General features: G+C 41.5%; 2 protein-coding genes across 4 annotated transcripts; both read left to right on the top strand.

The window, feature by feature from the left end:
• The first annotated feature begins 2,136 nt into the window (after positions 1–2,136).
• On the top strand, positions 2,137–13,705 carry arhgap19 (Rho GTPase activating protein 19). 2 transcript variants are annotated; one of them, XM_033623902.2, is made up of 12 exons: positions 2,137–2,213; positions 4,297–4,571; positions 5,085–5,165; positions 5,419–5,628; positions 5,950–6,176; positions 6,548–6,634; positions 6,830–6,895; positions 7,272–7,478; positions 7,618–7,725; positions 8,134–8,247; positions 8,783–8,884; positions 9,929–13,705. In XM_033623902.2, the coding sequence occupies exons 1-12, from the start codon at positions 2,170–2,172 to the stop codon at positions 9,968–9,970; spliced, it is 1,563 nt and encodes a 520-aa protein (XP_033479793.2). In that variant the 5' UTR covers positions 2,137–2,169; the 3' UTR covers positions 9,971–13,705. The 2 variants fall into 2 exon arrangements, with proteins under 2 accessions (XP_033479793.2, XP_033479792.2); XM_033623901.2 differs by having other exon boundaries at positions 9,926–13,705.
• Positions 13,706–19,259: 5,554 nt separating this feature from the next.
• Positions 19,260–137,329, top strand: LOC117255211 (slit homolog 1 protein-like). Of its 2 annotated transcripts, XM_033623877.2 has the most exons (39): positions 19,260–19,995; positions 41,229–41,300; positions 42,394–42,465; positions 42,585–42,656; positions 74,720–74,791; positions 77,251–77,322; positions 77,625–77,696; positions 78,195–78,358; positions 78,442–78,589; positions 79,015–79,086; positions 85,605–85,676; positions 86,192–86,263; positions 88,568–88,711; positions 88,816–88,979; positions 91,633–91,656; positions 92,186–92,330; positions 94,110–94,184; positions 95,904–96,047; positions 97,206–97,349; positions 97,436–97,602; positions 97,772–97,910; positions 99,634–99,702; positions 102,953–103,024; positions 106,875–106,946; positions 107,160–107,231; positions 109,361–109,524; positions 116,478–116,602; positions 116,913–117,007; positions 118,057–118,196; positions 118,387–118,480; positions 118,701–118,838; positions 119,305–119,533; positions 119,644–119,774; positions 127,965–128,119; positions 128,214–128,425; positions 130,077–130,201; positions 130,394–130,602; positions 132,919–133,200; positions 133,338–137,329. In XM_033623877.2, the coding sequence occupies exons 1-38, from the start codon at positions 19,742–19,744 to the stop codon at positions 133,182–133,184; spliced, it is 4,728 nt and encodes a 1,575-aa protein (XP_033479768.2). In that variant the 5' UTR covers positions 19,260–19,741; the 3' UTR covers positions 133,185–133,200; positions 133,338–137,329. The 2 variants fall into 2 exon arrangements, with proteins under 2 accessions (XP_033479768.2, XP_033479767.2); XM_033623876.2 differs by having other exon boundaries at positions 132,919–137,329.
• Positions 137,330–137,698: the final 369 nt, after the last annotated feature.

The following is a 137,698-nucleotide window of genomic DNA, read 5'->3' as shown; positions in this document are numbered from 1 at the left end:
ATTACAGGTTTTTTGGGCACACTCAATTGGTAGGACGCTCAGGGGCAGACTCAGAACACACTGGAGGGATTATATATGTCATCTAGCCTGGGAGCACCTTAGGATCCCCTAGGAGGAGCTGGGTTGTGTTGCAGGGGAGAGGGACATTTACAGTACTTTACTCAGCCTGCTGCCCCTGTGACCTGGCCCCGGATAAGCAAATGAAAATGGATGGATGGATACAGTGCATTAAATTGTATCTAAATTGACAGTAGATTAATGTCAACCATGGTGTGGACTAACATGGACCCTGGTGACCTTCTCAGATCTACACTTTCTACTCTGGCCACAAGGAGGAGCCACAACTGCTTTACAATTAAATTAATGAATTAATTTACAATCAAATATTCATTAATATTAATATATTAGGCATATTAGGTGGCACAGGGGTGCAGTGATTAAACTCTGCACATACATACAACTGGACAGTGAAGGTCATGATTAAAATCTTTTGAAGCCAGTTAAATAAATATAATATTGATATATAACACCTAATGTAGACTAAATGAAGAAAACAAATCCACTGGCTGCTGCTGGAGAGAAAATTGTGTAACCAGTTTAAAGATCATTATCTTACAGAGAAGTGATCTTCAGACGGTACTCATCAGCTATCAGTAACAGGTTTCCTTCCTCTGCTCATGAAATGTATGATGAAGAATGATAGAAGTGTAAATATGCAACAGTATTGCCTTGATGATTGCCACGACAAATTCTGTATCATTTGTTTAATAAACCTAAAATTGCAGCATCTTGTCTTTAAATGAAGTCATTGTCATGTTGTTCATTGTAATTCTTTTTTTCTGTTTTTGCCTTGATGCTCTGCAGCTTTGTGGTTTTTATCTTTTCTGTTTCTCTGCATTGGTATTGAACCTCTGCTACATTTTGTGAACTCTGTCCCAATAAAGGAGAAAAACCACATGGTAAAGGGAAATTTAGATGTATGTGAATTACAAATATAACTGAAATGCTGTGACGAAATGTGATTTTGCAAGTGGTGCTGTTGAATGTTATCAGTGGTTAAATGGAACTAAGCACACTTAATCACACACTGAAGGCCAAGGATCATACAGTCTATGCTTTAAATACAATTTAGAGGTAGCCTACTTTCTTTCTCTAATCTACTATATTTGGGAGGCAAATATTTTGAATAAATTTATTTAAAATAAATGTTTGATTTTGATTTTTACTCCACTACATTTATTTGACAGCTTTAGTTACTTTGTGGATTTAGATTATTAACACAAAATATAAATAAACTCATGGATTATGATACATTATTATGTAAGCTACCCAGCAGTATATAATTCTGCTCCACCTGTACCAGGTGCGATATCTGAGTGATGTACACATAAGTGCATAAATGTTTATAATCCAGTAATATCATGTATGATTCTTTATGATTACTTTTACTTGGGGGGGGGGGCTTTATATTTTGATGCTAATACTTATATGCTTTTACTTAAGTGAGACTTTGAATCCATTTTTTTTTTCAAATTTTTTAACGGGGTATTTTTACACTCAAATGAACATGTATCGATCAGGTCAAGAACTCAAAATGACCACAAAGAGATGAAATGGCACTGCAAGGAGCCACAAAGGACCGCAGCAATGGGAAAAGAGGCTCAATATGTCTGCAAAGACATACAAACCAATCACAACAAGACACTAAATGACTAAAAAAATACACAAATGGCAAAAAATCACGCAGAATTATTTCAAAGAGATGCAAAATAACTTCAAGGACACACAAAACAACCACAAGGTGACACAAAATGACCGAAAAGAGACCATAAACAATTGTATAACAACTACAAAGAGACACAAAACCACCACAATGTCTTTGAGTCTTGCTCTTCGCTTAAAACAGTGGTGGGGCCTATAGCATGTCTGTGCCCGGGGGGGCCATTGTCTCATAATCTGCCCACAATTGCAGGTTTATTGAGTCCTGCAGCTTGATGCTGCATACAGATGTTGTTTTCCTATTGACAGAGCTACTGAATTCAAACCGACCAATCACAGTCAGGGACATGCAAATCAGAGCCGGAACGTCACGCCTACGTTTGACAAACGACCAATGGTTGACAGAGTGGGCGGGGCCTGAAGGACAACAGCGGAGGATTCAAACTGAATATGGCTGCGGGTAAAGATGCCGATGAAAACACACATAATAGAAGGTAAGAACGAGTCGAGACTGACATTAAAATGTTTAATGGTAGTTGAATTGACGCAGTGTTAGCATAACTCACGACAAAAGCAGAACTTGAGACATTTAAATCGGTGAAAATACGCAGGCTACGCATGAGACTGATTGACAAGGGTTGTCACTCTAACGTTAGCTGTCAGCTCAAGCGAAGTCATTTTAATGCTAACGTTACCTGCCGCAACTTACCATATGAAAGCTGAAAAAATAGTCAGGTAACTACCACTTGGTAGCCAGATATCGTTAGTAGCAATTGAAATGCTTGTTTAGGAAATAAGTTAGGCAACGTTAGTGGGAATTCACAGCTTATGTTAGCTAGCGTTAGGTCGGGAGTCTTGTGTTAGCAAACGTTTTCGCAAACTGCACAAGCTAAATTGAATTTAAGTTAGCAAAGTTAATTTGGCTTAATTACGTTAGTGGTGCAACACTGTGAAATTAACCCACTGCTCATATGTTTCAGCACACGCATAACTTTTGTGCAGGCATGAACATAATATCCAAAGCACCAAATCCTGCCTTTGTATAGCTTATAACGTTGATGTTCAAGCTTTGTTAAAACTGTCAGAGGTGTAGTTTCAACTTTCATGTCATTTGTGAGGTTGTAGATGGCAGTGTCGTCAGAATTAGCTTTACAGAAGGCGGTGAAGATAAGATTAAAGGGACACTATAATGAGTTTGATCATTGAGTTTAATTTACTTGATATGAGGAGTACTGCAGCCTGTGTGTGAAAACCGTTGTATAATATCTCCTGTGTTTCTAAAGGGAGCCTCCTAAAGTCTGAGAAAATTAGACATGGTATGTACACAGATCAGCCAATACATTAAAACCACTGGCGGGTGAAGTGAGGAACATATCATCTTGTTCTGCTGGGAAACCATTGGTTCTGGCGTTCATGTGGACGCCACTTGACATGTTCCACTCACCCAAACACAGTTGCAGACCAGGTTGCTCCCCTCCGCCCCATGGCATGGCAGTAGCCCTTTAGCAGGACAGTGCATCATGCCACACTGCAAAAACTTCTCAGGAATGGCGAGAGGAATGTGACAAAGAGCTCATGTCACTGACTGAGCATTCGTGGGACCTGACGGTACCCCAGAGGTGCCCCTCATTCACAGTGGGACCTCCTTGGATTGGACTTGACCTCTGGAGGATGTTCTGTGGTGTCAGCACCTGTGTGTTAGCGGTGAATCCTTTCAGATTTATTGTGTCGGCATGTCCCACAGATGCTCGATCAGATTGGGGTAGGGCTGGGCGGTATGGCCTAAAATCAATGTCACGGTATTATTTTGAGGGGATGCGGTGACGGTATGATATCGTGGTATCGTCTTCTCTCTTCTTTTTTTTTTACACCTTAAATAAAACAATTTAAAAAGCCATACAAGTCTAGGATGGTAACTATTTATCGTCAGAAGTAAAAAGGTTGCTAATCTATCTATTATTGTGTATAAAACTTTATATAGCTAGTATGTATAAATGTTAGAGGGAAGAGGGAGGGCCGGCGGCTCCCGGGCCCCCTTCTCCCGCGGGCCTGGGTTTGGGGCGGTCGGCCAGGCCACCTCCATCATGTAGCGAGGGAGGTGCATGAAGCAGGCTGGCCGGCCGCACGATTGGGGACATTTCTGAGCAGTTTTTGTGGTGTGGCATGGCGCACTGTTCTGCTGGCAGGCATATGCCATTGTAATGAGATGATCGGTGTTATTTACTTCACCTTACTTAGTTACTTACTTAGGCCTTTAAATTCCCTGAGGAACATAGGCCATAGATGAGTCTCCTCCAGTTGTTGCCATGGCAGCCCATTTACTTCACCTGCCAGTGGTTGTAATGTTTGTCTGATCAGTTTATATCCTGTGTACATGCATTTCATAATGGTTTTGACTTCTGCAACAAAGATCCTTCATTATTAAGGATCCAGTAGCTGCTAAAGCATACACAAATCACAAGCAGCTGTTGTCAAATTTCAAGACAAAGTAGCCATTGATTTTTGTGTAATCATGAGTTGCGCCTTCTCCAATACTATGAGAAAACTGTGTACAATCTTCTTGTGTCTCCCCCTCAGAGGTACAGTGTGCAGTATGGTGATCAATCATGAGGAATCACCTGGGGGCTCTCATGCTGGCCGACCACCCGTCATCTTCAACCCAGACTTTTTTGTGGAGAAACTCCGCCATGAGAACCCTGATGTTTTCCTTGAGTTGGTACTCAGTAACATCACTCGCCTAATTGATCTTCCTGGTACAGAGTTTGCACAGCTCATTGGTGAGGAGGGTCCCAAGACCCCAACTGGTGGGAATGGAGGCTTCTTCCGCTCTTTCAACTTCCTCAAACGCAAAGGTCAGAGGTCAACTAGATGACATCTAGAAATAACCACCAGCAAAATAATCTTCACTGCTTTGTGTTAAGTTTCAAGTCCTTTGAAAAAATATTTTCTTCATGCCTGTGTTCTCTGATGCACAGATAACTTGTTGTGCTTTTACAGAAAAAACAGGATTAGTGTAAATGTATTTGGGAACAGATCTGCTGCAATTGCAGTTCTGCAAGATCAGTGCTGTTAGGCGACTTTCCCGTTAGGTCTACTTCACAGTTTAATTTAACAGCCGACACCCCATTAAGATGTGGCTACGTGTTCAGTATTTTCTTTTTGTAGCTTGTTTGTTCTCATGGTACACTGATGTGTTCTTTAATGTGGTGTATAAGACTTGTCACCAGACTTGTTCTTTAGTGTAAATGTCGGCTTTCAACCTGTGTTGCTCTGCTCATTTGCGATGTACGTGGCAGAAATGGAAAAGGTCTTTCAGTAAATTTTTATATTATCACTCACTCTCATCTCCTCTACAAATTTCACAGATAAAGGCGTTGTGTTTGGAACTCCCCTGACAGAGAGCTGCATTGCCCAGATCTACCAGCTTATTGAGTATCTCAGTAAAAGTGAGTCATCTAGATGAAAAAAAAAAAAGTTGGTTTTATATCCTTACCACAATGACTTTCAGAAGCCAACAGCAGTCAGAACAAGTCTCCTACAAAGAATTTGTGGGTGGCATGTTTTCCTCTTAGCTAGACAAAAACAAAAAACAAATTCTAAAGCTGACTGAACACACAGTTGTATAGACAAAACTGGTTTGGAATCCTCAGATGTTTTATGTTTTTACTTGCTGCTACCCACCTGCTCTTACGCACTCAGATCTCCATGTGGAGGGTCTGTTTCGGGTGCCGGGGAACAGTGTTCGGCAGCAGACCCTGAAGGAGCTCCTCAACAGTGAGGCTGATGTCGACCTGGATTCTGGAGACTTTCACCCCAATGACGTGGCCACGCTGCTTAAGACTTTCCTGGGAGAGCTGCCCGAGCCCCTGCTCACACACAGACATTTCCACGTGCACCTCAAAATTGCTGGTATCAATACACACACACACTCAAACATTTTGTTATACATTTATCTATGTACTCATTTTAAGGTACAAATACTGGAAGAGAAGCAGCAATATTAGACCTTTTAGCATAAAATGATGCATATTTTAAAAGGCAGGACCTTTGAAATTCATATGCCAAGATGTCAAAAATGACGCCACTCTTGATAAAAGTGCCAAAGGAAATTTAAATGTTTATGTCACTGATAATGCTCAACAGAGAAAGAAAGTCAATACATATGATTTTGTAATAATTTTAGTAAATCTATTCCTGACTTCACTTTATCTACCCATGTCCCTCCTCCAGATATGACTCTGTTTGACGAACAAGGGAATAAGACTGTGGTACCCAACAAAGAGCGTCAGATAGAGGCCCTGCAGCTCCTCTTCCTGCTGTTACCTCAGGCCAACCGGTCACTGCTGAAACTCCTGCTGGACCTTCTCTACCACACTGCCAGGCAGCAGGACAAGAACAAGATGTCTGCCTTTAACCTGGCCCTCATGTTTGCCCCGCATGTCCTCTGGCCCAGACATGTAAGATTTGGAGTTTATAACTTCATGATAAGGATTCAAGGACAAGGGGCTCCCCAAATACGACAAAAATATTGTAGAGCTAGACATTTCTGCTCATTTTGGGAGCTTGTTAGTCATCCACCAAAGAAAATTGCTTTAAAACTGCTATGGTCACATTTTCCTTAAAATCGCTTTGGGTAGAGTTTGAAAAATTTAAATTCTGTTGCCCGCAGTGCTAGTGTCAGAAAACAGTTATCTATTTGCTAGCGATTGCAAGCTGTTAATGACACTCACTTTGAATTAGATTTTTTATTTTATTTTTATAAATCTTTCTGCCCTGTAGTGGTACTAATAAGTGACTTTAAGTGTTCCTCTGTTCTGTTTGGCTCCAGATGACAGCCGGTGACCTGAAAGACAATCTGAAGAAACTGAATAACAGCATGGCCTTCCTGATCAAACACTCGCAGAAACTCTTCAGGGTGATTATTGACCAAACACACGACTGAACAATCAAACTTTTACGGATTGAAGTAGGTTAGTTATTCAATGTGCATACTGAGTCCAGAAACACTCCGAGTCAAGCACAGAAACAAGTCGGGCTCTAGAAACAAAATATGTGACTGATTTTATGGATAATCTGTGGATGAGTGACGTGTCTGCTGCATGTTGTTCAGGCTCCAGTCTACCTGCGGGAATATGCCAGAGTGCACTTCACTGGTACCAAGGCACTGCAGACCAAGGTTCGTGGAGAGAGTTCACAGTAGAGCACAAAAACAGAAACACACCATAAATTTGTCATCAGTTAGTTTTCACGTCCCCTCCTGTTAAAATGGCGTTCGATCCCTATTCTTTCCTTGACACTCCTAGTCAAATGTAGCTTTTAGAGAAGACAAACTTTGTAAAAAAAATAAATAAATAAATAAACTGTGCAGTATATTTTAAGGCAGTGAATGAGACTGAACAGTTCAAGTTTACATAGCTTGCTGCAAAAATATATGGTCATTGAAGCCAAATCCTGCATTTCTTTTGAACCATAAACTGTCATTTTGCCTCCTTATACATGTGAAATAGTTTCCATTTAATGTACACAACCTGAGTTGCCCTCTCCTCACTCAGGATGATCTGGAGCTGCTGGCGGCGAGCGGCTCTCCTGCTCAGCGGACAGTGTTGCCCCTGAAGAGGACGGCCGTTCTGGGCCCCAGCTCTCAGGAGCAGTGCCAGTCACCGGCTCAACAATACACAGAAGAGGCTCTGAAGGAGCTCTTCCGGCACGTCCATCACAACATGCCAGACTCCGCCAAGAAGAAGAAACTCGTCCGACAGGTTCACTTCAGGGTCTTTTTACTGAAAACATAAATGTGGAAACTTAGCTCCTTTGCTTTTAAATTGCAACTCATTTACTTTTAAAGTTTGCGTGTTAAATGTCTTAAATATAAAATATAAGTGGTGCTTTTTTGTGCAGTTAGTCAAACAGACAACCTCAGGGACACCTACTAATGAGCCCCACAAGGTCCCCCCAGCTCCCAGCAAGAAACATCCACGTTCCCGCTCCTTTGGTGGCCTCATTAAGGTACTAAAGAACCCTGGAAAGTCACTACAAGGAGAAGAACAACAAAATAAATCAAAGCAATGTCCCCAAATGAATTGTGGAAATGATCAGTTTATATATTTATTTCTCAGAGACAGTGCATGTTCAGAAACATTACTGTAAATATGCCAGATGGAAAGACATTTTAGTTGGTCTTTTGTAAACTAGGATAGTTAGTCAAAGACAGATAATCAGTGCAATTCATAATATATGTAAAGAAAAACTAATTTGTATTAAGCAGTTGAAAAACAGTCCTTTTAAATGGAAAAATCTTGTGATGTCTTGTCAGTAAACTGTTCTGACATATACTTGTTTTGATATTTGTATATTTTCTGAGCTAAACTAACCTCTTACAACTTTTTTTTTGCCCACCTGATGGTTTGGTAACAGCGCAAAGCTCGTGGTGAGCAGCTGACAGCAGAGAGGCGGGTCCGTCACATCTCTCCTGATACCGTCACCAGGGCAGGAAGAAAGCCTGGTAAAGAGAACGTCATCCTGCAAGCGGTGAGGTGGTTTTTTTTGTTTTTTTTTTGTTTTTTTTTTTTGTTTGGAAGTCGGCGAGGTGGGTGAGTAGCCAAAAATTGTACTCAAATAAGATTATTGTTACTTAAGAACAATATTACTCAAGTAGAAGTATAAAGTAGTCATCCAAATGATTACTTGAGTAAAGTAAAGTATTTTGCATTAAAACTACTTTTAAAAGTACAATTTATCCAAAAAGTTACTCAAGTAAATATAACTGAGTAAATGTAACTCATTACTACCCACCTCTGGAAGTCGGCACCATCTAATGCACTTAAAATTTTTGTTGTACTTTTTCTCTGTGGTGACTACACACTTATGTCGGCTCTGACATTGTGTTTGTATGATAGATTTTATTCCATCTGCAACAAAATTAGCAGATGACCTGAAATGTCCATTTTGTCTTTATATCAAAAATAATAACACTATTTTATTGTGTGTGTGTGTGTGTGTGTGTGTGTGTGTGTGTGTGCGCATGCGCGTGCGTGTGTGCATGTGTGTGGGCGTGTGTGCACAGGTGAACAGCCCATTAAATGGTCCTGTGCTGGGGAAGGCGGGGCTGGTAGTGAAAAACCCAGACTTTATTTTCAAAGAGAACAAACTTCTGAAGGTTTCCAAGGTATGACACAGTTTTCCATGTGTGCAAACATAATGCGTTTTGCTTTGCAGTATTTGTAGTTTTCCAAGTCCGCTTTAACCAGGGCTTGAAAACAGACTCCACAGTGACTCACAAGTTGCATTTTTTATCGAAGACCTGTATTTTAATTAAAATGAACTTTTTTTGATAATAATGAAGAAATTGCTGACCACAGACATCAGTCAAGACTTACATGCACTCATGAAACCTTGTGTTCTGAGTTTATATTTTCTCTCACATCACCTCTCAGAACATTATAGTGTTCTTTGCGTATGACATAGACTCACACTGTCTCATCTTACTATCTTACTATGTAATGACGGAAACTCTGTCTGTGTGTCTGTTCCACGTTTTTCTCCTCACTGACTTGGTCAATCCATGTGAAATTTGGCACAGTGGTAGAGGGTCATGGGAGGATGCGAATGAAGCAATATAACATCAATTGGCCAAAGGGGGGCGCTATAGCAACCGATTGAAATTGCAAACTTTGAATGGGCATATCTCATGCCCCGTATGTCGTAGAGACATGAAACTTTGCACAGAGATGCCTTTTTCACCCATCACCATGCAACTTTGTAGGCATATGACCACACATAATCTGAGGGGACCCCTCCATTATTGACCCCATCAAACAAAATGGGGGCGCTAGAGAGCTCATTTCTTATCTAGGCCTAACCGCCATATGGATTTTTACTAAACTTGGTAGATATGTAGAACAGGACGCCTCAAGGTGACTGGAGAAATTTAACTCTAATTGGCAACTGGGTGGTGCTATAACAACAGAAAAATGCTTCAAAATGGCCAAAATGCGACCGATCGCTGTGGCTCCCCCTGTGGACCAATGTTGTTGTTTTTTTTTCTAATTTCTTTCTTTCTTTTTCTAATTTATGGTATGGTTTGGCATGGTATGGTATGCTGTACTCAATGGGTATAGACTAGTTTAACTAATTTAAGAGATCCTCTCTCCACCCACCCATCCATCCATCCCTCCACCTCTCTTTCCTCCCTCCATTCGTCTCTTAGCAGGAGTCTTCCTCCGTGACCAGGATGGGTTTCTCTCCTGTTTAGGAGATCTCACTGTAAAACCGGACATCTTCACCTCGTCTCGGAGAGCACTCGGGCAGTATTAATACTTTAATTCCTCATGGTTATCATTGTGTTTTCATTGTAGTAAGTATATTTTAACTGTGACTAATATACAGCAGCTTTAGCCTTAGCCAGGACAGCCAAACCAAAGCCAAGAACTCTGTCTTCTTTTCACCGCTGGACGATATTGTTACAAACAGATACCAACAGCTGAATTAAATCCTCCACTGTAGCTTTGCTCTTAGATGGCCTCAGTGTTAAGTTGCATGACTTGGATAAATTTAATTTAATTATTCTGACCTCAATATGTGATGTCTGATAAACCATGCTAAATGTTTTTGCTACTTCCAGAAATACATTTAAAAAGTCCCAAATTGCTTTCAGTGCTGTTCATCAGTATTTTAGCATTCAGGTATTATAATCGTGTATTGAGACAGACAATATTTTTAGCATGATTCAGTAAAGGAACTATATATGACATAGAATATTCATCAGCCACACTGTTAACTGAATAGGGTCCATTTAGTTTGGGATGATAATGTGTATCTGTGGGATGAGATAAAGGCTGTAGCAGCTTTTGGAAAGGATGTGTATTTCCTTTTTAATGATGTCCTTCATTTTTTTAATGCGTTTTTATAGTACCACATAAAGGTCAAGTTTCAGTAGTATTTTGGAATATTTCTGCTATCAGATTTTTGTGATTGCATCTGGCTGATTTTAAATCGTGAGACCTTTTCTGTTTGTGACTCACAATAATTCTGCATAATAATCTCAATATACCAGAACCATGTGTCTGTGCTCTGATCCTGCTGAAAGATCATGTTTTAAACTGTGCTTAACTTTTCACGTCTAAGCATTAACACTCATCACATTGCTTGACGCACTGTTTTGAGTAAACACTGACTAAACTCTGGGGCTGTTGCTCAGCTCCACATTTTGATGTGAATAATTTAAACAATGAGTAGATCTTTGCTTTGGTTTGGCTTCGCTGGCTCAGACCTGCTTGTGCCAGTTATCACTTGAAACTTGTTGTATTAGCTACTGTATCAGAATCTATGACCACTAGCAAGCTAAGTGTACAGTCTGCTGTAGAGTGTCGAATATGTATACATTTTGTACAGTGCGTGTGTGTGTGTGTGCGATTGTAAGGTTTTAGACTTTATTTTTATTTGGGAACTGTGTAGTTTTTGGTATGATGTGATCTAAGACTTTGGTTACTGGATGATAATTGAGCAGGTCACTTTATTTTTTTTAAATGTTTCACCCTGATATGAAAAACAGGATTTCTTTGATAAGTACATTTGCTACTCTCACAGGTTTGTTCATCATGTGACCATTGACTGGGACCCCTGTTTGTGAATCTGTCAAATATGACATGTTACATTCCCAGAATGACTTGTGGGACTTAAAATATGTTTTTAAACAATTTATTTTTTTACTGGCTGGATGATGGAAAGGTCAAGTGGTTGAGAGATTTGTTATGTTGATGTTTTAAATGAAAGTCTAAAGAGTGTTTTTATATGAATTTACTCTGATTGAAATGAGCAGTAATCAGTTACAGTCAGTTACTCTCCTTAACATGGTGTGTATGTGGTCTTAAGATGAGGCTATACTCTTGTTAAGACATGAGAATGAGTAAAGCAAGAACGGAACGTAGAGTATTATAATTGGATGTGAAACTGTGTCATCTGTTTCTGTTTTAGTATAACTGTTTGTCAATATTTTAACATGTTAGATGTTAATAGCCCATCATGACAAAATATACACCTGTTACATTTATTAATGCTGAATTTAATCTGTGCAATCCAGAACTATTTAAACAGATAAGATGAAACTGACACAGTGCTTTTAACTTTTTTAGCTTTTAGCAATTAACAGGGGGAATGTAACTTCAGACATAGAGGGCCAACGTAAAGGTCTGGTAGAGACAGTATTGAGTTTGAACCTGTGCTGAATATGAACATTTTTCTCACAAAACAAAATGCAAAGTAAGCTTAACAATGTCTCAAATGCATCAGTGTCTAACACAAACAGCTGTGCAATCCGTTTTCTAATTAGATCACGGTGTGGAAATTACAAAATTGTGATTCAAATCTACATGGATCCCACAAAGAAGTAAACAGTGGCACCTTTAAACATAGTTGCTGGTACATGAAAATATAAGTCAGCACTGGAGAAGCACATGTCTCCTATCTAATGAGGGCAGCGCAGTTGAAAGAAATTAGAATAAACGATTCAGACAACACAGGTGCATTGTCAGGTTTGCATTTCCAGAAGTCAAATCATACTTTATGCTCCTTTTTTAAATATTTTGGATCATACGTATATATTTTTTGCATCGTTCTCACTTCCTTCAGCTTTACTCTTCATGGCTCGACTGAACTGACGTCTGCTCAAGCGAGTACAGATGCACCAGTACCAGTTTCCCAAGCTCCTTCATAGGGAGGTCAGAGGTCAGCTGCAGAGCTGGTGGGGCTGCACTGCCCTGCTTATTAACACCTCAGCAGGAGAGATGCTCAGCAATATGAGCCTGAGCCCAAGCTGGATCTGTGTGCATTAGTTTTCGTAGAATTCGACACTGATCTTGAAGGGTTGCTCCATTTCATCGGAAATACTCAAATGTTTCTGAGCCTTTGTGTTGGGAATCTGTTATTGGTGCATCCTGATTTGAAAGTGTTGTGGATGTCGTAACGATGGGTTTCTCGAACGTGAATACGGTGCTAACCATGACTGATGTGACAGGTGCAGATGGGCACTAAAATATCTTACCTCCTTTTGTTTTATAGTATATGGTACTAATATTCTGAAGGTCATTTTCTACAGTGGTCAACACAGGACCATTTTTGTTTTTAAATGAACCTGACTGAATTAATCTCAGCAGCCTTTTGAAACTGATTTGGGATCTCTGCATGTCGTCTTCTTCTTATCATGACATTGCGTCATCCTTTTCAGTTTTCAAAACACTGCAGTTTTACAGACCTGTTCAAGGGAGAGCAAAATTGAATTCTTTTGTATTTATTGCATTTGGGGAAACAAATGTCTTTTTATGTGGATGGAATTTAGGAGTCAGATTTAAGGTACATTGATTTTTGTTCTTTTCCTTTTTCTATTTTTGTGTTGTTTTGAGTTTGCTTTTGTCACCCGGTCGGGAGCAGTTATTTCTGTGTGATGTGGAAATTATTGTTTTATATTTGAAACACAAAAAGCCCCTCAGAGCCTTCTTGTTTTCAGTCTGTCTGTGTTGCATGTCTGTTCTGTTCTTCTCCTTACATGAATGTGAATTATTTAGTTACTGATGTCCTGCCGTACATGGTCACTGATGAATTCTTCTGAACACTGTGAGAACAGCAGAATTACAGGGAGTTATAAATGACAGAAGTGGGTGGAGTTCTTAAATTTTACCTGAATGGTTAATTGCACCTTAATGCTCTGAGCCGTGGGGAAACATCACTTTTACACACTGAAGTTTCATTGGGTTAAAGGTGATCAACAACAATGTCTGTCTTCTCATTTGTCCGAGCACCATTCTTCCAGTGTAAGGATGAAGTCATCTGTGAGTGTTTTACCATTTGGTTCAAACTGTGGTAACCTCTGTGTTTCTTTTTCTTCTTTCTTTCTTTGTATTTTAGTGTAAAATGAGTTAACCTTGTACAGTGCATTTGATTCCTTGGCAAACCATCCGCTTCGGATTAAAACTTTTTATGTTTCCTACAGAAAGTCTGTTGTTGTTGTCATCTAATGTTTGCGGTCATACTTTTTCAATTTCCAGTGTTTACGTGCCAGAAATGTGGTCAGTGTGAGGAAATGCCCATCAGCAATGACAGTATACTGTAACAGTGCTTCGTATCAATGCAGTGCCTCTGTGTGCCCACTAGAGGGTGCTATCAGATAATATAGAGGTGTGAGTCTGATGAAAAACACACTTAAGATCGAGTTTGGGTTTTTATTCCATGAACAATAAGACAATGATTTGGAGTTTTAATTGGCGTTCACACTTCTGCCCATCTTGACAGCTTCTGTTTAATAATTCATTGACGGTTTATAATAATTGTAGTATCATTTTTTACTAGTACCAACTGACAAACTTTCTCTCTCCCCCTCTTCAGGAAGGTCAGAGGTCAGGCTCAACCAGTGAGGTGTCCCAGAAGCTGGTAGGGATTCAGCAGTGCAGGCAGACTGATTCTTATGGTTCACAGATAGTAGCCTTAAGCCTCTCAAACCTCCAAACCTACTGCTACTTTTAATACATTAAAAGAAGACATATCTCTAGAGAGTGTAGATGAATGACGAGATCAGTAAAGCAATGTAAAGGAATAATGAACTATACCTGTGTCTCACTATATCTATATGCTTTAAAAGAAAAATCTTGACAGGTTATTAATTAGTGCTGGGCATTAGGTTTCCCCCTGCAGTAAATTTTTTTAATGCTTTTATTCAGGTCAAGTGTGTTGCTTAATAAAGCAACAATGTGACATACATCATACTATAATGCTCAGTCTTACGTGTATTAACATATATTGAATATTTTGGCAGCATTCTCCTTTTAGATGTTCATGCTTTGTAGTCATTTTGAGTTTTGCATCTTTATTATTATTTTATTCTAATTTTTTTTTTTTTTTTTTTTTTTTTACTTTTTTAACAATGTTTCGACATTTTTGGCTTTATGACAGTTCAGGAGGACAGACAGGAAAGGTGGGAGAGTGGAGGGGAGGACATGCAGCCAAGGACTGTGGGTCAGAATCGAAACCGAGCCGCTGACATGGACTCAGCCTAAAATGGGCACACACGCTACTCAACTCAACTTTATTTATATAGCACCTTGCATACAAACATGCAGCCCAAATTGCTTCACATGACAACATTGGAATGACACAGACACAAAACAATAAAACCAACCAAAACAGAACAACCTTACAAAAGATATGATTAAAACTCCAAAGAATAAAAAGAGAGTAAATGAATAAATAAAACAGAATAAAAATGAACAGGTGAAATAGGTAAAAACCACATTAAAAGCCAGATTAAAAAGGTAGGTCTTCAGTTTATGTTTAAAAATACTGAGAGAGCCATTCTAATATCCAGAGGTAACAGTCCACAGTTAAGCGGCGTAAAAACAGAAAGTGCTCTCACCAGTACTTTTATGGGACACATGAGAAACATTTAAAAGTAAAGCAGTGGAGGACCACAGTGATCTGAACTTTAAAATCAATTCTGAAAGATACAGGGAGCCAGTGTAGTGACTTTAGCAGTGGGATAATGTGATCCATTTTCCTTGTTTTGGTCAACACTCTAGCAGCAGCATTCTGGACTAGCTGTAGTTTTCATATTGATTTTTTTGGGTAGTTTGGTAAAAAGGAAATTGCAGTAGTCTAAACAGCTGGTAATAAAACTTACTTGGGCAGCTCCAACACATAACACAACTGATTCCTATACCTGAACTTGCATATCGGCCAATACTGAGTACTGATTCAATACCACTGTGTTTTAAAAAAATATTAACAGCTGTATACTACCAATCCTCGATAGAGGTAAAACACAAGCTCTCAGATTAAACCCTTTGTAAATCAAAGAAATAAATACAGAGAATTAAAGCTGCAGAACTTTTTTATATTATCTAATTTGACATTTTGCTAATAGCTAACATTACTCTCCGTACCAGAAATCAGTCCTTCTTTGCTGCTCTAAAAACAGTAGCTGCCAGTGGCTGCACAGTGCATCTTCCTGTGTAGGCTACGGTTTTAGAGCAACAAAGACAAATAGATTTCCAGGACAACTGATATTTTATGAGGGTGTGAAACTACTTAAAGTTTATCAACAAATACCGATCAGTCTATAGATTTACATGCTTGCTGATATGTGACCCAGCATTTTAGGCAACATCACAGGCATTTCTGATACTAGTATTGGAACAACTTTTGATTATTTGATGACATGCTTCACTCTTTAATGTCCTGTGTGTAGTATTTAGGGGGATATATTGGCAGAAATAGAATATAGTATTCAAGGCTATGTTTTCATTAGTGTGAAATCACCTGAAACTAAGAATCATTGTGTTTTCTTTATCTTATAATGAACTGTTTATATCTACATTCAGAGTGGGTTGTCTTCTGCGGAGTCCGCCAGTTTCTACAGTAGCCCAGGATGGACAAACCGAACACTTGCTCTAGGTAGAGCTATTCCCTGTAGCTCTCCTACTCGCTTGGCCCGCAGAAGTTTTAGGTGGTTGCAGTCTTCAACCTCACTGCTAGATGTTGCTAAATCCTACGGACTGAACCTTTAATCTGTGTTTATTGCATTTAATTTAGGCACTTTGGTCAAGTGCAACTTAAAAATCAAACTAGAGCTTAGATCGGGACCAAAAAATACAGCCCGACCCCACCCGAGCCCATGTTATGTCCCTGTAATTATGAGCCTGAGCCCGCTTTAAACCCAACGTTTTTTTTTTTAAGGATACAAATGTGGACGTTGAAGGCTGACTCTTGTCTTTCTTTCTATGGCAAGCCTTTGTCATGTGCCTCTTAATATTAAGTGTCGAGGTCCCCATCTTTTTGCTGTTATATACCAGCATCGTGCTGCACTTGGTACCCTCGACCAAGCCGACATACTTCACCGTCGACTGCTCACATGTGCGCGGCCAGTGGCGCCGTCAAGGGGTGATAAGTAGCTGGTTCCATAGCTTAGGTCTATCATGAGGAGCCCGACCCGTCTGAGCCCGAGGACAGTGGCAGGAAATTATGGCCCGACGGGTCCGGGTCGGGTTCGGGCACGGGCAGAGAATCTAAGCTTTAAATCAAACACATTAATTAAGCAGAAATCTTAGTTTTTAAAACTGTTTATTATTGATTTATGTGTCCATTACTTTCTTGAGTAATCATTGGTGTATTACATGTCAGAAAATAGTCATCAATAGTCAATACTCATTGCCATTTCCCAGAGCTCGAGATTATATCTTTAAATAGCTTGTTTTTGCAGACCAGCAGTCCAAACACCAAACATCTTCAGTTTATCATCATGTGAGACAGAGAAAAGCAGCAAATACTCACAGTTGAGAATCTGAAGCTACGGTGGACACTTTTTTACTCGACACGGATTACTCGACTTACTGTTTCAGCTTGAGAGGTGTTTGTCAGCTGAATGAATTAAGTTTGATATGCTGGAACATCAAGCAGTATCTTACATTGAACCTTTATATTGCTGCGTATGCTGAAATTGCATCTTAAAAATCACACCAGGAGGACACTTGTCACACACTCTGCTGTTTTAATTGATCAAAGTAACCAAATAATCTATTTATCAGCATTGCTAATTAGTCACAAGAAAAGTCTCCTTGTGTTTGTGGGATTAGACGTTTATTGTGTCTAATGATATTAAATGCAGGGACTTGATCTGAAGGGTTTTCTGAATTGATGCGTTTTGAGACAAAAGCATCTGCTCTGTCGTTCCAGAAATCAATTCAGACGCGTCTGGAGTAAAAGCCCCCCCCCCCCCCCCCCCCCCCCCCCACTTCCCCACCCACCCCTGCCTCAGAAAGCTATTATGGCCCCCAGAAATAAGGGGGTCCACCCCCATGGAGATGTCAACATCTCGTCCCTCCCTTTGTTGCAGATTATCGCCCGAATGAGTCATTCAATTCAGCTGCAGCCGGGGCTCTGCCTGTGGCCAATTTGTTTTCCATCACTTCTGAAGAGCGCCTGGTTAAATTAACCCGTCATACTGCGTCTGCGGGGAGAAGACAAAGTGAGGCCACGAGCAATAATCACTCATGGATGGTGGTAAATAAAAAGCTGGGTAAACCGTGCCCTCCGGTTGTTGATTGTCAACCTGCAAACACACGCTAAATCAAATCAGTCATTCAGAGAAGATCTAATTATATTCTGCATTACCCCATGAAATACTGTACAAATCACAGATGATGTCGTGATGCAAGTGATAACAGCTACAAACAAACAAAAACATCAAAGAAACAAAGAGCCAGTCATTTCTGCTCTTTTCGAGTCAAACAACTTCATTTATCTTGCAGTTCTTTAGTGCTCCAAGGTTAGTTGATTACTCAGTCAAATGGTAGAAAGTCATTTATAAAGCAAAATCAACATTTTCAGCTTCAGATATGTTTATTTGCAGCTTTGTTCTGTTTTATACTGATGTAAATAGCAGATCATTGTATCATTGGTGAGACAAAATTAGCAATTTGAATCTATCACTTTGAGCTCTGGGAAATTATGTCAATTATCGCTATTCTCTGTCAATTTGTGGTTTAGCCATTAATAGATTAATTGGGGAAGGGGGCTGACAGATTAGTCCATGATAAAAGAAATGTTGCAGTCCTACAGTTTTTGTTTTTACCCCAAAAATGTAGTAAAATGGTAGATTTAGTTTTCTGTGGTTTTAACCCTGCACCACACTCCTGATGATCCAGATTTCTTCCTCTCCTCTCTTTTCCTTGGTGATATGGCAATCACAAAAGATGAAGCCAGCGTTTCTTTGGAGATTAAAAAAAAAAAAAACCTCAGCCAGGCTCCATTTGAATTTCAGAGCCTTGCCAGTGAATTCATAATAGACTTCTGAGTAAGCTCTGTGGCAGCTTATGGCATTCCAGTTATGCCAGTCTCACAAGAAACCCCCCTCCCTCTCTCCCTCCCCAAGCAACCCAAGTTCCTGCAGCCCGGTGTGCTATCTTGGCACTGAGCCGTGGCAAAAAAATATTATCTCATTTAACAGCAGGACTCCCTGCCTGCTTCTTTTATTTCACATTTACTCATTTTTCTCTCCACAAATTGTTTCTCCGTTTCAGTCCTCACATTTGTGCTGGAGCTTCCCGGTCGGATGCTTCAGGGTGATCACGATTTCCTCTCCTCTCCTCTCTCCCTCCCTTTCTTTCTCTCTCTTCTCATCATGTCCATGCAGCCTTAGGCTCTTTTCTTCCCCAGGGGAGGAGAGCACATGTGGGCAAGAGAGATAGACAGAAAGAGGGAGAGGGGAAGAGAGAGAGAAAAAGGCTGCCGTCACTGGAGGTGGCGGCTCCCGCTACTGCTGTCACTGAATAGATGTGAGTTCACTCCGGGTGCTGCTGCTGTGTATGTGAGTGAGTGAGTGAGTGAGTGAGTGAGTGAGTGAGTGAGTGAGTGAGTGAGTGAGTGAGTGAGTGAGTGTGTGTGTGTGTGTACATGTGCGTGTGTGACTGGGGGGGTGGTGGCGTGGGAGGAGTCTTGGTGCTGTTATTTGTAAAAGCTTTTGATGGATGATTGCTCTGTGTGTGTGTGAGATAGAGGGAGTGAGGGAGTCCCCCCCTTTTCTTTTTTTTCTAGTGGCTCACTGTTCAGTGCACAATGACTCAATGAAAAGTGGAGGGGAGAGGCAAACACACTGTACGGCTGCACGAGAGAGAGAGAGGGAGAGCAGAGAACACACAGGAGAGTAGAAGAAGAGAAGCCAATTGGAAGGAGCTCTAAAGCTGGGGACAAGAAGAAGAAGAAGAAGAGGATATACTTGTCTTTTTTCCCTCTCTATCTTTCTCTCTCTGAAAGGCCACTTTGGCATCAAGTTGCAGCCGCTCAGTCCAAGCTGAACTTCACCTGGCTGTGCTGCTGTCTGTCTCAGCCTCTTTAAGCATTTTACTCATTGTACTTTAAGCATTTTCGTCCACTTTTGGAGGGGGTTGCACTGCTGCTGGTGTTGGTGGTCAGTCATCCCTGGGAGGGGATAGGATCTGTCGACTGGTTTCTGCAGTGTGGTGGAGTGCTGCAGGAGAGTAGGATGCCTGCTGGGAGAAGCAGGGATGGAGCTGGGTCAGGAGGCTGTGGGACGGCGGCATTGGCAGTGGCCCCGGGCCGGGCTCTTCGATCTGGGCTGCGGACGATGCTGGCGTGGGGCATCCTGGCGCTGGTGGCAGGACGAGGAGGTGTGGAGGCGTGTCCCGCTCCCTGCAGCTGCCTGGGGAACACGGTGGACTGCCATGGCCTGGGGATCCACTCCATACCCAGAAACATCCCCAGAGGGACTGAGAGGCTGTGAGTAGTCATGCACCAACCACGTGTGTGTTCATATTTTTCTGTACTTCTGAGGTCCTCATGCTTGCAGGTGGATAGATGAGGGAAATCCTTCAAAGTGATGGCATTTTACTGCTCCTCACTTAAGGGAACTATTCAAATCTGGGTTTATAGTTGAGACCAGGTTTTAGGTTTAGGTTTGGTTTATAGGGCACAGTGTGAAGGTCCTCACAAGTGTCAATAAACATGCATGTATCTGATGGATGTGTGTAAAACTTGTGTGTGAGTAACAGGAAGAGAGAGGAGAGAGGGAGGTTCATGTTTGTGTACAGTAGATGAAAATGAGTATGCAGTGGTTGATTTCATTATCAGTGCATTATCATCTGTGTGCAGATATTTCATAGTGTCTTTGTGTGTGTATTTGTGCATGCTTGTGTGTCATCTCTGGTTTGTTACAGTGCCTCCTCTTTTCATGCTCCTTCAAGCTCTCTTTACCGGTAGTCTGGTTAACTTCAAATTACACACACAAGCATGCACGTACACACGAGCACACACTCTGACTCTCCACTTGACTCCCAGGATTCAGAGTGCTGGTCTGCGGCATCATTGCTCTTTCATGCAATAGTTCCCTGTTGCAAATAGACGATTATTATTTCTGTAATTTTCTTGGAATCCCCATCTTTTAACAGTCCACATATTTCATGCACTGAACAAATTCCTCATCAGCTAGGAAAATCATCTCCTTCTCTCCCCCTGTTCTTGTGTCACTCTGCTCTGTATCTTGTTTCAGCTTGTACAGTAAAACTGCACAGCATTCAGAGAAATGTAATGTAATCTCTTATTAGTTTTGTATTAGTTTTGTTCCTCTTAATCTGCTTCTGTTCCTGTAAGACAAGTCTATTTTCAAAGTGTCTTTCTGATAAACCTCACTATATTAATATTTTCAGCTTTACATTTGAGACTGTCAACTCACTGAAGCCATCACTGACAGAATTCATATAGCTTAAGTTGTCTTTGTGTTCCAACATTTAAAAAATTGTGATCGTTGCAGCACTTAAAAGCCAATTTATTGAGCCAGTAAACTACTTTACACTGTATTCTCAGACATTGCAGACCCAATTTTCATGCCGCTTTTGAGGAATGACACATCGCTGTAATTAAAAGTCCCTATTTCAAACTTTGAAATTATCTCATTGCTAACCTACTGATCTTATTTTGATGAAACCTCTATGAATTGTACATCTCGCACACAGGAAAGAGCACTTAGTTCATATTAGTGCGTGTATGCACCAGCTGTCATTTCCAACCTACCTTGTAAGCGCCTGTGGCTGCCAGAGAAGCAGCATGAACACACCAAATTTTCATGCAGTGCATTGTGGTCTGTTGATGACACAGTTAGTGTCTGAATTTGTCCCTCTGCCTGTTCTGTGGTGAATTTCTCTTGGTGATAGCTTGATGTTGGTGCAAGTCAGCGTCTCTAGAAATTACCCTCGCCGTTTGATTCTGATGGACTCCCACTGCTGTAAAACTCTACAACAACTGACTGAAATATTTAGTATTAGTATCATATCTTAAGATTTGTATTGGAGATTTTCCCTTAGAAAATCTAATCTAGTAACCTAAAAAAACTTAATGAACATCGCAGCATTTACTGTATGCATATAAATAAGGAAACACTCCATCTGTTCCTCTCCTTGTCAAAGTGTATGTACTGTATGGTTCTCTCAGTGCAGGAGGAACATGTATGTGTTTGTACATTGTGAGTGTGTGTGTGTTTATTTCAGATTCTAGAGTGCCTGTGTGTGAATAATTGATGATTGTCAGGGGTGCCAGCAGAGATACATTATCCTTCCTCCTCTCTGGTTTACTGTAGCGTGGAGGATGTTTTCCCCTCTGAGGCTGATAGCTTTATGATCGGGGATGAGGGCTCGGGCCCCCTGGTCAAAGAGAAATGGCCTGGAAAAAACTCTGAGCCTGCAGACCCACTTGCTCGTTTGTCTTTTTTATATCGCTGATGCTAACTGTTCTTCTGCTAAAGGTTTTTTGCTGTATTAAGTAATTCTAACTGACAGAGTGGAAAAACTGAGCATCTATTGTATCACCTGCTGACATAAGTACCATCAGCATAAATGTGGGTACAGTTTCGTATAGTGGAGCAGAACGATGTAATTTGTTCTGAAAGGTAAAACTAAATCATAATATTTGACTTTTTGCACCAGGATCCTTTTCAGCCTGATACAGGCCCGATCCAACAGGTGTGGGATCAGACCAGCATCGGGCAAAAAATCAATGTCTGGCACAGCCATTTGTCACTTTATCCCCAAAAACAGCTGAGTCTATGTTTAGGACAGAGTTCGAGGCCCAAATCAAAAGACTTGCATGTCCAAATTGTTTTGCCTAGTTTTGGCCCCTCCTGTTGATTTACCTTTGCATTGTGCACATCACACAGGTTTTTACAGATCACAAGCAATGGTTGGCCTCTGGTACAACGTGTCATCTTGCATGTCTTTCATGAAATCACGGCCCTTTGTCAGTTGCATTTGAACACACTACACGGACTACATCCGGCGGCCAAGTAGCACGTACGTTCTGCGCCTGCGTGAGAGAGAGCGGAGTGAGAGAGTGGTACATCCTGTCAGCCGAGGGGTTTCCTATCTGTGCAGCTGAGCACCGCAGCACCTCCACGGACTATTACATCCAGACAGTCCTGGTGTTTCCTCTGCAGGCTCCACTTCACTCAGCTGCCCGATATACCCGCTGCTTCTTCCCACTTTAACCTGAATAACAAACCAGGGCTCGTTGCTCCGGTTGGATCCAAACGGAGAGCCAGGGCTAGCTCAGAGGCTAGCGGAGGCTAACTGGCTGTGCTTCCCTCCAGTCATGCTGCAGCTAACGCTCCGCTAGCCGCTCCCAGCTTGCTTCAGTTTGTTATTCAGGTTAAAGTGGGAAGAAGCACTTCACTCAGCTGTGGGGCAGCTGAGTGAAGTGGAGCCTGAGGAGGAAGCACTGGTTAGCCCTGGTTTCACTACAGGCAGATTCACTCGCCACAGGGGCGAGGGAATAAAACCTGAACAGCCAATCAGAGTGATCTCTCTCACCGACAAGCTCCACTGCCGATTCAACATGCTCAATTGGCCGAAAAGCCGCTGACTTTGACGGCGAAGTGCCGACAACGGCACGGGACACACCGCAAAAACTAGGGCGACAGACGCTCACCGACAGCCTGACTTTGGTCAACGGCTGACCATAGGCTTGGTGTGTCAGGGCCTTAAGACACTGACACAGTGACCTGGCATTATCACGGGATCACACCTGTAATTAGGCTGCTTTGGTCCATTGTTAGAGAGTGTTGTACTTCAGTAATGTTTATATGAAACCCAGGGAATAATGAAAAACAAATAACTCTGTCCATTCTTAACCAGTTACATGAGGTACTCAAATCAGTAAAAACAAAAAAAGTTCAACTACCATTTCTCTAAATCGCTTAATACAACGCCCAGCCCTTGTGGCATCAAATCAAAAACCTGTTTTGTACATGTTAGAGTAACAAGAAGACAGGTTGAATGCCAGAATGTGCAGAAAACCCCAATGTGTTTCTTTACATTTTAATTTCTGCACATTTTTTCTCGTTGCAAAATTGGCATACCAAGTTGGCCTCTTTCCACAGCCATGACTGCGTCCACTTTCTCCTCCTCTTCTTCAGACTTTATCGACACACATAAATGTCACTATAGCAAGGGCTCGATTCATGTTTGTTTTCATTTTTCTCTTTCCACTTTAGTAACGCTGATGGATGACACACGCTGATGGCGTTTTATTCTTACGTCATTGCCCGTGTTTCAGTAGGCATTGTCATCATACAGTCTGCATACATCAAACTAGATGTTGTCCCCAAGTTTATTAGATCCATGTCCCATGCTGTAGCTTGGACAAAATTTATAAGATTGCTAAAATCTCAGTCTGTTGGAGGCTTATGTGAGACCCCTGTTCTCTCCTCAGATGGGCAAAGCATGTTCTCTATCTGTACTTGATGAACAGAAATATAATTCATATCAGTCTGGATGGACTGATGGATGGAAACAGTGAAAAATCACATTGAAATATTGAACAGCAGAGTGTTTTTCCAGAAACAAGGTTTCTGGTCCTCTGGATAATCTACAGAACACACTGTTAAGCAGTTTTCAGAGGGACTATGCCTTCGGCAAAAATAACTTCCAATGTAAACTCATAGCGAGATCTGTGAACCATCCAGCGTAACAGAGACGTTGCTCCTGGAAAGTTTTTTAGTGCTTTGCTTCATTTGACTTCATCATATTGAGATGTGATAAAAATCAGACAATTATCTCAAATTATTCACATATATTATTGTGATTTGTGTGAACTGACCCTTTACGTGCACCAGAGAATGACCTATGACTGGTTACTCCATGCATGTAAACACAGCCTGTGTGACCTCTGAATGGCTTCCTTCTCCCAGAGCTCCAGCAGTCTACCATCCTGTAGACTCAGACAGGCTCTGCCCTGCAGTGGAGAGGAGAAACTCATTAAATAGCTATTTGTTAAAGGGCTTGTCGCCCAATTAGCATGTAAAGTGATCTGAGTGTGTGTGTCAGCTGGACAGCTAGCCACTGGGGGAGAGAGAGTTAGTGGTATGTGTGTGTGTGTGTGTGTGTGTGAGAGACGGAGTGTGTGTACAGTATTCCCTGGGAGACAGGCAGCAATAAGAGGGTCATTTATCAAGGTGACTGCACCAGTCAAACTAAACACCCCCTCCTCGTTGGATTGTCATGGCAACGCTGAAAAATGGAAGCCCCCTTGGGCCCTGATGAGCATGGTTATTTGAGCCGAGAAAAGAGGAAAGTGTGTGAGAAAGAGAGAGTGGGAGGAAATGTGTGAAGACGTGTTCATGAGTGTACGCACTGGTATTAGAGAGAAGAGTGGACTTCTGGCCAATGGTTTTTCCAATTACTTAGCAGTCATTTTATGATCTTATGATGCCACTCATCAAAAAATGTATTTATTTCCTGCTCCAAGAGGACACTCTAAACTAAAGTTTACAATAAACAAGGAACGAGGACAGCTTTGTAAAAATATTCCCAAAATATAGAGCTGCTGATATTGCACAGTGGTCCCTCAAAAATAACTAAAAAATCAGTTAGAGACTGATACTGTGCCTCTTCAGCAGTTGCACTGCATAGTTTTTCTAAAAAATTTATAATTACTTGGCCTTTTGTGTCGATATATAGATGTATCCAAAAGTGGTATTGTATTTATTCCACTGCGGCATGCTGTGCAGTTTACAGTAAGCTGGGTCCTCACTTAGCAGTGGTGCTGGAATGAGTCTTAAAACGTGGAAATGGGTTAGCATTTTTGCTCTTACAGTTCCCTTGTCTTGAAGTCAGTGTTTTTTTTTGGGGGGGGGGGTTTGGTTAGATGTCTGAAACAAGGTCTGTGGTTAACACAAGCTCAAGAGATTTTCACGTTTAAATCCCCCACTCGTGAATTTTGAAGCTTCTCTGTGTCGTAAAAAAGGCAGTTGCTAATGAGTAGCTAAATGGGACTACAGAATGTCATCACATCAGCCACGGCTTTACAGCTTCATTGTGGTGGCAATGTTAAGTCATGTGACCGTGGTGTAGTTGATTTATACCCTGACGTTAGTTTTTACTCCTGGCGATTTCATTCGCGCTTCAATAATCATAAAACTGGTGTTAATTTGTAAAGATTATCAGGCTGCCACAGAGCTTATTTTCTGCAGTAAAGTAAAACCCAATGGAAAAATCTCATAGGTTTTTTGATGAGGGAATCCAGACGATGCTAACTTCCGCGTTAGCTGTAGAAGCAGCACAACTAGTGTGGTAATTTACCCTCGTTTTTCAAACTTTAAAAGACTACCCCTGCTACTGTAACTACCGCTAGTACTTGTTATTTACACTGGAAATTATATCTTGTTTTGTACATCCCTTTGGGTAGCAGTAGCACTGTTAATAATGTAAAAACAAGACTAGATTATGTGCGTAAAGATTTGAACTACTTTTTTTTTTCCAAGTTACATGGAATTTAAAAATGCAAAACTCTTTCCTGCTAGAAAAGGTAAAATTTCAAAGTTTTAAGTTAAATTTTCAGACCCCAATCTGTTCATTCAGTCCTCAATAAACAAATATTATATTTATGACAGTGCAGGCTTTTAAAAATACTTTCAAGTTTGATTCTACATAATGGCTATTTGTTTTGTGAAAAAACAGCATATCAATTCAGTATTGTTGCTTGATTAATCATGCACAAATCAAAGTTTCTGGTGTGAGTAAGCAGCCAAACAAAAACTTTTCCACAGGTGAGTTTGATACTAAAGCATCTCCCAGTCTTAGATCTTATTGTCTGACCCTAAATGAACTCAACACAAAATCGGGAAGAGGAAATCTTTAAATGAACTCTGTCAGCTTTTGTTTGTACGTGAAAGAGCAGACTGTGAGAAAGTGCAGGTCGAGGTCTGTGTCGGGCTTTCATGTTTTATTTTGTGTATCTGAGGTAGAGAGAGATGTGTGTGTGTGTGCGCCATCAGTGCCGAGTTCCTGGATACCCACTACTCAAACATAAACAGCTGAACCAGCGAGCGTCAGAGCTGCACACAGCAAATTGAAAGCAATTGAAAAAACACACTGTCTCTGTTTATTTCTGTTTCTGGATGCCTCATTATATAAATTGGGCATGATTCATTGACAAAAATATTAATCAAGCTATGCGTGTATGTGTGTGTTCCAAAGTATTTGTGTGTGTGCGTGCCATTACGTGGAACTGCCAGTGAGGCAACTAATTGAGTGTGAGAAGGTTAAGAACAAACACACACACACACACACACACAGGGCAAACTTGTTCACTTATGAGGACATTACATTGACTTAACATTAATGCACCAGAGAGTTAAAGGCAGAACGAGTAGGATTTCCCTTAAAAAAGATCCTGGGTGTCAGCTTTTGGGCCCCAGTCAATAACTGTGTACAGAGTATGAAGGATAGACCTTATAAAAAGGTAGCAACCAGGTGCCAGATCATAAGCTCACATCCAAGAGGAAGCTACGAAAATGACGGACACAGCGCAGAAGAGATGCAAATACAGTGAGACGAAATGCTAAGTGAACAAAGCTCTTTTATTGTTGTCGTCGTGTTGTTTAGCTGGGGAGGAGGGGCCAGCTTTGAATGTTGTGTTTACAAACTGCAGTGGACAAATCCTATGCTTTACACCTTAAACCTAACCTTTACCAAAAATATCCTCAACCCCAGAATTTAATCGTTGACCTCATGGGGATCATTAGAGGCTGTTCTCATTAACTGTCCACACATTTTCCTATGAAAAATAATGCATCCAAATTCATATATATCCAACGTAATATGAGACAGTAATTTGTGCATAACCCATGTATTTTGGAAGGCTGCGATCAACTTATCAGTGCACTGGCGTGTGTTTAGAACTGTGTAAAAGTGAAGTGAAATTTGAGTCATTTTAAGGAACATCCCCAGCATGTTTACTTTCCTAAACTTAATCTCTCTAACTTTGCATTAATCCTTACATTAAGGATATAACATCATTCTTGGGGCGCTGATTCGTAAGATATCATACCAACTGTTTTGTATGCATTTTTGTAGGATATCATGCGAACCGTTCTATAAAGATTCGTTCCCCATGCATATGTGATTACTTCAAATGAATAGTCTTTCTGAGCATATGCTAGACTTACATGTGTACTTGCGTTGATCTTTCTTTTTTCAGCTTTTAAGCTGAGTGTGAGAACTAACAAACCAAACTCTGCTCCAGTTATGAAGTACTCTATCATCCTAATTTTGTGATGAACTGAAGTAAAGAAGTACAAGTCTGAGCTTCTTAAATCATTTAATTCAGAATAACTGTCGAGATCTGTAATTGCAGAAGATTTCTGGCCTTGCAGGTGATGACTGCAATGAACAAATGGCCTAACCTGTTTATTTTAATGGCTAAAGCACTAAAAAGCCTATTTGGAAATCTCATCAGAAACATGACACGGTTAGGTCTGTGGTTTATCCTGAAGACCCAGACGCATCAAATGGACGTCAAAGAACTAGTGGCAACCAGGGCCGACAGTTACATTGCCTCACATCGCCTGTGTCTCGGCCAAAGATTTGCACTTGAACACATAGCAAAGACTACAGCCAATGTCCAACTGGCACGTATATTCTGCACCTGTGTGAAAGGAAATAACGCTCCATAGCAGCAGGCGGCGGTAGTCTGTATTCGTCACTCAAAAAGGGTAACATGAAACCAGCAGGACAGATTCAAGGTGGGAGTTAACCAGTTAGCATCAGTAACGACACAACCCAGTGTTGAAAGAACAAAGCATATTTACTGTGTGCCTCCGAAAAATAACACAAACGATTATGAAATGTTTCTACTACAGAGCTCAATGGCTAAAAAAATAATCTTGCTAATATAACAAGTGTGTTTCGATCTCACGCCCTCTTGACTTTAGTGGTGTGTTTGCTTTCCTCACTTTTGTTTATCTTCTCGAGCACTGAGCTGAACTGCCAATCAAGGGGATTTCTCTCACCGACGGGCTCCACCAGCAATTCATCATGCTGAATTAAACAAAAAATAACCAACAAGGGCTGACTAGTGCCAACACTGTGGGACACTGCAAAACCCGAGCACCAGATGCCCAACATTTACCGACGGCTGATCGTCACCTTATTGTGTCAGGGCCCTGAGTAACCTGGACATTGTCTCTGTAAACACATGCTGATGTTAGATTTTCAAATGTGTTTTTTCAGTGCTGTGAGGCTCTGAGGATTGAACGGAAACTTACAGTGGTCCTAGATTCCACCAGGTGTCAGTGGGAAGACACCAGCTGTTATGAAGTTGAATACATTTAAATATGGAGTAGTTGTAAAGTAGCCATTTTTTTTATGCCAGTAGCTGAATTATTGTCTTCTGTTTCAGTATCACTTCTCAGTCCTCCCCTCCTAGTGTCTCTCTCACACACACACACACCTCGTTTCTCAGTTTCATTAGCAATGACTGCCACCTCAGCGTCTCCCTCTGTCTCTTTCTCTGTCCATCTCTTATAATCATCTTACCATTTCCCCCGCAGCCCCTCAGTGGGAAAGATGCCGCTAATGAAGTGTCATTAGACCTGAATGTGTGTGTGTGTGTGTGTGTGGTCGCTAATATAAGTCACATCCACTGTGCTGCATCTGGGGAGAAAGATGTAATGAGCAGAGTGAACAGGAGAAGGGAGGAGAAGGACAAGAAAGAGGAGGAGGAGGAACAGGGAGGAATAGTTGTTTAAGGCTGTCAGGGGAAGAGGAGAAAGAGGAGGAGGTGAACATGAAAGAGGAGAAGTGGTGAAGTGAAAGAGGGAAGGATGATGATATGAAAGAGGTGTTGTAGAGGGAAGGAGGAGAGGGGAGGTGACGGTGAAAACTAAGATTGCTTTTACATCTGCAGTGCAGTCTTGTGTTGACTTGGTAATATTTCACGCAGCAGATTTCAGTAGTTTTCTTTCCTGGTCAGGAAATGACTGTGTTCAGAGCAGCAGAATATTTGCTGCTACTCTTTGGCTCATTTACGAAGTGTCTGGGAGGGATATTAGTCATGGTCAGATCTTGGTCCAAATGAAGCACTCCAGGGCTGGTTGGAAAGGTCCTGAGAAACCTCCTGCTCAGTCACATCTTGTACTGATTGCTCTATTCTCATATGACCAAACAAAGACAGGAACCACCCCAGGGTTGCAACAAAGTGCTCTGAATAAGTATACTTCATCTGCAAAATGACCATTTGTATATCAATTACTCATTGTGTCTTACTTTGAATATATGAAGAAAACTTTGTTTTTCTCCCATGCTTCCACGATGAACAGAAAATCCAAATAAGGCGAACATTCTTCATGAATCGAAGTCATCAGGGACCACGTTTAACAACAGCAAAACTATATGAAAGCAGCCATTTACAACCTCTTACACAACTCATGGCAGTATAATCCAAGCTTCATATATCCAGTCATACGCTCAGTATTTCCCAAACACATGCAATGTTACAATTTGAAACACTTCGCCTACAATTGGTGCACCCTGTACATGAGCTCTGCTTGAGCAGAATTCAAACACAAAGTGTGTTCGTACTGATGTGTTTTAAATAATAATGTTTAAGCAAAAATGCATGTGTTTGGGAAGGTCTGAGCATACGACTGGAGAATTGAGACTTGGATTACACTGCCTGAGTTGTGTAAAATTACTTTTCCATTACACTCCATAAAATTGGTAATTGTGTGTCTCCCCAAAACTGAGGTGTGTGCCACAGTGTGAACGTCAGGGTAATCACTGTTAAGTGTAGCTAAGGCTAGATAGCTTCTGTGTACCTGGGGGTCTTCAGTTGCCTGTGACCAGTATTTTCCTGAGGCTCTGCCCGCGAGATGGGGAGTCACTCATGAAGCAAGATTTCATCCACCACATATCAAACCACAAGCTTCATCACTTCTTTGTAGCTGCAGCTGTCCATGATTAAAATCCAGTTTTGTTTGTTTAGCCAGTGTAGGGCTACAGCCGACCTCTGCGGCCATGGAGGGCTTACCTTTAGTGGGGTATATTTCAAGGAGCTTCGCGCTGTTGTGTTGTCTGTCGTAGTAACCCAGGTGTTTCAGACCAGAGGTTTGAGGGTGTTTTTCACAGTGGAAAGAGTTTTAGTCCGACTACCTGCAGCAACAGTGCTCTTGTCATCTTTCCTTCAGACAAAATCAAAGTAATAGGAATATTTTCAGCCGCTAAGGTAAGCGTTTTCATCTAGCTTGCTGCTTCGTGACATGAATAATAAAGTAATTTTACGATCACTAAATGAGTCAGCTGATGTGACTGTTGTATTTCAAGTCATTAATGTTGTGATAACAAAAGTAACGTTGTAACAAGTTGCTTGTTTTTGGAGTAATTGTACTATATTGCTGAAATTTCATTGGTAATTAGCTGCACTATTGTTACTGGAAAAAAATGATGTCATTAGTGTAACGCGTTACTGCCCAGCACTGATCGCCACCCCTAATCAGTTCATGCAGAATGCTTGCAAGTGGCATGCTAGAAAAAAACATGGCACGCAGTGAGTAACTGGTATACAAATGGTCATTTGGAGCAGTCAGCATGGTCTCAATTGATTTCTGCCCTCTGGTTTGTTTGACTTTGTTTGAGATTCCTGCCCTTTGAAAGCTGGATTTAACTAACCAAGATCTTAATGTGATTAGGGTCATGGATCAGTCTACTTTCACCAGACCTGCATTGTGGTCTTGTCAGGACTGAATCCAAACCAACTACAGAAACCAACCTCTTTCAAAGATTGCAAGAGTCCTGTCTTCCTCTTACAGAAGCAATTCCTTAACTAAAGGCTGTGTTCTATCCCCTCTCAGACCTCCTATCTTATCTTAAGAAATCCCAAGTTTAATTGTAAATTTCATTCCTCAATCTGCACTAAAAAACAAAACAAAAACCGAAGTGTATTTGTGATCTGTACGACCACTGGCAGACATGTGTTGACATCTGGTAGCCAGCTGTGTACACTAATGACGACCAGAAATAAAAAAGCTGACGCCAAACAGTCCTAAACTGAAACTGACTGAATTTGCAAGCACTTGAATTTGATTTGTTTTCAATTTCCAAACTCTGTTCATTAAAACAAGCCAGTTCTTCGGCCATTTGTTGTAGCCGCACAGGGTGGAAGTCAACAAAACAAATGCACTTGATGCATTACATGAAGGTTTCAGATTGAACTGGATCGCTGTGTAGTAAGCAAAGAAAAGTGTTGGGTTTCTATATTCGTCTATTCAGACGAGTTGAGACTGTTTATTACTGCTCTGTACTGTGGTTGTGTGGAAAGGATGATGCTACGTGTGTGTATGTATTTTGATACTTGACTCGTCTCAGCATCCCACAATCCTGTATCATGCTCAATTGATTAGCAGATTAAAATGAGCCATTTGCATCGATTGGCCACATGGATGCTATCAAATGTATCCTACTGCACTGCTTCTCTATGTGTGATGATTTTGAAAAGCAGATATGGATGGAGGCGATCAACGGCCAATATTGTGTGCTGATATTTGGGCCTTTATTTTTGACCGCTTTGAAGACACGTATTATATTTCCTTTTTGGTTTCTTTGAAGTTACAATCCTATGTAGGCGTAGATATTTTTTAAAGATTTCATTTTTATTTTTAGATTAGAAATGTGGACCCCCCCCCCATTATACCCAATCAGAATACAGGGATATGGAAGAACTGGGTTATATGTTCCACATATACAACAAAAAGATGGGAAGAGGCTCATACCTGGTTTATTTAACTTTCTGCGACTTGCACTGTAACCAACCTTCTGTCTGCACCAGGTTGGTTATACTTAAGTCGATCAGTCCATCCAGGATTTTGCAGAAGGTTTTTGGGATTGTTCAATTAATCAATCAATTTTATTTATAAAGCCCAATATCACAAATCACAATTTGCCTCACAGGGCTTTACAGCATACAACATCCCTCTGTCCTTTGGACCCTCACAGCGGCCTGAAATACCTCATTTATGGCAGCCTCTCTAAAAAAATTGCAATTCAAGTTGCGGAAATTGCAAAAATAGTTGCAATGCTGTCTTAGATTTGGAGCTTATTATTATGAGCATTCATTGTTTCCCACAGAATTAGAATCTATTTGTGATGGTTGTGAAATTTTCTTAAAAATTGCAGTGATTGGATGAAATTGGAAGGTTGCGCAGAATTCACAGGGATTGGCTGAATTAGCATTAACTATTGTGTGGCACAGTGGTTAGCACTGTCGCCTCACAGCAAGAGGGTTCCAGGTTCAAACTCCAGGGAGGGGTAGCCTCTCTGTGTGGAGTTCTCCCCATGTCAGCGTGGGTTTTCTCCGGTAACTCCGGCTTCCTCCCACAGTCCAAAGACATGCAGGTTAACTGGTGACTCTAAATTGTCCATAGGTGTGATAGAGAGCGTGAATGGTCTAGGGTGTACCCTGCTTCTCACCCAGTGTCAGCTGGGGTAGGCTCCAGCCCTCCCATGACCCCCAACAGGATAAGCGGTTACAGAAAATGAATGAATGGTGCGAATCCAACATTGCAACATCCTGGAGGGACTATCATATGGCTTTTTCATTGGCATTGTTAGCCACGCTGAGTGAAACCACGTTGATTTGCATTACTAGTTTAAATGTGCCAAGTTTTGCAGAGTCATGCCCAAGATGGGCCATCTCAGAAGTCGGCTAAAAGCTTGTCAGACCACCTTGAAGTGGGTGGTGGTGACATCAGATGGGCTTTGTCATTATTTAGAGACGATTCAGCAACATGTTTAAATAGCCTCTGCTGGTATGGCAAGACTTAGCTTCAGCTTCATAAGTTTCAACTGCTGAGCAAAATCGTAACAACAGCCGGAAAATCCATGATGATAAGTAACTCTATACCAACAACCGTTGCACAGTACAGTGGTAAATGGCGCTAAAGAGGGTGTGCTTTTAAATGTCATTGACTCAAGACAAGCGCATCATTAGTTAAAGACATACCTTCAAGCGGGTAGCCCTGTTGTATGGAGATGCAAATCTGTGCCGCGCTGGGCTGACGCACCAAGTCATACTGAGTCAAGGCAAGTGTATATAGGAAAGGGATGTATGTATACCTTAGGCTAAGGACTGCAAACAAGTGTTTATACAAATACAAATCTTTTTCATTGAGAAAAATGAGCAAAAATTTTCAAGGCATCGGTGTTTAATGGCATCTTAACATAAACAAGGACTTAGATCAGAAATCTTCTGATACTTGACAGATGTTGATACTCAACTCCTCTGACAAATTTCTGCTGGCACTCAAGAATCATTAAGGGGTGATAACCAGCTCTACTTGAGGATCAATGCCTTTAATCACTGTACGTCTTTAATCTATTTTTCTTCCTCTCGAACCACACCACGTATTTCATCATCTTACTCCGTCACCCTCGTCCTGCTCTCCTTGCATGTCAGATCTAACAGTGGAGAGCAGAGCTGAGCGTATCAACTGCCTCACTGCCCACTAAGGCTGTGTGTGTGTGTGTGCGTGTGTGTGTGTGTGTGTGTGTGTGTGTGTGTGTGTGTGTGTGTGTGAGACGCGTTCTGCTTTAATGAGCTATTGTTTGGCAGAGTCGCCACTCGAGGGGAGTCTGTCGCTCAGCTGACCCCTGACCCCGCCATGCTGCACAAAACTTGATTAACCACGCCTCATCAGGGCTGTGTTTGTGTTCATCTCTTCCCTCGTGTCTCTGCTCGTCCTTATACCCCAAATATAAACCTTATGAGAATTTTGTGATTAGCAGCTAATGTGTTCAGACTTGGTGTCCATCTCAGCATCTATACATGCTTTTACATCGTATGACAGTACAATCATTGCTTGCTGTACATCTCTCTCCCTCCTCATGCTTGTTTTGCCTGTGCGATCTAACTGTCAGGGTAATTTCACACACACTCAGGGAGTGATTCTGGACCCCCCGCCACAACCTGTCTACATCCATCCTTCCCTCCCACTGTCCCAGCCAATCCCCTGCTTCTGCTTTCCCCCCAGTTTCTCAGAACCACCTCCTCCTCCATCTTCAGACTGTAAGACCCCGCAAAATATTATTTTCTTCCAGTGGGATGAGATTATTTCACCTTTAAACATTCTCTACCTTCTAATGTCATAGTCTTCACTGTAGTGCAGCAATCTGCTGTATCAGCTTTTGTGACATTGTGCAGAGCAATTACTTAATGGAGAGTGTGGCTGTGCTTTCTTTAGCAGCTTCAGCTGTTTGTGCCGAAGCAACACAAAGTGCCATGACTTTCTACCAGTTTTTTTGGCTAAAACCCAACAATATTGTCCGTCCATTGTCAATGCATCATTGACAGGAGGCAGAAGTTGTCACTGCACCAATTCGCTGCAGAGAAGAATGAAACTTATTTTTGTGCATCACTGGAATCCTGCTTTTTATCTTACTATATAATGACGAAAACTCTGTCTGTGTGTGTCTGTATGTGTCTGTTCCACCTTTTTCTCCTCACTGACTTTATCAAATTTCAATCCATGTGAAATTTGGCACAGTGGTAGAGGGTCATGGGAGGATGCCAATGAAGCAATATTACATCAATTGGCCAAAGGGGGGCGCTATAGCAACCGATTGAAATGTCAAACTTTGAATGGGCATATCTCATGCCCCGTATGTCGTAGAGACATGAAACTTTGCACAGAGATGCCTCTCCTCATGAGGAACACATTTGCCTCAAGAACCCATAACTTCCGCTTATATAGATTTTCCGCCATTTTGAATTCTTTGAAAAACACTTCAAATGGATCTCTTCCTAGGAAGTTTGAGCGATCTGCATGAAACTGGGTGAACATAATCTAGGGACCAATATCTAAAGTTCCCTCTTGGCAAAAGTTGGAAAACTTACTAAAACTGAGCTTCTATAAGGCAATGAATATTGCGGAGGGCGTGGCTCATCACATAAAGGTGTATAACATCTCAAGGGTTTCACCCATCACCACGCAACTTTGTAGGCATATGAGCACACATAATCTGAGGGGACCCCTCCATTATTGACCCCATCAAACAAAATGGGGGCGCTAGAGAGCTAATTTCTTATCTAGGCCCATATGGATTATTACTAAACTTGGTAGATATGTAGAACAGGACGCCTCAAGGTGACTGGAGAAATTTAACTCTAATTGGCAACTGGGTGGCGCTATAACAACAGAAAAATGCTTAAAAATGGCTAAAATGCGACTGATTGCTGGGCCAAATGTTTTGGGTTTTTTTTTTTTTTTCCTAATTTTTGGTATGACTAAGTCATGGTATGGTATGCTGTACTCAGTGGGTATGGACTAGTACCATTGACGACAATACATTCAGAGCTGCCGCAAGTCTCCCACAGGGGCGTGGCGCTGATGTCACTGTATTAGGAAGTGAGCTGAGTGGGGTATCTCGATTTATCCAATATCTCTGCTAGTACTACTTTACTTCCCAATCCTGCTGAGTCCTCAGAAAGTGGGAGGAGATGGTGAAGTTGAAGATATTGAGATTGTTTTCATTGGGATTTAGTTTTTAGTACTGTAGTTTGGGTGCTGATATACCTGACATACCTGCTTTTAGCAGCATTTTCGGTTACATATGATTCAGATTCAGATTCAGATTCAGAATACTTTATTAATCCCCGGGGGGAAATTGTTTTTGTTCCAATGCTCCGTGCAAAGTAGAAATAGAAATACAGCATGAATGGAAACAAGAGATAAAGATGAAGATATAAATAAGATACTAAAATAGACAATGAAATAAATAAAATAAAATATTAAAGTACACAATAAAATAAAATAAATAATAAAATAGTAGAGGAGACAATCTGAAATATATACAATATACAATGAAATGGTTGTAGTGTTATAAATGAAATAAGAATGAGTAATTATATTGTGTGTTTTGATAAAAATGAGTAATTATATTGTGTGTTTTGAATGTATGTTGTGCATCCTCAGTGCATCCCGCATTCTTTCAGAGGACTGGCTGTGCGCATACTGAGAATTTAATACTTCCTGTTTGCAAAATACAGTATCGCCAATCAGTGGTGGAAGTAGCTTACCAGGATGGGTCAGCAGCACACTACGCAACGGTGGAAAGCTTTGAATAAAAACTACTACGAGTATAGTTTATTGTTGATTCTCATTCCCAGACGTCAAATACTGATGCTTTGGGTTGGTGGTTCGGTCTGACTACCAACCAAAAGCGTCAATATTTGTTAACCTACAAATGAGACTCAATAATCAACTATCTCCCTCCAGAGTTACATACAGCACCTTACATTTTAAAAAATAATGAGAAATTATTTGTTTATCACTATAATTTTTACTTGCAGCTCTAGCAAAATCAGACTTTGGGCCAAACTTGCTTCAGCACAAAGTGTGTATAGTCTTTTTAGTACAAGATTCCTTCTTGTGTTACTATCTTTCCACAGCAGCTGTGCAAGGAAACACTGACTGGGGAAACAAAAACAGGGATGTTGTACTAAAAAGAATATCACTTTGGAAGATTTGGAAGATTATCTAACTCAGACTGCTGGAGCCTCAAGTAAACCTTGGCCAAACTTGGTTTTAAAGTTCAATACGGAGAGGAGGAATGATAATAGTGATGGATGTACACATGTATACATGACCTTAGGAAAGACAAGAGCAAATTCGTAATGACTGCGACCATGTACTTGAATGCATCCATGTGCTGCCCCTTTTTTTCCATTTTAGCACAAACAGTTACTCAGCAAAACCTTGGGCAAACTCTATGAATCCATTTTGAAGTCATGCACCCTTTTTGCGAAGAGCCACTCACATTGCCACACCCTTTTTTAGCCAATTGGCATCTACACAAGGACACACCTTCAAACACGCCCTTGACCTCCATGCCAAATTTCAGCCTCCTAAAACTGTAGCCATCATAGGGTGGGGAAATTTTTGTGGACCGACTGACTGAGCAAGCTATAGAGCCTCTGGTCGCAGCTAAAAAAATAATTTAGTTGTTGTTAACTCCATGGAGGAGAAACTAAACTCTTGAAAGCTGAATCTGAGACCACAATCGCTTTATTTTTTGTGGGGCTCATTTTCTATTATGAACTTATCATTATTCTTTGCCAGGTGTTTTCTTTGCATTTCCATCGGTGAAGTATAGATCCGGTTCACACACCCAAACCACAACATCCACTCTCTCTCCATCTTACTCTGTCTTTCTCTGTTATACAGGACAGGACAAGGTCACACTCTGCTCCACCCTTTACAGTACTACAGTAACACGACACTCCACACAAACACACACACATACACACATACAGGTACGTGCACAGGGTTCAGCTTACCTCTCCTTCCACAAAGCCTCGTGGGAAGAGTGACATCATCCCCTCTCTTTCTTCACAGCTGTCAATCAATGTAGACAATGAGGTCATAGGGTTAAACCCCTCCCGCTAGGAGCAGCCTCTATGACTGTGTTGAAAAGAGGGCCTGCCTAAGTACAATATCACATAACACACACTGAGAACAGTTTATACTTAAAGTGTGTATTCAAAATGGCTGGAAACTTTCTGTAGCCTCCACCATGAGTGACTTGGAATGAGTGCAACAGTAGTAAATTTTAAACAGAGAGCGTGTGAGTGAAGGAGGAACATGATACTCTTGTTAAACAGTAGCTGTTACAACTTTGAAGGAATCTCATACTGTACATCTGAAAAAAAAAAGTCTGGGAGAGACAGTTTTCTTGGTTTTCTTGCAACTTTAAGCTGACGTTGGCGGATTTACAGTAAAAAAAAAAAAAAGTAGATTGTCCTCAAAGTGACCTCCCACTGAAAATACTTTCTTCTCTGCAAACTGAGTGAGAATAACATCAAAGAGCAGAGACAATGTGCTGTACAGTACAGGGATATTTTTACAGTATAAATTCATGGAAAGATCTTACTTTTTGTGGAGTAGAAAGTTCCACTGGAGCTTAATCTGCCGTCTTTGCGTCACAAATCAGGGCAGAAGTTTACTTTTTGGCTGCAGACCACAGCAGCTGATGAGTCATAAAAGCATCATCATCAAATTGGACTTTCAGAATAAATTAGATCTTGAGGCTGATATCTGTTCATCTGGCAACGTTGCTGCTAGAATCCCACTTTTATTACACTTTTAGTATTAAGACCCTGACACACCAAGCCGATGGTCGGCCGTCGACCAAAGTCGGGCCGTCGGTGAGCGTCTGTTGGCCTAGTTTTTGCGGTGTGTCCCGCACCGTTGGCACTTCGGCATTGGTGGCTTTTCGGCTGATTGAGCATGTTGAGTCGGCAGTGGAGCTTGTCAGTGAGAGACATCACTCTGGCTAGCTGTTCAGGTTTTATTTCCTCGCCCCTGTAGCGAGTGAATCTGCCTGTAGTGAAACCGGGGCTAATCAGTGCTTCCTCCTCAGACTCCACTTCACTAAGCTGCCCGACAGATCCGCTGCTTCTTCCCACTTTAACCTGAATAACAAACCGGAGCTAGCTGGGAGCGGCTAGCGGAGCGTTAGCCGCAGCATGACTGGAGGGAAGCACAGCCAGTTAGCCTCTGCTAGTCTCTGAGCTAGCCCCGGCTCTCCGTTTGGATCCAACCGGAGCACTGAGCCCTGGTTTGTTATTCGGGTTAAAGTGGAAAGAAGCAGCGGGTTTATTGGGCAGCTGAGTGAAGTGGAGCCTGCAGAGGAAACACCGGGAGCGTCTGAACGTAATAGTCCATGGAGATGCTGCGGTGCTCGGCTGCACAGATAGGAAACCCCTCGGCTGACAGGATGTACCACTCTCTCACTCCGCTCTCTCTCACGCAGGCGCAGAACGTACGTGCTACTTGGCCGTCGGATGTAGTCCGTGTAGTGTAACGTGTTCAAATGCAACTGACACAGGGCAACATGAGGCGACGTAGACGACGCAACAGTTGGCTTTCGTCGCCGCTAGTTCTTTGATGTCGGTTTGGTGTGTCCACACCTTTAGGCATGAGTACTCGAGTTCTCAATTCAGATGTCAGTATTCATCAAATGTATAGAATAATCACACTTTTTTTTCTTCTTAGTAAAAGAAAAACGTATCTGCACGGATTCATCCATCTTTCCAAACATGATACATCTATGCAGCTGCAGATAACGTTCAACTTTTACAGTCGGACATCACTTGATCTAACGTTACAGGCAGAATGGCGAAGGACAACTTCAAAGATACAAGCAGCAATGTATGCACACATATAAAGTCAAACAATTCAGTACTGTACGATAATATGTTCATAAAAGAACTAGAACTAAAACTCTCCCTCACATTTTTGCTTGGTTGTTCATTTTGGACCCTATTCTCACATTTGATTTTTGATTTTTTGCAAGTACTTGAGTATTCAAATATGGAAATTACTTAAAATGCCCATCCCTAATTCATATATCAATATCTCACCCTGGGTCACGTGGAATTTGTTAGGAAACTCTCTATCAAGCCAGACTGCATTGACATAACAGTATCTTTACTTCACTTAAGGGCTGTTTCATAGTCAACGCAAAGGCACACCGATGCAAACGTATTGGGACACATCGAGATGCATTGACCGCCATGATGCGTGCTTGCGTCTCAAAATATGTTTTTGATATGCGGCGCAGCGACGCGTGTAATACCATGCATTGCCAGCAGGAGTAATAACGCAAACGACATACTTGAAATTAACCACTTTTTGTTATTCACAGAAGAATCAGGTATAAAATATGGCGGGCGAGGAGGAAAAACTTTGCGAACTCGTATGGGCACACCCCCATTTATATGACAGTTCTAGTTTCCTGCACTCTAATAAAATAGCAGTAGAAAATGCTTGAAAGTGATAGCAATGGCAATGGGAAAGAGCATCAAAACAGTAAAAAAAGAGTGGAAGAACGTGAGGGACAAATTCGGACGTGCACACAAGAAGTGGAAGAAGTCAACCAGTCGCTGCTGCAATTCAGAGGACGAACGTACCACCTTCTAGGCCTATCCTTGCGTTTTGCCTGATTTTTTTGCTGACGCCGATTCAAAAGTAGCATCAGAATGCACTCCTCTTCAGTAGCCATTTTGATCTGACTATCAAATATGAATATCACCCAGAATGTACCGGTGACTCTGCTACCCCCATTGCGTGAGCGATGTATTGCAATTGTCAAGTGTTGCCCACGTCACTTGCATTTAATGTGTTGCCTATGAAAGGAAGTGCGTTGCTCGCGTCGCTTCCTTGTGTTGCGTGTGTCAACTATGAAATGGCCCTAACACTGGAACTGCAAGCGCCTTTCCCAAACAACCCTTTCCCTACTTAGTTTCACTCTGTTTCTGCATTCAAGCGGAGGGTCCGCCACATTGAGTGCTGTCCCAAACCAACTAGTGAGGAGTGGAAGTGGGTTCTAAAACCCTCCAACAGCCAGCCTGTATCAATGTCAACTTACTGTCCATGTGCAGCGCTGTATTGTGGTCATTATGGAAGATGCCCAGTACAAATAAAAACATAAACTGCTCAAGCTAAGTTAGCCATTTAATATTGTCATACAGACGTTAACTTCTTAAAGATTACATTGTATTTAGGACAACATAGACCCTTCTTTGTTCCATCTTGCATCTGCACTGCCATTGATTATTTGAATGTACTGATATTGACTTCTGTGCTCAGTTTACTTCCTGTCCTATAATCTGCTGTTATTTTGTTTTTTTTTCAGCGATCTAAACGGAAACAATCTGACCGTCATCACCAAGGCAGACTTCTCTGGCCTCAAGCACCTCAGAGTCCTGTAAGTCACTGCCACATTCATTCCTTCAACTACATCAAAGTTCATTTGTCATTCAGCAAAGTTTCCTTTTACACATTACTGTTGTCCAGAATATCTTTAAATAAATGCAACAGTTTTAAGTCAGTAGCCAATTCTTTGCTGTTGTTCTTCCAGTTACATTTCTGTAGAATAAAGATGCCTGACCTTCTCTCCCAGCTGTCAGGCTCTTTGTTGGCGGGGCAACAGCTTTTATGTATTCAGCAGAGATTCTTTCCCACATTTCTTTGCTTCCTACGAGTCTTAGGTCTCGTAGGAATGTGGGAATCATGGCTGCGGTGCCACCGAATGCCAGAGGGAACAGAATGATGCTTTAGTGACACATGAGCCACCCAGAGGTGCTTGTTTGGTGTCAGTGTCAGTCAAATTTACAACAGGGAGGGGTTTATCTGCGACCTTTTGACCTGGAAACACAGTGCCCTCTGGGAGAGGCTGCACTGATGGTTTCCTGCGTTTACCTGAAGACTGGGACTGTGTTGAGTGTCAGTGATGGACACGAGGTGTTAAAAAGATGACATGCCAGGAACTAATGACATCTCCGGAGGCCTGCTCAGAACAGATTAGCAGCCTGCTGGGAGCCCGGGGCTCACTGCTGTCAGGAGGGGATTGAGTGTTACACCAGTGGTTTATTATGTGGGAGTCTGTGGAGTGTATTTATCAAGTGTACAGATCCCAGCAGCAACAGTGGGAGAAATAATGTGTGTTGGCGCTTTGGTTTTTCAATATGATTAATGAAAAGGTGAAGGATGTTACATTTTGTCTTTTGACTTGTGCAAAGACTCAGTTTCTTTATGCAATGTCTCCACAAAATGAGTTTACAAAATGGCTAATTGATGCCACCATCTTGCCATTATTAGTTTAATTAACTTAATGCACCGATGTTTGTTGTAATACATCCTGATATTTTACTAAGGATAAAAATTATGTGCTTGAATAATGTTGAGAAAAATAAAAGATATGAGGACATGTTGATGGATGGTGATATGATTCAAATTGCATTTATGATTTATGTTGCAGTGTTTTTTATTTATTTATTTTTTGTCTTTTTTTATTGCAGTCATCTGATGGAGAACCAGATCGGTAACGTTGAGAGAGGAGCTTTTGATGAACTGAAGGAGCTGGAGAGACTGTGAGAGCACACACTGACACATTCACAAATACGTATAGTATGAAGGTGACTCTCACTAAATTAACTGTAACATTTACGCTGCAAGTTTTTTAATTCAGAGTTCTTTTTTGTCCATCCAGCCGCCTCAACAAGAACCGTCTGAGAGAACTTCCAGAGCTCCTGTTTCAGAAGAACGAAGGCCTGTCTCGACTGTGAGTCTCCAAAAGCTCTGCATACTTTCTGTCCTTTACTTCCCTCTATTCTAAATCTAACTTCTGATCCCTATACTCTAGGGGTGAAACATTACAGAGAAGTCAAGGTTCGGTGCAAGTACGGTACAGCAGAAAAAAAATCCAAAAGCATATGGATATGTTTCTTTTCATTTATTTTAAACAAACAGTAGTGCAGATGTCAAAGAGACTAAATTGTTTTGCGGGGAACTGAGAGTATTTTGTTCATTCTGCTTGTGTATTACATTGTATGAACACTGAACAACAGCTTTCCTCAATGGCAAAGGGTCACAAGAGGCTACAAAACTGAATCATCATCATTTCTTATGCTATGAAATCAAAAATAAGTAAAATAATTAAAAGTAAAATATTGGGAGGAGTGTTTCAGTTCGTTCCACCTTGACTATATTAAAATATTCAAATCACCCAAACGTGGTGTGCAGTGTTGTGCTAACCTCAAAGTTTCCGGTCGGGTCAGGGTTAGGATTAATTGTGCTTTTGAACTTTGGTTCTGATTACACCAGAACATGACCCTTGTACCATGATGGCTCAGCACGAATACACAAACTCTGCTGTACTTTTTACTTCACTCTCTCTGTCGTACGCCAGGAAAAATGTTGGCGTACTTTTCTGCAAACCACGGATAAGTTACATTTGTATGCTTTAATGTAACAGATAGGTTGAAACTTTGTGTTTCAAGAATGCTGAGGTTAAGATGTGGTTAGGTTAAGGCACAAAAACCACTTGGTTTTGGTTAGGAAAAGATCATGCTTTGGCTTAAAATACCTGGTTTTGCTGGCACAGTCCCTTCTGGCAATGTATAGGTCAAACACCCTCTTTTTGTAGCTCCATTCACAGTTAAAAAACAGCAGCTGGTTGCTACAAAACACCCACGTTTGGTGTCTAAAAAGACACAGAAAACACAGCAATTGTCTCAAACAGTGGTCTGCAGCTTGGAATGCGTTTGCCCAGGTGTCACACTACCTACTACCCCCTCCACCTCCTGATGACAAAGTCAGCTCAAGTACTGTGTCACTCAGAAAGGCTGATATGATAAAGTATGAAACATGCAAATATAACATGGTGTTTGCAGAAACATACAATGCCAAGATTTTGTTCTGGGGACTGGGCTGCCCTGCTTTTTTTGTGCAAACTGCAGCCAGTATTTGTTATTAGATTTAGTGATGAGTCTTATGTATGTGTTAGCTGTGTGAGTGGATTGGATGAGGGTATTTTTATTTAGGGATAATGGCTAGTTATCATGGATAAAAGCTAACAGCTAGCAGCTAACATAGCGGACACAGCACCCTGAACTGACAATGTGTAGATTTTCATTGGTATCGTTCCTTTCATGGATTGTCTCCATTGTTTTACCTCAGGTATTTATGTATCACTTAAGGTGGGAAGTGGTTTCAGTACTGGAAAAGAAATTCAACTGGACAGAGAATCTCACCTTTATTTTAATTATTTTCAAAGGGTTCAATTCTAGCAATAAAACTGTTCAACCAAAAATAACCCTTCTGTTTTCATACCTTTAACGGTCATTGCGACTGATATTAATTCACCCTTTGTCAAGACCCGCCCTCCTTGGTTACTGTTGCTGGGTTCGACAAAACTAGTCTTGTGGGGGTTCATTCCCATAGGAAACAATGGAAAACACCGGGAGATCTCATTATTCGAATTGATCATTCTGTCCAAAACGCGGTGTCAGTGATAGAGAACAAATGTGGCCACAGTTGAGTCAACGGGCATTACATGACATTTCCGAAAACTGGTGAAATCGTTGTTTTGTCCCAATGCCTGACGGTAGCCATGGCCACTAACGTGAGCTGTCCCCCCCTCGTTGCTAGCTCTCTCACTCGACGTTAACGTTATATTGAGAGTGTTTACAAGTTTAACACCACAGTAATAGCTAGCTGATGTTATATAAATAACAATGTTGTCCTCTACAAATGTTAACGTTGCCAGCAAGTTAACGTTTAATACGAGCCGGGCCTGTGAGGCCTACCCAACAGGTTAGCAAAGCAAGTTAACAACAGGCTGTAGCTAGCGTAACATTGTTGGATCACATCACCTATTATAACATTAAAAAGATATATAAAAACTACACCGGGAATACATTCTGGATATCTCGATTCACTGTTGCAGACACCCCAAGCACACCTTTTAACCATGTTAAAATAATATAAGTCACTGATTTATCCGCGTTTGCCAGCTAGAAAGCTCTGCGTTTCACCATGACGCCATTAACAACGAGCCTGGGAAAACACAGTCTGGGGCGATGTTTGGCGAACCCCAGTACGCAGCTGTTGCTATGGGGAGGAGCACTCTGGTTGGTGGGTGAGCAGACCAATCAGAAGGCCAACAAAGGGGGAATTCTGTAATAGCGTGAAACCACAATATTTTCTGAGGCCGTTACCGTACCATGAAAATTTCGTACCGTTGCCATCCTAGTATAAAATCAAGCTAAATTTGATTTGATTTATCCTACAGCCAAAACCCACCTAATTTAGTCATTTTAGCTCCCTAAACCCAAAACCCCTACCTACACTCTGAATTGGCACTCCTGACGTAATGCAATAATCCTACACCCTGCAGTGTACAAAGTGTATAAACACTGGCGTTAAACCGTAATACATTTAGGTTGCATATTAGCTAATATACAGATATTGTGAATTACTGGTATTTGTTTGGTTTGAAGTAATAAACTGTCACACATACAAAAGGCAGACAGAGACTTTTTCTGCTGCTCCAGGCTGCGCGCTTTGCCAGTTTTCACATCAAAAATTGACCCATTTTTCTCACCTAGAAAACACTGCAAATAATCTCCCTTCGGACAGCAGAAGCACCACAAATCACTTCCCACAGTCCCACAGGAGCAGTAGGCACAGTCGAGCTTTAATTTGACAACTATGCGCACACACACACACACACACACACACACACACACACACACACACACACAGCTTTTTTTTCTGTTTAATAACTGAAAGCTTGGACGCAGTCGGTTACTATGCAGCTAAATGTGTCACACACACTCTGCTCTGAAGTCTTTGTTACAAATGTGTGTTTGTAGTGTAGGATGGGGAATGTATCTGCTACTGCCTGGAGACGCCTGGAGACGCACATACAAACACTGCTGGAGAAAAAAAAAAGAAAAGCAAACTCAACAGCGCTCTCTAATTAACTTTTCTCAGTGATTGATCCATTTATGACAGTGTTTTTGTACCTGTGCGTGTGAATGATTGTGTGTGTGATGGATTTAGCGGCTGACAGAGAAAATGTGCAGATACAAAGAGACACTCTTACTTTTCCTCTGAGCGCAGAGGGAGAGGAAGTAAAGTGGATAACAGCCATGAAAAATACAACTAATTACAGAAAGGAGGTGGGGATGAACAAGTGGGTGCGTGTGTGTGTGTAAATGTGAGTGTGTATGAAGGAGGGAGGCAAACAGAAACTATTTGAGTGACAAAGGGGAGAAGAAAGTGTGTGTGTCAGTCTGTTTGTGGATGTGTGTGTGTGTCTGTCCTGATTATTTGCTGTTTGCCTTTTTGGCAATTTCACACTCTGCCTCCCATCAGGGAATGCCGAGATGGACTTGGCATGTTCGATCAATCAGCACACACACACGCGTGCTTTCACATTCAGATAAAGCAGCACACACATAGTGCAGAGCCATTAGCACTTTCTCCAGCAGGAGTGATTTCTTTTCCTCCTGCTGTGTTGATGGACTCTATAAAGCCTGATGTCCCTCCGAATCACAACACACACACACACACACACACACACACACTGAGCTACTTTTTGTTTGTGTGCATTTTTGTCTCTTTGTCCAAATTACCTTCCCTACATCAGTTACTCTTCGTCTACATTCTTCTCTCCACCACCCTCAACACCTCCCTCGGATTCTTTCTTTTGTTTGTCTTTGATAGTCGGTCTTGTGGTTTTGGTTTTTATAGAGTTTTTTAAAAGAACACACTTTCACCCAGATTGTATGTACTCACTAGAGTGCAGCTCAGGCCGAATATTTCTGCCTGAACCCCACCCGAGTCCAAGAGAGGAGTAACCAAGCCTGACCCAAACTCAACAGGCGTTCTGTTTTTATGTCCGAACTGACCCCAGCCCAATGCAGTTAAAGGGAAACTGGTATTTTTTAACTTGAACCTTTTTTCACCCATGTTTTCATGTCAAATACACATTTTTTAAACACAGTTAAACCCACTAAAATCAATGGACTCCTTTCCCACGGCCAGTAGACCAGAACTGTGTACACGGCTCCACAGCGGACAAGCATGCCTTTCTGTGTTTCTACGTCTGGCTGGGAATCAGGATGGTAAACAGAAGAAAGCAACATGGAGGCAAGTGAAAATTTTACGGTGGTTACTTCTTTTTATATATCTCTTGCTTGTTAAGTCTCTCTTTCAAACTTGGTGCAGATTAACTGGGGCTGATGTTTGAGCACTGCTTGGGCAGAGACAACTGGTATTTTGTGGTGGCGTGTCATTGCATCTCGCCCATAAAGGGACTATAATTTGTGCCTTCACCTGGGTGCAGAGTTGACTATGCATCTTTAGCAACATTATGAAAAGTAACGCGACAGAGAAATAGAATATTTTCCTTTACCTTATGCTGATCTGCTTGTTGGCGTGTGTAACTGAGTCGCCCTCAAGGACAAATCTCGTTCTGAAATCTCACAGAATTCTCCACATTGTCAAAATCGGCTTAATACTCAACCATAACATTGAAAATCTTTTAGCGACACTAAGCTACACTTCCTGGACCCCAACACAACAAACATTTCCTGGCAGTCCATTCTCCATTTCTCACTAATGTTTCCATTGTTATTTTCACTGCAACAAGTCACATCTCGCGAGAAGTCAGAACGAGACTTGTTCTTGAGCAAGATACACAGACAGGAAAAATGTTTTTATTTCTCTGTAGGGTCTTTTCCGTAATGTTGTCAGACAATTTAAATAACAATTTAACCCTTTCAGAGGCGTAATTTGACGGTGCACAATTGCACGTTGGAATTACATTGCACCCTGTGTCCATGCTATGGCTGCAGCTCTCTCTCTCAATACTGGACCAATTCAAAAAATTGTTTCCATTAGTCACTTCGACACAAAAACGTGGGAAAATAAGGTCCAGGTTAAAAAATGCAGAAGTTTTCCTTTTATGTACGCTGAAGCACGGAGTTTGTGTTACCCTATCATGCATCTGTTGTTTCCATGTTTTGCAGTCATGCATTGTCACATAAATAACAAACCCCTGCAGTGACCAAGAGATAGTCCAACACGGACAGTAGATCAAACCTTTTTATTTATTTTTACACTATATTTAGTGTAAATAACTTGAAGCACCACGTCAACCTGAACATCACCTGTAAATATTTGTATGAACCCAGCCTGTCGAGTCCCGTCAGGTATCTACACTCTGGTCTTCACATATTTAACCATCAATTCACTGTTGCCGCAGGGGTCTGTGTAATGGGAATTTCATCATCCGCTCATGTCTATAGAGTTATGTGTGGACCCTCATATATATGTACACACGCCTGATTTCATGTTAAAATGTATCATACATTCCTAAGTCTCTTCCTCTCGGTGCAGGTAATCACAGCTTTCTCCTACCCCTCTACTTTACGTCCTGTCAGCTTCTCATATGCACTTTCTTGTCTCTATACCTCTGTGTTGTAGCTTCAGCTCCTTCCTTCTCTTGATTTTGTGGACTCTCATTTCTCTCTCTCTCTCTTTCTCTCTGCAGTCTTTTGTTGGCTCTGTGTGTCTGTGTGAAGGGCTCGCTCCACACCCAGTAACAGCCCTTTGTGTGTTTTGATGATACCCAGAGGCTGCCTGAATGTGTGTGTGTGTGTGTGTGTGTGTGTGTGTGTGTACCGGGGTGCCCCCTCCCAGCACCTCTCGTTACTCCAGGGGAACCCAAGAATTATGGGAGTGTAGTTAGCTGTCTCTTACACACACTCACCTTGACCTGGAGGTGAACTGTGTGGTTACCAGTGGAAAAGGAGCTTCGGCAGGTGTGCTTTTGACCGTGGATAGATGGGATCTATTCCCTCAGACAAATAACAAGTGATACTTCCTGTCAACCCTGGCTTTATAAGGAATAATTAAAACATTAAATCCATAAATATAAACAATGATATTCATATGAATATCAAAATAAAGCTGGACCAAAACCCTGATCATACGTACATGTCAATGCTAACAATAAAAGTTGACACAAATCTGAGTAGAGAGTTCACATTAGGATTGTGCAGCTTTTGTGGCCTCTAAATCTGCACAAATAAGACAAAAAGAAACTGTTCACTTGTGAAAGCACCCACAAAGAGTGAAATGCACCTCCAGCTGCGCTGCCAAGCAAATAGCATCTTGAAGCTCCTGTGCTATTAGCACTTTTACAATTATGTAATATGCATACATTTGGCAAAATTAGCCTCCTTGTATGCAAATGAGCCTCATTCCTAAAGCAGTCGAATTCACAAAGATCAGTGCTAATAGCCACATGCAGTTACGGTGAAATCATTAGCGTCTTCAGAGAGTTAGTGGTAACTGAAGAGCACTGACAGACTGGGCTATTAAATCGCAAATACTGTTTCTTTTTATCATATTTAAATTCTTTGCTGAAAGTCGGTCAGGAGCTGTAGCTTGCTGTCTGACTTGATCAGTTTTGTTTTTAACTCTGCAATTGTTCTGCCTACTGTGTTGTTGGTGCAAACATTTATACTTTGTGGCATAGATAATTGCAACCAGACCAAAAAAAAGGACAAAATGCACTACATTGCAAAACTTAATGGCCATGTTTGTGCTGTAATATTATAGTGCAATATCTTTAGTTACTCAGACCTTGAGTCAGGGCAGATAGCGGTTGCAAGTGATGTGCTTTTCACGGTTTTATCAGCGGCCGCTGTCTGTTCTTTGTAAGTTTGCCCCTGAATGTGATCATGTTCAAGGTTGGCCTGGATCAAAGGTGCAATGTGGGGTTTTTGATTTGTGCTGCTATGGAGCAATGCTTTTATGAGCAGGTTGCCGGCGACATCTGTGGCCTGAGGCATTTGGTTTTCGGATAATGTCCTGTCCGTCTATACCATTCTCGTGACCCAATATCTCAAGAATACCTTGAAGGAATTTTTCTCAACTTTGGCACAAATATCCACTTGGACTCAAGGATTAACTGATTGGATTCTGACGGTCAAAGGTCAAGGTCACTGTAACCTCATGTCTCATTCTTGTAAACGTGATATCTCCGGAGCGCCTGTGGGGAATGTTATTACATTAGGCACAAACTTCCACTTTGACTCAACAATTAAAGGGATAGTGCACCCAAAAAGCCATTAGCCATTATCTACTCACTCATATGCCAATGGAGGCCCTGGTGAAGTTTTAGAGTCCTCACATCCCTTGTGGAGATCTGCGGGGGGAGCGGCTAGCACACCTAATGGCAGATGGCGCCCCAGACTAACGTCCAAGAACTCAAAATTGAAACCACAAAATATCTCCATACTGCTCATCCGTAGTGATCCAAGTGCCTTGAAGCCCCGACATAACAAAAACAACTTTTTATGTCGGGGCTTCAGGACACTTGGATCACTATGGACGAGCATGTTGGAGATATTTTGTCAAAAGTCAACTTTAACATGACATTGTAATGTTCTGCTTTTCTGGCTGTTATTCAGCACTATAACTCAGGAACAGAAGGAGATACTTTGAGTTGTACAATGAACTGGTGAAAACTAATCCTGGGTGCCCATCTTGAAACTGTGGTGATTATGTAGACCTTCTGTTCTCCCGGGTTGAAGATATATGTGAAGCATCCACACTTTAAAATTTGTAGCTTCTTTGCAGCAACACCCATATTTAGAGCATTGTCTATTGTTATGGCTGTATATGAGTCTGGTCAGACATGGATGTAAACTGCAACCCAACTGGTTGGCAGAGACATACAACCCCAAGACAGTATTTCTAGTTTCTGTATCCCATGCAAACGCATGAACATGTGGGCGTTGTTAGACACCAGAAATGTGCCAGAAAAAAAGAAGCAGGTTTGAAAAAAAAGATAAATCAGCAAATGTTTTATGTGGTTGAAAATGTATTCAACATGTTTGTGAGGCTAAATTCGGTGGGTAACTGTGCAACTGACTGCTGCCTCTTTGTATACAGTTGTTCAAAAAGTTTGCACTGGTGTTTTCACATCAGCATTGTTCGCCACCCTTCTTTGAGTTTCAGAAAATTGCACCCTGTGGGCTTAGAAGATGTAAAATGTGACATATTTATTTCATTAACAGAGCTGCCCTGCTTGGTTTTATTAGCATTTTAAAGTGGATTCTGCTAATGACATGTTAGTGAAATCAAGATGTCCGTTATCCACAGAAACCTCTCAAACCAGTCTTGCATTATATTCCATGCACTATGGAAGGGATGGGTATGATGTTTTGACAATGTGTTAAATGTGCGACCCACCGAAGGGAGATTTAAAAAGCAGCTGATAGCAGTTAGCAGCTAACTCAAAGAGGAAGAACAGCAGCTGAAAATGTCTGCAAACTGAGAAAACAATAAAGTCCAGGAGCTCTTTACCATCTGAGGATAAGATCAATCACCGTATAGCATGGATAGTAAATGACTGTTGTTGTTATGTTATGCCAGTATTATTTTTTCTAAAGCCCTGACAACACATATGTTGTATGTTACATTAGAGGCTGACGCTATTGTGTTACATGTCATGCCCGTCAGGCCTCTTTTTCCTCTGCAATGCTGGTATGCTGTCTAAAATCACACAGCAGAACAGCATGATGTCGCCATCGTTTGCTTCTGTGTAAAAATGCAAAGGAGGCATAAAGAAGGGACTTTGTAGCGGCCCTACAGCGCGATCTCCATGTTGAAAGGTCTTATGAATGTCTTGCAGGAGAGACTGTCTGAATGTTTATTCCATCATCCCCGGTCTTAAACAATAAATCGCCCCCTGCTCTCTTTGACAGCCGAGTGAAGCGGTTTGGATCAGGCTTTTGCTTTTTTATAATCTGACAAAATACTGTATCATCTGCAGTTGTTCTGATAGAATATACCCCAGCCCTCACAGTACACTTGACAATTATGGTAATGAATATATATGTATGTTAAAAAATATGAACATATACAAGTAAGACAGTTGTGTTTGAGTAAAATAGGTCCAACGCAAAAAGATGTACGCATGATATTACAATACAGAAGGAAATTAAAAACCTGTGCGCATGATTTAATGTGTCTTTTCGAGTGTGTCCTTACGGTTACAGTAACTTTCCCCTCAGACACTTGGAGAGTTTCTCTCATTAGGCAGCAAGGCAGAGCTGTCCTCATTAGTGCAGTTGATTGGCATCTGAGTGCGACTAATTAGCGGTGTGAAGCTAACAGAGGCGGTGATAGCAGCTGCCGGGCTGCGGCTGTGTTAGAGGCTAACCGGAACGTGACCTCGACGTTTACCCGACTAATTTACTGAGCCAGAGGCAGAGCACGCTTGTGTAATATGTGTGTGTGTGTGTGTGTGAGATAATTGCTTGTATTTGCATTTGTACAGTATAATTGACTGTTTTTGTGTGTGTGTCTGTGCCCTTGCATTTACACATGTGATAATTACACAGATTTGCATCTATACAGCAGTCATGTGTGTTGTGTTTTTGTGTCACTGAGTGACAAAATTATTTATAGGTGTCTACACTGTGAAAGAGAGAGACAGTGTGTGTCTGCACACGCATTAATTAATTTTGTGTTTTCCTATGTGATAATTTTGCATTCATGCAGTTTTTGTAAGGGTCTACGGTTTGTCACTGTGTTGCGAGATAATTGGATGTACGCGGATATTTACAAGCTATGTGTCTGCCTACATTGTCTTTCCAGTGTTTGTGTGAACCCTCTCTGCACAAAACTTTAATACATACTTTAAATTTGAAGCACAAGCACTAATTTGAATGTTAATTAGTTCATTTAATAAAAACAAAGCCACTACAGGTACTATTCTATTCTTAGAGTGAATCTATTTATTTTTTTAACTAAGGTTAAAATAGCATATTGTTCTCATAAAAATTAAAATCTGAGTAGAGGAAAAGTTCGCTAGCCACGAGGCTAATTTATACAATGTAAAAAGCCTAGAGGCTTGTGCTAATAACGTTAGCATGTTGTATTTGTGGGGGAAAATGTGTCCAAGTGTTTTGTTTGTGTATCCTGTGAGTTATAATGAAACAGATTTGTGTGCTTGTGTTTGAAATGTTTAATGTGTGTGTTTTGAATCAACTAAATTTTACAGCACTTCACAGAAACTCTGCCACCAACCCCTGTCTTGGAGGTGTAACTGCAGAGTAACATTGACACACCACCGCACAATAGAGCTTACTGTAGATCAGGCCCAAAAAATCCAGCCCAACCCCACCCGAGCCCGTGCATGTTCTGTCCGAGCCTGTCCCTTTAACTGTAATCACGAGCCCGGGCCCGATTTAAACGTTTCTTTTTTTTTTAAGGATACGAACGTGGACATTGAAGGCCGACTGTGGTCTTTCTTTCCATGGCAAAACTTTGTCATGTGCCGAGTGTCGAGGTCCCCGTCTTTTTGCTGTCATATACCAGCATCGTGCTGCACTTGATTCACTCGACGAAGCTGACACACATCACCGTCAACAACTCACATGTGCATGGCCAGTGGCGCCGTCAAGGGGGGGCCTCAGATAGTCAGAAAGGCTAGAGCACTAAAGGCTAAAAAGCCTAAAGCTACATAGTTGGAGATCATTTTCTGTCCCTTGAATCAGTGTCAGTATTACAAGTATTGACTAAAACAGGTTCAAAGGAATACTTCACCCCCCCAAATGACCATAATAATAATTCATAAGGGACAACTTTGTTTTTCTCGCATGCTTCTGATGATCAAAGAATCCAAAAAGGAATAAAATTTCTTCATGATATGAAGTCATACATGACCATGTTTAACAACAGCAACATTATATCAAAACATCTCTTTACAGACTCGCACACAAGTCACAGCTTTGAAAAATCTGAACTAACCCTTTAAAACATCAAAGGCCTTGTTCAGACTGCCAGCCAAAATCCGATTTTCAGCCAATCTAGATTGGAACCAGATGGCTCTTATGAAGTCTGAACAGTCATAAATGACATGAAATCCGATTTTTGCAAACCAGATCGAAACCACCTTTGGGAGGTAGTTTCATATCGCATTTGGACAGATGTGTCTGAGTCTGAACAGCTCCAAACACTCAGATCAGTTTTGACTGTCCGTGACATCTCTCTACATCTCTACGCTACTCTACGTCTCTACGTCACTCTTCGGGTGGCACCACACTTGTCGCTGCACGGTAACTAACTAGCTGATCAAGGCAGCAGTAGACCAGCAGCTCCTGTGTTCAGCAAGGTAAATTAACTGTTTTTGTCAGTTGAGTCTGGCTTTGAAGAGAGCATCAAAAAGTTTTTCTTTACTGTAAATACAGCTTCTCATCAGAAATGGCTGTCTATTTGGGAAGCACTGAGCATACAAATGAGACTTGGATTATGCTGCTCAAGTTGTGTGAGAGTTTGTAAATGGATGTTTTGATGCAGTTTTGCTGTTAAATGCCGACCCCCATGACTTCAATTCATCAGAATTTTCTCCGTATGTGGATTCTTTGTTTTCTGTTGGGGCATGCAAGACGAATAAAGTTTTCCTCACGGATTCAGTGTAACATGGGGTGAGTCACCATTATACAAATGGTCATTTGGGGGTGAAGTATTCCTGTAAGTTAAACTTTGAAAATATATTTTTTTGTGGGTTTTTTATGATTTCTTGTAAAACTCCTAAGAGTGCTTCCAATGATATAACTTGACATAAAAGACGTACATGGTGCTTTGGATGAACAGTGTCCAGCCGACAGAAGATATGCCTGTGTGTGTCCAGTCCATTTGCACATGCATGCATTTCTATATTTACATTATCTACAGGGCTCAAATCCGTCATCACAGAGCACACAGCAGCAGGATTTTCCCAGAATTTTAGTTTTCTTAAAGCTGGGACTGTGGGACGCTTCCCGCTGTGTGCGGTAACAACTTTACGCTGGATAACAGGATCTGTGGTGAGGACAGACACCATCACTCCCTTTACAAAAACCTGCTCAGCTGTTTTTCTTTAGTCCAGAGTGTGTGTCCGTTTGCATGTGTGTGTTTGTGAGGCCAGGAACAGTGATTTCTCCTGTCATGTCTGTCCAAAGTAAAGTCGACACAGGGAGAGCAGAGGGAAAAGCATGATGGGAAAATAACACACACGACTGTTCAAACAGCCAATCACTAATCTTAGATTGACACTAAGATAAATATTAGTGAGAGACAGCGGGGCAATCACAGTCAACTCTCACAGCTCTGTCTACATTGTTTCATTTTCATGCTCTCTCTCTATTCTCCCCTCTTTCTCTTTTTCTTTTCCATCATCACCTTTCTCTCACCTTTCTCTCTTATCTGTCTGTGGGGGTTTTCAATTAAGCATTCTGCTCCCCTGTGGATGGAGAGATAGACGAAGGGAAAAGAAATGAAGTAGGGAAGGAGAGAGGCAAGTGATGGAGGAGAGCAGTGAGGGCAGAGAAAGGGAATTAGAAAAAGATGGAGCCAAGGCCAGTGTCTTGATTGAGGGCAAGAACGACGAAGCTGAGAAGAAGAGGGATTAGACAGAGGTGAAAGAAAAGGAGGGAGTGGAGCAAAGAGAGAGTGAAGAATGGGTGTAATGAAGTAAAGCGAAACTGGAAGCAGAGATGGAGGTGACAAGAAGAACAAGAAACATGGCTTCTCTCCATGAAAGAAGAGGCTGGCATAAAAGAAGGGTTCACACTGGAAAAGAAATATAGGAAGGGTAGAAAAGACATGAAGTGACAATGAAGATGAGGATAGAAAGGGATAAAAAGAAAGAGGGAGTTAAGGGGAGAAAAGGGGAAATACAAAAGAAGTGAAGAATAGGAGGGGAAGAAATTAAAGGGAAGGAGGAATATATAAAAGAACATCTTATTTTTTTCATTTTAAATAAACAGACACTGTTGGCAAAAGTTTCTTTATAAGAAACATTATCACACGCACCACATAGCAATTATCTTTGCTTTCATCCTTAATTTTTGGTCTTTAAAAGATAAAGACTTACAGTGTAGTCTATTGTGTTGTTCAACCTCCTGCAACCCTGCGTTCTCATATGAGGACATCACATTTTGGTTTCCCTGCACCTTATACTTCATTCTGCGTAACTTAGACCTGTTGTCCTTGTCAGTGGACACTTTTATTCGCCATCTAGTGGTAGTAAGACCACAATACACTAATCCATGTAAAAACAAGATGGCAGCCATCTCTGCCAAATCATTCTACAGCCAATTCTGACACAAAAATAGACATGGTGCAAAACCTGATCAAATTTCATAGTTGAAACTATTTTGTTTATGCTTATTAATGTTTTTATCTTCATATGGGAACAAATTTGACCAATTTTAGCAATAGCAACATGTGAAGACGCTGTTAAAGCTATAGTGCGTAACTTCTGTCGCCTCCCAGCAGATAATGCGTTATTACAACTAATAAGCCGGCGGCACTTCCATGTACACAGAGTAACACTCGCCGGTCGCCACAGACCGTGTAAACAGAGTAACACTCGCTTCACACCGTGTACATAATGCTACACAACGTGGCGAACACCAGGCTGCTAACATTACATTACGTTCATAGCACCATTTCCAAGAAAATAAAAAAGTACTAGGTCCAGTACATGTAACAGCAACACATACTACTCATAGTATAATTATAAACCAAGTCACTTACTTATCCAACAGCAGCAAGGCAACATCCGTGTCTGCCTTCAGCCCAATTTCTTTCTTCAGGGCTCTCCACCGAGGAAAAGTGACGCCAATACAAATCCTTGTTTGCCTTCTCCGTCGGTCACTTTCCTTCTTTGCTAACAGACCTTCAGCCGAACGTCCAGGCTTTTTCATTGTGGTAGGATCCACTTCTGAACCGTGTCTCGGCCGCTTCTCCGCCATGTTGCTTTCTCTTTCTACCTGCGCTCTACCTCTTGCTATGACACTCTCCGCTCTTCCTCCCCCTTCCTTCTTGTTGTGAGGAAGCATTTCCTGTGTGCCAGCGCGGGAATGTCGCTGGTCGACATGCAAACTAAAAATGATATATATTGAAAAATACCGCGAGATGTTAGAGGAGCCGATCGGCTTAATCAGCATTGTGTCATCTCCTCTAGTAGTGGCTTGGGTGAAACGGACGTTTACGGATCTGTAGAAGTTACGCACTATAGCTTTAATTAGGAAGAACTCGTTTGAGGACATTGGGACTTTATTATTGTATTAGCACAGCATTTCATTCTTAGCTTGAGTATGGAGCACAGGAAAGTCATTGAGAGTTACAAAATGAACAAATCAGCCATGTTCAGGCATTGAAATTAACAGTTTTGAACAGTTTTAGATTAAACAGTGACCCTTAACCCACAGAGTTACAAAGAATTCAATAAATGCATTGGTTTTAATTTTAGTTTTGCACAGCAAAGTTCAGGCATTGAAATAAACAGTTTTGTTCTCACCTGTGACTATTGAAAATAAACCCATTGTCCCCATATGAGGACATCATTTATATATAAAAAAAAAAGACTAATTAACAATGCCTAGTTTTATTTTTAATACTTATCAAGTCCTACTAATCCTCAGCTGGGAGGTTAAAACTGAAACTGTCGGTCTTCTTGCATCACATGTAAATGGTTTAAGAACTTGATTCATTTTTCTTTTCTTTTCTGACCCAAAATAGCTGAACCCTGTGCGAATGAAGCTTATCTGTTGTAATGTTTCCTTGAAGTGACGTGCAGTGTGGCTGTGTGTGTCATGCAGCTTGTTGTTGTTCATCTGCCTCCTCTCAAAACTTTATTTTCTACATCAGGTGTGTTTCATCATCACTGCCTGAGGGTTGTGTTGTATTTTATAGTGCATTTTATTGCCAGAAATTCAAATTACTGTGTGTGATGAGTTTTCAGGGTGATGGAAAATTCAGACTTGGTGCAGAAACTTTCTTATATTGTAAAGTTAGATTTTGTTTTTCATCTTTTAAGTCATAGTCCTTGTGGTTACTAGTATTTTGCAAGTGTATTTTTCTTGTTATATCATCAGGTTGTAAAATGCAAATATAAACAAAAAAGCAAATTTAAGTTTGAAAAGTAATAAGTGAATATGTAAAAATGTGAAAGGAAAAGGTATAATGTGATAAGTTAACAGAAAAAATGGAATAAATGAGTGTTTAGTGCTTTAAAGGATTTAGGGGCATTTATTGACAGAAATGGTATGTTATATTTGTAACTGTGATTTGAAAATAAGAATCCTTGTGTTTTTGCTACCTTAGAATAAGCCGTTTATATCCATGTACAGAGCGGGTCTTCTTCCACAAAGTCCGCCATTTTGTTTCTACAATAGCCCAGAACGGACAAACAAACCTCTGGCTTTAGATAGCATCATTTGCAATTTTGCGTCGGCCACTGTTGCTCTCCTACACGCTTGGCACATGGGAGAAGTTTAAAGTCCTGCAACATCACTGCTAGATGCCACTAAACCCTACATACTGGACCTTTAAAGCATTACAGTAACAAGCAAACTGTCTATCAGCGTGCATATGAAGTCACTTTTTATCTTTGTGCACTTTTATTTGAAAAAGCAATCTGAAACTGAAGCCTGAGAAAAAGCAAAAGAGGTAGAGAAGATATTTACAGGACTTACTTCCCGCACTGCCTGAGTTTGGCTTGTTACCATGGTTACAGCCTCCTTCATGCCATCAGGTCATGAACCCTTCAGTTCAGTGGGTGTGGGTCATGTGCATGTACCCCGTGTATTTGTGCTTGTGTCCACTCATAGGAACATGTGTGTTTGTCACGCATATCCCTTGGATGTTGTGTGACGCTAATATCAAGCGTGTGTGTGTGGTGTGTTTGCGTGTTCATGCTTAGTGTATGTGTGTTTGCGTGCCTTCCTGCTGTGTTTTGTCTGTGTGAGCTCGCTGCCTGCAGCTCTGTGGTTCACACAAAGACAGAAGGGAAATGAGAAAAAATGAATGTTTGTGGGCTTCAGAAGTAAAACAAGAAGACTTTCTCTCACCCCACCCTTCTGTTTTCCTTTTTTAATGGCCTCTGCTGTTCTTTAAACTTTTAAACTTTTATCCTTAAATTCACACTTAAGTAGTTTTCAAACTAGAAAATTAACTTTGTCTAAAAGATTCATGCACAAAAAACATGTTTTTATAGCTGCGCCACTCCATCAAACAAAAATATTCTTGAGGTTTTGTGTATAGTTTTTTCATATTTGGTGTCTTACGGAAACTTTGGAACAGCCAATATAATTTATAATGAACCTCTGTGGGTTTGAACAATGCCGGGTCACATAAAATGAGTTTGTAATAATCACATTTTCATATGAATACAAGCATGTGCATCTGTTTTGCTACTCTGTTGGGCAAAAAAAACACACACTGGGTAGTATTGTGGGTCCACATTGTTCTGAAATTACACAATCGCTGCATATGATTAGAACTGAGAGAGTAATCGGCTGTTTCATTGTCTGGTGTTCAAAGCTGTCTGGAACCGGCTCGCTCAGTTTTGTGTTACATCATCTTACTCAGAGCAGGAGAACAAACACTTGATAAAATATTAGTATGTTTCTCTGGAGTGCTACCTGGCCAAAAGTGAGAGGACATCCCAATATTAAATCCATATGTGATCATTGACCAAATTATGTATCTTATCTTATCTTTCCCCCAGATTTTGGAACCTGGCTGCAGGGATGTGCCCCCTTTTTCTTTTATCCTCAAGAACATTAATGAAATCCTCAACTGGTGCTGGGTGATAAGGCCCGGCTCACAGTCAGCATTCCTGTCCATCCCATTTTTTTTTTCATCAAATCAATCATTTATTTGTCACATGGAATCATACAAGTTACAGCTCCAGTGAAATGTGATCCCGTCAGCTCCTTCAACATGTTCATTGTAGTTAAGTCTTTTTTTTTTTTTTTTTTTTTTTGGCCTCTTTTTACATTGTAGGCTGCTGCTTTAAAATCGTCCATGTCTCCAGACTGGCTGCAGTGTATGCAAATGGTTCTGGTAATCCATGGTTTCTGGTTGTGGAATGATTTAACTGTAGTTTTGGGCACAGTTGTTTCTTAAGTTTTACAAATTAAGTCCACCACAGACTGTGAATCAATTGATTTAGTCATCAGTGACATCGATGGTGGTGTCCTGTAGCGTGCTCCAGACTCTGACTGGCCCCCTGTCTTGCATCACTGGGAGCATGTCTTAGTGTGTTTACGTATCTTGACATTAACAAGACAGCTGCATGGTTGCAAAAGTTTCTTTATAAGCAATAATGTCACACGCACCAAATAGGACTTCGCTGCTCTGCAATCGCCTCTGAATGGTGCATAGTAGTGATGTGAGTGCTTATTCCCCTTGTGGTGCAGGGTGAGCAGGAACCAGACTTAAGCCCTTTTTAAACAGGAATTGTGCAAAGGAACGCCCAATCAGTCTTTTTTCAGCATTGGCAGTATAAAACCAAAATCGGGGAGTGCAGCAAAATGGCGCCTACCTACTTTTGTTTATACAGAATGCACCTTTTTCGGGGCAATGGGGGGCGTGAGCAAGTAACAAAACATGTAGCTCAGCGTGTGACGTAAACAGTGACGTGGGAGGGAAGCCGCAGCTGGTCAGTCCTTCGGTGATTCTCTCGTAAGTCGGCCCGTTCTTCACCGTTCCCCTCATCTGACGGTTAATGGCCTCTTCGTTTGCGAGGACAAGGAGGGCACACAATTCCTTGTCTCCCCAGTTGCTCATCTTTACAGTGTCTGTCAGGTTTGTGTTTCCCTCTTGCTACTAGCTGCTCAATAATTCCTGCTATCAGCTGTTTCCTGTTTATCCACTGCCAGTGGGTTGCACGGCGTCATCAACAGCTCTTCCCACAAGTCTTCAACAGCCCCTCCTGTGGCGGAAGGCCGCCTCGGTCTTTTTAAACTAAAAGGGTTCCACCAATATGTCTACCCTACGAGGCGGAAAATTGGGCACCTCGGATCAACTCGCCAATCCGCTTCTGTGTGTCTAAACGCCCGCAGCTTGCCGGCAAAATGGCCCAACATTCGCCGAAAATCTGGCAGTGTAAAAGGGGCTACATTTCCACTGTCACACCAGTCTCTATAGAGCACACACTTCCTCTCCTTCTCTCACCAGAGTCCTCCACTCTGTCAGATCAGCATTGAAAAAAGAGCCTCCAGGTTGACGGCACTGTCCAGGACGTTTCTGTGAACCAAAGGATATTACAGTTTCTGACATCCTGTCGGAAACTAACGCGGGCACAGAGGTCGTCCAGTTTATTATCCACTGCCTGCACAGTGACTAGCAGGATGCTATTTTGGCTGTTGCCCATCTTCTCTATCTTTTCCTTGATGTTTACTGATGTTTATATTTGAAAACCTCGTCCTGGCTAGCTAGCAAAAGTAGCAGGAAGAGAGTTTACATGCTGGTGAGTTGATTTCCTCATCCTGATGAGTGACTCGTAACTACACGCCAACACCGTCCAACACCAACCACAAAAAGCACTATCAACACTTGCAAAATAGACATAAGAGCATACATTTAGTTAAAGCTGCCCCTTAAAAGTCAGAGATTTGAATCGTCAGTAAGAGATCCCTCAATCGACTGAGACTGCTTCAAGTGGAGCAGTCTTTTTATTTTTTATTTGGCCAGTCAGTGTGCAGTGTACCTCTGGGGACGTTTTGGTCCCCAGATTTTGCTGCAGGGTGAGCGCTCTTGACTTTGACGCAACTCTTTGGTAAAGACAGCTGCAGACACAATGCAGCAGCACAGAGGAGGAGAGAGTTTCCACTGTAAGACTCAGAGATAACATTGTCTTCCCTCTTCTGCTTGGAAGTGGTGAATTTACAGTTCACACATACTTAATATGATACAGTCTCTGACTTTTGCTTGATATCTGGTGTCGGTAAATAATGCTGTTGCACATTTCCGATCCATCGTTGGCTTGTTTTATGTATTACGTGAATGCCACTGTTACATTGAAGGTTTCGCTGAGCCTCGTTCAAACTTTAAACTTTGTACGGAAAAAAAAAAGTCAAATATTCGTATTAAATGGCTGAATCTGATTCGACTGACATAATTCTGAGTTGGGTATAGCCCTGAATTTAGCAGAGATGACAGAGAGGCAACTTCAGACGTCTGCACCTATGGTCTCTGCTTCCACACCAATGTGGGAAAACCGTTTCTTTATGGACCAGGTTTTGCTCACGGTTAAAACAGAATAGTGTCTCCTCCAAACCACAAAGTTTGAAGAACAATATTGTCTAAAAATAATCTGTTGCATTAAGACTTCCCTTCACTTCTTATTTAATGTACAGATCAACAGTGGAGAAGTGTATTGCTGCAGGAGTGGTTTCAGAAGTTTCTTTTTCTTTTCAGAGTGACGGTTGACAAGTGTTTGATACTCAAAAGACACATTTTTAATGAATTAGTCCTCTAATATAAAACTTTATTTTCTTTAACTCCCATGTTGCAGTCAAAGGTCTGTAAATGTCTCATCTTTGGCGTCTTGAAACATAAAAACCCAATTTCCTCTCTTCTCTCTTGCGCACACACTCAAATGAAGTTTTGTTTTTTTGCTCTTTCTTCATTTCTCTGCACACATCCCTCAGGATATCTCTAACAATCACGGGGGGGGTGTTTGTCACTGTCAGGTCTCTTTAAGGTCATCCTCTTTAACTGTGGTTTTCCAGGCAACCACAGTTGTCTGCATTCTAATGCTGCAACAGTTCAGACATTTATTGTTTTTTTGTGCTGCACATCTGGTTTTAACTTTATTTTCTCTCTACAGTCAGTCGGGTCACCCCTTCAATTCATTTTGACTTTGCTCTTCCTCTTCTTCTTCTTCTTCTTTCGTTCTCTTTTCACCTTCCTTTCCTGTTTCATATTTCGGTTGTGTAGGTGATAACTTATTTAAATTGTTTGTACGTTGTGTGTTTGTGTGTGTCAGGTTGAGTAGGGGACCAGACTATGATGATAAAATATTAACCGTGTTGTTGCTCTGACTGTCTGCTGACCTGCCTGGATGGAGGTCAAACAAGACAGTTTGTGTGTTTGAATGTGTGTGTGTCCGTGAGAGTGTGAGTGATGTAGTCAGTGTTTGTATTTGAATAAGACAGTGGTAACACATTAGGGCGCAGTATGTATAGTGTAGTATACCCAGAGTGTGCTCTGATACTGTTTTGTGCTGATTGGGAATTGCCACATGCCCCCAAGGACACATGAGGTTAATTATGCATGGCCCGTGAATAATAAGCCACGACAGAAACTTCAGTGTCGTCGTGTCTTAGATTTTTTGTCGTTTCTTGTTAGTTTTTAAGTGCTGACACAGTATGTTGATAAAGAAATCACTCTTACATCAGAACTAAGTGTGAAAGTGTTAATATGGTCCCATTTACAGTACATGTATTATTTCATGGATCTCACACTCAGCCACATACTATATGCATCTCTGTGAGCAAGATCACAGACAGACTGACTGCATTATCTTGGTTTTTCTGGGTTACATAGACACATCATGGTGCAGAAACTTGATTGCCAAAAGCAAAAACAAGTTCTCCAAGATTGTTAATATCGCAGAGAAGGTGATTGGCAACTCACAGAAATAACTCTGCAATACGTTTGACAGTGCTGTGTGCGCTGGAAGGCCAATTATGTAATTGCAGATACCTCACGTACACTACACTCAGTCTGAGGGGCTGCCACCTGGCTGTCAATTTAGGGTCCCAAGGACCAGCTGGAACATATATAAGAAGTCTTTTATTCCCTGAGCCTTCATAGAGGCATTGGATGATTGCACTGCTGCAGGCAACTTGTTATTTAATGTGCTTTCTTTTATTATTTATATAAAACATTTGCTGCTGCCTGCCCATTGGCACTGTGTACACTGTGTATTTGTATGTTTTTAATGGTTTGTTGTGTTATGTGTATTGGATGTACCTGGCTGTACTTGGGAGAAGTCAAAGACATATTATCAATGGGGTGGACAGTAAAGTCAATTTGGTCTTATCTAATCTAAATTAATGTTTGCCCGCCATGTTTGAAAAATAATTACGCTGCAAAGATGTCGTCTTGGATTCCCCAGTGGTAGATAAAGTATGATAAAGTGCCGTCTAGGTCAGTGGTTCCCAACTGGTCCAGCCAGGGGGTCCAGAATCCTCCTTCGTCATTAGTTTAATGTCCACACCGTTTATATATTCAGCGTCATACTCGCGTTTGGCTATCTCGTCGAGCTAATTGCCGTCTTTGTTAAGTAGCTGTCTGTTATTCACTCACTCTACAACAGGAAACAGCACTTCAAAATAAAAGCTTGTGCCAGAAATTCACTGTGCTTCAAATAAAGACGTGTCAGGTTTGTAAAAAATAAAGTTTTTTACAAACCTGAAACGTTTGCAAGTCAATTGAGGTCCATTCAGAGTGGACCCATGACCTGCTTTTTTGACCGCGACCCACCAATTGGAAACCACTGCTCTAGGGTAGCCTTCTCATGGAGGTGATGTAGTGACATATAGGCCTCCCTACAGGCTAAAATCGCAGCCCTTCAGACAACCTGAGACCCTAACTGACTTTAGCTGCCATCAGTAAAGACCCTGCAGATGTTACTACCACCTTACTGACGTGGTTACGCTTGAGGAGGACAGTTTGCAGATGCATCTTGCTAGAATGCCTTTTGACGTTCTTGAGGTTGTTTGAGCAATCAGATGGTAGTGCGTCTCTAGTGCTTCTTGGTTGCATTAACAGAACATCTTTTTTGATATCGGATACATATCCAATCCACTCAAGAAGCATCAGATGTAAAGACAGTCGTAACTGGGCTGCAACTCAGACGACACTTTGAGTTGTGATGGGACATTTCTCTCTGTTGCTGCCTGACATCTTTCTGACCATCACAGCATATTCCTAAAAGATTTAAAGAATATAACAGATTATAGGAAACAAAACGAGAGCAGGAAAGGTCACCAAGTGGACCACTGGTTAAATCAAGTGTCAGAAAGGGAAAGTTGCACTGCATGTCTGAAACTAACCCGTGTTTGACCCCCAGTCGGGAGAGATGGATGGACGGAGAAGTGACGAGTAGAAGACGAGCAGGGAAACGAGTGGGAAAGTTTACCTTTCTCACCCTCCGCTCTGAGCAGGGAGGGAAGCACGGAGGGAGGGAGGAGGATATTGAAACGACAGGGGAGACGGCGGAACAATGAGGGGATGAAGAAGAGCGAGGAAGGATGGAGGGGAGGCAGGACACGGACACAACGGATGACAGAACGGATCAGAACATGAATAGAGGAGATAGTAGGAGTGAGAGAGAGCAAATATTATGAGACTGCCTACTGTCTACACACACACACACACACGCACTCACACACACACACACTCATACACACACATCCAGCTGTGACCAGTCTATGTTTCCCTCCAGTAAACATCATATCCAGCCCTCTGGAGTCATGGCAACAGATATCTTGACAACCTGATGGGAAAGCATCTTTAATATTGGTGTGTGTGTGTGTGTGTGTGTGTGTGTGTAGACATGAGAGGAAAGCTGTCTTATCAAGCGTGTAAAGTACTTACGTGAATAATTATACAAATATTCATTAATAATCAGGTTAAAAGGTGTTTGGTTTACATGTGTGTGTTAAAAACCCTGATGAAGACGGCCTTGTTGGGACAAATAGGTACATGAGAGCAGCTTGTGTGCTCAGGGTTCAACAATAAGGATTGCCCAGAGCAAGGAAAATGCCACAATGGGCAACTCACTTGTCTGATTGGGCAAGGAAAAAATTGTGTTTACTGTTTAATACTTTCTTGTCTGATCCAGAGTTGATGATGGATGAAGCTAAGGAGTGAGCCATCTCACTTTCTTCTCATTTCTGATGAGAGCTGCACAATTAGTCTTACTTGTTTTTTGATAACAGCCGATAAATAAAACAATTTTTATATAGGGCAAGTAAAAAGTGACTTTGAGCAACTAGATTTCTGACTCACTTGCTCGACCTGGCAGGTGAAAAATAAGCCATTGACACTGAACCCTTGTGCAGCTTCATTTTCTGTTTATCTTGCACCTGCAGACCGGCTCCTGGTTTATTTATGTTCCGAACTTTCTTTGTCACATCGGCTTCCTTCCACCACGTTGTCTTAGTTTGTCGTGTTTCAGTTTTACTTTGGATTTTGGAAGGCACAGCTGGTTATTTAGCGTTTTTTGGAATATTTGTTTGATTTGCATAATGTCATTGCTTTCATAGGCTCCAATATTATTTCCAATAGGTTGCCAATGTATTCAAGTAATAGTTCACCCAAAACAATGTAAACTCTATTAGGTACTCAGCTCTATCATGGAAATCCAGACACTAACACTTTCGTTTAACTACTGCTAAAGAAAGCATATCCTCTGAAGGGAGTTGTTGTGATTCACGCACAAATTCCTTCACAGGAGGATAATCTGAAGATGCTTTGTTTCGCAGTAGTTTAGTGAAAATAGTTGTATTTGAATTTCCTTCAGTCCACTAACGCCATGTTCACCGTGGACGCGCAAGTTCCCCAATATGTCAGTTGTCGTGCAGCCACTCATCAGGATTTGCCCGGCTGTTTATACCAGAAGTGCATTTCTCTGTGCTGCTCAACAAGCAATTCTACTCGTCTGCTCTTTTCTAACCACATGTAAAGCTCTGTCTCAGTCTTCTTGTTTGTGTGTGCGTGTATGTGTGCCTTTGCTCGTCTATCTCGCTCTCTGTTTAAACTCAACTGTGGAATATGTGGAAGCACGAAATGCATATTTAATTATTTATCATAATCAGATCCTCGATAATGTCCGGAATAGATTATCAGTGTGTTTTCTTGCCAGATTCACTTGCAGGAGAATGAGAATAGACACAAAAACAATCGCTGCAGATCACAAGCCGGCCATGGAGCTCATGGCCTCGGCATGTCCAATGTGATCAGCCCAACTGGTAAAAATAGGTGCGAAAAGGATGCTGGGAGTGTTCCACAGAAAACCGTTGCGCTTCCGCATCCAGTGTGAACCCGTTGTAACTGATAAAAGACACTTGGATAATGCCGCACAGGAATTTCTTTCGTTGACGATGAAGACATCACATTTTGGGTTTACTGCACCTTATACTTCATTCTGCTTAACTTAGACCTGTTGTACTTGTTCATGGACAATTTTTGTGTAGCATTTGAGGACACTAGGACTTTATTGTTGTCTCCTTTGAAAACATTGGGACTTTATTATTAATGACAGTGTTTAGTTTTTTATACTGAATGGGTTCTACTGATCCCAAACAGCTAGGAGAAATTAAAAATACACACCAAACTAAAGTTCGGGTCTCAGGCAGATATACGATGCAGGATTTTCCTTAAAAACAATGTATAGACTCATACAGAAGTAGACCCTCGCAATCATCACTTAGGACCCACTAGAAGTGTGTGGCTGTGCATTTTTCTGCGGAGAATCTGTCCTCTGCCTGTATTTTTTTAGTTTCTTTTTAGTTTCTTTGTTCAAGATGTTTATAGGCATGTATGCCCACAGTGCTCAGGTGAAGTCAGGGCTTTCTAAAAAGATAGTGACCAGGTGCCAGACCGTATGCATCAGACATCCAAGAGACACAAAAACCAAATACAGCAAGACAAAAAGCGAAATGAGAGGGAAACTGGGGTTGGCTTTTATTTTCACTTTGCTGGCAAGCGTGTTTACAAACAGTAACCTACAATCGTGCATAGCATACCTTTAACACCACCATTTTTCTGGAACAATAGAGAGCTTATAGGGAGGTGGGTCCTATATACACAGGGTTGGAAATTAACACCAGTCAAATGCTAGTAAAATATATGTGGCTGCTAGAATGTCTCTACTCAGCTGCCAAAAAAAAACAATGGTAATTTCTTGAGTTGCCGGTAGATAATGGAATCCATCAGCCAAAATGGCAAGTGGACAAAAAAGTTTATTTCCAACCCTTTATACAGTTTATATTGTTCTTGAGTGAACTGTGTCTTCAATATTTAGATGTTAATGGATGGGATGTTTTATGCCAGATGCATTTACTGGACCTCTACTACAGCTATTGAGGCCTTGTTAGAGCCACTTAGGTCAGACAGCAGCGCTTCACAAGCTGATTCAAAATGACGTGCTTTGTATCACTGTGTGAGGCCTAAAGGGGACTGTCTGGACACCAAAAGCATCTTAATATGGGAATGGACGCAGGTTTAGCTCACAGTTAAAACTCTGCTCAGCCTGTTCTCTACTATACCCAATTATCTCGATATTGTCAGCTGACAGTATGATTTCCCTGTGGGTGCTTACAATCGCCTGTTGGTGCCTGAGCTCCCAAGCAACCGCATAATCTGCACCTATGACTGTCTGCGGAAACATCTGCAGAAATACAAGAGTACACTTTATGAAATAAAACCCAGTAGGGCAGAACTAATAATGAAGGCAGTAAATTTGATGCTGAAATGGTCACAGCGACGGACTGTCAGCCAAATAGACTGCTTACATTTGTCAAGATAGCTTATTTTTTTATGTGAGGACATTTATCATGCTGCTCACCAGTCTTTGGTTTTGTTTAGATTAATCTGTCCTGCCCAGTGTGTTCACTGCTCTGCCACAAACACAGATTTATTTTCCCTGCTGTTAAAGGAATTGGCTCTGTTCATGTTCATATTTTGGATATCTTACAGTTCTGTTTTTTAAAGACAGAAGAATTTCATGTATTGTCTGTGTCTTTCTTATATTGTTACCTCTTTATTATGTCCTTCCCTAACCAGTTTACTAAGAGGAAAATAGTCAGCCATCACATCTTATTTTACTTTTTTTTTTTTTAATTGGCTACTGTATGTTATTGTTCCATTAGAGTGGAAGTGAATCACAAAACAATTTAACTGTACTTAGTTTGATCTTTGGCCAAGATATGACACTGCCATCACACTTAATATCCACCTAGATTTGCTAGAAAACTACTTAATATTTCACTTTTCCACCAGCAGGATGCAGCCATCTTTCAACAAGCTATTTGGTGACATCACGAGAATGATTGTTTAGGAACGCGAAGTATAACAGTGGTCTTCAGACTGACTGATGATGCTTTCAGGCCTAGAGTTGTGTTGCTTTGGTCTGAATCAGGGTCTAATTTTGTTACAAAGTCGTATAATTGCCTAGAGTTGGTTCGTGTTCTCACGGCAGCATTTACAAGAGGACCAGATCAAATGCCTTGTGTGAGAAAGCTGCTCTTGATTGGTCAGAATTTCCATGTGGGAAAAATCCAGGAAGTAAAGCAAACGTTGAAGAAGAGTACACTTGCAAGATAAATGTGACACTTTCTAATGTCACAATGGAGGGACAACTACGCAGGTTGATTTTAGCGCTGCTCATCGTGGACTATATTGCTGTCATTGTTCATTTTAGTCAAACCATACAGTTTGAAAACGAGGCGCGGCTCCAACTAGAAAACAATGTTTTGATGCATTGGATGTGCTGAATGTGCATATTAAGGCAGTACAGGAGGAGGTGCACATTAATAATCATCCAGGACTGTAACATGCTCATGTTTAACCCAAACAATGTGTCATGTGACTGCAGTTGGTTCAGATCCAGGTCGGAACACCTTCTCACCACAAACGAACCGCACCAGAGTTTGTTTGTGACTGCCTCTTTTCCCACGAAGTTTGATGACAGCAGCAACATGAAACTGAAAGGATGCCTGAACTTGAAAGTCAGTGCGTTGGTTGGTGCATGACTACGTTTAAAAGAAGTTACTGCAGCTGGCAAACCACACAAAAAACTTCTACACATGAAATATGTGCTCTACCACTGTCTCCATCAAGTTTTCAAACCACAACAGTAATGCGAGATGCTTGTAACGTTATGTTAATGTCATCATGTTGCAGTTAACACTACACTAACCCAGTGGTAACGTCCACAAGCCACCTTATATCATGAGCAACACCTAGAAGTCAATTTCTGCATCATGAAGTATCATAAAAATAAGCAAACAGTATGACTCACCATCAGAACTGTCACAGACACTTGAAACGCTTAAACTTGTCCCGTTTCCCTGTGTGTGTCGGGTTAGATTGCTAGTGATGCCAGATTGGTTTTGCATTTGTCAGCCCAGCCTCTTCTTAGTGCGCATAACAGACTTTTATCCTTGACGTGGAGACACACAAGATCTTGCTGGCTTCTCAGTAGAATTTGGAAACAAAAAGCTTCTAGCTCAGCATCGAAATTATCTGATGATAGTCTCAATTTAGATCATAAACAAAAAGTTTGACTCCGTTTACTTCACACCACTTTTGTTATGGCTCCTCTCCCAATTGTATCCATACAAGTAATCCCAAACTCCAGTTCTTCTGTCAAAACAGCAAGTAGGGTTAACTTACTCGTTGATCTAATGTGCGTCCCACCTGTCGGGTGCTACTGCTGAAAAGTCATCTCCTGTATTTCTGTGCAATTCTCTTCTCAAAATATCTCATATACTGGCCATAAAAAACATATTTTCAGAGAACAAAACAATCATTAAAGAACAAAACATGTTTTACAATACCAAGTTTACCAAGGCTACCTCCGCAGCTCCTCCTGGTGAATAAGAGAAGACCTTGGTCTGAAACTAGGAACAGCTAGGTTGTTTTCAAAAGATGGCTTTGCCCTGTTGGTAAAAAAGTGAAATGCTATCTAGTAGCTAGCAAATCTAGATGGATATCAAGTTTGATTGTGGTGCCACATTTTGCCTAAAGTAAAAATCAAATGAACCACAGTCATATTGTTCAGTGCTTCATCTCCACTTTACATTGCTGATTCAGATTCAGACTGAACTGAAAGTTTAAAAACACGCTGTAAAGAGCTTCCAGACATTGTCCCGTTAAAGAAACACAGCTTTTCAAGGTTGAAGCAATGAAACTACAGACTGTCGCATCGGCGATACTGTTTGGTAGCTGAGCTCTGTTTTGTTCTTTCTTTGTGTTTCAAATGAATACATTATTTGTGACAAACAGAACTAAAATCCTTTTAACAATATGGGCTTTCTAAGAGTGGATATAAAGTGTACTGGAAGTGAGCAGAGAGGCACAGACAGAAAAGAAAAGGGTTAGTTTGGTTCACTGGCCTTGAGCTCTCTCTGAAATGAAGCAGAAAAACTGTTTGTGTAACTGACTTCATCTCTTTTCTCCTCTGTCTCTTTCCATCAAGCCTCCATTTCTCTCTTTGTCTCTATCACCATAACAATCCCTCTCTTCTGCTCCAACTCTCCTCTGTGTTGTTGGCAGCGTATTTCTTCTTTCTCTCTGACCTTTATACCGTCTCTTACTTTCTCTCCTTCCCACTCAATTTCATTTCCCTTTATTTGCTGGTTGCTAATTCACTTTCACTGCTCATCTGGGTTTAGGTGGCAGCATTAAGCAAAGTACCACAGACAGTCCCATCCTCCATTTACTGGGGATATAATCACTTCACTGTGTGTTCTGGGTCAGCTCTGGGGTCTCCACCGGGATCAGACAATAAACCACCTCCTCTCTAACTATTTTACCCTTTTAATGTATGTTCTTGTTCATCCTGTATCGCCCTGTATCATGCACCACCTCACACGTTTTCATTGTGTCTGTCACTTTTCCGTCACTCTGTATATCCCTCAACACCTCCTTCACTGGTTGTTTCATGTCTCAGACACTGCAGAGCTTTATGCTTCAAAGACTCAGTGATACCTCTGCTTTCATCACAGACCTCAGACAGTGTCAAGTTTTCATTTTATTCCAAGCTGTCTTGCTGCTTTTAACCGCTGACCTCTCCATGATACTTCCTCTGGTTTGGCCACAGAAATGAGGCCTCTGGTTTACCGCTGATCTTTCGACAGAGACAGCGCTGTAGCCGAAACAAAACTTAATGCTGCACGATAAGAGGAAAATGTGTGTTATGGGATAAACTCATGAAAAATAGTGATGACGATATCTCTTGCGATAGCTAAATAGATAATAAAGTGTACTCAGTCCTTGACTCAGACTTACAGAGCGATTGTATATACACACTGATCAGCCACAACATTTAAACCACTGACAGGAAGTGAATAACATCTCATCACAATGATCATCTCATTACAGTGCAATGTTCTGCTGGGAAACCTTGGGTGCTAGAGTTCATGTGGATGCCACTTGACACGCACTACCCACCCAAACACTGTTACAGACCAAGTACACCCCCCATAGCAGAACAATGCACCATTCCAAAACACAAAAACTGCTCATGAATGATCCGAGGAACGTGACAAATAGCTCAAGGCGACGACCTGGCCTCCAAATTCCCCGAATCCCAATCTGATTGAGCATTTGTGGGACATACTGGTTCCCCAGAGCTACCCTTGATCCATGGTGGGGTGTGCTGTGGTATCTGCAACCAGGGCATTGGCGATGGATCCTTTGAGCTGTGTGAGTTTTGAGTCATGTCCCATAGATGTCAAGTGGCATCCACATGAATGCCAGGATCCAAAGTTTCCCGGCAGAAGACTGCAGTGTACTGAGATGATTGATGTTATTCAGTTCACCTGTCACTGGTTTTAAAGGGATAGTGCACCCAAAAATGAAAATTCAGCCATTGTCTACTCACCCATATGCAAAGGGAGGCTCAGGTGAAGTTTTAGAGTCCTCACATCACTTGCGGAGATCCAAGGGGAGAGGAGGTAGCAACACAACTCCACCTAATGCAGGCTGACGGCGCCCCAGATTCAAACGTCCAAAAACACATAATTGAAACCACAAAATATCTCCATACTGCTCGTCCGTAGTGATCCAAGTGTCCTGAAGCCCCGACATAAAAAGTTGTTTGGAAAAACATCATTTGAACTCTGTTTTTAGCCTCATTGTAGCCTGTAGCTCTGACTGCCTCTCTGTACACTAACTTTTTATGTCGGGGCTTCAGGACACTTGGATCACTACAGACGAGCAGTATGGAGATATTTTGTGGTTTCTGTTATGTGTTTTTGGACATTTGAATCTAGGGCGTTGTCAGCCTGCATTAAGTGGAGTTGTGTTGCTACCCTCTCTCCCCTGGGATCTCCGCAAGGGATGTGAGGACTCTAAAACTTCACTTGAGCCTCCCTTGGCATATGGGTGAGTAGATAATGGCTGAATTTTCATTTTTGGGTGCACTATCCCTTTAATGTCTTGGCTGATCGGTGTACATATGTATATCTTCAGGAAATCTCCACAGTACATTTACTATCACTTGACAAGTTTACTGTTAATTTGTTCTCTGCTCCGATCACTAACAGCTGACTGTTCTGAGGGCATTCACCGCCATCCTCTCTGTCTCTGTCTACACTACTCTTATAACGCCATCATTCTCAGCCCAGTCATATGTTTTTCTCCAAGACCCATTGAAAGCTCTTTTGCATTTCAACTCCTATGTTGTTTTAGGATTGACCGCCACATCATCTTTGAAGTGGAAAGCTTCCCTGTGTCTGTTGTTGTGCAAAGACAGACACAGACAGAGCAGAGCGAAGTCTTTAAAAGTAGAGCAGAAAGCATATGTCACTTGCTCACTCGCGTTTTTGAGCACAGGCCAGTTTGGGACCAAAGTACCTCTTTACTGGCCTGGGCCATCAAGCAATCCTTATTGTTGAACCCGCCTACAGACAGGATGTAATTAAATACGTTGTTACTGTATCACAGTCTTTCGTGATGTATTTATTGCACAAGTTGACAACACAATGACAATAAAAAAACAATATATTATGCGTCCTTACTGTATTGTAGTATGGTGTTAATAAATAGAAGGACAGCAGTTAAAAGATAAAGATATCATCATACCACACATCAGTAGTAAACCACTATATGTCCCTGAAGAAAACACCAGCTCTTACTGCTACAATGGAATATAGACAGCTACTACTTTACTGATTGTCTCTTGTCTTGACCGTCCTGTTCTGCAGAAACCAGTAATTCTCACATTCAGTGTAATGTTGTGCTGTGTAAATTAAATCTGCTCTCACGAAGAGAGTGTTTCAAGGCTGGATGTCAAACAGTATATCATATCAGCAGTGCATGTCTCAGTAAGTGGGTGTTTCCTCCTCCGTCAGGCTCTCTGGTTTGACCCTGACGTTAATGGAGTGTGTCTGAGGTCCTCCAGGGCAGGCAGAGTGATGTACGTCCTCTTCTGTGGTCTATCTGACACACACACACACACACACACACACACACACACACACACAGTTTTATCCCTTTGGTTTTGCCTTTATCAGCCTGGTTCTGTTATTGTGGTCGCTGTTGTTCATCCGTTCTTACCTTACGGTCTTTCTAGCTGTAACATCATATCTCTTTCTACTCATCCTCCTTTTGGTCAGTATGAAGCCGGCCTGTCGTAGCAGGTGCGACCCTCTCTGGTCTCTAGGCAGTCTTGGTTGCTGCACGCCTCCCTCAGTTCCCTCTGGGCTAGAGGGAAAAACAACATTAAGATAAAGAGGAACTGATGCTTAGATTGGTTTGAAACTAGGTGGTAATGGCGCGGATCAGCCTGAAATTTAGATTTAGTGGACTGATAGTGGGTGGATGCTGCAGGATGACCCAATGTTTATAAGCACAGAGGCCGGAAACACTACTGGATATTATGATTTAAAGCTTTTTTATTTTTTTACAATGCTGTAAATTCATTTACTGTTTAGATGTTTTGTCTAACCTGTCTTTCTTTTTCAGACTGTTTTAAATGTTTATTCACCTTCTCCTTTATATGTACTTGCTTCCCAGTAAGTCAGCTGGCTGTAACAGATGGAGAAGAAGATATGGAGGCTTTTAGTGTGCTTTACTGGCATCAGCCAAACAACAACACAATATTGCCTACGCACCATTGAATAATGAGATTACATAAATAATAATAAAAAAGTAGAATTCATGAGTAAAATGAAAGAAAGCATGTATTTTCAGTGTCTCTCAACAGGAAGTTTCTCTCTCTGTTTCTTTGTTTTCCAGGGACCTGAGTGAAAATAGCATCCAGGCCATCCCAAGGAGGGCCTTCAGAGGAGCCACGGACCTCAAAAACCTGTGTGTGAAAGTATACACTACGACATACTCACACACAAACACATGCACACATGCACACACAAACAAGCAGTGGTAACAATAGAACTGCAATTGAACTGTGAACATCACACGCCTGATTAAGATTTCACATCTGCAGTATCTTCCAGTGTATATCCAGTTCATAGAGAGAGACTGCACATTGTAAGATGCACCAGTATGTTTGAACTTAAAGACGACCAACTGCATTATGCCTATTTCCAGGTTCATACTTGTATTTTTGGTTTCTGCTAGAACATGTTTATATGCTTTAATGACAAAAAACACTTCATTTTCCTCATATTGTCTGAGCAGGAACACCTGTTTTCACCCCCTGTCTGAAACACTTTGCGTCTGTCTCTTAAAGCCCCCCATCCCGAATAAGCCCACTCTGCTCTGATTGGTTATCGTCTTCAGGTTTATCGTATCTTGGCGTCTCTGCATCATCATTGCAGCCGGGAATGGCTGTAACAGAGAATAGCAGCACTTTCCACCAATAAAGCTTCTTAACACAACCGGAAATGTTCCAGCAGGAAATGATCCGAAATCGTGGAGAAATTTACAACATTGGCACCCAAGATTCAACGTTTTCCTGACGTTAGCATGTTGCTTCATTTGGTAGTGTTGGCTACATAATGTAAACACTAGAGTCACGTTTTTACCAAACACTTTCGGTATGGTACCTTCGGGACCAAAAGTAACCCTTCAGACATGGTACCTAGACTATACATCTGTTTAGCATTTCAACCACAAACAGTACTCTTAAATCACTCATTGCTCCGTCCAGCACTCGCTGTATTTCCTCATCAGCGGTGACACAGACAGAAGTCTGCATCTTGTTTATCGTAAACGTAACACGGTTGCACACCGACATTTTCAGAACAAAATGTAATGGCTGCAGTGTCCTTGCATTTTAGTTTTGGTCCTTCTCACGCAAGGTCAGGGGTTTAGTGTTTCCGTAAACCACAGGAATGACATTCTGCAATGCTTTTTTTCCCAAATCCCTTTGAAACTGATATATAGTTTTAAACACTTAAATATCCACTCACTACTTAAAGGGATAGTGCACCCAACAATGAAAATTCAGCCATTATCTACTCACCCATATGCCAAGGGAGGCTCAGGTGAAGTTTTAGAGTCCTCACATCACTTGCGGAGATCCAAGGGGAGAGGAGGTAGCAACACAACTCCACCTAATGCAGGCTTACGGCGCCCCAGATTCAAACGTCCAAAAACACATAATTGAAACCACAAAATATCTCCATACTGCTCGTCTGTAGCGATCCAAGTGTCCTGAAGCCCCGACATAAAAAGTTGTTTGAAAAAAAGGTCATTTGAACTCTGTTTTTAGCCTCACTGTAGCCTGTAGCTCTAACTGCCTCTCTGTGCACTGCATTCACGTGTGTGCACTTGTGTGAGACCGTAAGACATGGGCACCGCGTTCATATGTGTGTGTGCCTGCTTTCACTGGTCTCATGCTGGCTGGTTGGTGCAGCCTGGACCCAAATGTTTTTGTTGCCATTTGCGGAGCCTGGGCTTCCTACAGACACCGGACATTTTCACAGCATATTCAGAGGACATGAAGCTAGTGGATCGTGAGGAGATGTTTGCTGTATGTGACATATGACCTGACTTGTGACTTGCTTGACCTGAGCAATGACTCGACTTGACTTGCTTGACTTATAGCAGGAACTTGACTTGACTTGCTTGATTCTCACTGCAACTAACTTGGGACTTGTTTGAGACTTGAAGGTAACTGTGTGTGTAACTTTCCCCCATGTCTGGAACAAAATGTAACAGGCTGCAGTGAGAGTCTGTCTCAATGAGATATTTAAAAATAGCAGGTTTGCGCATTCAGTCCTTCTCAGGCAAGCTCAGGGGTTTAGTGTTGCCGTAGCCCACAGAAACGACTTTCTGCAACGCTTTTTTTTCCCTCCAGTTCAGTTGAAACTAATATATTTTTTTAAACGCTTGAGGATCCACTCATTACGAAATGTATATGTCATCCAGTAGCAACAACTGTTTCAAACAGAGTTTTCAGAACGATCTGAAGCCTGATGTTTTTGCTCACAGGGATTGCTTCTACATATCTTTACCTCATTATTTAAAACCACATTTCACATCACACTTAATATGAACATCTTCATTGTGACACTATATATTAAAGGAAATGTGTGTACATGGCAACTTGCGTGAGACTAGCTGATGGCTAGTGATGGTGCTAGAGTCTCGTTTCATTTGTCGTTGGCATGAGGGTCAGTAAGTACTGTCTGTATTTTCATTCTAAGGTGGCCATTTCCTTTAAGACACTAAATAAGGGAAAGCATAATTCATGAAGGTCCCCGTCAAGTAACCTGCAAAAGATTGATCAGTGGATTGATTACTTGGTCGGCTTAACTGACTGACTAAATATCATTCTGGTGTTGTGTTCCTTTAATTACCAGTCAGCTGGATAAAAACCACATCAGCTGTATCGAGGAGGGGGCGTTCAGAGCTCTGCGATCTCTGGAAGTACTGTGAGTAAAACTTAAAGCATGGAGTCTTTCAAATACAGATTGTTTGGCATGTCTCTCACTTCTTCTCATTATATCTCTTCTTTTATCTATTTCTTTTCCCGGTGTGACTATTTGTTCATGTTTTGCCTTTTTGTCCCCACTTTCTTCATGTCTCTCTCTTTCTTTCTCCTTTCTACTCGATTATGATTTCTCCCACCACTCTCTGCTTCCTGTTATTTTTATTCCTCTCTTCCATTTGACTGTTTCTTTCTTTTCCTCCCTCGCTCCCTTTTTCTCTATCTCTATATCTCTCTTTCTCCCAGAACGCTGAACAACAACAACATCAGTACTATTCCAGTCTCCAGTTTCAACCACATGCCGAAGCTCCGCACCTTGTGAGTCCTTCATTTCAATGCACTACGTTACCCAGAATGCCACATTGTTCACTCTGGAAACAGAACCACAGTGACAGCACAGACAGATACTTACCAGTACTTGTTTCTTATTTTTTTCATCTCTCCTTCTTTATTTCATTCTTTTATTTCTCCTTTCTCTGTATATTGTGGTTAATTTCCTTTCTCAATACTTCCCCACCTTGTTATTTTCTCCCACCGATCCACTCCTTTTACATATTCCGTCTCTTCTTTGGCTTCTTTTTACACCCTCCTTCTTTATTTGTTCCCTTCTTTCTTACCTTGCTTTCCTTCCCCTTTCAATTTCCTCCTTTCTTTTCGTCGCACTCTTCCCTCCTTCCCCATATGTTCCCATTCTCTGCCTTCTGTCCTTTCACATCATTCCTTTCCTCCCTTTTTCACTTTTTCCTCCCTCCTTCACTCCCACCTGTCCTCTTTCCCTCCCTCCCTCGCACTTCCTCCCCTGATCTTCCCTCCCAGTCGTCTCCACTCTAACTCTCTACGCTGTGACTGTCACCTGGCCTGGTTGTCTCCATGGCTGCGGCAGCGGGCGGCTTTAGGCCTCTACACTCAGTGCAGCTCTCCTCCCACGCTGAGGGGCCTCAACCTCGCCGAGCTGCGCAAGAGCGATTTCGCCTGCTCAGGTACGGCAGCCCAGTGACAACAACACACTGAGGTTCACTTGTGGGTGAGGGAGTCAAAGTTAGTTTTACTTGTTTGTTCACAGGGCACGGCGGCAGTGCCTTCGTTCAGCCGTGCAGCCTGGCATCGGGCTCCTGTCCTCCCATGTGTTCCTGCAGCAACAACATCGTGGACTGTCGAGGGAGGGGCCTTACTGCCATCCCTGCCCACCTCCCTGAGGCCATGACGGAGATGTGAGTATCCCAAGTTTACATTCAACTGAGACAACTTACAAGTAGAATGAGCTTTATGTCCTTTAGCACTGAACTGACAAGTAATCATGAGTATAGAATGGTCTGGGCATCTTCCTGGGATAAATAAAAAATCACATTTGAAGCAGTGACACTGTCCCAATAATTGCTCCTCAGAATTTGCAACATTGCTGATCTGCAGCAGCTTGTTAAAAAAATATCATCATGCTATATTAAGTAATGTGTCTTGAATTAATGCTGCATGTGGACAAATGTCTGAGGACTTTGAATGGAAACTACAGACAGTCCAGATGATGGAAGTAACATCCAGCTGGCAGCCATGCTGTGGTGTATAACAACCTACAGGAGGCAAATTATTAATGTCTGTCTCACTCTTTCTCTCTTTGCTTCTCTCGCTGCCCCTCTAGTCGATTGGAGCAGAATGGCATCAAGTCTGTTCCTCCGGGCGCCTTCACCTCCTACAAGAAGCTTCGTCGAATGTGAGTCTTCTGAAAACAAACTCACTGATAAATAGCAGTTTGGGTTCAATAACCTTTTTTGGATGAATATCACTGATTTTTTTCCCATCTTTGGCCTGTTAATGTAAGGCAGCAGTGAGTGAACCCTTAGCCAGATGAGGTTAACTGGGAGGAGACCCAGAGTGAGAACACACAGAAGGGCATGTATGTACGGTACATCACATCTGGCCTGGGAAGGCCTCAGAAAAAGGCGCTGGAGAGAATGACACGTGGGCTCCCTTGCATAGTCTGCTGCCTCCAGAAGTGGGCAGCGAAAACCAGTCATGAGAAGTCCTCAGTTTGGAAATTTAATTTTTTAATCAGATTCTGCAGACTTAATTAGTCTGTGAAAACTTGCAATACATTTATTTAGCTCAACCTTTTATCCATAGTGACTAACAATCAGTGTTTTTTTTTGTTTTGTTAGATGCCAAAAATCAGATTTGTTGTTAACATAAGCTTTAGAGATTTTCACATTTAGTTCTACAACATAAAATATGTCAGTAAATACCACACTTGTAAATTTTGAAGCCTTTCGTGAAAAAGGTTAACGAGTGGCTAAATGACACTACAGAACCTCATCACGTTGAACACGGTTTTACAGCCTGGTTGTGTACGTGAGGTCATTTATGTATAGCCAAATGTTAGCTTTTAACTTTTGGCAATTGCATTTCCGCTTAAAAAATCATGACTGTGGCGTCCATTTGTGAGGATTATCTTGCTGAACAAAACACGTAAGTATCGTAAACTTTTGTTTGCAACTTATTTTCTGCAGTAACCCAAAATCCAATGGAAAAATCCCACTGGCTTTTTGAGGGCAACGCTAACTTCTGGGTTGGCTTGCCAATAAACATCATCCCTATAGAACTCAGCAACAAAAATTGCATGAATCATGCAAGTACATAAGTTTTATCAAATATGCTCAACTACTTTGATCCAGTGTGTAGGATTTAGGGGGATATATTGGCAGAATTGAATATTAAAAGTATGTTTTCTTTAGTGAATAATCATCTGAAAAAAAGCATGATTGTGTTTTTGTTACCTTAGAATGGGCTGGTTATATCTACATAGGGAGCAGATCCTCGTCCTCAGAGTTTGCCAAAGTGCCATTTGTGTGTTTGCATTTCCACATCAGCCACGGTGGGAAGCGCCACCGCAACGAATAGTGTCTGAAAAACACTGATTTTTATCACGACACTGTTTTATTCAGTGCTTTTACTGGTTTTTAAGGAGCTATATGTAAGAAATCTAAAGCAAATAGTCGTAAAATCCTCCTAATATGTCACAGAGACTCAGGAATAATGTTAATATAACATACTGATCTCACGGACAGCAATAGTACAGCCAGAATATTCGCATTTAAAAAACATTTTTATAGTCCACAAATCATGTTTATGTTTTGAATTTGTGTTTTGGCCTGTTGCGCCAGCCGTCTACCAGTCACACAGTCAGTAGAGTCTCAGCATCAGTTACAGTTTACGACTGAGCTACAGCAGCACAGCAAGCAGCATTAGCAGTGTCCCGGTACATAGCATTAGCAGCCGGCTCCTCCTCAGCTGTATCCCGGCAGCAGCGTTAGCAGCAGAGAAGCCGGACTTGCTCAAACGGTACACTGAAAAACCGAAGATCAAGGACGCAGCGACGCGTCCCTGCCACGGCAGCCGCCCGTGGGCAAACAAATCAGTCTCCAGTGTGCCGCTGTCCAGCAACCTCGAATCTGTAGGGGAGGGGGGGCAGACACGACTCGCGGCAGTATTTTGAATTTGAGTGCAGTAACCGTTTTGGCCACATTCTTACATACAGCGCTTTTAATCACCTGGTTTGTTTATTTTGGAGAGAAGGAGACCTCTGTGGATTATTCAGCTCCTGTGGGGTATTCCAGAAAGTGGGTTCAGTTCTTGGGTATGATAGTTTTTAAAGGATTCAGATTTCAAATAAGTCATCAACCGTCTATATGTGCTTAAAATAGCTGCGGAAATTAGCAAGGATTCTTTTTTAATATTTTTTGAGGGTGGCATTTTGCCTTAAATTAACAGGACAGTTAAGCGGGAAAGGGGGAGAGAGACAAAGGGAGTGACATGCAGCAAGGTGCCACAGGCCGGAGTTGAACCCGGGCCGCTGCGTAAGCCATATGTATGGGACGCCTGCTCTATCCACTAAGCCACCAACCTCCCATCATAGATAATTCTGCTTGCTAAGTTTCACATGCCGCCTCTCTCTCCTTGGCAGCTTTAGCGGTGTTACTTTTTTTACGAAATATATGCTCATATTCGCTGTAGGCATTCATGAGCACCTCCAATTCCACAGGTGTAAAATAAGTTGATCGCTTTTTCTTTCCAGTTGCCATGGTGAATCAAGGTATCGGGGCTCCATTGATGATGGCTTTTTATTGTGGTTGTGCACGCGCTTAACTCAAGGTGTACCTACTCAGAGTTGATTGAACTAATTCAAATCAGCTGCTCTGGAACCGGCTATGAGTTTCCCAGCTCAGGGTAAGTCAACTCAGAGTTCAGGATTAGACTCGGAGTTTGTTGAGCCTTCTACCTGGAATACCCCTCTGGTAAAAAACCTCCTGAACGTCTGGATCTTAAGTGCAGAGAAAAGGTCAGCAGACATCAGCAGGTGCTGGGTTCATTGCGGGTCTCCGACATGCGAAACAGCTTCAGAGAAACACTGATTTGTAACGTGAAAATGCGTTATACAGTGTTTTGACCATTTTTAATCACTTGGTCTGTTTGTTTTGGAGAGGAAGAGACCTCTGTGGATAATTTCAGCTCTCTGCAAAAACCTCCTGAATTATGAACGCTGAAGGAATTCTAATCAGGAGAAGTTTCAGCTTGTTGCAATCTGCCACCCTCACCACTAGATGTCATTAAATCTCCCCAATCTTACACACTGGACCTTTAAGTTTAACATTTAAAGACAATAACAGACAGAGACATTTTTATTTTTATTCTTTAAATGTGCCAAGGTGCAGTCTGAGCAAATGAGTTTTCAGTCTGCGATGGAAGAATGGAAGATGTGTAGAGTTTCTGGTTTTCTCAGGTCCACCTCAGATGTTGACGGCCACTTTTTAAAACCAAGCTATACAGATTTAGTGACTTGTGAATACTCTAAAATTAAGAGTTAATTTTTCAAACGAATATATATATATTTATGACTTGATTTAAAGTCTTTCATGTTGTAATAGTGAGGTTGGGTTTTTTTTGCTCAAGAAGTTAAGCATCAGCACTAAAATATTTCCCTTAACTTCCATGATTTGCAGTATAATTATGATTATTATGACATGAAGTGATTAAATATACATTTTTCTTTACAGGAGCTAGGCTGAAAGTCAGCTAGACTAACACCATGTAGCCAGAGAAGCTGTGGTTTTATAGCTCCACCCCTTAAGTTTCAACTCAACCAATGCGATCACAGTATGTCTTCCTCCAGAGGGCCAGTGCCTCTGGGAAAATGTCAGTGTTTTAAACTCTGATCTGCCAACTGGATCGCTCTCTCCTTCCTCTGTCTCCACTGTTCACCGAGCTGTGGTTTTCCTGCTCGACATAACAAACAGCCCCAGTGGATTTTCAGCATGGAGGAGCACTTGATTCATGTCAGCCTGCAAAGAGATGCAGTCCCCATCAGAGGCCGTTTTAGGGTCTTGCATTACGAATGAGACGTATATCATTGTGATCTGGTGAATGTGTTTAAAATACTCATCTGACCACAATAATAATGTTCCTAGCTTTGTACCCTATTTTAGATTTCTCCTCTTTCTTTGTGGCTTTATTCTGTTCACTCTCACTGCTTCCTTCTCTCTCTCTCTCTTCCTCTGTCCATTTCCATCCTCAGACATTCTCTCTCTCCATCTTTGTCTCTGTGTGGTTTTCCTTTTCCTCTCAATCCCCCCCCCCCTTACATCATCACTGTGAGACTGTCCCAAGCCTAGACGGGGGTTGATTACATTACCAGGCTGGTTTAAGTGGTTTGTCTTAAAATTTATTGTGACAGTTGAGCGACTGACATGTGGCAGCAGAACAAGGATTTTATAATCTGACATGCTGTGGTTTGGCTCGGCCAGACTAAATCAGAGATTTAAAAACTTAAGCAGAACTGCACTCGCTCTCTGAGAGCCAGCCTTTCACATACAGTGGGGTTTCTCAGTTTTATAAATGGTTTTGATTTGATTTGATTTGGGGATTAGAAAAATGAACAATAAAACCATTCATGTATGTTTGACCCCAGAATGTATCACATGAAGAAAACAAATGCACTATTAAACACTTTCTCATCTGCTAAAGGAATACTGTACCTGCAAGATGACCATTTATAAGTCAGTTACTCACTGTGTGTTACCTTGAATCTGTGAAACTTTGCTTTTCTCACATGCACCCCATGTGAAATGGAGAATCCGAAAAAGGTGAAACATTCTTCAGGAATTTAAGTAATCAAAGGGAAATTTCGGTTTATTTCAACCTGTCTCCTATCGTCCTAAATTTGTTTCAAGTGACTAGTGACATAAAAATAATAGTTAGCATGTTAGCCATTAGCCTAGATACAGCCGGGGCGCATAGTAGCGTCAGACCTGTTAAAACGTAAGTGAACGGGCAACCTTCAAGTGCAAAGTTAGTCCACTAAACAAGCTTATTTTCCACAAAGACCGCCTCATATCGTTAGGATAAATGTCAGAGAACATATAGAAAACGACATGTAAACGTGTTGTCTTACCTTACCGGTGTGCTGCCATATTTGTTTACCATTTAGCTCTGCTTTCCAAAGTGCGGCCGAAATCTCGCGAGTATCTAGGCTAATGGCTAACATGCTAACTATTATTTTTATGTCACTAGTCACTTGAAACAAATTTAGGACGACAGGAGACAGGTTGAAATAAAACGAAATTTCCCTTTAAAGGCCATGTTTCACAACAGCAAAACTGTATCAAAATGATTTACAATTTACATTTACAAACAACTCTTGCTTTATAATCCAAGTCTCATTTATCTGATCGTGTGCTCAATACTTCCCAAACACATGCATTTTTGCTAAAACATTACTATTCAAAACACCTCCGCCTACGAGTAGCACGCCCTGAGGGCGCCTCGCGTGCATTTGAACTCCTTTTGAGCAGAGTACAAATGCGTGCGGGTACACAGGCCTGCTACTCAACTGTGCACAACACTGTTTGTACTAGTGTGTTTTGAATTGGAATGTTTTAGCTCAGAGTAGAGCTCCTGCTCTTTCACATCAAAAGTGGTCAGTTGAGATGGTTCGCGCATCTGATTCGGATGCCTCCTTAGCGCCTCTGGTCAGAGGTTTTCTGGGCACGTCCAACTGGTAGAAGGCTTTAAGGCAGACATAGAACATGCTGTAAGGATTATATATCTCATCTGGCCTGGGAATGCCTCATGATTCCCCAGGAGCAACTGGAAAGTGTTGCTGGGGAGAGGGACATCTTGAGTACTTTGCTCAGCCGGCTGCCCCCATGACCTGACCCTGGATAAGCAGGTGAAAATGGATGGAAGGATAGATTTAGTCAACAAATGTTTTGATAAAGTTCTGCTCTAGTTGAACATGGTCCATATCTATAATTCATGCAATTTTTTTGGACTGTCTGTTCACTGTGGAGGTGTGCCAGAAATAGATTGTTTTTTTTTTTTTATAAATTCAAGGTAATACAAGTAATTGATAAACAAATAATCACTTTGTTTGTGATGTATTCCTTTAATCCCTCAATAACATTTCACTTTATTTATTATGACACTTACAACAACGCACACAGGTTTAAACAAAGCTCTAAAACATTAAGATTGAAGTAAATACATTTCAAATAATAAAATAATCACAAACACAGAGATGAAAACAACCAGTTATAAGCAAGTTAGGAAAATACTCACTTAAAAGCTAAAAAAGTGAGTTATTTAAAAGAGAATTCGGCTCTCGCTGCCTTGATGTCCACAGGCAGGAAGTTTCAGACTGTAGGAGTCCAGAGTCTTGTGACCAAATCTCCAAGTTGGAACAACTAGCAGTAAAGTATCAGCAGATAATATGGAGCAAGGAGGAATATAAGGTGTTCACAACTCAGTAAAAGTTGTTGATAACTCTTTAAGAATAATTCTAAAAGCAAAGGGAAGCCAGTCTTGGCATACAAGGATTATTTTGTAGGTCAAGTCACAACCCCAGCAGCAGAATTTTAATCAAAACAGGAAAGAGATTCTTTTTGTAGACAAGACAGGAAATAATGAATTCATGAATAATGGTTTCCATAGTTTTTGTAATGATCTAATCTTTGACATGTTCCTGAGCTGATATAAACAAGAAAGAACAACTGATTTAATTTGTTTATTTAAGGTGAAGTTGCAATCAAGGATGACAAAGATCCTTGCTGTGATGGGTTACAGAGAGATGCGACAACAGTCTCTACTTTCACATCAAAACAAAGATGAAGCGGACTGTTTTTTTGGCTGCTTTGACTAAAGTCTGTGTGTGTGTGTGTGTGTTACCTGTTTCATTCCCAGAGACCTGAGTAACAACCAGATATCTGAGATCGCTCCTGATGCTTTCCATGGCCTCCGAGCTCTCAACTCCCTGTGAGTAACACACACAGTGTCACGGTGTGTGTGTGAATAAACTGTTGAAGTGTTATGAGAGTGCCTCTACCAATATGTGTTTACATATGTCTGTATTATGCCTGTCTATACCACCATATGTCTGCACCGCATGCGTGTGTTTGTGTGTCTGTCAGTATGAATAATTCAAAAGTGGCGCCTGCTCTCTGTAAACAGAGATTCTTTCTGAAACATCAGGACTTACACATAATCACAGCAGGTGGCCTGTGGGTCTATGTGTATATATGTAAGTGTGTGTACGTATGCCTGTGCTGTATGTGTCTGGCATTAATGTATTCTGTTGTGGCTGTGTGTGAATGTGTTTTTGTTTGGGCTGCTTTGGAGTGTGAAGCCATCTAAACGTTTAACCAATGGAATAAAAGTCTTCCGTTGTTTATGATGATGCAAATTGATGATAAAACATGGTAGTAAGTGGTAACACACTGATTGAATATGTATGAATTCATAAGAAAAAACAAAACCATCTTTGTGTGCAGAGTTCTGTATGGTAATAAGATCACCGAGCTGCCCGGCGGAGTGTTTGATGGCCTGGCCTCTCTGGAGCTGCTGTAAGTCCAAACCACAACATGCATATATTTGTCTGAGCTGACATTTACACCGACTGTGTTTTACGCAAATGAATTTCAGGTGTCAAACAGCCTGAGAGTGCCCATAATTTGTTGGATCGTTGGATGGAAAGTAATGTCTCCTCGTGTAGTTTTTTGCCAAGTCAAGCTGATGTAAATCTGTTTCTCATAACACGCTATGATGTTACTTTTTTGATAACACCGCCATCTTCTTATGCACCACACAATGCATTCCACATGCTGAAGCTACAGTTGTAATGATTGTGTTAGGATGAAAGAGCTTCATGACACAGCTGCAGAAATTCAAACTACTGTGAAGAATTTGAAAGTTTCTGAATGTGTCTCAGAATGGTTGATTTAAAAATCATTCTGGCAGACAGCCATGTACTTACTGTACAGTAGGTAGCTGTTGACAAGGTTTGGGAGTTTTCTGAAAAACTGCTTTATGTCAGCAACTAAACAGACTGTTGATTGATCAGAATCTGGTCATATTTAAGTTGATTTTTTTTCCGGATTTAAATCTTTTTACAAAAACCAGGCTTGTGAGATGTCATCGAGTTCATTATCAAAGTTCCTGTGGATCCGAAAAAGTTTTAAAACATTAATCTAAAAATTAGACCTTAATTAGTATAAAATTAGGGATGGGCATTTTAAGTAACTTCTGTATTCAAGTACTCATATTAGATTATTATGGAATAATTATTACTAAAAGGCTTCAATTTGCCTACTACACCGTAAATTTGAAATTTACGTGAGAAAAATTTAAGGGCCATCTTTCACAACAGCAAAAACTTAAAAAGTCATTTAAAAGAAAGTCTTAACTGGTAGAAAAAGATTTCCACACACTTATTTCACTTTACTGTTGAGCTTTGAGCTTTCGGTGGTTGTTCTGCATCATTAAAAAAACTTTTAATAAAAGTCTTTAAAAAAGACTTAAAACATCTAAAAATAAGGTCGTTGTTGGTATTAAAATTAGGGATGGTCATTTTAAGTGACTTCTATATTCACGTACTCGCATTAAATTATTAAAGTTTATTAAAAAAAGTCTAAAGGGATGCCACTGGCCAACAACGGAAAAAAAGTGCAATTTGAAATTCATTAATTGAACAACCGGGCTTCAGTTAGTCTATTACACCATAAATCCCAAGTTAACATGAGAAAAATTAGCAAACTTTCCGTTGCTGCCGTTAACGTTATGCAGGTTAGACACAGCGCTGACGGACTGTCTCCAAGCCACTCTCCTTCTGCACGAGCTAACACAGCAGCAGCGGCTAACATCCAACACTGATAAAGCCGAAAAAGCTTGACTATGTTATTATTAACAGATGGGTAATTTTAGCCGTGTAACGCTAACAGTTAGCCTCGTCACTGTGTCTATATGTGCAGGCAGACTCCTGCCAACTTTTCCCTGGTGCGGAGCTTTCATGCTGCTCATGATAAACAGAGAGCAATAGAGGGAGCGACAGTGGGCGAGGAGGTGCCGAGCAAAGTTAATATGCACATTTTAATTAGAAAAAAATCTCTATATAAAATTAATGTTTACATGTGGAAGGGGCATTGGCGAGTACTGATAGAACAAATACTGACATCCAAATGAGTACTCGAATACTCTAATACTCTAATTTATTCTAATTCTTAAATCAATCTCCCAGAAGTCATTTGAAGTAGGATTTTATGAATTAGTTTTTTTTCTGACATTGCACTGTCAGACCTCAAATACTTGGCCACATATGTATGTATATATATGTATATATATGGATTAACATCAGGCAGCTCAGAGCAAACAACACTCATATTTTGTTTCTGGTCGGGCTGCTCAGAGCAGAGGATCCGATGTCTGCTAGCTAGGCGTCACTGTACCATGGACAGTATGGGGAAGTGAAAATTAAAAAGAAATTGGCTATTAACCAAGATTTTGTGGCACTGCTGTAAACGATACATGCCAGTACCTATGAGGTGGCTGGGTGTATTTTACGCATAATGTTTGTCAAATTCGGCAGGATGGGAATTGAGGCAGAGTGAGAAACACAAAATCACCAAGAAAACTTAGCAACAAACGTGAGGTATCTCTCAGTTCTGTTCTCGTCTCCACCACGCGACAAACAAGTCATATTTTATGTTAAAATAAACATTTGGTCAAAATTGTTCCATCCCTAAGTAATGGATGTAGGATCATGTTTTTTCTGGTCTTACATGTCATCCTGAGTGACATTAAAAAGTCTTAAATCTAACACGCCATAAGCTGTAGGAACCCTGATAATGCTGATGTTCTCTTTTGTTTGTCAGGTTGCTGAATGCCAACAAGATCCACTGCATCAGAGCATCAGTGTTCAAAGATCTGGAGAACTTGGCTCTGCTGTCGCTGTATGATAACAAAATCCAGAGTCTGGCAAAAGGCACCTTCAGCTCACTGCACAGCATCCAGACACTGTGAGAAAACAAACACACACACACAAGCTATTTTAAGTTCTGTTCTGTTCCACTCCATTCAGTCTGATCTGACTGATGTCTTGCCCCCTGTGATTTCCCATCAGCCACCTGGCCCAGAACCCCTTCGTGTGTGACTGTAATGTGAAGTGGCTGGCCGACTTCCTGCGTTCAAACCCCATAGAGACCAGCGGAGCGCGCTGCGCCAGCCCTCGCCGCCTCGCCAACAAGCGCATCGCACAGATCAAGAGCAGCAAGTTCCGCTGCTCCGGTCAGTGCCTGTGTGATATTTGTATGTGTGTGTACGTGTGTGTGTGGATGGGTGGGTGTGTGGGTGTGTGTATGTGTTTGTGGGTGGATGGGTGGGTGTGTATGGGAGATAAGAAGAAAAAAGAAAAAAGACAGGAGTGTGAATTGAGACATGTAGTGACAGTCTGGGTTTCTGACTGTAAGATGATGAGCCACAGCAAAGCCTCCCTCAACTCAAGTGTAAACACACTCTGTGTGAAGAAATGCAAATTATTATCTTCCAAAAGTCTTTTTATAAACATGGCCTGTTAGCATATATATTAGCTCATGACACACACAGTCACTTCTCTGTTCACAGTACAAAATCCACACTGTTGCAAAAAGTTTTGTCCACAAAAAATTGAACCAACAAGACTTGTTGTCTCTTGTCTCTTTTCTTTGATACAAAACATCATAAAGCAGTTGAGTCAAAGTCACTAAACCCAAGATTGTTGCAGCTGGAGAGAACTGCTATTAGACTCTGACTCAAACTCATATCCATGGTGCTCCAACTACAAGTGCATGTTGTTTCTGGCTATGATGAAATCGAACAGATTTATTTTACTCATTTACAACTCAAAAACACACAAGAAAATAATTAGATAACAGTAATAAGTTCTTATTTTTGAAGCTATGACAAACCAAAGCAAGTTTTGCTGACCGAAAAGTTGTCGGTTGAAGCCTCAGCTTATGGCACCTACCATTTTTACTTTAAACATTTTGTACTGTTGCCTTCAGATTAGACTCACAAGTCAGTCTTTAGACGCTTTGCTTAACTAAAGACTGCTGACTTTCTCCCTGATTTTGTGTTTAGATGGGCGGATACAATTTCAGAGTTTAAAAAAACTCCCTACATTGCAGAACCAATAGTAAATCTGCAGGGCGGTCCTTTGGTGGCTCACTGAACTCTTGTGCTCGTAAACATAGTCCGACTAGAAACACGTGTAGCGGTACAAAATGGCTCAAGTCGCGCTCGCAGAAAACTCCGTCAAAGTTAGTGGATGTTTGTCGCGTTTGCGGCGACACATTCTCGCCAACTAAAAGAAACAAAAAATATTTTCTTCACGGATGAGCACACGTTTGATAAAACGGAGTTTAATCTCTCGGCATCCATTTTCAAGCTCTCTGTGTGTTTGTTTCCTTGCGGACGAGAAAAGGAGGGGCGCACATTTCCGAGAAGGCGTGTCCTTTTCAAAAATGCAAGAGGCGTTGCTTTGTTGCTGGCCGTTTCCGCCGGTGTGTTAAACACACTTTAGAAAGGAGTGTCCCCAGACTATCAGAAGGCAGAGATCTCTGATTGTCTGGTGGCGAGACTACCTTCAGATATACACAATGAAAATAAAAGAAACAAGTAAAACAATAACAAACAAATCGGCGCCACGTGATGCAGTGTGGCAGCATGTGGGTTTTCTCCAGGTGCTCCAGCTTCCTCCCACAGTCCAAAGACATGCAGGTTAATTGGTGCCTTTAGGTGTAATGGGAGCATGAATGATTGTCTGTCTCTATGTGTCAGCCCTGTGATAGTCTGCACCTGTCCAGGGTGTACCCCGCCTCTCGCCCAATGTCAGCTGGCATAAGCTCCAGCCCCTTGTGACCATCAAGAGAATAAGTGGTTTCAGAGAATGAATGAAGCAAAACAATATATAGTGATGCCTGGAACCTCACAACATGGAAGCATCAGAACCACTGGAGGGAGACGACCTGTGGAAAAAGTTTTTTCTCTTGCATCTCAAAAATTTGCATTGCAAATTTGTTTTGCGTAGCTTTACAATAATAATAATGTGTACTGTTTGTTTCCTAAGAACAGAAACATCATCTGTAAGTTGTTAATTTTGCATGATAACCTTGAGTTGTGGGGTGAAGGAATCATTGCGGCCTCTAGGGTTCACTGGCAGATTTTAGACTTTAACTCTTGTGAAATAAAGTGCAGCCTCGGACGGCACAATGGCAGCAAAGAATCAGTGACTTTTAGAATAAACACGTAGAGCTTCTTTATGTTATGTTAGAGAAATACAAAGTTTCTCTCAAAAATGACAAAACAAATATGAAATTGTGTTAAACAGCTAGTTTAGTAAAACATTGAGACCCAGCTGCACTGATGAAAGGGACAGTGTGTGACGTGTCAGGCACAAAAAACTGAAAGAAAAAAGTAGTGTTTACAAAGTATTAGTTATAAAGTGTGGCAGCGTGGGTAACAACAAGATGAGAATGAAGCGAGTTAATCTGACCGACTGTAACTGAATGCCTGTGACTAAAAGCTCCTGGCCATTTCCTTCACCCATACCGTGCCAGTGTGTGGAGCCAGCCCCTGGCCAGTGAGACCATGGCAGGCTCTCTGATCACCACATAAACTGTTCCACGCCGCTTTAGTCTTGCTGCCAGGCCTGGAAGGCTGCACGCAGGCTGACACATCGCTTCCATAAAACAGCAAAACATCAATCTGGAGACGGATCGTTTCACGCCTTCTTTCATGTTTAAAAATGTTAAATTTTACTGCGCTCAGTTTTACACAAGACCTTCTCCAGGAGTGCCTCTGTGTGTGTGTGTGTGTGTGTGTGTGTGTGTGTGTGTGTCTCTTTGCAGCTTTCAAACCTTTTGACTGACATGGTTTTGTTTCTCTTTCTTTTTCATGACAGCCAAGGAGCAGTACCACATCCCAGGTGATTATGTTTGTGTGTGTATGTGCTGGGCTGTCAAGCCTATGCTGTATGTGCCTGATCTCATTTCAGAGAACAAATGACTTTCACCCGAGCAACTTAACAGAATTTAATAACAATAATATGCACTGGGGCAGTAACTAGCTGCTTGAAAATCTGTAGTCTCCTAGATTGACAAGGACATTAAATGCCTTGCTCAAGGACAAGAACTTGTGTCTGTCTGGTTTAGTTTCGTCCAGGTAATTCTAGTTCAAGTTATAACTAAAGTTTTCCAACCAGTTTCCAGACTGACTGACACAGACTAATAAAAGATAACCGCAAAATATGAGTTATATTTTCTAATGCTGCTTAACGTCATCCACTCAGTGGTTAGTTTAGACTGATCAGATGCATTGTTAAAAACATATATATATAACATATATAAAACTTAATTCTCCAACTGCATGTCTTAATGTTGTTGTGAAAGGTATGTTGAATCTCTCCTGAGTCCTTTTTTTCTGTCCTCCCTCTGTGTCTGTGTCTGTATGCCCAGGTACTGAGGACAGGCGTCTGAGCTACGAGTGCAACAGTAAGCCGGTGTGTCCTGCAAAGTGTCGCTGTGAGGCAAACGTGGTCGACTGCTCCAACCTCCGCCTCACCAAGTTCCCTGAACACCTGCCGTCCTCCACCGAAGAGCTGTGAGACACTCAAACACCTGCACAGAACACATGCACAGTCTATAATTAGAGTCCTGCTGACACTGGAAGTTTGAGGCTGATACCGGTACCAGTGTTTAAAAATGATACAAATCAGATAGCTGTTTAGCAGACAGTATTGCTGAGACTAAAACATCAACTTTGTTGTTTCTTTTTCATGAATACTGAACATAAACAAGACATTTCAAACAGACAACAGACAAATTTGTTTATTAAGCAGTTGTGATGAAGATACATAAGAGGCAGGATATTTTACAGTTGAACAAAAACTTTATTACCAAAGATGAAAGTAACACTAAAGTTTAAACTCTTACCTTCAATCATAATTAAGTTTGTACAAAAGAATAAACAGATAAAAAAGTGTAAGGATGAAATGTACATAAAAATAGTGTTTGTAAACCCTTTATTGAAGCACTTAAATGCATTGCAGTTTTTTTTCCTTATCTGCTTACGTACACTTGTCATGACCCGGCTCACAAGCCATGAGAGACACCGTCTTAAACTGAAAGGTGCACCAATTTATGTGTAACAAAAGAGAATTTGAAATACATTGTAATGTCATAAGGTGTGTGAATCTGTGTCTCAGTGTGTCAGCAGATGCATGAGTGTGTGGGTGGGTGAGTGGGTGATGTATGCAAGGTGTTGCATGGTGTGGAACTTAGACTAGAAACCAGGCTGAAGCCAACTAAACAGCCGGATGAAAGGAGAGAGAAAAACTGACTTAACAGCCAGGTCTTAAATAAGCTTCCCCTGAGAGACTGTCCAGGTGCTCACAGTTGCACTTATTAGCTCCGCCTACCAGGACCTGCTGAAGCAGGGGGGTGTCACACAGTATACAAACATACTGATTAGAGCTGGCTCTAATGATAATTTTCATCATCAATTCACCAGATTTTTCTTTTTTTAGTTTCTAAAATGTTAAAGATACCCGTTAGAAGTTCCCTGAGCCAAAGAGGACCTCTTTAAATAGCTGCTTGTTCTGACTAGTCCAAAATATGAAATTTACAATGACACAATACAAAGAAAAGCAGGAAATCCCTACTTTTGAGAAGATGTGACCTGTAAATGATTGTTGATTTTACTTCAGTTTTGGTGTCAGTTTATTTTATTTCAGAAGGGACATTGTAAATTAACACGCAACACACAGTATAAAAATGCCAAGTTATCCAAGAGGCTATTTTGAGGCTATCTGTAGTCACTTGGCCAAGGTGTTAAGAAAAGCAAAAGACAGATAAACAGGACACACGGTTTAAAAGATACAAGATACATCAACGAAAGAAAGAAAAACAACACACATGCTTGATATATGATTTAAACAATGAGTTGATTATCAAATTTTCCTTCTTGTAAGTGTTTCAGCACCAATACCAATATATCTGAGGTTAGCCAGTATCAGCTGAAGCTGTCGGCCTTGCTCATATATCAGTCTGGCTCCAGTATTCACAGTTACAGTGTGCCATATTCTATTCAGGGGATGCTTTTATTCAAAGTGCGTGCATTTTCGCACAGCCAGCTCCTGTGGGAACCTCAGTGTTAAAGCCATACTCTGCAAGACCTCCTCATGATTACACTTCTATGCATGTACATATATTACACAGACATATGAGTGCACACACAAGCACTTTATGGATATCCGTGTTGACATGTCTTGTATGGACTCATACTGCATGGATGCACACTCAAACACATTCCAAACCGACTCTTCTGCTAATGATGTTTTCGCCCTGTCCTCTTCATGTCCACTGTCTGTGACCGTCCCAGGCGTCTCAACAACAACGACCTCTCCGTGCTGGAGGCCACCGGTGCCTTCAAGGGCCTGTCGCAGCTCAAGAAAATGTAGGTCACTCAGAAAACCTCAACAATGACGAATATCCATTCAATCATCAAAACAGTCTTCCAGGAGTTCTCATTGTGTGGCCTTTATTATCACCTTAAAGCTGGGGTATGCACTTTCCTGAAAGGGGCAAAAATACACCCTCCTCTTGCAGCTCATCTCTCCCGCCTTCTGTCCTAAGCCCCACCCACCAGACAAGTAGGGCCATATGCACACACTTCATACAGTAACCAAGTGTTTCCCTTACATCAGCAACAGAGTCAGGATGTCCGAGTAGCCTGGATCCTTGGCTCTTGCTGAGGTTGAGTTGCTACAGATGCTGACTGGGGATCTGTCTTCAGGGCTGTTCGCTGTTCTCCTGCTGGTTAGATGGTCTGTAGCGGCAGTGAATGAGTCTGAGAACACACTTTGATTCAATGTTAGCAACATGAACATGAACTTCAGGCTGTAGCCGTAAGTCTTTCGCTCTGATTAGCTGAAGGCTAAACTATTAGCATCATCTTCTCTCTATCTCTGAAACACTTTGTCAATATTGACACGTTTTATTTTGTTTATTGTCAAACTTTCTTTTAGGCTAAAGCCTTTTTTAAACAGGAGTTGTGCAAATTTGCAGGAAAGCCCAATCAGTCTTCTTTCAGCATTCGCAGTATAAAAACAAAATTGGGGAGTGCGGCAAAATGCCACCTACCTACTTTTGCTGATACAGAATGCGCCTTTTTCAGGGCAATGGGGGGCGTGAGCAAGTAACAAAACGTGCATAACCATAACCAGTGACATGGGGGGAAGCCACAGCTGGTCAGTCCTTCGGCAGTTCTCTCATAAGTCGGCCCATACTTCACCGTCCCCATCATCTAATGGTTAATGGCCTCTTCGTTTGCGAGGGCAAAGAGGGCTCATCTTTACAGTGTCTGTCAGGTGTGTGTTTCCCTCTTGCTACTAGCTGCTCGCTAATTCCTGCTATCAGCTGTTTCCTGTTTATCCACCGCCAGTGGGTCGCATGTGCGGCGTCATCAACAGCCCCTCCCACAAGTCTTCAACAGCCCCTCCTGTTGCGGAAGGCCGCCTCGGTCTGTTTAAACTAAAAGGGTTCCGTCAATATGTCTACCCTACGAGGCGGAAAATTGGGCACCTCGGATCAACTCGCCAATCCAGCTCTGTGTGTGTGTAAACGCTCGCAGCTTGCCGGCAAAACGGCCCAACATTCATGGAAGATCTGGCAGTGTAAAAGGGGCTTATGTTTTTGATAAGTCCGTCATTCTTTTTGAGTTGTTTTGCAGTGTAGGCAGTTGTTGCCAGTGCTTGAACAGCAACTTATTATGCAGCGCTCTCTGCCATCGAATAGGGCTTTAACGACCTGGGATGTGCATGTGCATCGTTATTTGTACAACAGGCAATAGGAACATTTTCTCTCTGAAATGACCTGTGGTTGACCATAGACTCTGGTCACAGCCTAGAGTTTCTAAAGCCCAAAAACAGAGCCAAGAGGAGGAGCAAAAGTCTAGTTTTCTCTCAGGCCACTTGAATTACAATATACTCAAAGTTTATTATGGGATTTTTGCCTAAAGACGCCAAAACAAAATAGCAGCCTTTATTTCGCTAATTGATTATATCTAGTCACATTGAGTGCATTGTCTTGAATCTGTAAGAGTGGTGCTCGTGATAATAAAACAGTGTGTGAAAACCTGAGACTGTAGAAAACATTTTGCCTTCCCTCTTTCCAGTAACTTGAGCAACAACAAGATCTCAGAGATTGAAGACGGGGCGTTTGAAGGTGCGTCCTCAGTGGTGGAGCTTCACCTGACAGCCAATCACCTGGAGTCTGTGAGAGGGAGCATGTTTAAAGGCATGGAGGGACTGCGCATGCTGTGAGTTCACTTCACACTCTTCTTCTAATATTCATCATCATTAAACATTGTGGAGAGTAAAGTATGTTGCCCAATAGACCTCTAAAGACATTAGACAGATGTCAACACAGAGAAAGAGACAAAGTAAAAACAAATTAAAATTGTGGTTTAATGAGATGCAGAAGTCCTGAGTGACGGACAATTCTCAAGTCATGTTCATAAGTATACAAGTATATTTGACTGGGGCAGGGAATGTTGTGTACAAAAGCAGACCATGGTCAATAAACGTAGACTGCATAAATCCCTGAGGAGACATGAAGCCAGTGCAGAAGCGCTTTAAATCTGGATTCTTTCTAATGGCCAGCAGGGGGCGACTCCACTGGTTGCATAAAAAAGTCTGATGTATAGAAGTCTGTGAGAGAAGGACCCTACTTCTCATTTGATTTATTACCTCAGTAAATTAGGCTTTGTGTTAATTCATGCAGGACAGAAGTCATACGCCCCAGCTGATTGGATCATTGCTTCCAATCAGTCACACACCAATCAGAGCGCATTCTCACAGCAAGGCAGTCCATTTAAATATGGCCTCCTACTCACTGAAACATTTGTCTCAATTGCTAGTTTCAAGTCTTCTTTAATGCAGCATGATGTTCACTTTATAAATGATGGTCCTGTTGAGAGTAAAATAGACGATAAAGCAGGGTAGCTTGAGTCAAATCGCTACCACGGCGACCTGTCAATCAGGACAGCTCCATCCTCTCATCCAAATATTGTCACTTTTGGCATCAAAAAACCAAGATGATGAGGGCCAAGATGTCAGACCTGAGGCTTCAAAACAGTAGTCCACAAACCAGTTGGTGGTGCCAGGGTGGCTACATCCAGTTCTTTTATACAGTCTATGACAACACAACAACACAGAAAAAACAATGAAACAGTAGACTGGACATAATATAAGAAATATAAGATGATAGAAGAAAATAAACTATAAGAAGTACCCCTAAAAGTCGACCTACCAAGGACCTAAAATTGCACGACATAACCAGATTCATCAGTCAAGTTAGTATTAATCCCCTCGTCTAACAGCCTATGAAATTCTTTGCAGTGGAAGCACTCCAACAGTTCAGTTTTATAAGACTAAAATCCGAATGTTTGTGTATTTTTTTGTGTGTATGTGTGTAGGATGCTGAGGAACAACAAGATCAGCTGCATCCATAACGGCAGCTTCACAGGTCTGAGCAACGTCAGGCTGCTCTCCCTCTACGACAACCAGCTGAGCACCATCCTGCCTGGAGCCTTCGACACCCTGCCCAACCTTTCCACACTGTTAGTGACACACACACAAACATGGATCTCTGTTGTCTCGTTGTTACCCTCTTTGCCTCCTACTCTAAATCTCCTCTGTCCGTCAGGAATCTTCTGGCAAATCCTTTTAACTGTGACTGCCGTCTGTCCTGGTTTGGTGCGTGGCTTCGGAGCCGACGAATCGTGACAGGGAATCCTCGCTGCCAGGGTCCTGCCTTCCTCCGAGAGATCCCCCTGCAGGATGTTGCTGTACCTGACTTCCGCTGTGAGGATGGTAAGATACACACACTCTGATATAAACAGGAATAGACTGTGACAGGAATGTGATCAAAGTGCAGGACAGCAGCGATATGATACCTTACAGCCACATTATATAAAATATCTCCTTTTGACATCAACATTTTATTACTGTGCCCCCACCTCACTGTCTGCCATCTGTCCAGGCTCTGTTCTGGAGGACAGCAGCTGTGCCCCGGGGCCTCAGTGTCCCAGCCAGTGTACCTGTATGGACACAGTGGTCCGCTGCAGCAACAAACACCTGCAGGCTCTGCCCAGAGGACTCCCCCGCAACGTCACTGAACTGTGAGTCTGAAAGAACAAATGCAGCATTTTCGACTTAAATTGCTTCCACATCATCTTCAGTGCTGTTACTGTCAGGGACTTCAGTCCACTGCTTCTTCAAATCCTACTTGCCCACTGCTTGCCTCTCCTGTGTAGCATTGGGGTCGTTGCTTAGAGAAGTAATGTATTACTTAACTTAGTTACTCCCCACAAAACAAGGATCAGGAGAAAGACAGCACTGCATTAGGTCATAACTGTCTCAAAATAAAAGTAGAGCTTCAACAATATAAAAGAGGTTACCCTTCCTAATGTCGCTGAGCACAGATGTACAGATAATTGTCTCAAAATAGTACATCCATAGCTCGCTTGCTCGCCAAACCACGGCTTTATAGCACACTGGTCCAGCTTATCTGACGTGATTATCACTAAAGCAGTGGTGACACATCATGAGAAGGTACCTCTCATATTGTTTGTCAGACAACCTGTTCTTCTTCAGAGTCAGCACAGACCGCCCAGGCTGCGGAGCTTCTTCACGGTGCACTGGATGGCGTTACTGCTCTCTGCGTATTTCATGATACATTTTTCTTATCCGTCCATTATGCAGTTAATTGAAGAACTTAAGTAACAACATAATTGTTTGATTAGTAACTGTAATGTGATTACTGAATTTAGGGACAGTAAAGACCAAGACAGAGGAAACCAACATCAAGGACTAGTGGCGATGAAGGCCAATTGTTGCCTCGCCTCACGTCGCCGTGTCTTGACCATGAAGTTGAACTTGAACATGCTGCAAAGTCTACAGCCAGCGGTCAACTAGCATGTAGGTGCTGCGTCTGCGTGAGAGGAAGCAACTCTCTATTATAGCAGACGTGATAGTTTGTATGCATCATTCAAAAAGGGAAACCAGAGGACCAACAGGATGGGCTCAAAACACTAGTTAGCCAGTTAACACATTAACAACACAACCCGCTGTTGAAAAAATATCTTACCTAATATGTAATGTTGTTTTGATCTCACACCCTCTGGACCTTAGTCATTTGTTTTCTTTCCTCACTTCTGTTTCTCTTCTTGTGCGCTGAGCTGAACTGCCAATCAGAGGGATTTCTCCCACTGAATCCAAGTAATGTAACGCGCGTTACATTACTTGGGTTACACACAAATGCAGCGTGTTAACAGCACCAACACTGTTCCTGTGTAGAGCCAAAAGACAGTCCATAAAATCAACCCTAAGAATAACCACAGTTTCTACATCATCATCAAGAAAGAAAAGAAAAACTGTCACACATGTTAAATCCATTAAAAAGCTAAAAGATAATCCCTGAGATGTTTTTTTTTTTTAAGAGACACTGACATAAAGCCGTACATAAGATACGCTGTAAGGCAGCGTAATTAGGTAGAGTAAAAGATGTAATGATCTTATCAGCCATGTTTATCTTCTCTGATGAAAGGTTGTAATTATAGATTTCTAAGGTAGCTCGTACGCAGTGTAATACTGACGGATAGATTTAAATTATGTTTGAAAAATGCATCTTTCAATGCTCTGATTGTTTTTCTGCAGTAACCAGGCACTTGTCATTAAGTGTTACATGCTGATTTAATATCATTCAATCACAAACCTCTTGAGCTTGTAAAGACATGATAATGTGTGAAATGACCTCAGAATTTCCTGAATGGAGGATGTTAATTATTATTTAGCAGCACAGCACAGTAACTGCCTCTTTCTCTCCCTCTCTTGTCCTCTCAGGTATCTGGATGGTAACCAGTTCACCAGTGTTCCTAAGGAGTTAGCCACTTTCAAATACCTGCAGCTTGTGTAAGAGCCACTCGACTAAACACTCCATTCACACAAAACCTCGCACTCCACTAACAGCCACATCTGCAGTCACTCTACTGACACTCTATTATAACCACTGACACTGTGAGCAGTAATTCTAATTACACCTTTCTGCTCCACTGCCTCTATGAACACATCCGCATTTAGCAAAGGAGTTATTTTGCTGTGGTACAGGGCGCTTATGCTGACACATTTTTATTGTTGTGTATCTACTCTTGCGCACTGGATTTGAAGTGAAGCAAAGATTACGGGGTATAAGTGCTGACTTTTAGCTTTAACAGTGAGGAGTGTAAGACTCATAACTCATGTTAGAAAGCTCCTACAGTCATACCATTGCCCCGCTTATTAAATGACCTCAGTCCATATGATATATGTCAGACATTCCTCTGCTAGAGATCAGACTGAAGGTAAAAGCCCCAAAAACAAGCAATACAGTAGGTGAAGCTGGCTGTATAATACACATGACTGTCAGTCTGCTGATGTTTGTGGGTCAAAGACTTAAGTCGGTACAAGAAAATATAAATGTAACATCTTTATTTAACTTTTTCAAAATGTTTCCTAGCATTTTAGTCTCCTAAAACTGGGGGGAAAGGCTACAGTTCCTACAAAGCACACCTGATTTGGATGTGAACACCCTGCAGGGTTTCCCACGCAGAGACTTTACTTGACCGGCCGCCGAGGTAAAAATATCTGCAGGGTTCCCACTGTCATTTAATTCCTGGAAAAGTTCTGAAATAAAAAAAAGGCCTGAAAACAGTTTGACATTAACAAGATGTTTTGGAAAATATGTCTAAAGTTCTGTGAAAAATGTTCCCTGCATTACTGATTTAAAATGTAAAGCTGTGTTGCGTGACTGTTGAAATGCCACTGGTATCACATGATACATGTTGGTGTATGCAGCTAGTTAATCACGGGAATGTCTAATGAGCAAGTAACGTTAGTAAGTAAGTACATTTTTTTTATATAGCACTTCTCACAGAGAGGACTCACAAAGTCCTTCACATGGTTAAGAAACAAAAAATACAATCAAATATCAGCATATAGTATAATCAAAAAACAAAACATAGCAAATACATAAAACTAATTACAAAACAAAACAAACAAATCTAACGAAATACAGACAATACAGTAGAATATTGCTGAAACTCACGCCTAAACAGATGTGTTTTTAACTGCCTTTTAAAAAATATCCACAGAAGAGGCAGCTCTAAGCTCATATGGAAGTGCATTCCACCATTTAGGAGCAATGGACTCAAAGGCTCTATCACCTTTAGTTTCTAATTTTGTTTGAGGGACAGCAAGTAGAAGGCAGTCAGCAGACTGCAGTGACCTCACAGGACAGTGATAAGACACAAGATCTACCAAGTATGCAGGGGCATGACCATGGAGGGCCCTCTAAGTGATAGTTAGAATTTTGTATTGAATCCTGAAATTAACAGGAAGCCGGTGCAAGGACGCCAAAACAGGAGTGATATGACTGAATCTGTGAAATCTAGACAGAAACCTAGCGGCAGCGTTCTGGACTAATTGGAGGCAGTCTAATAAAGTTTTGTTGAGACAGGTGAAGAGAGAAATGCAGTAGTCAAGACGTGAGGAAACAAGAGCATGGATGATCATTTCTAGCTCGGAATGAGATACTATGGATCTGAGTTTGGAAATGTTTTTGAGGTGGAAAAGGCAGGAGCGAGTTATAGTTTGGATGTGCTCATCAAGAAGCATGGCCTGGTCAAATATGACCCCAAGGTTTCTCAAACTGGTGCCCACATACTGTATGTAGTAAGGAACTCTAAGCAGCTGGCCACTTAAGAAGCTGAGATGTCAGGGGCAACAATTAATACTTCAGTTTTGGCTGCATTCAACTGAAGAAAGTTACTAGCCATCCAGTCCATAATTAATTAATTAATTAGCAAGAGCTAGCAGTTTGCTTATTCACAAATGCCTGGGAAATGCATGCTTAATAATGGCTTAAATATGCCTTTCAAATGACAAATATGATACATGACTCAAGACGGAGGCAGAGCTGAGCTGTGCTGGGTGATCTAATGTAGCCAGGCCTGATTACGTTACTGTTACGTACTCTACCACCATGGCAAGCATGTATAATTTCAACCAACGATCCATTTCCATACCCAGTAATCTGCTTACCTGTTTTAAACTACTTCAATAAAGTCATGGAAATTAGATAAAATATGACAGAAAAGTTTTGAAAACTCATTGGTTAAAATGTGTGGGAACCCTGTATATGGCGACCCACTGTCCAAGAGAACTACACCATCTGTAGGTGAGTGGACAACCTCCCCTCACTCCACCCCTTCTGTACCTGTTGGTCTGCTGCCGTGGCCAAGGCAGAAGCGCGCCAGAGGGTTGGTGTTGTGTCGAAGTCTGTTTCCCTCCTTTTATAGTGATGCTTCCCATAGTCCCAACCTCTGTGGTTGGTTTGGATTTAGGACGAGGGAAACACATATCACTGGGAAACAGTTTTTGACACAACACCGGGTCACTCTCTGCAGCAATGGTTTTGGTGTTGGGTCTATTTTGTCCTTAAAACCTTAAAATTCAGTAAACCAAAATATTATGTTTAAGGTCACACGTACTTGTTTTTGTTACATGTAGTCAACTGTTTTTGAGCCTGCAGGTAATACCGGCTCTTTGCACCAGCACTACAAGTATATTTCAGACCTCTGGGAAACACTGTCCTGGAATTAAAACACGAGCTTCAGCACTTCAGCCTCATAGTTACAGCTTCATTTTTTATTATTAATCTCAAATTTTGGCATGATTGAAGTATACTGGATGCAAAAGAGCTGCATGTGCAGACAAACCTCATGGTCACTGTATTCATGAACATATCCAGCAGGGGGAGCTGTGGACTGTGTAGTTAAACGTGTGGAGCGAAGTCCAGTTTATACCAAAAAGCTCCATGTGTTTATTTATTTATTTATTTATCTATCACAAACAGACATACAGGTAAACTTTGTCATGTGATCAACTCAATTCAGTGTTAAACAGTATTTTAAGATATACTGATGGGGAGAATGTGTGTGTCTGTGTGAGAGTGTTTATGTTATGGAGAGAGATCTCAGTGTGTAATAGTGTGTGTGTGTGTGTGTGTGTGTGCGCGCGTGTGTGTGTGTGTGTGTGTGTGTGGCTGTTTGGTTTGGGTATCTAATGGTACCCTTGCAGTGTATCATGTGTGTGTATTGATATAATTTGATCTTTGCCTTTGCAGAGATCTGAGCAACAATAAAATCAGCTCCCTCTCCGATGACTCCTTCTCCAACATGAGCCAGCTCACCACTCTGTGAGTCCACACACACACACACACACACACACACACACACACACACACTTACAAATGTCCTTTATCAAATATTAAAGAAGACTTTTACCCTTAATTGATGTTCTGAAGCCAGAAAAAGCTAAATTTACCAGATTTAGATGAATGATTAATTGAAATCATAACAACACATGAAGGCAGCAGACATTTTAAATGATTTACCTTTGACAAGAGTTTCATCAGTTCTTTTGACACATACACGGATTCATAGCAGTCAGAGGTCAAGGGGTCAAGGGTCATAACCTTGTTTATTACAGAAATTTAATCATCATAGACATGAATTTAACTTTAATTTAGTCAGTTAGAGAGGAAACATAATCAAGTTTTCAACTTTAAATCTTGCATTTACGATACAACCTTTTACTTCATGTTTAAAAAATGATTACAAAATTAATCTTCGGGCAGTTTCCTTTCTTTGTGAACCTTGAAATAAGGAGAGGTATGTATATATATTAGACCAAAAACCATAAAATAAATCACACTTTATTGAGGTAATTCAAGATGTAAATTATGATAAAGCGGGCTTAGATCCAGAGTTAAAGTCTATATTTATCATATGCACAGCAATTACAGGGGAACATTCTTTGGCAATGAACTTCTTTATTCTCATGCTCCCTCCATCAATGCTTCGACAAAATGTAAAAAAACAAAAGAAGAAGAAACACGGAAGTAGAAAAGATATTTAGGACACAGTGTGCAGTTGTGACACAAATGAATAAACTGTAATTTAAACAGGATAGAATAAATAATGTGCATGTGTAGGGTGTCGCAATACACTGGAATTGATGATAACTGTAACATAGCATTTTTATTTCTTTTTAAAATTTATTTAAATATAAATTATTGCAATATAGCTATTGTGAATTCTTTTGGCCACACTTACTAACATTAAGTCAAAGTACAGTTAGGTATACCAGTGTATGATGAAAATCGATTTATTGTGTTATTTTGGCTAAAACCGGACTTTAAAAATACATGAAAACATGTTGGTCTGACTGAAATTGTGCTAAATCAAATTTCTCAAAGTCGGACTAACACACCTAGTGATTGTGAGCTGAATTCCTCCTGCATGTATACAGTCAATCAGACCTAAACTGGCTGAGGCGCTCTGAGCATGCTTCACAGTTTCCACCCAGCGCTTTGACCTGCAAGTCAAATAGCATTAAATACCTGGTAACAACATGGTGAAATCTACATCCAGAGCTGTGCATTTCTGGACAGACGAAATGTACAGAGCTGTAAAGTTGTCCACCATGGTACCGGTTGGCTGTGAGCTAACCATAGCTAACTTGTTTGTCGATTGTTTAGACTGTGATGTAATAGGTCAACCAGCAAAAGGTCCAATACTAACAAGCTGAAAGGGGGCATGTCGCCACCTATCGTAGCAGAGTAGGACATACTTTGGTCAGTAAATCAAATCCATACAGCTATAACCATAGCTCCACTTAACTGTGCATTTAAACATACTCACTGGCAACCACTAAAGTCATATTCTGTTATCTGTTATCTCATGTTTCACATCATAAATCAGTGTTTCTGTTTGTCTTGTCACAGACGGGCTGTTAGCCTAGCACCTGCAAATGGGTGCTCACCTTATTTCTCTAATAACTTAAGATGTAGATGTTCAGGAGGTTTTAACTGTGAGCTGAATTATCCAGAGAGGCCTCTTCCTCTCCGAAACAAGTGGAGGTGATTAAAACTGGTGAAAATACTGTTTTACATTCAAAAATCTTTGTTTTTCAATCCCTGCTTGTTGTAGAAGGGCTTTTAACTGTGGTGGCTGATGCGAAAATACAAATGACACTCTCTAGAGCTGGAGTTTTATTTGTCCTTTCTGGGCTATTGTAGAAACATGGCCGTGCAACGTGGTGATGCCAGTAGACGAGGACCCTGTAGGTATATACTGTAATCAGCTTGTTCTAAAGCCGTGTTTCCACCAAGCCGTACAGTTCGATATAGTTCAGTTCAGTACTTTTTTTTTCCGTTTCCACTGTGGTGGAAGACCAAGGGACTAAGTGCCATGTATAAAGGGTTACTTTTGGTTCCAAAGGCACCATACTGAAAGTGTTTGGTGGAAATGGGGCTTAAGGTAGCAAAAACACAGGGATTTTTATTTTCAGGTGATTAGAAAACTAAAGAAAACATACTTTTTATATTATATTCCATTTCTGCCAATATATCCCCTTCATCCTACAAACTGGCCCTTTAAAGCCCCAACTTTGGCATTTTGGCTGTGGCCATCTTGTTTTTTTTGGGGCCAGAAGAGACCATATTTGGGGGAGAGACAGTATCTGCAGACAGCCTGTTACTCAAAGTTGCCTGCCCTTAATTATGTGTAACTGTAAGCCTTACTAAAATGTAAAAAAAAAAAAAAAACAGCTGTCATGAAGAGTGAAGTTACTTATAGAGAGCAAAACTGTTTTTTGTACCAGGCTGTTAACATGTTTATTTCTGCAGTTAAGTTTGCCATTTTAACACGGAGGTCTGTGGGGAGTGACACACAAACGTATAAAGTACAAGACAGTATTGTCAGTGAACTTTGTGGGGTGGAATCACAATGGCGTTAGCCACCTGTGTAGGCTACGGCATAGTATCTGTTGCACAAGTATAAATCCCCCTTAAAGGGATAGTGCACCCAAAAATGAAAATTCAGCCATTATCTACTCACCCATATGCTGATGGAGGCCCTGGTGACGTTTTAGAGTCCTCACATCCCTTGCGGAGATCGGCGGGGGGAGCGGCTAGCACACCTAATGGCAGACGGCGCCCCAGACTAACGTCCAAGAACACAAAATTGAATCCACAAAGTATCTCCATACTGCTCATCCGTAGTGATCCAAGTGTGCTGCAGCCGCGACATAAAAAGTTGTTTGGAAAAACGTCATATGAACTCTGTTTTTAGCCTCACTGTAGCCTGTAGCTCTGACTGCTTCTCTGTGCTCCGCGTTCACGTGTGCGCGCTTGCGTGAGACCAGCGAAAGCATGAGCTTTGCTCACCCGTGTTTACATCACGTGACACGTGCACCGCAGGGGGAGACAGCAGTAACCACAGAGCTAAAAGATAATTTGCACTACGGTCTTTTAGCAAAGGACAGCCCAACATGTCTGAAGACTTTGAGCCCGAGTATACGGACGGAACTCAGGCTACTGGATGAAGCAGCCGCTGCAGCTCATGAGCCTCAGCCAGCCGCAGAATACCGGAGTCGAGCACTGGAAACCTGGTGCTCTTCAGAGACCGTGCATCACCGATCACCCTGAGCGCGCACACATGAGTGCAGAGCACAGAGAAGCAGTCAGAGCTACAGGCTACAGTGAGGCTAAAAACAGAGTTCATATGACGTTTTTCCAAACAACTTTTTATGTCGGGGCTGCAGCACACTTGGATCACTACAGATGAGCAGTATGGAGGTACTTTGTGGATTCAATTTTGTGTTCTTGGACATTAGTCTGGGGCGCCGTCTGCCATTAGGTGTGCTAGCCGCTCCACCCGCCGATCTCCGCAAGGGATGTGAGGACTCTAAAACTTCACCAGGGCCTCCGTCGGCATATGGGTGAGTAGATAATGGCTGAATTTTCATTTTTGGGTGCACTATCCCTTTAATGGAGCCAGCCTCAAGTGGTTGTTCAACGAACTGCACTGTTTTTGAACTCTTCAGCACTTCCATGTTTGCTTCATTTTTCAGCCCCTAAAGTTGCCGCTTGAGCACAAGCAGTGACAACTGTATGCAGTTGCAGTAGCAGCAGCACAGTGTGTTAATACCGACTGTATCTTAGAGGTTGAACTGTCATTGTTATGTTGTTTCTCCCCCTGCAGGATCCTCAGTTACAACTCTCTACGCTGTATCCCTCCTCTGGCCCTGGGTGGCCTGCGCTCCCTGAGACTGCTGTGAGCAAACACACACACACACACACACACTCACAAACACTACACTATACTTGTCACTGACCAGACCACATCACTGTCGTCCCCTCGCTTTATTCGAGCCATCATCTGTTTTTGGTCTTTAAATATTCCCCTGTTGCTGCCTCTCAGAGCCATTGTGGTCTCTGGGTTGTTCAGTTTGACCGTTTTTTACCCTCCGCTGTGTCCGTCTTTCAGCTCTCTCCATGGCAACGACATCTCCGAGCTGCAGCAGGGCATCTTCAGCGACGTGGCCTCTCTGTCTCACCTGTAAGCACTCAAATATACATGTAGTACGCACACATGTACATGAGTAATGACAGCAGCAGCTGAGTGTAACGGACAGCAGGGTCTGCCCTCGCTGACAGAATGAGGTCTGTGTGCATGCTTGTGTGTGTGTGTGTGTGTGTGTGTGTGTGTGTGTGTGTGTGTGTTCCTCCCCCTGCCTTTATAGCTCCAGTCAGATGGAGTCCAGTTCTTGGAGAGTGAGTGGTTTCAAGTGGTTGCTTGGTGGATTGAATTAGCTGGAGTGAGAGATCCATCGTTTCCCATGGGTCTATTGATCTGAGCCGTGTGTGTGTGTGCGTGCGTATGTGTGTGTGTGTGTCTGCATATACAATATAATCATCCTCAGTCGAGCATGACCCATGTGAGTCAATCTGAGGGTCTACAGTAAGTGTGGAGGGAGGAGGGGTAGATGGATGTTGGAGGGGAGGTTGAAGATGAAGAGGAATAAGAAAGGGAGGAGGAGAAGAAGTGATTGAGGGCAGGAGGAGGGAGGGAGTATTTTTATTTTTGTCTTCTGATGCGTGAAATCAATTCTGAAATCAAATCCTGCCAGTCAGGATAATGAGTCAGACTGTAAAATAATCTTGTGGAACCAATTCTGGTGCAAAGATGGACTTTTTTTTTGGACTTTTGATGTTTTTTTGCCACTCCTCTCTGTTTCCCTTGGCTCTTAAATATAGAAACAGCATATAATAATTTAAAATATTTGTAATTGGTTAGGTGTAGTTAAGTTTACTTTGGGCTTTCTGACAGGAAGGCCTTATTATCCCAGCAGCTGGCTGACTTTTTCTCCACTCATAGTGTAACAAATTACAGGTAATATTTAAACTTATTACTCACTGTGGCTTTAAGTCACTACGTCCCGTGACAGAACAACATGGATGACATGTCTGTCAGCGATAGACTGGACAGGAGTTTCACAGGTTTCCCATTGTTTCAGCATTTACACTCAGAGGTCCAGTGTGACTGGAGGTGATCCAGATGTGGTGACATGACATCACGTGTGGGTGTTTTCATCCTCATCACTTGTTCCTGACGGAGATAAATTGATCAAGAAGAATTGAATATTCTCTCATATGACCTTGTTCTGTGTGTGTGTGTGTGTGTGTGTGTGTGTGTGTGTGTGTGTGTGTCACTGTCTGTGTCACTGTCTGTAGCTGAACAGAGCTGTGAGGACTGAGAGCTCCACCATGTGGCTTTAAAAATTAGTGCAGATTTGTTGATGTGTTGAATTTTCTTTCTTTCTTTCTTTCTTTCTTTCTCTATCTATCTATCTATCTATCTATCTATCTCTTTCCATCAGTCTTTCTTTATCCTTTCTTTCTTTTTTCTTTCTTTTGTTCTCTCATCTATCTTGCTTTCTTTTGTCTTTTTTGTCCCCATTTTTCTTTCTTTCTTTCTTTCTTTCTTTCTTTCTTTCTTTTTCTTTTGCTCTTTCCATCATCTATCTGTCTTTTTCCTTCTGTCTCCACCTTTGTTTGTTTGTTTTTCTCTATCAATCTGTCTGTCTGTCCGTCTTTCTTTCATTTGTTCTTTCCTTCTTTCATCTATCTTACTTTCTTTTTTCTTTCTGTCTCCATCTTTGTTTGTTTGTTTCTCTATCCGTATATCTGTCCATTTTTTTTCTTTCTTTCTTTCTTTCTTTCTTTCTTTCTTTCTTTTAACCCAGCTTCATTTTCTCCTCCTTTTTATTTCATTTCCTTTCTTTCCCCAGCATCTTTACCTTTTTAATTTATCATTTTCTTTCCCTTTACTTTCTCCTACCATTTCTTAATCTGCCTTTCCTACATTTCCTCTTTCCAACATCCCGTCTTTCTCATCTCTTCTTTTACTTTTCTCCTTTCCCTCTTTCTCCCATTATATTATTTCCTCTCTCCCTCTCCATCTCCCCCTTGCCCTTTCTCTCTTTCTCCTTTCTTTTCTTTCTTCATTTTACTTTTCTTTCTTTCCGTCTCCCTCTGGTTTTTGTTTCCCAGCCTCTATAATTAATACACTTCTCACCTCCTTATCCTTCCTACCTTTTTTCCTTCCTTTCCCTTTTCCTTTCTCTCTACACCAGAAAGCCTTGGCTCTGTCAGAGAGCTGACTCTTTGTTTATTTCCTTCTATCAGAGCGATTGGAGCCAACCCTCTGTACTGTGACTGCCGTCTGCTCTGGCTGTCTGACTGGGTGAAGAGCGGCTATAAGGAGCCCGGTATCGCCCGCTGTGCCGGACCCCGCGGCATGGAGGGCAAGCTGTTGCTCACCACTCCCGCCGACAAGTTTCAGTGTCTGGGTAAGCTGTCAGGAAGCCACCCTAACATAAGAACACACACTCATACTCACTAACTGCACATGAAAGAAAAATCCTGCACTAGCTTCATGTCTCACACTTGTTTAGATCATTTTTGTATTCTTTGGTGTCGGTAAAGATATTTATTTGTTTATTAAAAGTGCTTTCTTAATCAAAGTGACCTGACATGTAAACCCATTCACATGATGCCAACATCATCTGTGTTCTTTCAGTGATTTGAGCTGAAAACAAAGATAATTGGTGATTTAAACCTTGTGTGATCCTGTCGTTTAATTTGTAAAACAAGCTAAGAGAACAAACACCCACACACTGCTGCTTCCTAATAGATGAGGAGATAGATAGATGAATAGATTAATGAAACGGAGCCTTTTAGTCCGTGTGACCTTCATCGGGAGTTGGCTGCTTTCACACCTACACACCTGTCACAGCCGAAGACACCACAGTGCGCACTGTATTTAACTGTGAGGTAAATCTCTAAAGAAGAAAAATTGCCTTAATGAGAGACAAATTTTGCCAAAGACACACATTCCTTGAGATTACTGTCGCTGTGTGAGCTGAATTCTAATTTTCTTGTAGATACACAGGCCTCTATTTTAAGAGTGCAGTCACTAAGAACATCATGCGCAATGCTTGTTATGTGTGCAAGGTCAGAGCGGGGGCGAAGCTGACATGATATCGTCATTCATTTGGATGTAAGTGAACTATGGCTACACTGAAATGAAGACAATAAACATACAGATAAGAGAGCCTGATTTACCTGGCTGAACTAGATTGTTTTAAATAAATGATTTATTAGACTGCTCTCAGGTAGATTTGGTCATTTACATTTGCTGTCCAGAACAACTTGTGGCTTCTACTTTTTTAGATTATTTTTGAGGCTGATAATTACATCAACATTTCATAGTCTGAAAGCATATTGGACGATATTCTTTTTTAAGATAAAACAAATGTCTTTGATAGGTAGTCCTTAAATTTGGTCAGTAAAGAAATGTGACAAACAACAACTTAGCGGAAAGTTTTGCAGCTGAAAAAATGCAAACAAACTACACAATGGTGACAATGTTTCTAAATTTTCTCAAGCAAATATTTGTCATTTCTGTACTGACAATTAATTCTCGTTATTTATCAGCATTGTTGGAAATGAACTTTTTCTTCCATCAGCCAAAGTGGCTGATTTTAAATTCTACCACCCACCCATATTTTTCACCAGCCACCATTTTGTTATTGCACTTTACTGTAACTAACTTTTGTGTAATGTTTGTCTTGCTTTAAAAAAAAACTAATATGCATTTCCCTATAAAATTATTGATTTGATTTATTCACATATGGTTATCCATTTTTAATTCTCTCTCCTTCACACACCACACACACACAAATGCACAAAAACAAAATACAGATACCCAAAAAGCAGTTCACTCAAGTCAGAACTTTAACAATCTACCACCCACATACAGTGTCCCCTTTCCTCCTCATTTCATTTCCTTTCATTTATTTATTTAATGAACTGGGACAGTGCACATTAATCAACATTAATGCAATAAACATCAATGTAAATGCACCAGACTTACCACAAATGCTAAATTTCATCCTTAGTCATCATCAGAATCCAGCAGTACTATTGTTTCCTCCTGACCCCTCCTTAAAATCAGGCTGTCTTGATTGGATGCTGTCCTGGTGCCAGAGCTGGACGGCAGGGATTATATGTACGGTCATGTGTGCACAAATTCCACACAGGAATTTAAGCTGTATGCCAATGGCAACATGTGCTGAGGTTAGCACAACAAGCTGATTGATGTACGTTGTTGTTGTTGTGTGCAGTTAGCAAACAACGATAGTGAGCGAGTTGTGTGTGTCGGCGTTGCTCCACCATTGTAGGGTATGCAAATGGAAACGCATTGTACATGCTAATGCACATTCGAAAGTGTCACCCAGATGTGCCGATCACTGGGATGGCAATAAAACAACCTGGAGCCCGACTTAGTTTACCCACCACCATGACTGGTAGGTTGATCAAATTCACCTGCCACTGGCCAATGTCACCTGTTACTCCGGGACTCTCAATAAAAATATTCTGAGATAACCACAGTGTTCTCTGTCACTCTACACAGATGACACACAGCTATAGGTTCCACTTAAATACAATAATTCTAAGAGCGTAGATAATCTCATAAAATGTGGTTGATGACTGCATTAATTTATCCAAAGCGCTGTACAATTTGCCTGTCATAGCCCCACTGTGATGACAGTGAGCTACTATTTAGTGCTCAAGGTTTGACGTCGACGTGGAACGGGAGGAGCCAGGGATCGAACTGCCCAGCCTGTGACTAGCAGACGACCCACTCTACCTCCTGAACTAGTCTCATAACTTCCTTGATTTTATGATGATGACAAATTAGAGCTCACTGTATTTGGATCTGAAAATTCTACCAAACAGTCTGAGAGGAGCTCTAGATGACATTCAGAGTGTTAATGTAGCAGCGAACAACTATATGCTATGTGAAGATGGTGTAGTTCTAGTTGTAGTTGTAATCTGAGCTTCTCTGTTCTTAGTTGTGGTTGACGGACCAGGTGCTTGTGCATATTAGTGCACGTGAGTCCTGTGTGTGTGTCCTACTCACTAGCTAACTGCCGTTGCTTTGCACTGTGCTTATAAGGTGGTTATCGCTGATATCAGAGCGGCTTTGTCCTGTAAAGCCTAGTTCACGTTACACGATTTTTACCCTGCTTTTGCATTGCGGAGACTATCGTAATCTTTTGAGTGTTTATACATGCGACGTGTGTTTCTGTCAGCGGGAGTCTTGCCAACTGCGTTACAACCTGTGTGTGCACACCACAAGATTTCTCCAAGAGCCCTCGCCGACAGAGCCCCAGATAATGCGGTGACGTCACCAAACTTGGAGACAACACATCATAAAGACATGGATATTCTTCACACACACACATGGAGTCACATGGAGACACACAACGTGCTCCCTGTGATCCTGTGGAAGCCGCCATTGTTGTTGTTGCTTGCCAGCTTGTCAGTGTTGCCAGATCTTGGGAGAGAAACAAGCAACCAGGGCTATGGAAACAAGCCCAAGAGAAGCGACTATCATGCATTTAAATAACTTATTAGACGGATATATATAGAGGAAGGTGACGTTTAGAGAGCAAGCCCAAATAAGCAACTCCACTTTAGAAACAAGCCCAAAGTCATGGCTAATAAGCAGACCTGGCAACCCTGCAGCTTGTCCTCCTCACATTTCTTGCGTGCTGATGTGAGACGTATCCCACCTCTCATTGGTTGATGCTCTTTGTCAGTCGTGTCACACTTCTCCAGTTTTCTAGCATGCCAGATATCCAGCTTGTTCACACATGAGGACTCGTCGTGGCAGACTATCTGCCGACTCACCTCCGACCCAAGGTGGCTCTCAAGATCCTCTGCGACGTCAAAATCACGGTGAAAATTGTGTAATGTGAATTTGGCTTAAGCTGCGTGTCCCCCCTCCAGTTCCCCCATGGTTAACACTGATGGCTCTTTCAACACTGCTGCCATTGTTGCACTGTTTGCACTGTTAGCACTGTTAGCTGCTAGCTTAAATATCTCCATAGATATCTCCATGTTTACAGGCATGTGTAGGCAACCCCGGCCCAGACTCAGAGTCATAGATATGATCTTAATATCGTAAAGAGGTTGCTCGACAAAAAAACATTAACCTGACTGCTCGTAATCTTTCTATTTGATACAGATTTCTTTCGGTGATGAAGAAGAACACGATCCAGTCATGCTTTATTCATCTCAAGAAAATGTCAAAACTTGGTCATTCTTTTCTCCTGCTAATTTGCATAAAATAGTTTGCTCCTTTTCCTTCTCGGCTGAGCTTCTACGCTGCACTTTACTCAGGTATCAGTCATCAGTTCCCTCGGCCGACACTGCTGTCATAACTGGAACCTAGAAATATGAACACATCTCACCTCTGCTTTAAATTCTAGTAATTATGTTTAAAGCACTAATAGCTTTGCTCCAAAATGTATTCCCAGACAAAAGGTGACCGGGCCTCTGCAATTAGAGCTCCCAGACTGTGGAACACCCACTGAGATTAAGACAGATTACATCTCTTACGTCTTTTAAATCCCTTCTTAAAACATTCTTTAAAAAACACCTTCATGCACTCTTGATGTTATTTTTTTTTTCCCGGTTCTACCTTTCCATTCCTGCAATGTTATATTTTTCTGTGAGTTTAACTAGACGTTTAATGTCCTGTGATATTGTTTGTTTTTATAAACTCAAAGTTTTACTTTTTCTGTGAAGCACTTTGTTAAGAAAGTGCTCTACAAACAGTTTTCTATCATATGTATTATAAGCCATTATTGGCCTATAATATTGCTCGTGCCGTTTCATCTGTCAGGTCGTAATCTTCATTTAACATGTCGTGTGACTTCTGAGACAGTTGTCTGCAGCAGTGGTGATTTATCTGTGTGATCTTTTATTCAGTGTTGTGTTTTATTCATTTGTGAGTGGGGATTTGCTTTCTACAGTCTTTCTTTGTTGAGTGAAAAGCTTAATTAATCTACAGTGACTTCAAGCTGTAAAATAATAAAAGATGAAGAGGTTCAGAGGTGCATAATTTTAACAGCTGAGAACACACAATCTGGATTTCAACTTCTGTTTAAACATAACAGCAGAGGTTTGATCCCACCCTCTCCATAGTGTGAAGACAGTGTGAACTTTCCATTAGTGATGGTTGTGATCAGATCCTGTGTGCATTATTACAGGCGCTAATTGATGCATTTCAAAATACTGCACTGTTAAATGAATTGTGAATAGTTTGCTGTAATTAACGTTCCCCCACATCTCGCATGGAGCTTTTTTGTTTTGTTTCAATGCAAGAACACAAAACAAATTATGAGTGCGTCTTAATTTCATTGAATGTGGCTTTGACACATGGTTAGCGATGTCGCCTCCTTTCTGCTCATTTACAGTAAATTTACAGGCTGCATTCGGTTGTGTTAAATTTCAGGCGTGCGTGTTCATATGAACAATAACTTGTATATTTAAGCTTTTTTATTGACTTTGACAAGTCAACACAGCCAACAGCAGGAAAATAACAGCCATATTTAAGGTTCACATAAGAGTTTAACACAATACAGATAAATAATGAAGCTATGTGTTGTTGAGATGTTTGTATTACGTAGCATGTCTGATTCATTTTCTGTGGAACTCCCGACAGTAGCCTTCAAATAGAAATCATGAGCTCATGGTTACAAAAACGGGAGTTGTATACATGATATGTTTGGCGTTCAAGTCGTGAGAACCGCACTTCTAAGCAACAGAAACATGGACGCTATTGTCTGCGTCTAGAAGCCAACAGGGCTAAATATTTAGCAAGCTATGGTAATGCAGGAAATGCAAAGGCATATAATGACAGAGAAAGACATGAGATAAGATTTGGTATAAACACTTTATACGACTAAAATTATACTTAACTTACAAATCAACTTACCATCCACCAAAAAATTAACTTCCGTGATCTCCACCATTTCAAAAAATGTCAGCAAACATGTCATAACTCGTGAACTCACAGCTTTCAGGAAATTTCCACCCACAAGGTCATAAATGCCACATGAGGACATTCATTATGGATAAAACCATCGACAGGTGAAGTGAATAACATTGATCATCTCATTACAATGCAATGTTCTGCTTGTAAACCTTTGGTCCTGGCAAGGTGGTGTACCAGCACGTCCTACAGCTGCTCAATCAGATTGGGATCTGGAGAATTTTATGGCCAGATTAATTCCTTTAGCTCTTTGTCACATTCCTCGGGCCTTTCCTGAGCAGTTTTTATGGTGTGATATGATGCATTGTCCTGCTGAGGGGGGCACTGCCACTTGCCATATGGAGGTGTACTTGGTCCCCAACAGTGTTTTGATGGGTGGACTGCGTCAAGTGGCGTCCACACGAATGCCAGAAACAAAGGTTTCCTAGCAGAGCATTGCATTGTAACAAGATGATCAATGTTATTCACTTCACCTGCCAGTGGTTTTAATGTTTTGGCTGGTTGGTGTATATCTTATCTCATAACATAGTTTACAATAACTCAGTTACATAACCTAATGATGATACAACATGCAACACCTACAACGATGTCGGCGGTCACTTAACACCTTTGACATCCTGTGCAGTAGAACAGCTGAGAGATGTTGTACATAACTCAGTAAAGATACACAAAACTGTTATTTTGTAGTTAATATTAAATCGTGTGAAAAGAGACAACAGTAAACGACACGCAGACAAGCTCGGGTGTGAAGTTCAGGAAACATTAAGGGAATACGTAACCTCCAAAATGATCATTTCTTCATCGCTTATGATGAATTCTTTAAGAAACATGTTCTCGCATGCCTCCACGCTAAACAAAGAATCCAAAAACAATACAATATGAAAATGAATACACACTCTCACACAGCTTGTGCAGTTTAATCCAAGTCTCATTTATCCACTTGTATGTTCTGTACTTACCAAACAGACAGTAAGACACCGAACTGAACTGAACTTATGCTCTCTTCAAAGCCAGACTCAAACCGGTAATTTTACCTCGCTGAACACGGGAGTTGCTGGTCTACCACTGCCTCGATCTGTTTATTTGTGTTATTGCATGACTTTAAATGGTTAGATAGGATTCACCAGAGTCACACACACCAGGCCTTTTACAACCAAACATCATCTCTGAATCCAAACAGAAGTCATGTCTGAACATAAATATAGATTAATATCTTTCAAGCCATACAAAGTGATGAAAAGAACATGATGAATGGTGAGATTTATTGTCTGTATTCAGCCACCAGGTGTGATCTATCTAACACACAATTTTCTTTGGATCTCTGTCTGTTGCCTTCCATATATTGAGCCCATTATATCGTCTGCTGATCCTGTGTGTGTGTCTGTGTGTTGTCAGGTCCAGTCGAGGCATCTGTTCAGGCCAAATGCAGCCCATGTGTGGCGTCTCCCTGCCAGAACCAGGGCGTTTGTCAAGTCCACCACACAGAGTTGTATACCTGTACCTGCAAGTCTGGCTTCACGGTACCACACTGTGTGTTTGTGTTTGTGTTGTATGAGTGTGTGGCATGCTGCCAACAGGCTCATGAGTGTGTTTACTGTCACCTTGTGACATCTAATCAAAATGTTTCCCCCCGTAGACACAAAACAATCCATTTAAAAACCCGGAGCTGAACGTTTTAAAACCACCAATGTTTTCTGTGTGTTCGCGTGTTGTCAGTGATTATTTTGAGCCCACATCTGTCTCTGATAATAATCCCATCAAATTACTCAGCTGACCTGCTCTGACGTTAAAAAAAAGCTCTTTATTTAATGTTTGTGTGTGATATTTCAGGGTAAACACTGTGAGACTCCAGTCGACGCTTGTGTCAGTAATCCCTGCACCAACGGAGGGCTCTGCATCAGTGATGAACAGACCAGAGGGTTCAGGTAACAAGACTCAAAACTTATGTAGACTGGGGGATGCAAGAAAACAATAGACACACTTAACAAGAAAACAGCAGACGCACTGTCCTATGAATCTGATTTTCTCTGTTTTCACCAGTTTTATTTTTTATCTCTGAAATTATTTTAGCCATGTTAGCAAAGTGGCTGTAGGAATGATTCTTTATTGTCATATTCACAACAGTTACAGTGAAGCAGTCATTGCAACAAAAATCTTCAATCTCTCCAACAGTGCTTAGTAACAGTATAACATATAACATCTCTTCATTAAAACATCTAAAAACAACTAGACCTACGTTATCTTTATTCTTAAGTTGCTTACTTACATTACCCTGAGTGTCTCCAGCAATGTTCAAACCCAGAGAAATCTGTAATTTTATTCAAGGTAACTGTGTTTTTTATTTGAGCGTCATATCCACTTCACACCCTATTGTTGCTCCAGCTTCTTGGAAAACACAGAAGTCAGCGAGCCATTTTATTGTTTAGTATTCTTTGCACTGCTCGGTCTTAATAAAGCATAGCTATGCGGGTTAACATTACATTAGCTAATGCAGCTATTTAGGGTTGCAACGCTATGGGATTTTTTTACCTTGATGTGCATATGTGTTACCATGGTTGCCAATTGATTGATGTGCATAAATAGGTTATATATACATATATATATATATATATATATATGTATATTCTATATGTACTTTATTCTGAAGCACTGTTAGGCATGTCTGCTACATCCAGAACCAAAAAAAAAAGCTAGGTGAGTTCAACATGTCCAGGTGGGAATTTAAAAATGCACGAGTTTCTAACAGGTTTTTAATGGAGAAAATGTTTAATGAGTTGAAACAAACACGACAGCATCACCTTTCGAACAAGCTGCTCTGGGCCTACACTGCTGTCAGACAACACTTGACAACATGAAGTGCTAATAAGTTGGTTATTAGCTAATGAATTTGCATGTTGTGATGTCATGAGTGACACTACACATGAGTATTTCTGCATGAATATTACGGTTTATTTCTTTGTTTGTGTTTGTTTAGCTGTGCATGTGCATTTGGTTTCCATGGTACTTTCTGCGAGGTGAACGTGGACGACTGTCAGGACCACGGGTGTGAGAACGACGCCACCTGTGTGGACGGAGTGGGCAACTACACCTGCTTGTGTCCGCCAAACTACACAGGTGTGACAGCGGCATCGATTGGCACTTCACCTCCTCTCCTTCCACTCAGTGATTTTCATCAGGAAACAATAATGATAAAGCATTTTATAGACAATATAACTGATCCGCTCTGACATGCTGAGAGGAGAAATGATCTGCTCTGAATGTTCGGAATGTTACATGATTCCTCTTCCTCTCCTCTCGCTCTCAGGTCTGTTTTGTGAGGAGGAGGAGGATGTGTGCTCTCCAGGTAGAAACCAATGTCAGCATCAGTCCACCTGCATCAGCACTCCTACTGGCCCCAGGTGACAACACACACACACACACACACACTTTATCACTGCCAGGCTCAGCAAAGTTTCAGATCCCAGATGAGATTAAAAATATAGACACACAGAGACAAATATATACAAAGGTTAATGATAACTGCTGAGGTCTGTGTTGACTCCCCAAAATCCTACAACATGTGTCATGTAGTATGTGTGTGTGTGTTTGTATATGTGTTTGTATATGTGTGTGTTCTAGGTGTGTGTGTATCCCAGGCTGGGTGGGGCCGGACTGCGGTATAGATTATAATGAATGTGTGGACAATCGCTGTCAGAATGGAGCTCAGTGTGTCGACCATCTGGATGGCTACAGCTGCGTCTGTCCACAGGGATACAGGTACTGGGAACACTTGGGAAACTGGGAATACTGGGAACACAGGCGACACTGTAGATAGACTGGGGTTTTGGAAAATACTGGAAATTAGAAGCAGTTTCCAGTCTTATGTTAAGATTTCAGGAAACTTGATTTAAAATTATGTTTTCACCCAATCTGCATGTGTGTTTCCATGCAATGTGCTGGGCAGAGCATCAAAAGTTACACAAAATCATCAAATGACAATTAAAAATCAGACGTTTATTATAACTTTTGTCATGTAAATCAAATGACTGATCCTTATTTTTAACTAATATGAATGTTTGAAACCCTCTAGTGGAATATTATCAATGTTTGCACGCCTAAAAAGGATGTTGGCATATGTATGCTTCTACCGATTGTTATGAATTAACCTTCCACATCAAAGAGATTTTAAACTCTCTGTAAGTATCAGTGGATGAAACTCTCAGTCATCTTCCTTTCCCCACAGTGGTGAGTTTTGTGAAGTGGCCCTACCTCCCCCGTCTCTCTGCCAGCTGACCCAGTGTCAGAACGGCGCCCCCTGTGTGGAGAAGACGGGGACTGCGATCTGTCAGTGTCTGCCGGGCTTCGAGGGTCAGAGCTGCGAGAAGCTGGTCAGCGTCAACTTTGTTGACAGGGATTCTTATGTTCAGCTGCAAGACGTCAAGAACTGGCCTCAGGCCAACATCACACTGCAGGTGAGGACGTCACACTGTAGAATGATAGAAATCGAATATCAGCAGTAGCAGACTAACACACATACAAACTGATCGGTGTGTCTTTCTTTATGTGTGTGTGTGTGTTTCAGGTGTCAACAGCAGAGGAAAATGGTATCTTGCTCTATAACGGAGACAACGAGCCAATCGCTGTGGAGCTCCATCAGGGTCATGTGAGGGTCACATATGATCCTGGGAACCAGCCTGCCACTGCTATCTACAGGTAGATGCACACACACACACACACACACACACACACACACACTGAGAAGCACAATATATGTTGTTACAAGGATCCAACTCAGTTCCATCCTGTATGAAAACTGGTTAAAGGTGCAATCTGTAAGTTATGGCCAGAATTTTAGTTTAAAACTTTCAAAAAATGAACAAATATCAACCGAACGTGAAAAATAACGATGTTGGCATTATGTCAAAGACATCTGTGTAATAAGATTAAGATGCAGAGATATCTACTGAAATTGGCACACTAACCAGCAAGCCCCAGCCCTCTCTGTCTTGTAGTACCACTTGTACCTTGAGAGTTGCCAGTGAGTCACTGTAGCCAGGGGCGTCATTTCAGCAAAAGGTAAGGTATAACAATATGACATGCTGTCACAGAGCTACTGATGATGGAGTTTCAAAAATATGAACTTATATAAAACTTCACTTTGGTCTTTGATGCGTCAGAAGTACATACTATGCTATTGAAAACTGTTTCAAGGGACATGAAGCTGTTTCTCACATTTATAATACCTCATGTCTGCATGTAATGCACGACTTGGTGAGAGCAGTGAAAACATCGGACCTATTTCGGCGCACTTCAGCACCACGAACAGCGAGCGGACGTTTAATTATCATTAGTCATGTGTTTAACTTCACAGAAAATAAAGAAAATAAATTAATTACAAGCTCATTTCTAGAAGATAACCAAGGGGTCCGGTGTATGAAACACAGTAAATCAAAGGCCAATTGGTACAATACTGTATAGGCGAATTTATTGGAGTGTCTCCAGAGACCGAAAATACAAGCTTAAAATGCCGACATGAAGAAAAAACCCACATACAATCAGACAGGCTTCAAGACATCATTTAGACAGGCTGTCTACAGCAGCAAAGCAAAATGCTTTTACAACACACAGATAACTCACATAACTCATAACTCGCGGAGGAGCGAAGTGGCGAACAATTTGATTCAATAACACTCGTATTCACTGATGAGCATATTATTGACCTATTTAAGTGCAATACAATGAAAACAACCAGCCAGTGCGCCTCGGACTATCTAACATATCATATCTGATCACTTGCAGCTGCCATACCTTGCCATACCTAAATGATGCCTATGACTGTAGCATCCAGTCAGCCCTCAGTCCAACATGAGAGGATAGAGACGTAGAGGCACAGTAAACACAAAGGCTACATCCAAACTAACTAAAGTTTTAGTTTTAAAATGCATAACTTTCTATAATGCAAAAGATGTGACCACGTTCACTGGCAAAGACAGGAAATCATACAAAAAGAAGCAAAACAAGTTATTGTTGATGTGGCTTTCCACCACTTGAGACAGCTGTTGGCGAGCCAGGAGAAAAGGTTTGATGCTGAACTTTACTTTGCTTTATTTAACTTTATTTTTCTTTATAAGAACAAAGCACATTAATCAATATTCCTGTAAATGTGCCAGTGTTAGCCAGCTGGCTAATTTTCAACTGCAGTCCTTTGGCAAGATGTTTGAAACCAATGAAATGATAAAATTCACAGGACAAAGACAGCATAAAGGCATAAAGACAGAATTATCTACAGCAATTAGAAATGGTCAGGGTAGAACAGAATTAAGGCAAAGCAACAAGCACAGCAGAGCATCAGTGCAATACAATGACACAACAACAACAACAACAACAAACAGACATGCAAACGACACGAAGCACCAACACACAGATTAGCATTACATTCAGACATGCAGAGCAGCAATAGTAAGTAAAGCCATGCGACAGAAAGTTACTTATGCTGTTAATAGAATAGATATTGCCTAATGTTGGCTATTTGGCCAATTGTGTCATTAAACTAAAGTCAACACAAACCAAAAACATTTAAAATGGCGCTGATATATGGTTTAAGTGGAGCTATTTTCTTGCTATTATGGTTTTGCTAAAGCTAAGCGAAGCTATAACGTTAAGATTTTACAATAGCAGTGATTTTTGACTGGCTCTTTGAGTTTCAGTGGTTTGGTCAAACTGTGCGTATTCTCGCCCTGCTGTTAGTTGCCTTTTTTGTTTGTTTGTTTTAATAATGGACCCAGTCGTAGACCAGTGTATTGCAGCCCCCTAGTTCTTCAGAGCATGTGGTCAGACATTTGACATTACACCTTTAAAATAGGAGCTGTTTGAAAAGCAGGGTAAATTTTATTTAAAAGACAAAACAAGCCGAAAAACATTAGTTCTTCCTTCTTCTTCGAATTAACCCCTTGAAACCTGAGCAAATCGGCTTGATTTCTTGTAAAAACACGGGAAGAAGGCAATTAGCAACGGAAGAAGACATTACCCCCAAAAATGAGCAAGAAATTATTTTTAGAAAAATTAAAAACAATAAATTTATTTTTTTTAAAAAGAAGAGGAATCAAGTTAGAGAAAGAGTGCTTAAAATTATAAGAATTCTGTAACATCATTTCTAAATGTGATAATAATAATTATAAATATGGTTTTTCTATAGCTTTTTCTTTTTCCCTATTTTTTTTTTCAATATTTTTCTAAATCTATTTTATTTTATTTATCAGTTTGTTGGACATTTCTCACCAAGTTGCTCATTGCCTTTTTGCCCATGTTGTTGAAAGAAATCACACCAATATTCTCAGGGATCAAAGGTTTAAATACTCACGAAAGGTGTCTGACAGCAGCACATGAAAAGTCATGTCGTTCCAGGTTTCAAAGTATTTACAAATATGTTGAGTAGTCGTATTTTACACCACTGTATGTGCTTGTGTTTCATTAATTGTACAACTCCCCAATTTGTCTGAGTCAAACCTCAAAATGTTATTTTTTATCATTTTTTACTGTAATTTAAAGAGTTCATCTTGTTAATCAATTAATCATTTCAGCTCTTATTTTATATACAGTACTATTTGGTAGTGTAATCTTTAACAGTGCATTACAGTGAAAAGTAACTATCGCTGACAGATAATTATATACTGCAGTAACAAGTACAATATGTCCCTCTGAAATATAAAGTATGATGGAATAAAAACAACTTAAGTACCTCAAATTTATACTACAGTACAGTGCTTGAATAAATATACCTTGGTACGTTCCACCACTGAAAATGTCAAATATAGACAAATTTGCTAATTTCTATATATATACAGTACAGGCCAAAAGTTTGGACACACCTTCTCATTCAATGCGTTTTCTTTATTTTCATGACTATTTACATTGTAGATTCTCACTGAAGGCATCAAAACTATGAATGAACACATGTGGAGTTATGTACTTAACAAAAAAAGGTGAAATAACTGAAAACATGTTTTATATTCTAGTTTCTTCAAAATAGCCACCCTTTGCTCTGATTACTGCTTTGCACACTCTTGGCATTCTCTCCATGAGCTTCAAGAGGTAGTCACCTGAAATGGTTTCCACTTCACAGATGTGCCTTATCAGGGTTAATTAGTGGAATTTCTTGCTTTATCAATGGGGTTGTGACCATCCGTTGTGTTGTGCAGAAGTCAGGTTAATACACAGCCGACAGCCCTATTGGACAACTGTTAAAATACATATTATGGCAAGAACCAATCAGCTAACTAAAGAAAAACGAGTGGCCATCATTACTTTAAGAAATGAAGGTCAGTCAGTCCGGAAAATTGCAAAAACTTTAAATGTGTCCCCAAGTGGAGTCGCAAAAACCATCAAGTGCTACAACGAAACTGGCACACATGAGGACCGACCCAGGAAAGGAAGACCAAGAGTCACCTCTGCTTCTGAGGATAAGTTCATCCGAGTCACCAGCCTCAGAAATCGCAAGTTAACAGCAGCTCAGATCAGAGACCAGATGAATGCCACACAGAGTTCTAGCAGCAGACCCATCTCTAGAACAACTGTTAAGAGGAGACTGCGCCAATCAGGCCTTCATGGTCAAATAGCTGCTAGGAAACCACTGCTAAGGAGAGGCAACAAGCAGAAGAGATTTGTTTGGGCCAAGAAACACAAGGAATGGACATTAGACCAGTGGAAATCTGTGCTTTGGTCTGATGAGTCCAAATTTGAGATCTTTGGTTCCAACCGCCGTGTCTTTGTGAGACGCAGAAAAGGTGAACGGATGGATTCCACATGCCTGGTTCCCACTGTGAAGCATGGAGGAGGAGGTGTGATGGTGTGGGGGTGTTTTGCTGGTGACACTGTTGGGGATTTATTCAAAATTGAAGGCACACTGAACCAGCATGGCTACCACAGCATCCTGCAGCGACATGCCATCCCATCCGGTTTGCGTTTAGTTGGACGATCATTTATTTTTCAACAGGACAGTGACCCCAAACACACCTCCAGGCTGTGTAAGGGCTATTTGACCAAGAAGGAGAGTGATGGAGTGCTGCGGCAGATGACCTGGCCTCCACAGTCACCGGACCTGAACCCAATCCAGATGGTTTGGGATGAGCTGGACCGCAGAGTGAAGGCAAAGGGGCCAACAAGTGCTAAACACCTCTGGGAACTCCTTCAAGACTGTTGGAAAACCATTTCAGGTGACTACCTCTTGAAGCTCATGGAGAGAATGCCAAGAGTGTGCAAAGCAGTAATCAGAGCAAAGGGTGGCTATTTTGAAGAAACTAGAATATAAAACATGTTTTCAGTTATTTCACCTTTTTTTGTTAAGTACATAACTCCACATGTGTTCATTCATAGTTTTGATGCCTTCAGTGAGAATCTACAATGTAAATAGTCATGAAAATAAAGAAAACGCATTGAATAAGAAGGTGTGTCCAAACTTTTGGCCTGTACTGTATATATTTTACAGAAGGTCAGCTATCACCTCTTCTTTGATTTTAATTTATTGTTTTTAGGCTACAGGTTAATCTGAGAGAGTCTGTGTCAGTGGCTGCAGTCCTTATTTTTGTTTTTATTTTCTAGTATAAAACATTAACTTATTTTGTAAAAGGAGCAGATCATTTGAAACTTATTCTCACTTTGATTTTGTGAAACCTCAGTGAGCAGTTTTATAGAAACTGTGTTTTCTTGTAACAAGCACAGCTCAGAATGTTGGTGAGAAGGGGCAGGTCCTTGACAAAAGCCCCATCAGTTGAAACTAAGTGGGAAATAAATAGTTACAGTGGAATTATACTGCTTTTTTTCTGTGCGAGGGTCACGACCTCCATCTGCCGAACCTGACCAGCTCAACGTGTCTAACATCACACTTAACCTCGTTACTCCAGCCAGCAGCTACAGCGCAGGTTGATTAGCGTGTTCTCCTCGTCAGATTTTGAAGGCTGAGTGTTTGTCGAGCCGAGCAATCTGCCGGACTCCCATCAGGCCCTCGGCAGCCTCTTGGCTCACTGTAGCCCAGCAACAGCGCTCAGAGCATGTTAGTGCGTGATGTGTGTTGTTGCTCGGAGCGAGTCCTGCAGTGTTTGGGAATGTGGACACGGGCAGTGTAAGTATTGTGGTTAAACTGCAGATGTAGCCAGAGAACACTCAAAGCTGAGTGTCCACTTGATCAGGTGTCAAGTGCTTAAATGTTTGGATGGTTCACTGTTAAGGAGGAGGAGGCGCGGCTAGCCGTCAGCCTGATGCACACACACAGTCTGAGGCTATTTGTGTGATAAGCACCTGCAGAGAGGAGATTGAGAGCATGGCAACTCATTTGAAAAGAGAAAAAATGAAGAGAGCCGAGAAAAACTGAGAACTTGAGATTTGAAAAAGAGGAATTCATCAGTCCGAATAATTATAAAAGGCCGTTTTAAGGTTCTTTCATTTTCTTTTCACTTTATTCCAAATCAAGTGGGAAATAAAATTACATATTGTGGCATTTCAGATCTGGTCCGGCTCCTGTTCACACTGACTTTTTGTAAACAAACCAAGAGGAGTAAACATGAAGTTATAAAGACAAACAGATAACACCATGATTGGACAGTTTTGGCAATTTTAATCCTGCATCATCAGGACCTGCGCATGGAAATGGAATTCTGGTGACAGACAGAAGTTTATGCAGCACTTTAACGCTTCTGATGTTTATTTATATTCTTTAGTATCACAAAGAAGAAATGACTGATGAGCTAACAGGTAGAGAAAGTAATGATTCGAGGTTTATTACGGTGGGATCGCTGTCACACACTTTTTTAATGGACTCAATGAACTGACATAGTACATGGACTTGTTAACAGCTTTTGACCTGTTCATCTGGGAAAATACCGGCATTGATGTGCATATGTGTTACCAGGGTTACCAACTGATGTGCATAAATAGGAGATATATATCTGGCCATAAATACATCAATTATAAGATTGCTTCCTAGACAAAATCATACTTAAATCACGTGTCTGCTATCGGGAAAATTCTTTGATTGGTTTGTTGGCTTTCACACCACAAACAAACTGCACCAGAAGCGAACCGAGACTCTTTAAATAGTTTCTGTTTGGTCGTTTGGTCCGCACCAGGGCTGATCAGCAGCTGTCACATCAGACCAAACAAACTGTACTAACCAGGTATACACACCTGACTTTATTTTAGCAGAACCAAACAGGTTAGCTTAGAAAGTGCCCATTTAGAATGTGACACAGGCCAGAACAGACCTGGTTCAGAACTTCTGCCTGTTCAGGGATTCATAAAGGTTTGATGCTGCTGTTGATGTGCCCATCAACACTGATTTAGTGAAATAATCACCCATCAGATCTTAATAGCCAGGATTTAAAATGTCAATGCCATCTTCCTGCATAGCTTGCTGGATAAAAAAAACACCCACTAATATCTGGCTTTTGTATTTAATGGGAAAGGTTACAGTCGGCATACGCATATTCCCGAGACAAATGACTCTGCAGCAGTCACGGGTATTTATCAGCTACAGCTCTATTCAGCTCGGGTTGGCAGTGATGGAAATATGACACCCAGCTGGACACAGTAACTTTCACCCCTTCTCCCTCCAAGCTGCGCTCGAACATTTGTCCAAATTAGTCAGCAGTGAGTTTGAAAGAGAGTCGAATCACTTTCCCTAGCCTCTGTACTGCTCTCTACTGTTTACTAACCTGTTTTTCAGTGTGTTCATGACATCAAATGTGACACAGTATTTACTGCAGAGCTATGATCTACTGGCAATGAGAAAGGAGTTTATCGCCTACTTTTCGCAGGTTTTCTTGCATTAAAAAAAACCTGCATTTAGGTGCAAATGTTTGGTGGAAAGGGGATATATCCAACTACCACCATGAAAAGTAGTGACAGAAAAATAAACACGATCCAGTGCATCCAGCGTGGATAATATTGACACAGCTGTACAAGTATTTTTCAGTTGTTCCGAAAAACAAAACTGCTCCAAATTACTACCACACTGTGTCTGTGTTGGCTAAACGGGTTCTGACTGATTGCCACTGATTTGTTAGTGTGAAGCGAGACAAAATAACCCCCATTCCCTACATTTCCTGGGCCTTAGGGCCTCTCCCAATACCCACACTTCCCTAGAAATACCCACTTACACTTGGTTGTGCGTGTTCACGTTTAGGCTAGTGGTGTCTCAAAACAGAATTGAGGTCGTGGAAGTGGTTTCCAACACTTAAAACCCGCCCTGGATTCCAAGGGAGCCCCGACCCACACTTTCAACGAAGTGGAAGATGAAATTTCCCAGAACACCTTGCGAAGTCAGCAACTTTGGCAAGTTTTGGAAAACAATTTGTTACTGAACGATCGGGATGTAGGCTAGTGGACTAGCGTAAACTCATCAGCAACTCGGTTGAACACTTGCCCGAACAAAATCGATCAGAACTAGAAGACGTTGTAGGCGCCTCCTGTTTTCAGCATTTCTTCTCCGTTGATTCATCAGATGGAGAGGAATAAACATAGCACACGCCACACCACAAGCGCTGGAGCCAGCATTTTCATTGCGTCACCTCAATGCGTGACGTATGCCTGCACGTCGGCATGAAGCGGTGTCCCATTTCTTAGGGAAGGATCTCTACCCTCGCTTCCCTCATCAAGGCTTATCTGGCAAATGAGGGCACTCAATACCAAGTGGAAGATTTAAGGGGTAGAAATGGGACAGGCCCTTAACCAGCCTTAACCGTAGTGAATATTGACCCTGCAATGACATTTGGACGATGATTTTATCCAATTTCACCAATAAAATGTAATCCCAGAAAAGGACACAGTATCCATGTGCTCTCTCTTTATCATTCTTCGTTCCTACATTGTAAATCTGATATGGAAAGTGTGTTGTACACCCTCTACATACAGCACTGAGACAGTGAATGATGGGCAATTTCACACGGTGGAGCTGGTGACCTTTAATCGAATGGTGAACCTGTCTGTGGACGGAGGAGAGCCGACAACTCTGGACAGTCAGGGCCGGAGCCAGCCGGTGACGGGGGATGCACCTCTGTATGTAGGAGGTAAGAGCAGACAAGCACTCAAAAGCACACAAAAACTATTCATGGACCAGTTTATGGAATTTTCAAGCTGACATCTGACCGCCTGCCTCCCCAGGTATGCCCGAGGAGGTGATGGACGCCTCTCTGGGTCTCTCCTCCCAGACCCTCAACATGTCCAGTTTTCACGGCTGCATCAGGAACCTCTACATCAACCATGAGCTGCAGGACTTCACCCGCAGCCACATGAAGCCAGGGGTGGTGCCAGGCTGTCAGCCCTGCCGCAAGCTCTACTGTCTGCATGGGATCTGCCAGCCCAACGCTGCACAGGTAGGAGACACACAGCCAACACAAAACAGCATGTGTCAACAGTGATAAGCCTTACAAACACTAGAGTGACATAAAAGTTAAATCAAAGACTAATCGTGCATTAATAAGAAAAAATACATATATTTTAAGAATTTGAGAATTTTGTTCTTGTGTAGATTGTCCCTGAACTCAACCTCGACATCAAAATCTGCACTTTTATTAATGTCCTGTTTATCTAAAAGGGGCAAAAATCGTTTCACCGCTAGGTTTGCTGTTGTGCACTGCCTGTAGACCAAAACAAAGTGTGTCATGAGCCACACCTCCCTCTACCTCTGCTCTCCACCCCCACCCCCCACTCGCCTCGTCTAAACTTAGTTTAGCAGTTAGCGATGTCTTTCACTCACTCTCAGTCTCTGCTGTGTTTAGCTATTTCCCTGCCTACTTCAATGATGATGGTACCTGTAATAAATGTAATATATCTGCTGAGATGGAGACGAGGCTCAGTGACTAGAAGAGCTGGTAGAAGCGCCCCATAGCTGTAAGTTACTCCAGTAGCCGGTGGCAGCAGACTCGGCTAGAGCCATCGCCGGATCCCGGCTAGTGCTAACACCGGGAGCTAACGCTAACGTTTCTACTCTTCTCCGTGAGTGAGAGCGATGTTTTAGCCTGACTACATGTTACAATGCTAATTGCAAATGTTAGCTGGGCTGCCGGGCTACTCACCCAACACAACCGTAACGCCTGACCCATTGCTGGGACCGAGCCGCTAATAACTCAATCTCCGGACGTTAACCCATGCTACGATTGTAACATTAAATTTAATTGAATCGACATAGCGACATGTGCCTAACGTTACTGTAACACTAATTAAAACAGACATTTGACTTTATGTTGTACCTGTCCAGGAGAAGAAGAGCTAGCTCCGAGTCAGATTGTAGCCCCTTTAGCTCTCGCAGTGCTCTCCACCTTGGAAATGCAAGGCCAATGTTAATCCGGGTTCTGTCCCTTTCTTTATCCGACAACTTCTTCGCCAACTACCGCTGTTTCTTTAGAGGTTATATCGGATCCTGGTCGTTTTCAGGTGGACGTTTTGTTCCGCTCTCCGCCATTTCGCTTCGAAAATAGGTGCTGCCATTGCTCATTGGCTGTAGCCTTTTATAGGGAGGGAGGGCCAAGGGCTCCGAGAGGAGGGAGGAGGCGGCGATTCACATGAACGTACATGAATGCGCAGCCGGACCAGCTTGTAAACAAGGGGCTGGAGATCAACACAGAGAGAAGGTGTGTGACGTCATGCTATACTCCAGATGAAATGGATGATAAGATGCCCCTTTAACTTGAATGTTTCAATAGTCAAGCTCTTTTTCATAATTTATAATGTATCAGGAATTTTCCTGAGGTGAAGATCACTTGAATGTTATTTTATTTCATTTGGCATGTCGTAGCAAACAAACATGGCATTTCAGTATTTAAAGAGCTCTCTATTCTCTTAAAAACGTTGTTGCAAAAGGAAAACTTTGAGGGACACAGAATAAAGGAGGCAGAGGAGGAGAAGGTTAATGATGTTTAATGTATTTTTTTTGCGCAGTTTTTCGGGTTCAGACATTTATTAAGATTTTTCTTTTCACTGATAATGGATAAAGAAGATAAAGTAGTAAACATGTTGTGTTTTCAGGGTCCCCAGTGTCACTGCCAGCCCGGTTGGACAGGACAACATTGTGACCAGCCAATAACAGGAGGCCTTACTGGAGCCGATGTTGTCACCACGGCAACTGGTGTCAACCCGTGTGAAGGAAGCAAGTGAGTGTTGATTTTCTTGGCATTTAAATCATGCACTTTACCTCCACTTAACAAATGCCATTCCTCATGACATGAATTCAAAAGTGTTAATGTGACAAATACATAGATTCCTGTTAATGTTGTTTTTCTGTTGATTTGTCCTTCATGTCAAGTGTTTTCTCCTCATCTTCTTCATTGCGTTCATTAATCCAGGTGTGTGAAGGGTGCGTGTGTGGCACTGGACACACAGACTTACCGCTGCGACTGTGTGGAAGGATACCATGGTGCGTTGTGTAACCTGCAGGAGGAGCCCGCGGGGTTGTGCCAGGGTCTGCAGTGTTTGCACGGCCAGTGTCAGATGACGGAGGACGGAGAGCGCTGCGTCTGTGAGCAGGGATACACCGGAGAGAGCTGTGATATAGGTGAGGGAGAACGAGGGATCAGGGTGCGAACAGCTTATTTGATGTAAATGTTTGTAGAGATGGTCACTGTGTCAGATTATGTGTCATGGAGCTTTAAACACGTTAGACCCCCACCACTCATACCTAACAGTCTTTCACAACCTGCATGAATCACACAAGAGATCAATGTGTGAAAGAAAACTTAAACATGCTGGACTGTCTGTGCTCCAAAAGCAGAAGCAGTTGTCTTTCGCTAACACACGCTACACAGATTAAACAGTTATCATGCCCAGTTCTCACTTTATTCCCTACGCTCCACATGTGTCAGATCAGACTATTATTGGTCTGATCCCAGCTTTGGTGTCATCCTGGAGAACGTATTCACACCCATGCATCAGTATATATTTTAGATCAGTGGTTCCCAACTGGTCCAGCCACAGAGTCAAGATTTCTCCTTAGTCGTTAGCTCAAGGTCCACACAGTTTAATGCACATGTGCTGACCGTGCATGCAGCCTGTTGTAGGTGCTCCCTTAAGCTGTCTTTGTACTTGTTTCACAATATCCCCTCAGGGATCCATAAAGTATTTCTGATTCTGATTAACAAGTTGCTGTCAAGTTTGCTGTCTCTGTCAAGTAGCTGCCCGTAAATCACTCACTCTATATCATGAAACAGGACTTCAAAACAAAAACTCTGTGCTGGAAATTTACTGTATCTTCTAATGTATCTTGTGGTCCATTCAAAATGGACCTGCGACCCACTTTTGGCTCTCAAAAACTATGGCTTTTCTACTGCTGTCTCTATAACACAGTATAATTTGTAAAATCTGTAGCAAATCACAGCTTGTAATAAACAAAAAAAGACACTGAAAATATGAAGGTTAGTTCACCCAATTTGATTCTGAATAATCAACTAATCTTTCCTTTGGGGAAAAAAGTAGTTCCAGTAAGTTAGTTTTGAACTGTATATTTTCTTTTTTTGTCCAAGACAGTCTCTGGGACAACTTGTTGCTGTCCTGTTTTCTTCAGCAACTTATGCTGCGTTCATGTTACGGGCGACACTTTGACAGACTGCAGTTCATTTTCAATGGAAGCCAGAGACATGAAGCTACAAAGTGACGCCCGACATTAGTGTTACAAGCAAAAGTTGAGCTTCCCCCTCAAATGGGGCTTAGACTTTTTTCAGAAGCACAGATACTTTATGTCCAATTACAAACCTTAGGTGACGTTCAGTTGAGATGCTTTGCGGCAGGAAGCAGACACACACAAGCCCATGGCGACGTAACTATGCTAATGAGCGCTTCAACAACGCGTCACTGGTGACTCATGTAGTGTTTAACTGTCGCATGAACACGGCATTAAAACTAGGGTACGCAGTTTTCTGGAACAGACAAAAATGTAATAATAATAATAATAATAAAATGCTAGAACTTAAAACACTTTGTCACAACAGTCATTCATTTCAATCATCCCAATCGTGACTGTGATCCCGTTACCATTATACAGCAGCAGTTCTATGAGAATAATCGTCCTGTGTCGTTGCAAACATGTGAGCCGGTAGAATCCGTTGAGATGACACACTGTAATGCGAGGCTTTAGCTAGCTGCTAGCTAAATATGAACTTGAAGCTGCAGCCGTGACCCTTTGGTTCTTGTTAACGGAAGGCTAAATTATAAGCCACATTTTCTCCACCTCTGAAAGTCTTTCCCGATATATACGTGTTTTCTTTTGTTTATTGTCAGACTCTCTTTTTGATGAGTCAGTCTTCCTTGTTGGGTTTGCTTTGCAGTGTAGGCCAGTGGTTCCCAACTGGTGCAGCCACAGGGTCCAGATTTCTCCTTAGTCACTTGCGTTTGGCCATGTCGTCGAGCTAGTTTGCTGTCTCTGTCAAGTAGCTGTCCGTTAGTCACCCAGCAGGAGACGACACTGAAAGATAAAAGCTCTGTGCCGAAAATTCACTGTACTTAAAAATAAAGTGCGTTTTTTCAGACTTGATGTGTTTGTAAGTAACTTGCAATCCAATCAGAGTGGACCCATGACCCACTTTTTGGGAACCCCTGGTGTTGGCAGTTGTGCACATGCATCTGAATCTTAGAACAGCCAATAGAAATGCCCTCTCTCTGAAATGACCTGTGGGTGGCCAAAGTCTCCTGTCACAGGCTAGATTTTCTCACGCCTGAAAACAGAGCCAAGAGGAGGTGCAGAGGTCTTGAGTTCTCTTGTTTTGTCGTATAGCCCTAGTGGTTGGTGGGAAATTCTTTTATTTGTAATTTTGGTGAAATGACCCTTTAACTGCTGACTCCTCATCTGTCAATCCTCCCTGTGTGTCCCCGTCTACAGAGTCCCCGTGTCAAGGTGAGCCGGTGAGAGATTACCACCGCCTGCAGCATGGGACCGTCCTCTGCCAGACGTCCAAGCCTTTCTCCTGGGTGGAATGTCGGGGGCGGTGCCAGGTGGGAAACGAGCCGGGCGCCACCACCGCCACCTCCTGCTGCGCTCCTCTAAGGGTCCGACGTCGACGGCTCACTTTCGAATGCGACGACGGGACCTCGTTTACGCAGGATGTGGAGAAGCCTGTGGAGTGTGGCTGCAAGGAGTGTGTGTAGTACTGTGGATGAAACGGTGCGCACATACACACATGCAGATACACACACACACATGTCTAAACACAACACGCACACACCAAGCTGTACACACACTGTAAGGATCACTGATAAACAGACATTTTGGTGTTTGTTTTGTGTGTTTTTCGCGCACAGATGCAGTTTTGTAACATAAGACAGTCCTCCCCTCTCGAAACATGAAATCAACGAGTCAACCTCATCGTCGTCTTCCTCCTCTTCACCTGCTGCAGCAGAGCCTGCGCGCTAACTACCTAACTCCAGCTCATCTTTAATACTCGTGTGTGAAAAGCCTCCGTATGCCTTCTTGTATGTGTTTTTGATGTGTGGCTGGTTAAGTGCTGCTCTTCATTCCCTCACAGCTGCGACGGTGAGCTTATCGCAAGACATAAAGGTACTAATTTAAGCCAGGGACTCGTTTATGAAATACAAGGTCTCTCAGTAAAATTTGACATGTTAAAAATCAATGTAAATATTTCACCTGTCAGATTTCATGTGCAGGTGTTTCTGAGTGGCAGCACTGAGGTCTGTCGGTTTGACGAAGGAGGGAACTGCTGGTGAAATAAAGCTACATTTTAAAGTATTGTTGCTGCAGACGTGACTGCTGTTTAGGCTCCAGATTATCTGCTTCTCTGAAGAGGGTTTAAGCAAGTGATTGAAACGACTTTATGTGTTGATCTTACAATAATCAGGAAGGTGAAATCATGAGCCTGTCATCACATGGTACCCACAGGGTCTTTAAAGTATTTAAAAAGCATGAAATTTAACCTTCTCAAACGAGGGCTTTAAGGTATTGAATTTCGTTTACAGAGGTCTTGAAAAATCTTGGATCTTGAAAAGCCTTTCAGACCATTGCTCACATACTTCAAAAGATAAAATCAGCGCGATATTCTAAACAGTTTTTACCAACTCTAAGATCTTGGTTTGTTCTGCAAGTGGAAACAACAAGACGGCGTACATCGCCAAATTTGGTCTGGCTGCGTTCATCACGAAACAACCGACTGACCAAATCAGAGAAGCCACCCATTTTGTTGTTATGTTTAATGACAAAACAACAAAGACCAAACAGTTTAATATGATTGTGAGTATTATAATAAATTGTTTTACTGAATTTAAGTACTTAGAAAACAATTCTGTTCTAGGGCTTAAAATCAATACTGGTTTTTCTATGATGTCCGTCATACTTTTGCCAGTATGGCCATGAAACTGACATTGATTTTTTTTCTCAGAGGTATTAAAAAGGTCTTAAAGAGTTTTAAATTTAACTTAAAAAGGTCCTGAAAGGTCTTAAATTTAACTTGGAGAACCCAGGGGGTACCCTGCATCATCCTCACAAAATTACATTTAACAAGCAGAAACTCTGAAACACAGAATGTGTCGTAAACACAAAATAATGTCCTGATTGAAGGGTGTGTCTAAGACACAGCTTTAACAGTCCTTCCTCTTACAATACATCCAAACAGAACACACTGTAGGAATAATTTTTCCCCTTAAAGCAACTGGAAGCTGTAGGTTATATCAACGACAAGCTAAAGTACAGAAATATGAATACAGACCGTAGCTAGTCATTTTAGTCAGGACAGTTTATGCATTCTCGATTTTACTTATTACTTATAACAGATTTTATGTCCCGCACAACGTGACAACAGAATAGATTTTAAATTAAATTTAGGCAATTAAATGAAGGCTGTGGCTTCCATTTTAAATTAAAATAAACTATGAAAGTCTTGCTCACAGTAGAAACCTTTAAATCCTAGAATAAATGCAGGTTATTGAGTTTAGCTCATAATCCCAATGTAAATAAAAAGGTCACCCTGCCAGCATACATAGCCTGAAGGTCAAAGGTCACAGGGTTCACAGGGGACAGCAGAGGGGTCATGATAGGTTCCCATTGCTGCTCACCAGACACCCTTTCTCCCAGTTTAGACTGGCGGGGGGGCTGGGAGTGTGTGTGTGTGTGTGTGTATGTTTTGTACTCCTATCCTTGTGAGGACCAGTGCTTACAGACCTTGAGAATAAGAAAATATTTTGGTTGTTTCTCACTTCCTCAATGGTCGATTTCTGGGTTTAAAGGACAGTTCACCCCAAAATCCAAAATACATATGGTTCCTCTTGCCTGTAGTGCTATTTATAAATCTAGATTGTTTTCGTGTGATTGTATCGGCCATGACGATATCTGTCTTCTCCCAAATGTAATGGAACTAGATGGCACTTGGCTTGTGGTGCTCAAAGCGCCAAATCTAATTTTCTTTCTACCTAATTACACAAGCCAACCTGTATCACAGCGCAGAAGGAAGCATGCATCAACTGCCAGCTCACCTAGTACCACTGAACTGGCCAACGTTACAGCTCAGCGAGGAGGACGCCATTAATGTTCACATCTTGCACTTTCACAAGCTGGAGCCTTTTGTCCATGAGCAGATGTACGTTTGCTAATCTCTTTAAACACATGTCTGCATACAGATGCAGAATCCGTAGGTGACAGGACTAGATTTTGGTATTTATAGTGTTTTAGTTTCTGTTTGTAGACTACAAGTCTGACCAATCATGTTTGAACAGAGGTGGAGCGCATTGGCTGAAATGCATCTCTGAACCCATCGTCTATCGTCTGTTGACGAGTTAGCTTTATAGTGGCTTTTTTAATGTATCTGCATTCATATATGTATTTATAGGGATTAGTCAAAATAATTTGTGCACAGAGGACGACGCTTTGGCTTGCTCAGCCTGAAATATTGCCCCCAGAGGCTTTATTGTTGTCAAACGATAGCTGATGGGTTCAGAGATTGTGCTCTTCGTTATGCGCGGTGATACAAAAAAAAATCCTACATGAAACTGCTCACAACAAGGTCTGTGGATTATCTTGAGTGATGGGGTCATGATTTCTGGAAAGAGACATTGCTGTTGAGTTTTTCAAATGTATTTTTTTGGTGCTTTGAGCACCACAAGCCGAGTGCCATCTAGTTCTATTATACTGGAGAGAAGGCAGACATCTCTACGACCGATATCTCCAACACTCTGCAACTCACACCAAAACAATCTAGACCAATAAATAGCACTACAGGTAAGAGGAAAAATATGTATTTTTGATTTGAAGGTGAACTGCCCCTTTAAATTTGGTTTTTATTGCTGACGTTAGAACTAAGTTTGAGTTAACGTGAAGGGCTGCGTATTGAAAACCTCAATATTGTTATGGTACTGACCAAGATGTGTTTAGCAGCGGGTTCAGAAGGCTGTCATATAGCTTTTCTTTATAGCTTTTTAACATTTCATATTTCTCAATGTAAGGTGTCAAAGGGTATCAATATTATTGTGTAAAAACAAAAATGAATTTCAAATAATACAGCCCAGACGAAATGATTTGGGATTGGCCATGTAGCTGTGATGGTTAGCGTCTGAGGAGGGCACTATGTGAATCAGGGTCCTCACAAGTATAGAAGCACAGTGTTGTGTGTGTGTGTGTGTGTGTGTGTGTGTGAGTGTGTGTTTGTCACTGTAAAGACGCTTCCAACAACAAGACGCTGTCCCTGATAATGAGCTTCATTATACGACGATGCAGTGTGTTTGTTCGGATCAAACGCTTCCTTTCCGATTTGTCAGAAGAGCCAGTGAACGCATCATAGAAATGCCACTCAGAAAATGTAGCTTTTATATATGATGACATGTTATTTATATGGATGTGAAACTAAAATAAAGATGCGTAATGTTACGTTTTAACATGTTTTATTTGTTTTTTTAGCCTGAGTTAAATTTTCCATAAAAAGCCGACGAGTTGTTTCATAAATCAGATTCAAACTAATGTAGCTTTTATTATCGTTATTATTATTATAACTGCAATACATCTACACACAGTAACAGCCTAACAGATTGTAATATATATTATAAGCTTATAATGCATTTGATTTTGTCATAGTATTTTTATATGTTGAAAACGATGTTGTCACTGTATCATCTGTAGACTGTAGAGGAATCTTTGTTTTCAGTCGCCAAAAAAATCATTGATGGGAATTTTACAAAAAAAAAGAAGAAAAAAAATCAGATAGTGTTTCAGTTCATGTTGTCTCACCTGAAAGCAGACAGCAGTTAGTGCTTCTTTTTCCTATTTATTTAAATAAAGAGCTGTTTCTCCTTCACTGTTTTTCCTTTTTTTCTTTCTTCTTCAACCTTGACACTGGCTCTGGTTTTCTTGTTGTTGCTCTGACCTTTGACCTTGTTGTGTCATGGCTGTCTAGCGTCCAGGCTGAGTCAATAGGCGATGGCAGCTCAGGGAGAGAGAGAGAAAAGGGAGGATGGTGGGCAGAAGGAAAGAGAGAGATAGCAGAGGGTGGGAAAGGAGGCTAAAAAGGGAAGAGGAGAGGTGGATGGAGTGATGGAGGAGGATGGGAGGCCTGTTTGGATACAGTGAGAGCAGAGAAAGATGGAGGACAAAGTGAGGAAGGATGGAGGGAGAGGAAAGAGAAAGAGGGATGTCCCGCTGGGAAGGGGAGTTGGAGGGGGGCAGC

This window comes from Epinephelus lanceolatus, chromosome 3, assembly GCF_041903045.1.
Source record: "Epinephelus lanceolatus isolate andai-2023 chromosome 3, ASM4190304v1, whole genome shotgun sequence".
Lineage (NCBI taxonomy): Eukaryota > Metazoa > Chordata > Actinopteri > Perciformes > Serranidae > Epinephelus > Epinephelus lanceolatus.
The sequence above is the reverse complement of the archived record's forward strand: the minus strand, read 5'-3'. Positions and strand labels throughout refer to the sequence as shown.

What these genes read in the sequence shown, in the direction of transcription:
- arhgap19 (XM_033623901.2), top strand. Translation starts at nt 2,170, where the DNA reads ATGGCTGCGGGTAAAGATGCCGATGAAAACACACATAATAGAAG. An exon ending in GAAAACACACATAATAGAAG is followed by an intron (nt 2,214 to 4,296) that starts GTAAGAACGAGT and finishes TCTCCCCCTCAG; the next exon opens with AGGTACAGTGTGCAGTATGG. An exon ending in AGAACGTCATCCTGCAAGCG is followed by an intron (nt 8,248 to 8,782) that starts GTGAGGTGGTTT and finishes GTGTGTGCACAG; the next exon opens with GTGAACAGCCCATTAAATGG.
- LOC117255211 (XM_033623877.2), top strand. Translation starts at nt 19,742, where the DNA reads ATGCCTGCTGGGAGAAGCAGGGATGGAGCTGGGTCAGGAGGCTGTGGG. An exon ending in CTGCGATCTCTGGAAGTACT is followed by an intron (nt 77,323 to 77,624) that starts GTGAGTAAAACT and finishes TCTTTCTCCCAG; the next exon opens with AACGCTGAACAACAACAACA. An exon ending in CAGCAAGTTCCGCTGCTCCG is followed by an intron (nt 88,980 to 91,632) that starts GTCAGTGCCTGT and finishes TTTTCATGACAG; the next exon opens with CCAAGGAGCAGTACCACATC.